General features: G+C 41.1%; 2 protein-coding genes across 5 annotated transcripts in view; both read left to right on the top strand.

Moving 5' to 3' along the window:
* The first annotated feature begins 296 nt into the window (after window positions 1-296).
* Window positions 297-73,727, top strand: Elovl7 (ELOVL fatty acid elongase 7). Of its 2 annotated transcripts, XM_027401503.2 has the most exons (8): window positions 297-443; window positions 46,686-46,818; window positions 54,807-54,997; window positions 58,565-58,645; window positions 59,847-59,903; window positions 62,644-62,749; window positions 67,968-68,104; window positions 71,102-73,727. In XM_027401503.2, exons 2-8 carry the CDS (start codon window positions 46,755-46,757, stop codon window positions 71,309-71,311), a joined length of 846 nt encoding a protein of 281 aa, XP_027257304.1. In that variant the 5' UTR covers window positions 297-443; window positions 46,686-46,754; the 3' UTR covers window positions 71,312-73,727. The 2 variants fall into 2 exon arrangements, with proteins under 2 accessions (XP_027257304.1, XP_027257305.1); XM_027401504.2 differs by lacking the exons at window positions 297-443; window positions 46,686-46,818 and having other exon boundaries at window positions 54,815-54,951.
* A 22,375-nt stretch (window positions 73,728-96,102) lies between these two features.
* Window positions 96,103-144,179, top strand: part of Depdc1b (DEP domain containing 1B) — a 57,444-nt gene continuing 9,367 nt past the window's right edge. Inside the window, exons 1-7 of one of the 3 annotated variants that reach the window (XM_027401501.2) lie at window positions 96,103-96,255; window positions 102,888-103,153; window positions 123,213-123,348; window positions 127,900-128,027; window positions 129,251-129,381; window positions 131,629-131,676; window positions 136,061-136,201. In XM_027401501.2, the coding sequence (XP_027257302.1) occupies window positions 96,208-96,255; window positions 102,888-103,153; window positions 123,213-123,348; window positions 127,900-128,027; window positions 129,251-129,381; window positions 131,629-131,676; window positions 136,061-136,201 (898 nt within the window). In that variant the 5' untranslated portion in view covers window positions 96,103-96,207. Of the gene's footprint in view, window positions 96,256-96,283; window positions 96,424-97,228; window positions 97,371-102,887; window positions 103,154-123,212; window positions 123,349-127,899; window positions 128,028-129,250; window positions 129,382-131,628; window positions 131,677-136,060; window positions 136,202-144,179 lie in introns of those variants that run through there. The other 2 variants (XM_035440561.1, XM_035440562.1) reach the window with 2 other exon arrangements.

Genomic DNA, 144,179 nt, shown 5'->3' on the forward strand with positions numbered 1-144,179 from the left:
TTGCAGATTGTCCTGGAATTCATCAGACTCACTCGTGGTGACAATATCCATAGTATTTTGGTTTAGCGTGGGGATGATCCCCAGCTGATGACATTCATTCTCAGAAAGAAAGGGCGCCAGTACAGTGACGGGAACTGACACCCCATAGCGACCAGGGTTGGCCGGGACCAGGCTCTGCCCGCGGCGAGGGCGGCAGCGGGAGCAGCTAGCAGGGCACTCGCTCCCCTCGGTGGCACCTGGCGGCGGCGGGCAGGCGGGCCGGGGGCGGTCCCGGGTGACGCGCGGGGCTGGGAGAGCCGGCAGGTGCCACCCCGTGGCCTCCGCCCCTCTCAGCTTGGTCTGCAGCCGGGGCATCAGGGGCCGCTGTGTGAGCCGCGCTCGCACCGCTCGCCGCCGCTGCCGCCGCCCTCCCTCCCGCGCGCGTTGCTCTCCCTTTGGGCGCGGTGAGTGAGGGGCTGCGGGGATCCGGGCCCCTGGAGCTGGGTCGAAGCTTTCGGGGGTGTCGCGGAAGGAGGCTGGAGAAGGGCGCGTGAGCCAAGGGGCCGGACCCGGGGGCCGTGCAGGAGGGGAGCGGCGGAGAGCCGGGGGCTGTGTGGGGCCGGGAAGGGCCTCCCTCCCGCCGAGACTGCTCGCCACTCTTGCGCGCCGAGCTCACCTGCGCCGCCCGGAGCCTAACCACCCCGCACCCTCAGGGAAGGTCCTGGTCCCAGGAGCCCGGGGGCGCCGAGGTGCTTTGGGTGGGACTCAGGGAGGGAAGGTCCTGCTCGACCTTGGATCGGGGAGGTCACTTTCCGGGCTCCTGGACCTCGCCTTCCTGCCGCCTCTTCCCAAACCAGCGATCCCGTCTTCCTGCTTCTGTGTGCGTCCCTCCCGCCCGCCCGCTCGTGGGAGCTCCGGGCGCTGTCTCTTTGGCTCCAGGAGCAGCATCCTGTCCCGGCAGCTGCTGTGGGCCAGTGAGGCAAGATGAGTCCACAGCTGTGGAACAGGTCGTTCCGGAGACGGAGTGCCAAAGCCTGTCACTTATCGCCTGGGATCGTGCGGTGTGAAGTGGGCCTTTGCTTCTTCTTCTTATCCCTCGCTGATTCCAACTTACCCAATGTGGAGGATTGCCTTTTGGGACAACCTGGGGAACTCGGGGAGCAGTAGGGTTCTCTGGGCACGCAGCTCTGGATGCAGTAGGGCTAAGGAGCCCCACTTCCACCAGGGAATGCTTTCAGCCACTGGCGATTGTCTACTGAGCCCCCTCTTGTCCCTAAAACAGCCCCCTTCGAAAGCGTTTTCATTCAACCCTGAGCTCCCAGATCATCCCGTGTTTCACATCTCTCCTGTTCTGCGTTTCTTGCATGAAAGTCATCCTCTGTAGTGAGTGCCGCCACTTTCGTACCCCATACTTGCTTGTTCTCCAAATTCGTAGTTTACTTTCAGGCAGAAATTGTTCTCCCCAAGGTCATCAAGGGCTAGGTTAAAAAAAAATCCCCGCCCCCTCCCTACCCCGTAGCAGATGCTTGCCCAGTGCTCGTGTACCCGGTGCTAAGTACTTAACGCTGTCAGTCTTCCACAAACCTGTTAAGTAGATACCATTTCCAGTTTAGGGTTTGGCCTCCAGCCAGCCAGGAGCTGTTGGCGGCTAGTCTGATGAGCCCAGAGTTCTCTTCTTTCTTATTTTCACGAAGCGCTGTTCAGCATCAGGGTCCAGATCCTCGATCTTTGGTATCTTTTTCCTTGTTTGTCTTACTGTGATAGCTAAGGCTGGTGTCACAGTCTCTTGATTCCTCTTCTTGCCTCCCTGCTACTGGGTGTGAACCGCAGTGAGCCTTGCACATGTTTAAGTTTGTACTCTAGGCTGAGCCACTTGCTCAGCCCTCTCTTTTTAAAAAAAAACAAAAAAACAAAAAACCAAAAACATTTTTAAATTTTTTTTTGATTTTTTTATTTGAATTAGAAACAGGATTGTTTTACATGACAATCCCAGTTCCCTTCTCCCTCCTGTCCTCCCTACCACCCCCCCCCCCAACTAAAACCCTACCTATCACATATCCTTTCTGCTCCCTTTGGATAATGAGGCCTTCCATAAGGTGTCTTCAGAGTCTATAGTATCCTTTGGGATAGGGTCTCGGCCCGCCCCTGTGTGTCTTGGCTCAGGAAGTATTCCTCTATGTGGAATGTCAGCCCTCTCTTTAAAAGATGATAGATAAATAGATTGAGTGACAGACTGGTTTCATGCAAATTCATTTTTCAAGTCTAGCTAACTTTGAAATTTGTGGCCTCGTGTCTTCATTTTAGTCTAATATCTCTCAGAACACATTATAACACTCTGTTTAGGTGCTCTGCGTCTTCCCAAGACTCCTGTAAAGAGATTTCTGTCACAGTTAACCTAGTCACCAGGTGAAAAGCTCAGCCATCCTGTCTCCTGTTACTACCCCAATCCCAAGCATAAAATCTTTTATCCAGTTTTCCTGTGATCTCATCTTGCCTTCATCATTCTCAGCCTGCCCCGCACCCCACCATCTTTGCCAGGCCTCCTCTTTCCCACTCTGAACACACATTTATCGAGTATCATAGACACATATCTTTTCTCTTACTTGTTTTGAAATAAGGTCTCATGTTTCCCAGGCTGGCCTCAAAATCACCATGTAGCAGAGGATGGCCTTGAACTTCCACTCCTCCTGCCTGTACCTCTGGATTGCTGTGGTTATAGGAATGAGTCACCACTTCCAGTATTATTTGGTGCTGGAGAGGGGACCTTGGGCTTTATGCAAGCTAGATATGCATTCTACCTATTGGGCCACTATCCCAATCTCAACTATTGCTTATCTTTTATAAGTGTGTTTGCTATCTGTGAAGAGATCACATCAACTTAAGACATTCCGTTGTTAGACCTTATGTCTGGTAGTTGCTTAGTATATATTTGTAGAATATAATGCAACATGAACTAAGGTAGCCTGGGTTCAGTAGCCTTGATGATAGCAGGAATAAAGCCAGTCTAACAGGATACTCATAAGTTTGCATTGGCAGGTGTGTATTGTCACTCTGAGTTAGCCAGTCATCCTGATTAATCATGATGTCTCCTGCTATGATGTAGGAGCTGTTCATATGGGAACTGTGACTCTCAAAACTAGATAGGAAACAACAATGAGTTTTCTTAAAATATCTTTTTTTAAAAAATTGGAAATCTAACACATACGTAAAAGTACACAAAACATCAGTGAACAGATGAAGCAGTGGCTATATTTAGTAGTAGAATGTCTTATTCTGTCAGAACGTATGATATTGGAAGAGACTGCTGTTGGGGCAAACAGGAATCTTTTTGCAAAACATGGGGGTCTGAACTAAGCTGGAGAGGCCAGGCCAACAAAGAATTGGCTGTGTGTGGTGAGGTTTGAGATGAGGAGAAAAGACTGATATGTACCCCCAAATCCTGGCACCATAAAGTCTGAAAGGTAGCCCCAAAGCTGTGGCACCATGAGGTCACCACGGTGACACTGGGAGACAAGGGGAGAGTTCTAGAAGTAGGATTTTTCCTCATTTAGTTGTTGATTTTCTATGATGCACCTCTTGTGCCAACATCCATTTTAAGATAGAGAAGGATGCTATTTAGAGCCACTGTAAATATGGTAGCATATCAAATTGAGAAACAATCTGGATTTAATGATTCATATCGTATGTTATGGAATGTACCATAAGCAGATCTTCAGAGGGGAGTATTTCTTACATGGGTTTATGTGAGTCACTCAGTTTTGAATACTTAGAACTTACTGAAAAGTTGAAAACCTCTACAAATTTGGCAGATAAAAGATCTCCTAAAGATAGTTATGGTGACACATACCTGTATGCCCAACTTTTGGGAGGCAGGAGGCAGGTGGATCAGAAGTTCAAGACCATCTTTAGCTACATAGTGAGTTTGAGTTCAGTCTGGGCTAGATGGGACCCTGTTCAAGAAAATATTTTTTTTTGTTTTTTGCTCTTCTAGAGAAGTGAAATTACCATCTATTCTTCATATCTGATATAGATGGATTAAAACCACACTGGACTAAGGGAAGCAGCCTTTTTAAAAATAAGTGATAGAAGTAGGCATACCACGACACACAGTTCTTGGGTGTTATTTGAATGAAATGTTTCTGCAAAGAACAACAAATGCCTATGAGGATTTAGGAAAGGGGAACCTGTGTACACTGGTTGAAGGAATATAAAAACTGGTATACCTATGGAAGTCAGTGCAGGGGCAGGGCTTAAAAATCTAAAAAGAAAAACAAAAGAAACTACCATATGACCCAGCTATACTGTTCCTGAGGCACGTAACTGAAGGATTCCAAAGTACTCATCCATGATACTTCCAAATGTACATGTTTATTGTCATCAAAATAGACCGTGAGCAGGGGAGGGGAAGGGCTTGAGGGGGTGATGGAATACATGTGACATGAAAAGCAGAAGGGGAGAGGTTGGGCAGGGGAGAAGAAGCAAGAGTGAAGAAGGGTGCACAGGGCTTTTACATGGGTTCTGGGGATTCAAACTCAGGTCCTCACACCTGCACAACAGGTGTGTTTTCATTACCCACTAAGCATCTCCCTAGTACTTGCTTGTTAACTTAAAATACTAGGAAAAAAGAAGCAGATTTCCATGTCGCTCACAAGTTTCCCAGGTTAACAGCAAACCCGCCTGGGGAAGCAATAAATGACACAGTCATAAATAACACAACACAGACTGGTTCCTTTTCATGCTGCATAGCAACTCTACTGGGTTGATGTCGGAAGTGGTGTGAGAGGATGATACTATCCTGTTGTGAAGGACAATCCTAAAAATAAATCCTGTGTAGACTTTAGGGTCCATGGCAGGAATGTACTATCTAGCAACAGTAGCTCAGAGCATTGTTCAGTCCCCCCTTCCTATCTTAAATGCCATTGTAATTTGCTTTGTGTTTTTAGATTAAATGACATGACAAGCACAGATCAGAAATAAAGAGTTCTTTTTACTTCAGGGTAACTTTCCTTAGGCCTGTCCCAGGGGCTTTTGCCCCTCCTCTTACCTTGTTCCTTTTTAGGTAGACAATGGAGGACAGGATCCTGTGGTCCAAAAAGATTTATGTCTGAAATGTACCAACTACCACCAGTGTCCACTATGTATTCAAATCCTGTTACTTATCATCCAGCTAGCACACCGGATGACATCACCCTTCCTCCCCTTACCTGCAACTCTAGCAGGTGTGACTCTAATATGAGGAAAGACAGTCGGAATGATTCAGGAGCTCCAGGTGGGTTCCTGCATATGTATAGAGTGTTTTAAAGAAAGATGCAAGAGCCAGTGTTTATTTTCAAAGGAAGAAAAAATATGAGTGATGGGTAACCCATTGAATATTAAATATAGTCAGTGTGGGTTTTTCTTTTTTTCAGTGTTAGGTTTCTCATGTACATTGCCATTCCTATAGGTTAATAAAACAAACAAAAAAAAAAAACAAAAAAAAACCAAAGGTTGGATGTTGGCAATTTACATGTGATCTCCCCCTCCCTCCAAAAAAACATAATGTAGGTCTGTTGAGACTTTAACATGTTAACCTGATGGACTATAGGCCTCTTTTGTTATAAACAGACTGGGCAATGCCCAAGGATAAAGAACACTTCTAGTAATATGTTCCTGTCCAAGCTGCTAGACTGTTTTGCTCAACAGGTGTATATATTTATTGTAAACCCTTTGATTCCAGTTATACTTGTGGTTGTAATAGATAATATAAGTAAGTGTGTGAACTGATAAAGCTTCAGTTCAGCAGGAAAGAGTTCATTGCTTCTGTGAAAGACAAATTGAATTCCCTGGAAAATTCCCACAAAAGTGAGCCACTAAAAAGTGGTCAGGAAAATTATAAAAGAGCAGAAAATTGTAAAACAAACAACAAACAAAAAAGCTTGAATGTGCTTGCCTTACGTGCATTGCTTTGGTTTTAGTGTTTTCAATCCACTTAGAACATGAGAACTGGAAATTGGAGAAAGTAAGTTCTGAGTATGATTTATACCAGAAAAATGTTATTGAGCAGCTCATCCTCAAGGAATTCCTTGGAGTTGCTTTGAAAAACTAAGGAAATGGTACATATTTATGTAGTTTATGGTAAAGAAAATATTTAAAATATATAAAATTTTAAAGTAGTCCCCTGACAACTAAAATAATAATAGTAGTAATAGTTGTTATTATTATTATTAATAATAATCAATCAGAAACAGTTGATTGCTGCTTTCTGTAGTTACTTATGCCACACTGTAGGAAGTGGTGAGAACTGTTGACTCTGGAGCTGATCCATCTATTTGCCTGCAGCAGTAAAGACAAGGGAGCCTTTGCCATTGGAATCCACCATTGCATGGGCAGAGCTTCCTTTTCATTGCATGGCATTCCATCCTGATGGTACATGATCAACTTGTACTTCTTATTCTTTATTGGACTTTTGGCCTCCATATGGCATTTAAATACACTTTTAATAATGTGAGCCAATATGTAGAACTTGGAGTTGGTTTCTACCGCCATAAGTAGCCAACGTGAATGTGGAAAGCAAAAACACACTCTAGCCAGATCTGATAAAGTATATCACAGTTGTGTGTCACCTGACAATTCCTTAGTGCTATTATTCTGATAAGCTGAATGAGTAAGATATCACTTATTCTAGTCCCAGATATCATGGTAGTATAGCCATTCTTTCTAAGGCATTAGCAGGTTAATGAACAAAAACTAAGTTATAAAATAAGAAGAAAAAAGTACATATTATAATAACACATACTGAGCACTGGCTATCTGTCAGGCCTATGCTGTATTCTGTATGTGCTTTCTCTCATTTAATTGTCACAAAGGGGCTAGGGAGATGGCTTAGTGGTTAAGAACATTTGCTCTTCTTGCAGAGAACAAGAGTTCAGTTCCTAGCAACCATGTTGGGCAGCTCACAGCTACCTGGCTCCCAAGACCACAGATTTAGTTGGCATGTTGGAAGAAGAGTCACTTTCTTAACAGTGGAGCTCAGGTGCTTTTCCAACTCATGATCAGTTTTTTCTTTCTTATGCCAACTCTGAGTTTGCATTTATATTGAGGGTTTTTCCCCCTCTTAAATTTCCCAACTCCACTCTGGTCTACAGGTAACATTTAGTACTCCTACAAACTATTCTGTGGAATGTGGATGGGGCGAGCTATGCTTCCGTCAGTTCACTAGCAGGCAAACTGCAGCTAAGGCGGTGTGGTGATGTGCTGAGTCTGGGGCTCCCACAGATCACAGCTGAACATGTTAAAGGAAAATGAGAGTTTAGCACAGAAGAGCAAACATGTCTAGTTCAAGCCAGGGCCTTCTCACTTTGCCATGACCAGTTCTCCCTTTCCATGACCTCTGACCTTAGTACTTGAGGCTGTCCCTTTGAATGACTGTCTTGGTGTCTTCTTGGAGGTTCCATTTGTGAGGTTGGTAGGGGTGAGACTTAGTAGTGTTAGCTACTGTGTGTTCCCTAAAATACCTGTTTAACTTCAACATTGGTTTCCCCCCATTTTATCAGAAGACATGGAGAATAAGAGTGAATTGTCAATTCATTCATAACAGGCAAATGTATGTTGTCTGTTCATTTCTTGCTTTTATTTTTTTGTTATTGTTTTGTTTTGAGATAGGGTTGAATGTCACCTCGGCTATCCTCAAAAATCTCTTTGTAGCCAAGGATGACTTGCAACTTCGTTCCACCGCAACCAGTTCATTCAGGGCTGAAATCTGACCAGGGCTTTATGCATGCTGAGTTAGCACTCTACCTGCTGAGCTACACTTCCAGTCCTAGTATGTGCCCTTAATCATGGAAACCAAGAGTCTATGGCTCCAAGAAATTTAAATGATTTTCCCAAGATCTCCTGAGTGATGGGTGGCCGAGCTTAGTATAGAATACAAACACTCTGAAAAAATATATATTCTAGCCTGTACTCCTAGAGCCACCTTGTCAAGAATAAAAAGATTACAGATGTAGTGCAAGCATCTTTGGTGGCTTCAATTCTCATATTGTAATATGAGTAATGTAATATGAGTAATATATTATTACTACATAGATCTGAGAGTCTGAGAGTCTACTTTCTGATATCTAGAAAAGAAGTATTGGGGGATATATTTCATAATTTATGGAATAGTAAGATTATAGTTTGCATATATCACTTCATAATTTACATTCTCCTTTTTTTCAAAAAAGAAATGGCTATAATTACATGATGACCCCAGCATAGAAGGAAGATCAAATTTGGCCATGTGCTTGTGATAAGTGGAGCAGCAAATGGGAGCTCATGTTGAGAAAATAACCACAACTTGAATGGTTTGAGTTTTGGTTGTTTTAAAGCAGAAATTGTAAGGTAATATTTCCCACCCCCATCCCCCCTGAAAACAGAAACTATCAAATAGGTCCTATAAAGAGAATCTTGAATGCTTTTAGATGACAATTCCATCAGTTTTGCCGAAGAAACAAAGACATTTTTCCAATTAATAGTGATTCTAGGTAATTAATGTATGGGCATTGATGGAGTCATAATTCTCTTATGGATGTCAACAAAGATAAACTCTTTGAAAGAATTTCTCCAAGTACCACAAGACTGGGTTAATTAGGTCTAAAACTCTAGCAGTAAATAGTATAGAGTATCTCAAATTTGATGTTGGTCAGTGGATGATTTCAGAAGGCCTGGAAACCTTAGAAAACACAGGACTCGTGTATAATCTAATCTCCGTGACAGTGATCTGTAACACCACAGGCTATTGATTTAAGAGAGTCAGGAAATAATCTGTGTAGAATGCTAAGTAAAACTTAGGTGACTGTGAAAGGCTTAGCTTAAATGTTAATGTTGCAATTAGGTGGCATTCATTCTTAAGCCACCTATATCCATATTCTATATCCATGCCAATCTTACATCGTGTGTGTGTGTGTGTGTGTGTGTAAGACAGAGAGTTCTTATTTACTCATTCATTGCAGAGGGGGTATTAATTTTAAAATGTTGCTTGCTGATTAGCAAATGTCCTCATGATATTTTCATACATACCTTGTTTTGGTGATGTCTGCACCTCTTCCCCAACTGCGTCTCACTGTTCCCGTCTCCACCCAGACCCTTCCACTCTTGGTATTATTTGAAGGTGGCTTTTTCCCTCGTTTTCTTAACACACTAAGAAAAAAATTTCTGTTTAAAAAAGTGTGAATTTTTTTCTTTTGAGGAGGGGATTGGATCTTGTATACAGCCTTGGTTGACATCAAACCCTAGGTCCTCCAGTTTCTGCTTCCCAAATTATAGGCCTGAGTCACAAATCTGACTAATGATTCTACTCTTTAAACATTAAGTTCATTTTGACTTGTTATATGCAAGTTGCTGGGCACATGGAAACCTAGAGAGGCAACCACCAGTTCTCATTATCTTGTATCCACACTCAAATTAGCAGCATTCATCTTAGCTCTGTCCACAAATTATATGCTGGATACACTCATTGCAGTCTGTTACTAATCCTACTGCCTCCCTACAAGCCATCTCTGCCAAGAAACAAAATTAAGTTTTAAAAGCCTAAGTGAGATCACGCGACTGCTGTGCTTAAAAGCTTATGGCAAGAATTTTGGTTTCACAAGACTGAGTTCTGGAGATGGATGGCAGTGATGGTGGCAACCACTGAGAAAGCATTTGATACCAGTGACTTGTGCATTTAAGAACAGTGAAGATATGGGGCTGGAGAGATGGCTCAGCAGTTAAGAGTACTGACTGTTCTTCCAGAGGACCCAGGTTCAATTCCCAGCACCCATATGGCAGCTTACAACTGTAACTCTAGTTCTAGGGCATCTGATACCTTCACCCCAATGCACATAAAATAAAGGTTAAATAAATTATTTAAAAAAGAACAGTAAAGATGGTGAGTTTGAGTTATATGTCTGTATTTAAAGAAGTGGAAAATGCATACATTATATTAATAGCCTCTGATGCTTTCCTCTCACACATAGACTGAAACCCAAGCTTCTTGTCACTACCAGAAGAAACCCCCACCCCCATCTCTGTGGCATCAGGCATCATTCTTCCTGTATTCTCTCTGTGTTCTGCCTCTACTCTCCTGAGGGTTCATTCCTGCCTTAGGGCTTTTGTCTTTGTCCTTGTCTTCCTCCAGACCTCTCAGTCCACACATCCTCTCCAGTTCCCTCTGTCTTTCTGACTGCCCTTAGCTGTTGTGGGCCTCTGCCATCCTTACCCTGTCACATTACAGACATGATTCATGTTCTTTTAATGTATTTATTATGTGTACAGTGTAGCCCTGCATGCCAGAAGAGGGAATCAGATCTCATTACAGATGGTTGTGAGCCATCATGTGTTTACTGGGAATTGAACCCTAGACCTCTGGAAGACCCGGCAGCACTCTTAACCCCTGATCCATCTCTCCAATCCTTGATTCATTTTCTTCCTAACTTTTGCCTCTTTTGCTCCGACTTATGTGTGCATTTATCTTTGCTTATGTGTGTGTCTTCCCACAAGAACATAAGTTCCTTGAAAATGGGAAATTAATATAATTCCCATGTCCAGAAGGCTGCTTGGCACGTAACAGTTATCAAGTTTGTTAAATTGAAGAGTAGAGAGAAGTCCCTTCCTCCATGAACCTAACAGTTTTTGGAGAGTCTTAACAGCCTTGAGTTGGGCTTATTGGCAAGGACTTTAAGGCCCTCACAGAGAATGGCAATGAACTCTGCTCAAAGTAAAATGATATATGAAGGTGGAAAGAGGTTAGGACAAAGAGTCAGTCAGCCTAGTCAAATCAGTGTCCTGTAGGCTCAGTGAAAGACTGTCAAAAAATAGAGTGATCAAGGATGATAGCTGATGTTGATCTCTACACACACACAGTTGTGTGTATATACATGTACAAGAGCCCACATATAAGTATACATGCACCCATACAAACATGAGTACATATCCCACAAATGCACTAAAAAGAACAGCCACCTGCACACTACCTGTTTTCTCTGACTCAAAGATGATAGAGGGAAACTCCCTCTGCCCCATGTCTCTTCTAATCCAAAATAAACACGGGAGAGAATAAAAATATAGCCATATATTAGTAGTCAAGCATGAGACTGTCAAGGGCAAGCTTCAAATAAACCTACTGTTAGATATCGTGTAACGCATTCCCAGAAACACCTGGCTCTTCTGCACCATCTGCTCCCAGAGTGCCCATTATAAGCACTCAGTTGTGTGCATCAATAAGATGGCCTAGCCAGCCCGAGCCTATAGTCTTAGCAGCCTTCCCATAAGCCCAGGTCCATCCTTTCCAGCACAGCTGGTTGTCTTAAGGTCTCTATTGCTTCAACAAAACACACCATGACCAAAAAGCAAGTTGGGGAGGACAGGGTTTATTTGTTTGACACTTTCATATTGCTGTTCATCATTAAAGAAGTCAGGTCAGGAACTCAAAGAAGGCAGGATCTTGGAGGCAGGAGCTGATGGAGAGGCCATGGATTGGTGATGCTTACTGGCTTGCTCCTCATAGCTTGCTCAGCCTGCTTTTTTTTTCTTTTACTTGTTATTTATTTTTATTAGTTCAAATTAGGAACAAGCTTGCTTCACATGTCAATCCCTCTTCTTTTCCCTCTCCTCCCCCCCAATCCCCAACCAGCGCCCCACTCCCTCCCCCCTCCGCTCCCCATGGAGGGTAGGGCCCTACCCTCCATGGGGGCTCCCCAAAATCCACAACATCCTGGGCCAGGCCTAGGCCCTCCCCCATGTGTCCAGGCCAAGAGAGCATCTCTTCACGTGGGATGGGCTCTCAAAGTCCCTTCTTACACCAGGGAAAAAATACTGATCCACTATCAGGGGCCCCATGGAGTGCCAAGGCCTCCTCATTGACATCCATGTTAGGGGTCTGTATCAGTCCCATGCTGGCCTCCCAGACAGCAGTCTGGGGTCCATGTGCTCCCCCTTGTTCATCAGCCTGCTCTCTTATAGATCCCAGGATCACCAGCTTTGGGATGGCACCACCCACAATGGTCTGGGACCTCCCCCATCATTCACTAATTAAAAAAAATGCCTTATAGCTATTTCTTATGCAGGCATTTTTCTCCATTGAGGTTCCTTCCTTTTAGATGACTCTAGTTTGTGTGTCAAGTTGACATAAGAACAGCCAGCACACTGGTGATGTGTATGACTCTGCTTCTCACAGATAATTTTGTAAACATCTGGGCTCATGTTTTCAGTGATCTACTCATAGTCAGTACAGAAAAAGCTAGATTTATGATACAGGTTTTTCTGTAATTCTCATGACAAAAAATTCCATACTTCCATGTAACCAGTAAAATCAGATTATTTTCTGTTTATAACAAGTTGATCTTAGAAATATAGAGAACATCTCACAAAAAATAAATGAATAAACCATAAAAATTGTAATTTGAAAAAAATGAGACATGCCACCCATAATCCTTCTAACTAGAATTCCAATGTTTCTCCCAGCCTTATATAGCCATTTTTGAAAGTTGTCTTTTTTATTTCAGACAGGATCTCACTATTAGTTCAGGCTGGGCCAGAAGTGGCTATGCATCCCAACCTGGCCTCAAATACATAGATCCACCAGCCTCAACATCAACAGTGTGCCACCAATATGCCTGACAAAGTTTTTCTTCACAAAAGAATAATTTAGATGAATATCAAGAACCATGCTTTAAAAAGCTAAAGCAAACGCATTTCAACATGGAAGTTTTATTTTTTCCTCAAAAAGTCATATTATGGAAGTCTCCCAATGTGATTAAATAGAGTGATAAAATGGACTAGACTCATCACCAAGACTCAAGGCTAATCTTGTTTTACCTGTTTCAGTTTATGTCTGAAATCTATGGACTTAAAAAAAAAATACAACAGGGAGATCACACCCAAGAAGTTTAAAATATTTACTAAATGTCACAAAACATGTAAGCAACATGAAACATTTGCAAATAAAACCCATAAGTCAAGAACTAAGACTGCTATGCAGTCTGCTTCACAAACCACACAAAGAGCTACAAGACTGGCTTTATCTCCAAAGTATCAGGGCATTCTTAGGCAATCTGAATGAGTGGGGTGGGAGAAAGGCGAAGGAGAAAAGGGGGGAGGGCTTGGATGAGGGAAGCTGGGTTGCACCTGTTCCATAAGCATAGACCAACAGAAAGGTTAAGCCTGTTGTGGCATTTAGAACCAGAGCTGGTTACAGGAAAACTTGGCCAAAGGAGTCTCTAGCTGAGACTTGAGACAACCCGGTTCTCTTCTACTGCCAAATACCCAGGCAGGCAACAGACTCACTTCTAGAATTTAGGCTTTTAACTAAGGAGGCTCCTTCTGAGCATTGTTTTCATGATGGCCTTTTCAAGGGTATAGTAATTATTGAAATAGTTCAAACATCCTAAAACCATACTAGGAAGGATGCCTGCCTTGCTCTTTACTAACCAGAAGAAACATGTGGTATTTTAGTATCATTTATAAATTGTCAAAGAAGAAAATTTTCCATTTCCCCTAATGACATTTTTTAGATTTGCCATAATCACTTTTATAGGGCGGGCCTTGTTTTGATCTTATTTAAGTTTTGGAGGGACCTATAACCAAGGCATATGAAACACCACTTTCTGTATCTTCCGGAGTGGAGGGAAATGTGACACATTTCTCTGTTTCTGCAAAGTGGCTGCATTCAGTAACACACTTCAATGACTGAATTGTCTGTTGGCTGACATATTTGATGTTTGGGTGGAAGAAGTGGAAACTAGTCTCACTTCAAAGGGGTCACAAGATCTGGGGACTGGGCTGACTTCCCTCATCTGCTGGGTTACACATTTGCAAAGAACTTCCTTCCATGGAAAACTGAACCAAAGGCGTCCACTTTGGACATCTCTCTCATGATTAATTCCTGCTCCCTCTCTCTTTTTCTCCTTTCTATTATTCTCTGCTTCATTCCCTCACATGTGGAGGCCAGCTATCTAGCCCCACACCTGCTGCTGCTCTGGAGACCCCAGAATCCCCTCCGGTGCTCTGGTGTGGGCAATCTAGGCTTTCCTTGTCCCGCTTGACTGACAACCTCAGCCATTGTCACCACCCACTTTCACAGCCTAGCTTTGCACTTAGCTGGAAGCATGCCAGGATCATGTAATTAGATCTCATGCCCCATCTGCAAGCCACAACCTCTGGCTTTTCAGCTCTTAAATCTCTTCCTCTCCTCCCTCTAACGGGACCTTTGTTTTCTATTGGTCTCTTCATCTTTGCCTCATTTCCATATAGATTCCACAAAGTGGCTCTAACTTACTACTACAATTGTCCCTGGATGTAATGTAAGTATCTCAAAGATTGCCTTTGAAAACTGGGTGAAAAAGAATTGGTCAGGTCACGAATTTCAACCTTCCCTACACACTGACCAAGATTACTTAATCCTTTCACTCAGCTACTCTTTACCTTGTCTCCATAATAGAATCATCTGTGAACTTAAACAAACAAACAAAAAACAAACAAACAAAAAAGCATTGCCCAAGCTATGCATCCTGGCACATACCTGTAGCCTCAGTCTCTTGGGAGGAAGAATCAGGAGAATGGGGAGAGTGATGTCAGCCTGCGAGGTCTCCAAATAACACACACCATTCAACTAGACAAAAATGTCCACTGCCAGCACTAACTAAATCTGAAAATTTGGAGTATGCCCCAAGTATCAGCATTACTTCATGTTCTCCAGACGATCTGTGTGCAGCCAGGAAGGATGCTTACTTCCCATTGTCCCTGACAAAGATCCTGTTCTTTCACTAATTCTAAAATCCTCCCATGGAAGTGAAAGATAACTACTACATATTTCCTCTCATACGTGGAATCTAGATTTAAATATGCACTCACATACATACACATAAATAAATGTATATAGCAAAAAAAAAAAAAGCCCCCTGCCAGCTAAGCATGGTAGTGTAAGGTTTGTAATCTCTGCACTAAGAGGAGGCTGAGGCAGGAGGATCTTGAATTCAAATTCACCCTGAGCTAAATAGTGAGATCCTTTATCAAAGAGGGGCAGGGGAAGGCCCCTTCCTCTACCTAATTACATTTTATATTATTGCTTACGTTGAAAGAAAAAACAAAACTGAAGGTTCTGTTAGTGAATTCCCTGTAATGATTTTTGTTTGCGTTTCTCTGAGGCATGGATCGTGCCAGGGGTTGGGCATAGAGTGAACAGGAGAACAAATCCATGCCTCCTCCTTGTGTTGGCAGTCTACGGCTGCATATATACAGGCCAATTAGGCAACCCCAGCATGTGGTCAGTGCCATGCATGCTTGGCAAAGGGCACCTAGCTCACACTTGGGCTCCAGGAAGCCTTCCTGGTCCCTGCTAACTCATTTATATCACACCCTTCTTTCCATTACCTCTTATCAGAGAAAGAACTCTCGGACTGGTGGAGAAAGTCTACCAGGAAGGCTAAGGCAAGATGTTTACTGAAAGTTCGGAGTTGGCCTCAGCCAATAACTGGCTTGGCAGCCAACCTGAGATACATGAAAAAATCCATTGTAAAAATCCAAAACACTAAAACCAAAGGGATGATCCAAGCTTGGTTTTGCCTATTTTCCCTCTTCTCCAGCTTTCACAACTATGGAGTGTTGAACTAGACAGACAGTGTTGTCTGCCATTCATCTATCCTGTCTTTACATTTGGCTTCTTTGGGAGTCAGCCTTCCTTCCCTACCCTAAGCCATAGGGGTCTCAGTGGGAGCCATTTTACGATATCACAATGACCTATCTGACATGCTGATGGTCTTTATTGCCTTCTTCAGGAGTTTTCTCACTTGTGTTTTTGAGTGTTTTTGTGTCTTTTTCACATTTCCCTTTCCATTTCTGGGATTCTTCCTCCTGGCACACTCCTTAAATAATGATATTCTCCACAGGTCTATCCTTAGGCCACTACGGTTCTCATTCATCTGTTACTGCAGTTTTAATCCCCAAGGAGGTATGGAAGTTTCCAAAATCCAAAGACCCTTTATCCTGAATCTTCCTCTGAAGTACCTGCTGAGCATCTCCACCTAAATGATACACAAGGTTGCCACACCATGGTTTCCCAATGCCCTGCTCTTTAAACTTGTTTCTCTGTCGGTGTTGCTTATCTTATCTGGTAGCCCCAACCTCAGAAGCCTTAGTCATTCTCTCCTGTGACTGAGTCATCAAGCCCATCTGTCTTGCTTCATAGATAGTTCTTGACAGTGCCCACCACTGTGACATATACATCACCAAATTGTGCCCTTGTCCAAACCTTGTTCTGATTTCCCAGAGGTGACTGCTGTTAAATCACAGTCATGTTCTCTGTCATCAGGGCCATTTCTTCTAGTCATCTCTCTTGTAGCTGATTTGCCTCCAGCCAAGTCCTCTGGAATCTGTGTAAGCAAGGGTTGTCAGTGTGGTAGCAGCTGGAGAACTGTGTGGTTGAGCTTTTCCACATACTGAGCTTCTATGTAGGGTTTCATGTCTAGGAAGTTCACATTGCTACCACGGCACCATTTCACACTGTTCATTTGCTTTATCTCCTTGGGAGGCTTATTTGTTCTACTACTCGAAAGCATCCGATTCCTACCATTCCTTAAGAAATAGTTCAGATCTCATATCTGCCCGAAACGCTTTCTTTAAGAAATTCATATCTTTTATTAGTTTATTCACTGATACTTTTTGGATGCTGCGCTGTCCTACATAGGAAAGTGTTTATGAGAGAGGTAAGATGCTCATTTCCTGGAGGGCATTAAATGAGTGATTTTTCAAACTACTAGAACTGTTCGAACTGTGGTGGTGGACCATTTGGAATTTTTATCTGTTTGTGTTTGTTCTACCCTGGATCAATAAATTATTACACATAATGACTAAGCAAGTTGCATCACAAGTGACTCACCTCACAAATTCAGCAATAACTCAGCTAGTCTGTACCTAGTTCAACAAGTGTTTCATTCTTTACTGTCATGGGGATGCCAGATTTCTGAGAGCATCTCTAAAGGGTTACCTTTGATTTCTGGACCTGGCTTATGCCACAGTAGTAGTAGTAAACTGTTTGTACATCCTCATCACCTTTGCTGTATGCCATGATAAGAGTTTGTCTGCATCTGGCACCCCAAGCAGTTCACTGGAATAGTTTAGCCAAAGGGAAAACCCAAAGCCTGCTAGGAACTTGATCAGCCATGTAGATAAAGATTTCCAGTTATTAGGGGGAAATTGAAGCATATCTTTACAGTGAGTTCTTTGGGGCCTCCCGGCAAGGACAGCAGAAGCATGGTGGAGTATGCTAGAAGGCAAGAGACAAGGCTAGATAGAGAGTAGAGAGCCAGGTGAGGTAGAGTTCATTTGTTCAGCAAACACCTTGCCAGTCTCCTGTCTTGCCCATTCTTTCTTGGCATTGAGATTTGAAGCAAGCACAGTTTTTGTTAGGCTTTTTTTTTCTTCCTATAGGCAGTCTTTAATGTGACACAGGGCACAGAATAAGTTCACTTCATCCTTATTAGAAGACTCTGGCAACATTGAGGAAAATGGAAAGCTACCAAGTCGGGAAGTCTGGTTAATAAGTTATAGCAGCAATCCAAGTGAGAGATTGATAAGGTCAGGGACTGTGAGTAGAAGGAGAAAGGGGCTTTCAGGAGAAAACCACTGAGGTGGAATGAGCTAGAGTCTTTGGGGGCCCATAAAGTTTAGAAACGGCTTGCAATTTCTGTGATGGGTTATTGATCCAGGTCATTGGGAAAGTGCATCATAGAAGAGGAAATGACTGGAGACAGTCAAGAGTCTGAGGATGGCATCTCAGTCAGGCTTCTCCTCTCTGTCCTGCTGTAAGCTTTGTGCTGATCTCAGACATAGGTTTCATTGGGTTTGTGTGCTTGTGAGTTTCATGAGAATATCTACCATGGTTTCCATCCCAAACAGTTGTCATAGGCCTTCCTCATGGAACAGACTCAACAAATGGTTGCTAGGTTAAACAGGTAGTATATTAGTTTTTTATTGCATCACAAAGTCAATGAATTTAAACAACACACATTTATTAATGGGACAGAAGTTCTGCTTGGCATGGCTAATATTGCTGCTATGTTTCACAAGGCCCCAATCAAAGATTTGGTTGATTGGGCCCATTTTATTTTATTAATATTTTGCATTTATTTATGTGTATGTACACTCATATATGTTGTAATATATGTATTGCATCAATACATCTATATACACACTACATCAATATACATGTGTGTAGGTCAGAGGACAGCTTATAGTTAATTCTGTGCTTCCTCCATGTGACTTTCTGGGATTTGCCACAGATCTGGTAGCAAGCGCCTCTACCCTCTGATCTATGTCCATGAGCCCTGATTCCACTCTTACCAGGAGGTTCTGGGAAAGTACTTCAGGGGTAAGTCACATTGCAGGCAATTTGATATAGACCATCTGTGTGGTTGCAAGACTAAGGTTCTCATTCCTTGAGCAATTGGAAGAGGGCTTCTTTCCAGCCCTTGACTGGGGGGCCTGAAGTCTTGAGGACAGCAATGATTTACTCCTTTGCCTCCAAGCCAGGCACAACACATTGTTTTTAAGGGCTCATGTAATTACATAGAGCCTACCATGAAAACCCAGGCTAATCTCTATTTTAAGGCCTATCACCTTAAATTATATTGGTAGACTCTGTTTTGTCCTATAACATTGTCCAGGTTAGGCCATGGATGCCTACTATAAGGGGGGGCATTACTTTGCCCACCACAGTTGTAATTGTCTATATAATCATGGAAGGGTTATGAACATGGTTCTTAAACATGTATATTTTGGCTTCTCTCATTTGTTCATGAGGTATGAGGATACCAGATTTTATCAGTACCCAAAAAATGAGAGCAAGTAACAGTGAAACTGTTCAGCTTCCACTCTTTCAAACCATTAGCCCATTTATCCATTCTGTGTGTCTGTCTGCCTCATCTGTTCAATTATTCATTCACTAATCCATCCATTCATTCATTCACATACATTTTAGTACTGGCTTTAAGAGTCTAGACTGCAGGTTGAGGAGGAGGTGTAGCTCCATTGGTGGAGTGCTTATCTAGCATGCACAAGGCTCTGGGCATAGTGGTGCATGCCTATAATCTCAGCACTTGGGAGATAGAAGCAGACGGCTACATCCTTGGCTATGTAGCAAATTCAAGACATGCTTTTTTTTTTGAAAAAAAAAAAAAAGAGCATCCAGGCTGGGTTGTGGCTTTGTATAATGTTTATGCACAAGGTTAAATAACACCAGACTTCTCTCAGATCATGTTTAGTATATTGAGGTCTATATCACATTGCCTTTCCTTTTTGCTTAGTTTTGTGTTTTGAGGTAGAGTTTCATATAGCTTTGGCTGGCCTTACACTTACAGTATAGCCAAAGATGATTTTGGATCCCCAATCCTCCTGTCTCCACCTCTGCAGTTTTAGAGTTACAGGCTGGGAAATAGCTCCAAGATATACCCAAATTTCTTAAAGCCATGCTGTCTGCTTGTGAGTTTGCCCTGTGCTGATGAAGTAGTGCTTTGCTGGTTTGTAGTTTGCTGTGACTTCAAGCCCTTACCATGTGCTCAGTAAATATGTAATTGAGGTAATCACTGCTTAATTTGTACCCTTCTGTGTATGGCCATGCAATTTAGACACCATTAATAAACATGTATTATAATTTTAACTTTTACTTTGTTTAAATAGGTAACAGATATATACAAGGAAGTAGTTATCCTGTACCCTGCCTTATTATATCATATTTTATGATAACTTCATAGCAACATAGATAAAACTACTTCATTCCATACTTTTTATAACTCTGTTCCTTTTTATGACATGCTATTTCATGTTTATTAATATATTATACCCATTTATTAATGTCTCCTATTGGTGGCTACTCAGATTGTTTCCATTTCTTTTCTGCTAAAGATTATAATAGCAAACAAGCGTCATCTCTGTACCCTTCACACTAATTTAAGTATACACAGAGACCATTTGTGTTATGCTAGGTTTTTCCAGTTCATCCCAAAAAGGTTAGAACAATGTATAGTAGTTCCTCCCACCCAGATCAGCCTGTGTTCTCAGACTTTATGGATTCAGCCAGCCCCATGTGTGGAAATGATATTTGAAGTAATGCCTGGGCCTGTCACATGGGTTAATAGCATTGGGGAATTTTTGTGTCTACAGTATGCTGGAACCATTTGTATCTCCTTATTTTTCCCATTTGTATCCTTTGTCCATGTCTCTTATTGAGTAGATGCTTTTATTTTTAATTCATTTGTCAATAATCTTTTATTGTAGAGAAAGTAGCCTTTATGGATATTAAGTATATGTAGTTTCCCTTCAGTTTGATTTAATATTTGTCTTTTTTTCTTCTTAGCTCTAGATATACACAAATCCTTAACTTAATTTTAGTTGATCTTGTTTAGTTAATTTTTAAATCTGTGACTTCTATGCTTTTACCCATGGTTAGAAAGTCCTTCCTTGTTCCAGTAGTATGAAATAATCATTTGAGTTTTACAAAGTATTTTTTAGTTCTTTATTTTTAAATATTTATAGATTATTGGAAATTACAATGTCAGCAGAGAAATAGCCTAGAACCCACATTTGGCTCTCCCGGGGCACTAGGTATTATATGAATGTAATATTATATTATATTTTATGTTTTTACACTTAGATTTTTGACCTACCTGAAATTTATTTTGGTAAGAAACGGAGCTGAGCATGCAGTACATGTCTGTGATCTCAGCACTTGGGATGTGGTAGAAGGAGAATTAGTAACTCAATGTCATCTTCAACTACCTAGGGACTTCAAGGCTATCCCCTTTCCCCTCCTTACATGAGACCCTGTCTCAAAACAAAGAAACAAAAACCAACCAAACCAAACAGATACTGATTTCAACTTACTTTTTTCGAATTGGCTACCTGTTGGTCCTAACATCTTACAATTATTTAGTCCATATTTTCCAGTAATTTTAATCACATAAATATGAACCAATTGCCAAATTCCTGTTTGCAATGGTTACTCGCATAAGCATTTAAGTTCCACAACTGAAATAGAACATCACATGCCATGTTAGCCTGTTTTTTTTTCCCAAGAAATGCCTGTTCAGACTGCCCATCCTTGTTTCAAAATACCATTATGGTGTAAGTTGGCCTATTTTTCTTGTATTGGCTTTGGATGGTGTGGGTTGTGCTGGGATAGAGGTGAATAAACATTTATGTCCTGCCCTGAAGGTGTTCTTCTATTAAGATAAAGCATTTAGACTTTGGAGGGCTCCAGCTGTGAAGTTAATCCTGCAGAACCCTGGACAGCTTCAAGCTGCTCAGATCTTGGATTGTCAGGCAACATAATGGAACTGGGACTTGGGTTCTGTGGTGGTGACACTTTTGACTTACTGCTCTGTGTCATGCCTCTTGTCTGCCCAAGGTGTCATTTAGTCCCGTAGACATAAGATAACACTTACCACAACTTGTGGGCTGCAAGGTCACTCTACTGTTCTCTCTGTGCTTTAGTAAACCCAACACTTCAACTTACTTTAAAATACTTTCTTGTGTATAGTTCATACTTATAACCATTCTAAAATTCTTACATTTCAAAGAATTGACTAATTAAGGACCTCTGAGGGTTTTCTGATTTTACTAAAGGAGAAATAGGATGTTCATCTGCTTATTTAATTATCTGTATTTAGGTGTAGATTTGTACGATCCTAAACTTTCGCAGCTATATAGTCCTAATAGGTATTTCAAAAACAAATCTTTCTAGTTTTCCTCCATGGTTTTATGTTTGTAGGAGGGAGGCAATAGACACATTCAAAGAATTCAGAGTATTTTCATATGGGTTATCGAGAGAGAAATCATACTAGAAACTTACGAATCCACTTAAAAATCACATTTGTTGTGTATATATAGCAGTAGCCTTGACTTCAGTTTGCCTATAGCTTACTGGTGTGTATTTAAAGGCCACCCCTTAAAACTCCACATGAGGTTTGGATTTAAAGCTATTGATTTAGTGCTATGTGGGTCCCATTTTTTGGCTGCAGTGTGATCCATGTGAAGTTTTACATAGTGCAGAGGTTTTAGGAGACGTATGCCGTTGAGAAACAAGGGGAGTCTCCAACCCTGCATTGCCCTCCTCTTGCTGTTCAGAATTATTATGTAGCAAGGCAAGATCTTCCAGGTGATTTTGCTCATTTACTGGGAGTTTGTATCTCTGGGTTTTCTGTGGCCAACCCCTGGAGGACTTTCTTATGCATATAAATCACTTGGCATGTTTGTGATGGAAGGTTATTCTCTGACAGTCTGCTGAGTTAACACAAGGCCAGTCATGCCCAAGAAATTTGTTTGTAAAGTTGAATTCCAAGGCCTCAGTTTAAAACTGGTCACATAAACAAAGCCACGGTTGAGTAGATGTGTAAGTGACTGATTCTTCTCAGGGGGTCCAGGTCTAGATAAGAATGTGGTTTAGTGAAATTAAAGCTAAAAGAAATAATTCTATCTGCCTCATTACTCTGCATATATATATATATATATACACACACACACACACATATATGTGTGTGTGTGTGTTTCTTTGTATACATTATATAATATATATTACACATGTTATATATAAAATACAAAGTATGGTATATAAAAAGCATTATATATATATATATATATATATATATATATATATATATATATATAATGGGTGAGTGGGTGGTAGGGGTTCCTCATGTACCATAGAACATGTTATGGAGGTCGGACAAAGGCACGAAACTCTCGAGAGTCCATGAATCCGCTCTTCCTCCACTTGTATCCCAGGGATTGAACTCAGGTTATCAGAACTTCACAGCAGGCTTAGACCTATCAAGCCATCCCACCAGCCTGCAATTCTGCTTTTGAAAACTGTCATAATGGGACTGGAAATATGGCTTGGCAGTTAAGAGCACTTGCTGCTCTTCCAGTGGACCTTGGTTAGGTTCCTAGCCCTTCTAGGTAGCTCTGACAATTACGGTGAGCACCTCACCAGCTATGTTTATCAGACAGGAGACTGCGTTTCAGTTTTATTTCACTCTAAATTTGACCAACAAAATCACCAGAGCCTGCTAATGCTTGCATGCCTCAGAAATTTGATTTATTTGTTGTTTATTTAAGGGTGGCACCTCATCCTTCCTGGCAGGCTGGTTTTCTCTTAGTGCCAATGAATAGGGTGAGTGGGCCCCTTTCTCCAGTAGCCTTAAACTCTAGAGTAACCTCAGTCTGTGATAATTTGACTTTGTAAATAATTTAACTTGCGGATTTTATCTTTGAATTGAGAGAGTCTTCCCACTTAGGGACCTGCTCTGCTTGTTGGGGTTTTCATTTATTCTTCTCTGAGACTTTTCTATATGGCCAACTAGGGATATTAGCAATATTGTGAATGACAGCAATCTCGGGTTTACAGGTCAGTCTGATTATTGGTAAGCAATCAGAAGTTGTTGGACTAGATTGAATTCGTATCCCATTAGATATTCCCAAGGTGCATTTGCTGTGTCAGGATAATGCCTTTTTAGACAGCATATCCCCTACTTACCTGTGATTGGTCTGCTTAGCTCTGACCATTTCCAAGAAGCCTGACTTCTCCCCATCTGCACTGTTTATAAAACACCCTGGGTTTATAGCTGTTGCCTTAGTATAGAAACTGTCTATTAAAACTGTTGTTGGACACTGAACTCCAAGAAGATAATCACGCAGTCTTACCCACTTTTTTCTTTCTAGTAGAACCCATGGCCTCACAAATGCTAGGTAAGCACTCTACCACTAAGCTATACACCTTTCTTCCTTCCTTTCTTCCTTCCTTTCTTCCTTCCTTCCTCCCTCCCTCCTTCCCTCCCTCCCTCCCTTCCTTCCTTCTTTTCTCTCTCTCCATATATATATATATGTATATATATAAACAATATTCCTTATATTATTTAAAATATATATATATATATATATATAATATATATATGAATATATATACATATATATATTATATATATATATGTTAAGTTACCCAGGCAAAATCTTCCTGCCAACCTCCCAGGTATGGGATATCAGTCCTGGGCCACCAGGACTGGCTTATTCACTTTTCATAAACGGCATTAACTGGACCTAGAGAGATGGCCAATGGTTAAGAGTATTTACTGCTCTTCCCAAGGACCCAGGCCCACTGCTCTAACTCCAGTGCTAGGGGATCTAATGATCTTTTCTGCCTTCTATGTCTGCAGTGCTCATTTGTGCAAACTCACACAGATGCACACATATACACATAACTAAAGATAAAAATCAAATGCTTCTTAAAATAGCATTAATTGGTACATAGTTCATATCCCATAGAGTCAGAAGATTTAAAGTGTGCCTGCCTCTGTGAGTTTTACTGTATCCAATTTCATAATCATCACTACAACTCACCTTATAATATTTTCTTTAAAAAATACTTGCATGTATGTATGTATTTATTTAGTATGCAGGTAGGTGTGTGTGGGGGGAAGGGATGCTTGTGTGTAGGAGAGTGTGTTCACCACCATGGCACACAAGGTTAAAACAAGTTGCACCACATGAGTAATAGGACTCAAACTCAGGTCATCAGCCTTGTGACAAGTACTTTTACCTACTGAGCCATTTCACCTGCCCAGAATTTTCACCTGTCCCATCAACAGTCATCAACAGTCATCTCCCACTCTACTCCCATCCCCACTGGCCCAGGCCTAGGCAACAACCAGTCTTCTTGGCTGTTCTGGACATTTGTGTGAATAAAAGCATATATGATCTTTTGTGACTCACTGTTTTTGTTACCAACACCAATGTAGGATGTGTTAAAGCTTATACAACTGGAGTCAGTTCACTCTTAGTCTTTTAAGTAGGATCCATTGGGGGGACAAGTGCTGCCAGGAGCCACCCCTGCTCCAGCTGTGAGAACATCTGTTAATGCTGCTGTAGTTACAAGTCTCCTAGTTGGATCTTGGCCATGGGCCAGTTCCCCACTGCAAGGCCAGGCCAGTCACTGCCATCCTCGACCTTTGTCTAGGCTGACTCTTTGATGCTTAGCTGAGTATTTCATGGGGCCCTCAAACATTTACTTAAAAAAAAACTTAGACCACTCAAAGCAAGCCAGAATTTTCTGGATAATGTATCAGAGAATCATGGACTAGGACCATGGTTCTGTCTCAGGTTTCTGGAACTGAGGCCATGAGTAAGAGGGAGGTCAAGGGCCACTAGAGTGAAGTTCTTAGATAAGCACAAGATGGACCAGGGTCAGAGTGAAAGCTTTCAGTAATCAAGAATGAAAGTTGGGGTTTTGAAGGCAATCATATATGATCATTGTTCTGGCCATAAACCTGTGACTCATTTAAAATCCACTCATGTTATTTCAGGAATTAGTACTCCATTCATTTTCATTGCTGAGTGTTATTTTACTGTACGGGTATACCACAATTTTGGCTCATTAGTTGACATCTTTTCATCTTCTCACAGTAATGCTGCTGTGAATATTCACATGCAGGTGTGTGTGTGTGTGTGTGTGTGTGTGTGTGTGTGTGTGTGTGTGTATGTGTAGAATCCCGGGTCTATGGTAATTCTATGTTTAATTTTCTGAGGATTGCAAGTTGTTTTCTATGGTGGCTACATCATTTTACATCATCAACATTATAGATGTTCCGCTTTCTTCATGTCCTTACCAACTCTTATTATTGTCAATGTTTGTTTTCTTGTTTTTATTTATTTAACTAGCCATACCGGTGGGTATGGGTTGTCCAGCTTGCTTCTGAATCTCCATCATGAGGTCTACCTTGGTGTTAGTAAATGTTGACCTATTGACGAAGTCTGTCTTGCCATGTTGTTTCCCTTATGACCTCTGGCAGGTAACATACCCTGGAAGGAAGAATGACTATACATGAGCATAGACTGTGAGACCTGAACATTTGCTGTGTGGTTTAGTTGCCGTGCGATCTGGAGAAAGTGTCTTAACTGCTCTGAGCTTCAATCTCTTTATACCTAAAGACAGGATACCTCTTTTACATGGGTGGTTTGAAGGATTGGATGAACTAAGATGCAAAAACATGTAACTGGGAGCCTGAGCCAAGCCTTCATTAAATGGGTGCTGTTGTCCTCACAGGTGTGTGAGTAGGTGGCAGCTTCCTCTGTGTTCTTACTTCAGGATCAGCCAGTAGCTGATTTCAGGAGATGGGTCTTGTTTCTCTGCCTGTCATTTGCTATATCAGCACCCATCTTCAAGAGAACACTCTCAGCCTCAGATCTCATCACAGGTTATGAACTGTTCTCCCATTCTGAGACTCCTGGTTGAGTTCTGTGATCAGGTGAATGCCCATTGTCATCAGTGGCTCTGCTGCCCACCTATGACTTTTCCTCAAGCCTTAAAGGACCCATTTCATGGGTCCATCTGCTTCCTGCAATGTGTACTTAAAAGGATATTCTTTGCAGAACCAACCATTTCTTTCTAAAACTCTTGTCAGTGCAGCTCTTTAGGTGTAAAAGTACTAAGACTGGATACGGTTTGTTTGCGGTGGTGGAAAGGCGGTTTTGACTGTGTGAGGGCCTCACTTGGCTGGGCTGGATTTTTGCCTCCTTACCTTTGAACCTCTTAGATCATTTATGAAAGCAGAGGAATGGCTTTCATCTGGGGCCATAGTGGCAGCCTTCCTACTGCAGGAAGCACTTGCTTGTTTTACGGATCCCACACAGTGGCTGCAGGGAGGCCTCAGGATTTCATTTGACTTGTTGGTACATCTCCACAATTTCATGATGACTTCAATGTTGTTACCTGAGAGCTCAGGGTCTGGGAGGAGAGACTCTGAACTTCCTGTGGAGACCTTCATTTCCCAAGCCCCATCTGTCTGTCTAGTTCTAGTGGCTACTCCCCCTCTTTATAAATCCTAATGTGGTCTTTAAACAAGTACCCCATTCTCCAAAGTTCCATTCTGTCAACATGAAACAATATAACAGACATAAAAACAGTTTGATACTGTCCTCAACCATAGGAATAAATGAATGAATGAATGAATGAATGAATGAATGAATGAACAGAGGCCTTTTGTTTTGTTTTTAGAACTCAGGAGAAGTCATTGGGCATAGGAAGAGATCAGTCTCTATAGACTTAGCATACAGCTGCGGGGAGGGAAAATGGCTTTAATTGGCAAGATTGGTTATCTGGGAACAGATAAGATAGCTTTAATCAGAATCATAAAAACAGACAGTTGAGGATTGTTAGGAGTGGGAAGGAGGAGGGGCCTGATGTGAAATAGGGGCTGATGTGAAATAGCTTACTGAAGGGGGAAATATTTTTAACATGGGAGAGTAGTGCATGATGGGAAATTTGAATGGACAAAATGGAGTCAGACAATGGAGCTGAGAAACTGAGCTTGATGTGATGTAGTCCAGAAAGGGGCACACAGGATGGTGACTGGTATTTGGAACTTTTTTCTATCTATAAGATTAACCCACAGCTTGGATTTAAGAGCTGTGACAATAGAGGTGGGCATTTCCCAGGCTGAGTGGTAGGTGCCAGTGTGAGGTGAGGCTCTGCTTTGTTGGCATTGAGGACTGAGGCGAGAGCTGTACTCCAGTTGCAGAGAGCAACAAGAAGATGTATCAAAGAGAACTAAAGGGAGGAAAATCTGTGACAATGGTGGAAAAAGGCCAACCAGGTAAAGATACAGCAGACAAGAAGGGTTCTTGTCGAGATTGCTGGGTTTCTGGGGGCAGGAAATGCCTGTGTTGTGATGTTGGTTAGCAGATAGACACAGAGACCCCTGGCATGAGTAAAAGGTTGGGGTTTATAGTGTCGATTTAGGAGTTATTACCATTATATTAGAAATGAGTGTGATAAGCTAGGTATGGTGGCTCATACCTGCAGACTTAGTGCTGGGGAAGCTGTTAGGATAAGAATAACAAATTCTAGGCCAGCCTGTGTTACACAATGAGACTCTGTCTCAAAAGACCAAAATAAATGAAATAAATAAATAATCGAATAAATCAAGAAAAAAACCAAGTATCAACAATTGAAGTGGTCTAGTCAGTTATCCAGTGTAGGAATATGACAGAAATATTCAGAAACCCCTGAAGAGCCAAGAAAGGGCAAAAGGATAGAAAGGCATGGGGACAGTCAGAAAATGTCATGTTCTGAAAGCTGTGGTCAGGGATAGAGGAAAGAGGAGAGGTTGGAGAGTGGAAATCAGGACAGATAAGAATTCCTGAGCGCTCAGTGGACCAACACATTTTCACCATGCATAAATTCAACTTCTAGCATGGAACTAGTTAAATTAGTAAATAAACACATTTAAGAACAAAACTCAGGAGAAATTTTTGCATGCAGGAAAAGCAGATGTTTATCTTCAGGACGGACAAGTGCTCCTCTCCTTAGACATCCTGTGACTGGATTTGAGATTCTGGAAGTGTTTGTCACCCTAATGCTACAGCTCAAGTGTCTAAAATCCCTTGGGTTGATGTTGAGATGAGATAACAAGATGTCTAAGCACGCCCTACATAAGCTTGTAGGATTACATTCCTACATTTAATGTGGGGGAATCATAAATTCTGTACTTCAATTACAGAAACTGAAAGAAAATAAACATTGCCCCTGTTAGGAAAATGTGAAAGAGAAAGGCTAAGTTCACTGATAGGACTGTATTTTTATATAATTGATGATATGAGACAATAAACTACTAGAAGGAGGCTCCAGACTGCAGTAGATTAGACTTTCTATCCTCTATCTTCATTAGCATGGCAGCAGATGTTTGGGAATTTGCTAGGTGATAAATACCTCCACAGTTAGCTACTCTGTAAAGATGCTATTAGGGCCTCACCTACACTGGAGACTTTGTGATTGATCAATGTCGATCTTTTCATAGCATGTAGTTCAAGTAAAATGTTTACACTTGACCTGGATCTGTGTGTATCCAAGTTAGTGATGAGCAGTACAAAGAGTGAGAGAACATTTTGGGTGCATTTTCAGTGACTGAATTCAGCAGACTTGGCAAGGTTGTCTCTTTCTGTTTACTGTCCAGAAAGAAAATCACATGAAATGTTCAGGGTGCTGACACTAGCAGGGGCGAGAGCATGCTGCTGCTTATCCATCTGCAAAAGTGTGAGCTCTCAGGATCTTTCCCTGCTTTTAGGAAGTACTTCTCCAAGTTGGAACTAGACTGGAAAATGTTACCCAAAGATGCCACAATGTGTTGGTCTTCGTGTATGTTATTTAGGTTCTAGATTCACATTCTGATATTTGTCCTTGGTACACACATGCACGTCTACATGCTGAACTGTGTCTTTCTGCCAGCTATGAGGATTTTGTTAAGTAATGACTCTAAAGAATAAAATACAACTAATCTTATGCCCAATGTTTTAAGAAAGAAAGAAAGAAAAAAAAGGACGACTAACATTAATGAAAACACATTCCTCACATTTTTTGAGAATCAAATCTCATTAAGGAAAATCTCCTGAGAAGATCAAGAGCAGCTTAGTAAAGGGCAAGGCTACAAATAGATGTGATTAATCAACAGAATGTTGAAAAGTTGACCTTGCTCTGTGTGTCATTTAGAAGCAGACATGCCTTGTTTCAACGTTAGAGTTAAATTTGAAGTGGAGAAAATCAGGCCTTCATGCTAGCAAAAGCAGCAGATTGGTGATCAGCTGTGATCTTTTGACTTATTGGTTGATGAAGAGTGTGGATTCTTATTACTTGGCCCTCCTTCCTCATTAACACTGTACAGTGCACACATTTGGATAAGATTTCTTCTCCACCTTTCCTGTAAAGCATACAGACTTTTAGAAGAGGCAATATGCTATGTCCACAAGTAAAGTGACCTTTAATGGTATGAAATAAGAGGTTTATGCATGTATGAAACAAAATGTTCTGTGTGTATATGTGTGTGCACATGTATGTACATGTGTTGGCCAGAGGTTGATGCTAGATGTGTTTTGATACAGAGTCTCTCACTGCACCTGGAGCTTACCAGTTCGAGGCTGACTGTCCAGGGAGCTCCATAGGGCCTCCTGTCTCTGTCTCCCCAGTAAAGGGAATATAGGTATGTGCTGCCATTACCAGTATGAGGATCCAAACACAGGTATTCATGCTTATAGAGTAAATATGATCAACTGAGCCTTCCCTCCTGTCTTGAAATCAAAATGCTTAGCAATTAGTATGGCATGAACACCTATTTGGTCATATCAAGTGCCAGTGCAGAAAAACTGTCCCCACTACTCTAGTGCACAAGAATGGCATGCCAACACTGGCTATATATAATGAGCTGCAGGATTACATATTTGTGTAATTGCCTATTTGATTCATCTGAGTACTTGTATCTATGTAATGGGTTAACTTATCATTTCCTTTGGACAGAAAAAATTTTCTAATATCCTAAGTTCCCCCACAGATGCCCTCTAAGAATACATATAGATAAGCAATAGACAGATGCTAAGCAGTGAGCTTTAAGAAATCTGTATGAAAAGCCTTTAATAAATGGATGAACTCACCATTACTATACTGAGGGAACCCCATTCAGCATGAGCATTCACTGGCAGGGTCTTTAACTACCAGGAAAACAAAGGTATGTGGTATGGGAAAGAAACCAAGTGTCATTACTCTAGGCTAGACCAACCTACTCCAGTAGGTCCTCCCATATTGACCTTTATAAGAAATACTTTATTTCATTTTCTTAAATACTCCAAACATTCACTTAAACATCCATTTGTGTTTCATGTCATCTTAAAAAACAAAATAAAACAAAACAAAAAAACAGTAACAATACTCACCCCAAACAACTCCAAACTGAAATCATGTTGCAGCATTTCCCCAAATGTGGACAAATGAAGCCTTGCAAATATGCCTTTTATCAAGGATCTCAGGAAAGAATCATGAATATTAGATAAACCATAATCTTTGGGGTATAAGATAGCTCTAAGAAGACGATCTGGAGGCTCTAAGAAAGGTAGTATCTCTTTCATTCTTTCTTTATTTTTATTATTTTATTTCATTGCATAACTATTCTGTCTACATGTATGTGCACCATGTGCATGCCTGGTGCTCAAGGAAATCCAAAGAGAGCTCTGGAATTCCTGGAAATGGATTCATATGTGGTTGTAAACCTCAATGTGGTTGCTTGGAATTGAACTCAGGTCCTCTGGAAGAGCAACCAGTGCTCTTAACCATTGAGCCATCTCTCCAGCCCTCTTCTGTTTTGCTGAAGGTCTGTTTCCATAAACCAGAACCTCTAGCTAAATGCACTTGCATGTGTTAAGGGCTAAATAAATCAATGTTTGTAGCTTGTCTAGAAAATGAAATGCCCATCATACTTTGAATTTCTAAACAACTGAAGCATGAATTCATTTCAGAATTCCAGACGATGATAGGTTGAGCAATGGGACTGAAATTAGACTTTGTCATGGTTCATAATGAGCATTTCTGGCCAGCGGAGCTCAGTTGAGAGTCCACCATCTCTGTTTTCCTAGTTTGCTTTTACCTCCCATGAAAGCAGAGCATTCATCATAAGCATACACACATACCTGTGCAATTCAATTGCTCCTAGTCTGGCCAGGGTGTTCAGGGTGCTTGGAATAAGTCTTTTACTTTATCACCTTCCTCCTCCTCCTCCTCCTCCTCCTCCTACAAATGTCTTGAGAAACACAATATAAAAGGGGCAGACCCCTGAGGTCAATTGAGCTAAGCTTTGGGTACAAATCCTTCAGAATTTTGCTGATTTCAGCTGACAGACTCTAAGGGGCGCCGGCAGCCCAAACATTCTTTCAGGGTAACAGTTATCTTCCAGTATCTATACTTCCCGGACTCTCCTGCTTCCCCCACAGATGCCAACATTTTCTTTTCATTGTTGAGCAGTATTCCCTTGATTGGATCTGCTATGGCTGGTTTGTCTGTCTATACATTGAGGAACATTTGGGTGGTCCCTAGTGTGGGGTGTGTCTGAGTTAGGGTTCTTATTGCTGTAAAGAGACACCACAACCATGGCAACTCTTATAAAGGAAACATTTAACTAGGGTGGCTCGCTTACAGCTTCAGAGGTTCAGTCTTCATGACAGGGAACATTACAGTGTGTAGATAATTGTGCTACTGGAGCTGACAGTCCTTACATCTTGGCTCAGAGTCAACAGGAAATCGATTGACAGTCACACTGAATGAAGCTTGAGGAAAGAGACCTCAAAGTCCGCCCCCACTGCGACACACTTTCTCCAACAAGGCCACACCTCATAATAGTGCCACTCCCGTTGGGGACCATTTTCTTTCAAACCACCACAGGGTGATTATGAATAAAGTCACTCTAAGAAATTATATTCAGGTTTTTATGTGTGATTATAAGTATTCGTTTTTCTTCAGTTAATCCCTAGGAGTAAGATCATGCTCAGTGTATGGGATTTTGATTGTGATTGTTCTAATCAATGTGAGGAGAATTGATACATATCTTTTGCTTTTATGAGAAAGGATATCCATTCTTCTGTCTCAAGTTCCTGAATTCTGCACCACCTCACCTGGCTTGATAATTGATATCCTAATAACATTGGTTTTCCCAACCCATGGCATAAGTTTCTACTTATTGAAATCTTTGATTTTTTTAAAAATGCACACATTTTTCTTTACTCATTAGTTTATCAATCACGGATTATCTTCTAATTGTTATATATCACTTGCTTTCTCAGTGTATAAAGTAAATTTTCATTATGTACTTGAGCATAGCCTCTTTTCCTTTTGTTAAATTTGGCAATTTGGAAAGACCAATCTCTTTGTATTTGATGTTCTTGTCCTCTTTGGAGCCTTTTGCGGTTGTTTTAAAGTTTGCCAGTTTCATTTGGCTACTTCACTGCCTTCTACACCAGGGAAAGACTCTTTAGCCCTGGACACTCTGTTTCTTATTTCTTTTTAAATACAATAGCAATGCTTTTTTCCTTAAAGTGTTGTATTAGTTCTGTATTCACCATTCCATACATGTTTTTAACTCCAAGTACTTAGAGAATTTAATTGTTTTATTTATATTGCATATTTCACCTTAGGCTGGTAATTGTGTGTGTGTGTGTGTGTGTGTGTGTGTGTGTGTGTGTGTGTGTGTGTCTGCACACGCTCATGCGTGCACGTGTATGCACACATCAGAGAGAGAACATGTGTGTATGCATGTATTTTATGTAGAGTATCAGGCAGGGCCACTTAGCTGCCATTTAGCTTTACCATGTAGCCCAGACTGGATCTGCACTAAAGATCCTTCTGCCTCAGATTCCCAAGTGCAGGGGTTACAGCTGCATGCCATCTTCTCTGGTTCTTTGTCTCTTTAATGTCCTTGCTTTACCCACTAACCCTGAGTCTATTTGTGAAATTTTCCATTTTTTTAATCTTGTGAGTCCTTGAATAGTTCTAGTTACACCATCTATCTCCTTGCTGTACAGGTGCTTTGTCGTTCAGTTTGAAACCAGTTTTCCCCTCACTTAGCTGTAGTTTGAGGGCTGAGAATCTGAGTTTATACTTTTTTTTTTATACAGGGTCTCACCATATAGTCCTGGCTGTCTTGGAACTCATTCTGTAGACCAGACTGGCCTCGAACTCACAGAGATCCACCTGCCTCTGTATCCCAAGTGCTGGGGTTAAAGGCATGTGTCACCACTGCCTGGCTGACTTAAATTTTTTCTATCTCAGGAAAGCCTAATGCATTTTAAGTTTCAAAGTTGTCTCTAACTCAAATTAATGATTAAATGATTTTCTTTTTAGTATCTAGTCAACCTAAACTGTAGTAATTGGGTTCTTTACTTATTTGGGTGACAGAGTCAGGTATGTGTAACCCTTTTGATGAAGTGAAGGCCTTAGTGAAGAGTTGTGTTGGTGGATTTAGTGAAGAAAGAGATCACTGGGTGGGAAAATAGGCCTAAAGAAGTTTGTATGGTGACCTTACTAAAGGTGCTCTGGGTGATGAAGAGATGCAGCCAAGACAGACTGTATCTGAATAGAACTTTTCTCTCCTCTTCCTGCCTCATCCCTGAAGAACTTGCACTTTCTAGGTGAGTGTTGAGCTATACCCCCTAAATGTTTAAAAACAATCTCTTTTATTTTTAAGAGGCATGGTCTCACTATGCTGTTGCTCCGGGGGCCTTGAGCGCCTGAAGTCTATCGGTTCTCCTGTCTCACTGTGACTACGGATATGCATGACTGCACTTGGCAGTAATCATTTTTAAAGTAACATTAAGTATTAATATGAGACTTCTCACTCCTCAGAGAGTAGCTGTAAGGCAGCTGTCCCTGTTTGACAGGTAAATGTGGAGCTCCTATTGGCAGAAGTGGATTCCTTTCTCCCCTTCAGCATCCAGCCTCTTTAGAGACGGGCCTGGAATCTTCTGCTTCACCAGCAAATGGAGAGGATGCATCAGGTTGAGACCCTTGCTTGTTGGAGACAGCAGTCAGACCCAGAACCATTCTTTGGCAATGGATTTCATAGGATTTAAAATGTTTATTTGTAGATTTTTCTTGTTTGGTTATTTCTGTGAAATTCTGTGGTGTTTTTTTTTCTTTTAAATCATTGATTTTTCTTTCATCCTTCAGTGTTTTGAGCCACTCTTAGATGTCATCCTACAGCTTTCCACAGTTGCTTCCTTGTATTTGTTCCTGGCTTCCCTTCCTGTTTCTTAAACATGGGTGTTCCCTGGAGTGCCATCCTTTGCCAGGTCCCCTCCTATGGTATTTCTCAAGAGATCTGCACTGCTCCCATGTTAATTATTACCTCTTGCTATGATGAACATATCGACTTGGTGCATTCATTTGGTAGGGCTGCTATATCAAAGTTCCACCTGTTGAGTGGTTTAAACAACAAAAATGTATTAGATCATAGTTCTGAAGATTAGAATTCAGAGACCAAGAGGGTACAGGATGTGTTCCCCGTGAAGGCTGTGAATGGGGGATCTAGTTCAGCTCTTTGCATTGGCTTAGAGATGGCCATTTCTGTGTTCATATTTAATTTACCCTGTATGTTTATCCATGCCTGGATTTCCCCCTTCTATAAAGATAGCAGTCATATTAGATTAGGACTTTATCATTTATGAACTTATTGGGGTAGTGTGTGTGTGTGTGTGTGTGTGTGTGTGTGTGTGTGTGTGTGTGTGTGTGTGTGTGTGTACCACAGCACCGAGGACAACTTGCAGGAATTGCTTTTCTTCTTCCATCACGTGGGCTTGAACTCAGATCGCTAGGCTGGACAACAACTGTCTTTACTTGCTGCACCATCTCACAGACCTGTGACTTCATATTTAATTTGATTGTGTCTATAAAGGACCCTGTTCCAACGAGGTCATATTCTTTAGGATGGTGGACTAGGATCTAAACTATTAATTTTAAGGGATCGTAATTTAATATATATCACTTTTTTGTTCACCCATGCCACCGATATTTTCTGCTGCATTCTAGGTATCAGTCTAGACACTGGGCATAAAAAGATCCCAAGGTGCAGGCTCTTCCCTCTGATGAATGGAGCAGATAAGGATTCATAAACAAGAACTGGCAGTACTGTGCAGTATGGGCTGTCTTAGGAGAGAATTGCTAATACAAGGACACTATCCCTGACTGACTAGCCCAGGGATGCATTGCAGAGGGAGGACCTCTACACTGTATCTTTCCCAATAGGATGCCACCCTCCAGAATTGTTTTGTCCCACTTCTAAACCACACCCTCAGTTTCCCAGCCCTGGATCCTACCACCCAGTTAATCTCTCCAAATCTCCCACTGATGGACAGTTTCCCAACTTGAAAAACCTGTAATGACTCCTCATTGTCAACAGAACTAAAAGTAATAAACTTCCTCAGCCCGGCTGTCTTTGATTCCTCCACAGTCAAGTACCACTTGAGTGTACCTTTCCTGTCTTTCTCTCTCTATGTCTCCACTCCTTACCCTTGTGCATTACCAGGGCACTAACAGCTAGTCTGCAAACATGCTTAGGCTTTTCTATAATATTATGTGGTCGGGATTTAGGTTAGTTTTCTACTGTATCATTAGCATTATAATAGTGTTTGGCATATAACAGATATGTAAAAATATTGGTTGAGTAAGTGGTTTCCCCACCCCTGGGAGGTCGTCTGCTTGCAGAGCCTTCCTATCCCCCCTGCAGGTGTGAACATTTTTCGCCTATTGAATTCTTACTCTTACAGCTCAAGTCATCTATCCTTTCCTCTAACACACCTTCCTTCTGGGTCAGGTGTGTCAGGTGTGACACACCCACAAGGCTTTTCACAATCTATGTGAAGTCTTTGCATGACGATTCTTTGCATCATAGAAACTAAGTAGATGTCTTTCCCTGGCAAATTAAAGGTTGCTTAAGTTTTGGAATTGTATTTTAAAAGGAAGATTGTGTTTGGCACAGCACTCTTTTTTTTTTTTTAACATGGAAATGGGTGTTCAGAGATTACTCTGTTTGAAGGGAAAATGAATGGAAGAAAAGTTTTACATTCATCTGAAAACAACTGGCATGGGAATTTCTTTCTACCTTGCCTTATGTTTCCTGAGGCTACAGGATTTAAAAGTCCACTTAGTAGTCATTTACTGAGCACCTGGTTAATTCAAGATGCCAAACTAGCGTTAGATGATGAATAAGATTTAAATTGCCTTTGCAGTAATTAGTAATTATCATGTCTTCTGATAAACCAGTCTGGTTGGTCCCAAGGGGCACAGGTTTTACAATACTTTAAAATTTTCAAACTTCACTCATCCCCTTGCTAGAAAATCTTTGCATGTTGATGCTACTTGTAGAAAAGGGACTCTGTCGTCACGCATTTTGTCATACATCTTGTCACTCTGCAGTGCTCAGTGCTGAGCTTGCGCCTGCTGGTGGTTTGAGCAGGTCCCAGTTTGCCTCATTTCTCCCCAGTTATAGAAAACTGAGTTGAGGCTGGAGATGAAGTCTTCTATTTCTCTGCTTATCTGGGAGGGCCTTCTGTTATCATGAGTGCCCAGAAACAGTGAACAGCACATTATTTAGTGCTGTGCTAAAGTGTTCACAGAAATTCCACTTCTGAGTGGAGTCTTTTGTGAATGTCCTGACGTCTAGGCCTCCATCGTCATTAACAACTAGTCACATTAGCACACTAAGGTTAAGTGAACATTGAAGCCAAAGTGTCTGCCTCATTTCTCAGACTCAAGTCATGATTGGGCCATAGATCTTGAGCCAAATAGAAACGTGATCTGAATTAGTCTGGTGGTTCATGTATATATGTTATTTCTCTTAGAGATCAAATTTTCAGTAAATTCTTCAAATAAGGAAGAAGGGGGCGTTGGAACTGGGGTGAAAGAATAGAACAAGGGATGGAAAACATACCTGTTTTGAACCTGATGGGCATGCAAACTCCAACCTTTCCTTTTGAAAGGCAGGCCCGAACTGTTTATACTACATTAATAGGTATTCTGTGTCATTGATGTTGGGGCTGGGAAACACCCATCCTATTCATGTAGGCTAGATTCCAACCTCAGCTCATGGTACTTGTACAATGACAATTACAAGTGTTATACTACCCTGTATTTATAGATTTATAGTGTGGCATCTGTTCCAAAGAGACTGACCATGGCACAGATAATTATAAACAGAAGATACATAAAACTCACTGAAAAGTCTTATATGGTGCTACTACACAGTTTGTTTAACTTATTTGCATGTTTTACTTACTAACTTATTTATCATGCTTTGTTTAAACCAAAATCAAAATCCTTTTGTCAGGAACATACCCCAGACAAGAAGGGTAGTAAACACTTGGGTGGGCTCTGGCTTTGGCACCTTGGTTCACATCTGAATGTGCCCTGCCAGGGCAATCCTCCAAGCTACAGTTAACGTTCTACATTGTTTCTCTTAAGCTAGCCTCTTCTCTATCCCAGCAGGCTGACCATTCTTCCCTTTCAGGACCTTAGGTCTTCTCTGAGTCTCTCTTTCTCTCTCTCTCTCTCTCTCTCTCTCTCTCTCTCTCTCTCTCTCTCTCTGTGTGTGTGTGTGTGTGTGTGTGCATGTGTGTTGAGATAGAGTCTCCCTTATCAGCACAGACTAGCCTAGAACTTGTATCATTGTGTATCAGCCTCCAAAGTGCTAGGATTCCATGCATGCATCGCTCACTACACCTGGTCCGGTCCTGGGCTAACCCTGTGAGACTTTTATGAAAAGGGTCATTTGAGAGTCTTCCTGGAGAACATGCAGAAGGGTCCCCACTTACAATCCCAGCAGTAGGGAGCTTGAGTGAGGCAGGAGTAGCAGGGACTGAGAGTCAGCCACATAGGGAGACCTTGTTTGAAAAAAGGGAGGGGATGGAGGGAGAGAGAGCCCATCTTACTCTTCTCAAGGAAAGTGTGTGGGAATGGCTACCACTGTCTTTTAAAGGCACAAATCAGGTCTTTTCTCGATCACAAGAACTGCCCTGTGTTTGCATGTCTTATTCTGTGAGAGATCATGTTTCCTCAGGGGTTAAGTTATTTACAGTTGTTTGTTCTGTCACTTGTAGCAAATAATCTTCCATGACTCAATGGCATTTTCATTTGAAAAAACAGAAAGTTTGGTGTTTAATTTCTTCTTTGGTTTTCTACTCTATATTGTGTCTTTCTTTGTTTGCCTGAATGACAACACTTAGGACCTAGTTTTCTGGAATGCACTGAGAACTGAGGTGTAGTCTTGATTTTTCTCTCACAAATGCTTGATGCCCTCACATTTTACCCCTGTAGATGTGGGTGCTGACTCAGGTGATGCCCGCAGACCTCATTTCTCACGCACAATTCCTTTGACTCATCAGATTAATCTTGCTCAGAATCAGGGACGCCTCCTATTGCACCAGTTCCGATTGCCTTCCTTGTCCTAGTGACTTTTATTACCAGAATCCTGTCATGTATTTGTATGCCTGTTTCAGATGTTGTGGGTGGTGTCCTGTCTGAGAATGAAGTATATAGTGTTAAGAAGAGGTTTCACTAGAATTTCCCCAAACACTAACTGTATCCAAATCTCTGTCTTAAGGATTCTGAATTTCATTCATGTCCAGGAACCGCTGATATAAAAAATGTAGAACACACAGAAGTTTCTCTGACCTACCCCTTTATGTTTTCTTGGGATCTGTTGTAATGCCTACTTCCCAATCTGATTTCATTAATTTCTCTGGCTAAAGATTTTTTTTGTAATTTTTTTATAAAACTTGTTTTTCTACTTCTCATTGCATTTTGTTGTTCAAGTATAGACATTCCATTTTGGACTTTGTTTCTCTTTTTTTCTTTTTTTTTTTTTTGAGGGGGGGGCGGTTTCGAGACAGGGTTTCTCTGTGGCTTTGGAGGCTGTCCTGGAACTAGCTCTTGTAGACCAGGCTGGTCTCAAACTCACAGAGATCCACCTGCCTCTGCCTCCTGAGTGCTGGGACTAAAGGCTTGCACCACCAGACTTTGTTTCTTATTAGATCCTTGATGTAGAACATTAGGGTTTTTAAACTTAATTTTTGTTGATAACTTCATATATGAGGACTGTACTTATATCATTTGTACTGCTTCCTCTTTCTCCTCAGTTCTTTCCATGTCTTTCTCCATTCCCTCAGACTCATGATCTCTTTTTCTTTAATTATTATTGTTACATTTTATTGGAAGTCATTCTTCATTTCAAATGCAGACATCTGTTACTACAAGTGGTGCTTTTCTCATGACTGTGACCAAATACCTGGCAACACAATTTAAGGGGGTGGTTTGTTTTGGCTCACGATGGCATATAGTCCATTGTGGGTTGGTGGTAGGTGATTTCACAGTAGCAGGATCATGGGTCCCCTGATTAGCTATTATGTGGGCTGTCACGAAGCAAAGAGAGTATCTCCCAGTGATTCATTCCTGCCAACTAGACTCCACTCCACAAATATTCCACAGCCTCTAAAACAGCATAACTGTTAGGGACCAACTGATTAAACTCATGAGCCTGTTGGGGGCATTTCACATTTAGGGCATAACAACTTTCCTCTGAGAATAGCTTTATCCCCAGTTATCCTTTGGTTTACATCTAATATCCACTTATGAGTGAGTACATACTGTGTCTTTCTGGGTCTGAATTACCTCACTTAGGAAGTTTTTTCCTAGTTCCATCCATTTGCCTGAAGATTTCATGCGATCATTATTATTATTTTATAATAATATTAGTAGTAGTAATCTCCATTGTATAAATGCACCATGTTTCCTTTATCCATTCTTTGGTTGATGGGCATCTAGGTTGTTCCCAGGTTCTGGCTATTACAAATAATGCTTCTGTAAACATAGTTGAGCAAGTGTCCTTGTGGTATGAGTGTGTATCCTTTGGGTATATGTCCAACAGTGGTATTGGTGAGTCTTGAGGGAGATTGATTCCAAATTTTCTGACAAACCACCATTCTGATTTCTAAAATGTCTGTATAAGTTTGTACTTCCACTCGCAATGGAGTCTACATCCTCTCCATCATAGGTTGTCATCAGTGTTTTTGATCTTAGCCATTCTGACAGGAGTATGATGGTATCTCAGAGTCATTTCTTTTTTCTTTTTTGTATTTAAATTAGAAACAAGCTTCTTTTATATGTCAATCTCAGTTCCCTCTTCCTCCCCTCCTCCCTTGCCTCCCACCGAACCCCTATCCCATCCCCTTTCTGCTCCCCAGGGAGGGTGAGGCCTTACATGGGGATCTTCAAAGTCTGTCATATCATTTGGAGCAGGGCCTCCCCCCGTATGTCTAGGCTGAGAGAGTATCCCTCTATGTGGAATGAGCTCCAAAAGTCCATTCGTGTACTAGGGATAAATACTGATCCACTACTAGAGGTCCCATAGATTAACCAGACCTCTAAACTGACATCCATGTTCATGGGGTCTGGGACAGTCCTATGCTGGTTTCGCAGCTGGGGGTCCATGAGCTCCCCCTTATTCAGGTCAGCTGTTTCTGAGGTTTTCTCCAGTCTGGTCTTGACCCCTTTGCTCATCACTCCTCCCTCTTTGCACTGGATCCCAGAGTTCAGTTAGGTGTTTAGCTGTGGGTGTCTCAGAGTCATTTTGACTTGCATTTCCATGATGGCTAAGGATGTTGAGAAATTCCTTAAATGTCTTTTGGCCATTTGAGTTTCTTCTGTTGAGAGTTCTGTTTAGATCTGTACCCCATTTTTAATTGGGTTATTTGTTACTTTGGTGTCTAGTTTCTTGAGTTCTTTATATATTTTGGAGATCAGCCCTCTGTCAGATGTGGGGTTGGTGAAGATTTCCCATTTTGTAGGCTGCCATTTTGTCTTATTGACCATATTCTTTGACTTACAGAAGCTTTTTAGTTTCAGGAGTCCCATTTATTGATTGTTGATCTCCGAGTCTGTGCTACTGGTGTTATATTTAGGAAGTGGACTTCTGTGCCCTTGTGTTCAAGGCTGCTTCCCACTTTCTCTTCAGTCAGGTTCAGTGTAACTGGATTTATGTTGAGGTCTTTGATTCACTTGGACTTGAGTTTTGTGCATGGGGATGGATCTATTTGCATTCTACATGTTGACATCCATTAATGCGAGCACCATTTGTTAAAGATGCTTTCTTTTTTCCATTGTACAATTTTGGCTTCATTGTCAAAAATCAGTTGAAGAGAGGGAGGAAGGTCATATGAACAAGGGAGGTCAAGAGCATGATGGGAAAAACCACAGAGACAGCTGACCGGAGCTCACGAACTATGGACTGACAACTGGGGAATCTGCATGGGACCAGACTAGACCCTCTGAATGGGTGTGACAGTTATGTGGCATGACCTGTTGGGGGCGGTTCTGGCAGTGGGACCAGGACCTATCCCAGGTGCATGAATTGGCTTTTTGAAGTCCATTCTCTATGTTGGGATACCTTGCTCAGCCTTGATACAGGGGGAAGGGGCTTGGTCCTGCCTCATCTTGGTATGCCAGACTTTGTTGACTCCCTAAGGAAGGCCTTACATCCTCTGTGGAACAGATGGGGAGGTGAGAAACGGGGGAGGTGGGACAAGACAAGAGGAGGGAGGGGGAACTGGGGTTGGTATGTAAAATGAAAAATGATTTTTTTAAAGGAAAAAAAAAAGGAATTGCTATGTCCTACTGTTTTGTTGTGTTTCTGTCTTGGTTTGTCTCAAGGTACTTTTCAATTCCATTTTGATTCTCTTTGGACCTATTCATTGTTCAGGAGTAGGCTGTTTTCTTTCTACATATTTGTGAATCTTCTGGTTTTCGTTCTGTTGTTGGTTTCTAGGTTCATAACATTGTGGTTGTACAAAGAGACTTGATATGGTTTCATTCTTCTTAAATTTCTTACACTTGTTCTGTGACTCATCATACGAGCTATCCTGGAGGGTATTGTTTGCCTGAGAACAATGTGCATTGTGCTGTTGGTTGTAAGTCCTTTGTTTCTTCTTTAATTTTCTGTCTGGATGATTGATGTGTTATTGAAAATCGTTGACTGGAATTCTCTGCTATTTTCATATTGAAGTCTATCTCTCCCTTTAAATGTTTTGATATTTGATTTGTATATTTAGATGTTGGGATGTTATTTGCATGTATATTTATTCTCTCTCCCTCACTCTCTCTCATGTGTGGTACTGAACATGGAACCCAGGACCTCATATGTGCTAAATAAGGATTATGCTTCACTCAACCCTTCTTATATCTTTTTGATGAACTTGACCCCTTTATCTTTTTGACCCCTTTACAATGACTGTGCCTCATGACAAGTTTTACTTAAAGTCAATTTTGTCTGATATAAGAGCATAATGTTATTTTTCTACATTTTAATTTGTATTTGTTGAGGGCTGTAGAAATTTATCACACTGAGCATCTTTCCTGTGATGTTACAAGTTACAAACAGTTACAAGAAGCATATGAAGGACCAAGGTAATGGGGGCGGGGACAGCCTATTATTAGCAACATGCAGGACTGAATTGCTCAGTTATTAAGAGTGCTGGCTGCTCTTACAGAGGACCCAGGTTCAATTCCCAGGACCCACATGGTAGCTTACAACGATGTGTAACTTCAGTTCCAGGGGATGAAACACCATTGTCTGGCCTTCATGAACACCAGACACATACTCTGGTGCATAGATACATGCAGGCAAAGTACCCACACATATAAAATAAAATAATAAAATAACTGTAAACACAATTTATTAACAACATACTGTGACCCACTTAGCTAGATGGCCACTCCCGTTAGTGAGAAGCTTTTTAGTTTTCCAGGTTTTCTGTCTATATAACTGTCCCTTAAGCATCCAGGGCCCATCAAGTAGTTGGCCAATTATCCTTGCAGGTTCAGGAAGTGTTATACATTATTACTATATGTATGACTTCTTCATTGTCTGCAGCTCTTCTGCAATACTCTTACACCTATTGAAGGTACTCAGAGGGCTTTCTATTGCTCCAACACCACACTAGAACAAAAGGAACTCTATGAAAACCCTTTGCCCCTAACAACTTGCCCCAACTCTATCTGGACAATAGTGTCTGACCCCCATTCTCTGAGTTCCAGTTCATTTTACTGGTGCCTCTTTGGGATCTTCACCAATTGTTTCTCTCTCTTCTCACTCCTATCCTGAAACATACCTGTCTGCTTTAAGAGACACAATAGCCTCTTGTTTATGCCTTTGGTTGTTTTGTTTGACTAAGCACATACAATTTTATACCCCAAAAGGTAGGATAAAGCTATTTTCCTTAGCTTTCTGCTCCTCTGTTTTATTTCCAAGGCAATGTGCACAATCTACTGAATAGATGACAGAAACAGAAGGGAAAGTGATAAGAATAATACTGAGGAGAAATAGTAATACTGTAAGCAAACTTGGCAAGTTAGGTATAATGGGCACAGATTTTTGCTAGTGTATGTATAGGCTACATGTACAAAAGTGCATACATACCACAGCACATGTGCGTTCCTGCTAATTAATCAATTTGAACATTTGGCATAATTTCTCGCAGAGTCTAGTCCATTCTTTCTGGATTAATTTGCTTTTAGCTGAAATTTATAATGGATTGTAAAGACAAAATGATTTAAACATCTGGTGAAATATATTACCTCAAAGGTAGCATCTAGGTGATAGGCATTCTAATAAATATTGGCATAGCCTTAAAGACTAGAGGGCTAGTTCTTTAGGATTGTTCTCAACTTATAAATCAAAGGTGAAATGTCTCAGTGCTAAGATCATCCATCACCAAGTTCAGTCCCGCTCTCCCCACCTTCACCCCACTGAGAGAAGTATGAGCCAGCTTGGTCCATTAATTTAAAAAATTATTAATTAAGTATGGATTTGAATTTGGAAGTAGACAAAAATTTCTTCCCATGAAGCCATTTAATTAAATTTCTGAAAAAAATTGAAGCTAATCTGTACAGGAAAACTCATTTATTATTTTGAGCAACTATCCACCAATAAGTGTGTGTCTGCCAAGTTCGTAGTCTGAGGCAAGCTGCTGCGGTTTGGTGATGGCATGCTGGATGGTGATCTGGATAATTACTTTAACCCTTGGATATTTTTGCCCACCAGGAGACATTTGATAATTGCTATCCATGTGTTTGTGTTTGGTTGTCTCGACCATAAAGCAGGGGTGCCTGGTGTCTCGTAGATAGTCAAGCCAGGTTGTCTCATATAGCTCAAAAAGCTCAGGGTAGGTCTCTATGACTAAGAAGTGTTTGACCTAAATGTCAGTACTGTCAAGTTGGAGAAATCCTGCTTTAAATGTGTCAGGGCCTGTTATAGGGACGACACACACTCTAAGTTTTGGATCTTCCCAAATCTTGGGGAAGGAACATGCTGAAGCCCCCAGCTATTTTCTATATAGGATTCTTCAGAGTTTTGTTTCTGCTGAAGCAGAGAGGGAAGCTTGTTCTAGCCAACTGTGAACACACATAACACACAGATTAACATCTGGGTGGAAAATTCCCTCAAAGTCATCCATAGGCTCTCCCTTGCCAAGATAGCAGGGGCAGAGAGTCCATCTGGATCCAGACTGGGACTGTTGCAATGCCCTCACCTGGAAGTGGGAAGGCTTTTCTCACCCATTGCCCCATTCTGACTGCTGCTGCCTCCTAATCCTTTCTCAACAGTCAGGCCTGGTTACTACTGCTTCCGTATTTTCCACACCCCTCCAGCCCTCTGTGCTGGCAGCACTGTTTTCATTTCCTCATTTGTGACAGCTGACTTGTTAGTCTCTCTTGGCTTCTGAAAGTTTAAGTCTTAGGAGGAGGGCCTTTCCTGTGGCAAAGTTATGCAGTTTCAGGGTTGTCATGTAGAGTTTTCAACCATTTGGAGTTAGAGCTTGACTGATAATGTTGGGTCCAGGGAGCTTTTTGTTGCAGTTGTTATGTTTCCTGATGCCTATCTAACTGAGTCACGCCATTTGTTGAGTGACTATTAGTAATTTAATGCCCACTGATTTGAGATGTCACCTATATCAGCATGCTACATGCCTTATTTTATTTCTGTAGTCATACAAAAAAAGCTTTGTTTTACAATGCCAGGAGAAAGTAAAGTTTCCCTCAGTAAACTTAGAGAGTTTCTTTTGTTAGAATAAGAACAAAACATACATCATGCAGAATTTACCTTTTCAACCAACTTCAGTAGGATTGAGCACATTTATATTGTTGTATGACCCACCTCTAGAACAACTCCAATCTTTTTGCCATATGGTTTTGATTCACTCCTCCATTAATTTATGACACACCTGCCACTAGTAAGTTGCATCTTAATTTCAGAGATTTTAAAGTTGTGGGGGAGCATACCTCTCAGGATTACTGACATACACTTTTAAATTCTTAAATGTATTGGACATATTGCTGGGTGTTCCATTAATTTGTCTCTGTGTCAATGCCTTACTGCTTGAGTGACTGGGGATGGACTGTGTCTTGTAACACATAGCAGGGCTGGTTCTCTTCCTCAGAAGAATTCTCATTTCTATAATGCTTGCCTACCTGTTTGAAATAACAGAGAGATTTCTGTGGTTCTTCTTGGTCTTCCTCCCCTCTTTCTTCCTCGTTCTGCTATTTTAAAATTAGTAGGTGGCATTTTAATGATTAGTAAAATAGTGTAGGAATACTGGGAGCTCCTGTATTTTAAAAACTTAAGGGGCTGGAGAGCTGGATGAGTGGTTGAGAGTATACTGTTTTTGTAGAAGCCTGAGTTCAGTTCCCATCACCCATGTCAGGTGGCACACAACTGCCTGTAACTCCAGCTGCAAGGGATTCAACACTTCTGTGTCCACTGAGACTCATACATAGATGGCACATGCACACACAGACACACACACACACACACAGACACACAGACACACACACACACACACACATGCATATACACACATGTACGTATAATTAAAAATAATAAAAGAAAATGTTTTCATAAATTCACACAAAGAAGACTTTATTGGGCCTGACGGTGGCTCCAAGGCCTGAGCCAGCATATATCTCTGAAAGTCTGGGTCTCTTCTTCCCCTTCTGGAATTCTCTGCAGCCTTGCCATGGTGATACTGTCTACCCTTGGCCTGCATTTTCTTTATCAAGGGGAGATGTTCTTATAGAGTTCCTAGATCACATCTTCCTTTCATATCATATCCATGGAAATTTAGCCTTCTTCAGCGAGGCCGCCAGTCACTCAAGAAGAATGGAAAAATCTCAAGTGTTTGTGACTACATCAGCATTTTCTCTGGTTCACTAATGCATCTTCCCTGCAGTCAAAGTTTGTTGCCCTGCCAGTTCCTATTAAAGTTTCAGCATTTTAAATATTGTATTACTAAAAGCTTATTTTTATTTGCATTTATAGATCCTAAGCTCATTTCTGCCTTGTTTCACTGAAGAATCCACTAAAAGGGCTAGCTAACCCTTGTAGAAAATGGAGTTCAGCGATCTTACATCGAGAACTGTGCGTTTTTACGATAATTGGATCAAAGATGCTGGTGAGTTATGAGATTTCCTAATTGAAGTTCATCTCTCCTTTTTATGTCAGATCCCCACATTAAAAAGATTTATTTGGAATAAAATAAGAGACTTGACAACTTCATACCCACTTATTACTAGTTAACCAAGAAGTGATGTCCAGGGTTTCATCACAGCCAAGGCTACATACCTGTTCATGATGACGGTCGTAATATTGAAAACACCCAGAATATCTGCAGAAGAGATCTGGGTGATATACGATGGCACATCTTAACCCTGTAGCCCTTAGAAACAGTTTTGGAGGGTCAGTACTCCAATGTTCTAGAGGGGAATCAGACACTGCCAACAGAAGTTCAGTCCATGTTTGTTTTCTAGTGAAAGAACTGCCCTTGCCAGAGAGGTGGTGCAGAAAGAGCAGGGAGTAATAAAAATAAAAAAGGCCTTTGGAACATTCATTGTCACTGGAGTATAAAATATGCAAACAGAAGCCATGCATGAAGCATCCAGTGTGTTTCTTTTGTGGAAAGTTGGGCCTCTCATCGGTGGTGAATGGTGGTTTGGATGGTAGTGGATCTGCTGTTGGGTATTAGACTGAGGTCAGGGTCATGTGTTTGTACCTGCTGAGTGTGTGCTCTACAACTTAGCTACACCCAGTCTCATGAGGAACTGTTCTTTATTCATCTGTCAGCAGGTTTTCAAACCCCAGCCAATGTAGTATTGTTATTAAAGTCCTAAAAATAAAACAAAGGCACAAAAGTTTCTAAGATAAAAGGAATCAGGATGCCTTAGAACTGAGATAGACCTGAGATACCATCCAAACTAATGTCTCATTTTAGAGCTGAAGAAATTCAAACCCAGAGATGTAACCTTCTCAAAGTCACTGAGTTGATACAGAAAGAGAAAAAAAATAACCCTAGAACTGGTATTTTCTAATTATGATTAGTGTTCTGGCATTTCATTGTTTTATAGTTATTAAGTTATACATAATCACTGCTAAAATCACTTTGGAGTGACTCACTCATTGACTATAAACTACAAGTTCATCATATACTTACCACAGGTGAAACTGCATCCTAGTTTACAGTGATTTCAGCAATGACACTGTTTCATGGGCAGCATCATTCTCCCCAAGCTGCTAAAGGGCAATGTTACTTCTCTAAAGTTTTCTAATAATGTTGTCCCTTAAGAATTCCAAGGACAAATAAGCTCTACTCTGTTAGGGCTAATAGAATAGCTATTTCTCTATTTTCTTATCTTTTTCCTGAAATTTCAACTAACTTGGTTCAGAAAATGTACCAGTTTCTTTAGAGATAACCTTTCTCTGATGACTTACAGTGATTGCTACAAATCCAATATTTAATGTAAATATTAATTTTCCATTTGTGTTTCAAAGGAGATATGTACATTTATTGCTTACTCGAGTCTCACTATTTGAACTTGGAACTCAAGTAGACCTAGGTATAATTTAAAAAGTTATTGCATGTATGTATGTGTCACAGTGTACTTGTGGAAGTCAAAGGACAACTTTGTGAAGTTGGTTCTCTTCATACACTTTTATGTGGCTTCTAGGGATGTAACTTGGGTCATTAGACTTGCACAGCCAGCACCTCACCTACTGAGCAATCTCTCCAGCTCTGGGGACAGTTTTCTAGAATAGAGTTATTTGCAAGAACAGATCCTATGCAATCCAAATCTGATTCTTCACTATCCTCAATGCAAGGACCTAAGAAATTCAGCTAATCCTTTTCTTAACTCAAGAGGCAAGTGGACTCAGATGGTGGAGACTAATCATGTGTCCCTAGAAGTACAAAGTGTTTTACTATAAACTATGTCAGAATGTTGCTTCCACATCTATCTGTGGACCAACTCTTCACTTCATGTTAGAAGTACTTCCATCAAAAAAGGAAGTACTACTGGGTCAGAAAAAGGATCATAGGTGGTTAAAAATAAGGACTGGGAAGAATCCATGCAAATGGAGCAGGCAAGACGAGAGATTTGCACGGAGAAGGCAAATCTCACACTTCAGACTCTAATACTCAATTTGAAGTCTTAGGAGAGGAAAGGCCATAGATAGGGAGAGTTAAGAGCTGGGACTCAGGTCCCCTGTGTCCTAGACTAACTGGGTGACCTTGAACAAACTCTGTTATTTTCTTTTTGTGTGTAAAACAAGTGAGAGAATAGCACCTAAAGTGCTGTTACTGGGCAAGTGTCCTGACACAAATAGACTGAGATGTTACAAATTATGTTAGATACTTTTAAGGTAACAAATCACTTGAGATTTTTTTTCTTGTCAAGGTCTAGCAGAGTTAAAAGGATTTGTATTAAGATTTACAACTTTATAAAAAGGCTGTCCAGTACAGGAGGAGCGTTCTTCTTGTATTTAGTGTGGTATTGATCTGGAGTGGCATTAGTTTTGCTTTTCGTACCCTGGGAAGGGCTGAATACACAATCAAGAGCCAAGAATTTCAAGTGTAGTCTTGGCTTTGGCCCTAATCCTGTGTAGCCTTGGGAAAACTTACTGTTACTAGTTTTCTGCTTGCTGGAGAAGTAGTGGTCATGCATAGTTATTTCATGTGGAAAATTCCACAACCACAAAATTTTTAGGTAGTTTACTATGTGAGGTAGAAGAGAGTTTATTACAATTCCTTGATATGGAATGTTAGATTTTAAAATCATGCTGTAGCAGCATGTTGTTCTCAGGAGAAATGAAAAAGCAGCCCTCTGTATGTTTGGATGGTCCCACTCGCTTTCAGATAGTGAGAGCTTGCTTTGCAAGAAGTTGGAGGATGAATAGATCTGCGGCCTCTCTAAACTCTTGGTATATCAGAAAGTACCTGAGAACAAGTCTCCCTTCCCTTCCAGTTTCTTTATTCTGCTGGTACTTAGAATTTTAAAATGTGTGCTCTTTGATGTAGTACGAGATGCTAAAGAACATTGTCTTATAAATAGTAGATGGAAAGACTCCTTAACATTCTGTGTATCCACCATTGTACTTTACCTGTACCCCCTTTCTCTCTGGGGAACTGTTAGGAAAGAATTACGAAGCTCATGTCAATTCAGCATTGTGGTGGGCTCTGGAGTATTGCCAACCACACAGCCTGCTTTTCCAGACTTTGCTTTCATCTTGGCTCTTCTCCGGACACTTACATCAGCTCTGATGCCAAGTACAGGATACACAGGACTGTTGCTCCCTGCTTAGCCTCTGTCCCTGAGGAAAACCGGGAAGACTCACCCCTGACTGAATCCTTATACTGAGTCAGAATTAACCTTAAATGTCATTGTGCTGTCTATCCAGTCTCTGTGTCAAGTTGTCATCCCCAACGCACCCACAGGCACATCAAAGGAAAAGCCTGCTCTTCCCATGAAATGGCCTGAGAAGTGGAAGGTAGACTACAGCTCAGAGAGGCAGGGGACAAGGGCAATAGCCAGAGCCCTAAACATCATGCTAAGGCTGTGAGTTTTGTATGATCCGTGGGGGAGAGCTCATTGAAGTAAGAGAATGATCTAAGCAGAACTCTACTTTCAGAAAGTGAATTTGGCAACTGTATGGAAGACAAACATCAGTTTGGATTGAGAGGCAAGAAGGATTGCCTACTGAGGGACCTTGCAGCCTTACATATGGCTCAAGGAAACTTGATCATGCACCAGAATCCCTATTTCTCAATTTGGATAGTTCATTATTGTCATCTCAATAGCTTTGGAAAAGATTGCCTGTTTACTAATTATAGTTGTATCTGCTTATGTGGTACAAAGTGATATTGTAACAGATGTATACATTGCGGAATTATTAAATGAGCTAGTTAACATACCCATCTGATGAGAACATTGGAGACATCCTGTGTTAGGAATCTCAACTGCATAGTGTACTACTATTAGTATATAATGCATTTTATATATTATTATTACATTATTATACATAGTAATATAATATAATACTTAGTATTGTAATATCTTAATATATTATATTACAACATAATATTATATGATATAATATGCTATATATAATATTATAGTACTATGTGCCCCTATAATAGATCTCAAAAAAGTTATTCCGCTGGCAGAATTCAGGCAGAACTCACAGAATCTCTGTGAGTTCAAAGCCAGCCTGGTCTACAAAGCAAGTTCCAGAACAGGCTCCAAAGCTACACAGAGAAACACTGTCTCAAAAACCAAAAATAAATAAGTAAGTAAGTAAGTAAATAAATAAATAAATGTTATTCTGCCTAAGTTAAATTTTGTACCCATTGCCCAACATATCTCTCTCTGTGTCTCTCTGTGTCTCTCTGTGTCTCTGTGTCTCTGTCTCTCTCTCTCTCTCTCTCTCTCTCTCTCTCTCTCTGTTGTTTACCCAAACTCTTAATTCTCTTTATTTCATGTATGAGGCTGTTTATTGCTTTCTGAATGTGGCTTATTCCAATTAGCATAATAACATGTCGTTCTGCTTATCAAAAGGTAGCAGAGAACATGGTTTCCTTCTTCTGAGAGACCAAATGGTATCCTACTTACACTGCTCTTTTTATTCCTCTGATGAGGAACCACTGGGTTAGATGCACACCTGAGCTACTGTGAATAACACTACAGTGGGTCTGACGGCTGTATCATCAATAAACAGTTTCCAAAAATGAGATTGCTGGACTTACACTGATTCTACTTCTAGGTTTTAATGGGATGGGTCTCCACGTGGTTTTCCTAGTGGCTGTACTCATTTATAGTCTCATCATGAGTGCACAGGGTTCCTCTTCCTCCATGTTTTCAGCTGCACTCATTATCTTTTGTTTGTTTGATGATGCAGCCCTACAAGTGATAGGTGATGTCATATTCTGGTATTGATTTGTATTTTCCTGATCACTAGTGATATTGCACATTTATTCTTCTCTTTGTTGACCACAGTGTCTTTTCTTTTGAGAAATTAAGTCCTTTGTCAATTTTTTTATGGCTGAATTTTAAAAGCTTACATGCTTGGTACCTAACCCTTAGGATTCTGATTCAGTTGGATTAAGGTGTGTTTTTTGTTTGTTTGGTTTTTGTTTTCAGTTATTGAACTTCTGAATGCTGCAGAGGTGATTCAGCTATGGTTACCGGTTTGAGATCTACTGCATTGACAATAGCAAGCTTATTGAGTACTTAAGTCTTGCAAACTCCTCACCCAGTCATCTGTGAAATACTTGTTTTATGCCCAACTCCCAGATGAGAAAACCACACACAGTGAGGTTAAATCAATTACCTAAGGCTGCATAAAGGGCCAGAGGAAAGGATATGGTTATAAGACTGACTGTCTGTCTGCCTCTAGAATTTAGCCCTAATACAATTTTTAAAGCCTAGTATAAAAAGGGTGAATAAGGAGATAACTCAGTGAGTTAATTGTGTGTCATGGGACCATAAAGACCTAAATTCAATCCTGATGCCCAAGTAAAAAGCTTGGAATGGTGTCCCATGCTTAGAATCCCAGCTCTGGGAAACAGGGACAAGGGATCCCTGGTACTTACTGGCCAGCCAGCATAGCCAAATCACAGAAAAAAACCAAGTAGCTCATTTCTCATGAATGACCCCAAGGGTGACCTCTGGACTCCTCACACAAACACATGTTCCTTTGAACAAACATACATTAAAACATTTTTTGTTTGTTATTTTATTATCTTTTTTGAAAATAACATAGAATGAAATAAACAAGCTTTTCCCACAATAACTTTTTATTTGTAGAACTGAAAAGTCTACAGGATTTCAAGAAAAGGTGTGTGCTGAAAAAGTTAAATTGCAGGAAGAAAGGATTTATTTGGAAAGGATTTTCTTGGTCTTCCCTAGCTGGCTTGGCATGCTTTTCTTGGCTTATTTTCTTTCTGTTGCTAACAGAGGGACAGGAGGATGATGTCATTTGATTTTTCTTCCCCTGCCAAGTCAGTGAAAGAAGAAAACAAAAGATACATCTGATCAAGAAGTGCCTTTACTGACATTTAAAACATTTTTTTTTTGTTTTGTTTTGTTTTAAAATCGTATTTGGAGGTGACTAACAACAGAAACATTTTTAGTTGCCTTTGATGAAGACCAGAAGTAGCCAAGCTGTTAGAGGTGACTGAAGCCCTCAAGGGTGCTTCCTTTAGTGCTGATTTCATTAGTCTTTATTTTATTATGAATAAAAGCTAGACATATTAATAAAAGAATAAAAGCTAGACATTGACTCTATGACATTCATATATTAAGGTTTACCTTGACCAGCCAGGAAAGGAATTCATTTAAAGCTGATTATTTCTAATTCTGTTCCTGGATTCCCAGTTCTATAAACAAACTTTATTTACTGAAATTCCCCTTTGTGGTGTTCAGGTCCACACTGTGATTGCCAGTAATGACCAGAAATTCTGCCATTCTTACAAGGCTGGAGAAGAACTTACTGGAGTTGTTGATGGTTATGAGTTGCTTTTTGGGTGCTGGGAATTGAACCTGGGTCCTCTGAAAACACAACCAGATAAGAAGATGGTCAAATTCTAAACATCTGGCATTGGTTTTGAGTTGATGGTCAGTTTGCTTTGCTTATCTGAGACATTGTCATCTGCTGGCATTTTTGAGGGAGGCCCACTTGAAGATAGGACAAGTCATCTTCACTAGTGACAGCCCTGGACAATCAGCTGTTGCATGCAACATCTCCAGCATTAAAAGTGGATGAGTGGACAGTTATGGAGTTCTAGTGAAGAAGTTTGGGATGAGAAGTCAGGTCTATGGGGATGCTAAGGTTTGCTGGTAACTGGCTTTCTTGTTAGTGGTTTAGATGAACAGGAATCTGTGCTCCAGGTCCTCTTTCACAGTGATGAAGGAGATGCTCAATCTGAGCTGAGTCAGATGCTCCTGGAAGCTGCCCATAGTTATTTTCCTCCATACCACACTGGCTTCATGAGGTCACTTGGTCAAATTACACCCCAAGTGCTTGAAATTATAGAATGAATCACAGTTTGCTTTTAATTGCAATTTTTAAATGCCACAATCCTGATTGCCTGAAGCCAGCAATAGACCATTACCTATTTTATTTTAAAATATCAGACTTACTGGCTCACACGTTGGACACCTAGGGCATATACTCTAGACAGGTATTGCTTGTGGTTCTATGATATACTATATGAGGAAGTATGTCAGTTTTCTTAGGACACTAAGAGAATGTACAAGCAGCAAATACAAACAGGTTTGTAAATGTAAAAGACTACCTGAATGGAAAAACATTTTGAAATGGTGTCTCATTTATTCCAGGCTGGCCTTGAACTCCCAATCTCTTGCCTCCACCTCCCAAGGGCTATCATTACAGGAGTGCACCACCATGCCCATGTAGGATGGAAATTCTCTGAATATTATAGTAGTCATTGAAGGTGGGACAGCTGCTCCAGATCTGCCTCCACCCACTGCTTAGATCTTGGAGAAATTATGGATCTGAGACTAGGGTGTCAGTACTTTGGGGCTCTGCTGAGAGCTCTCCTAGGTAGTTGTCTTGCTTTGTGTCATTATGTGGCAGAAAGACAGCAGAAGAGCTTCCTAGGGTCCCTTTTATGACACTAACTCTACTGGTAAAAAGCTTTTGCTTCCAAACATTAGGGGCTAAGATTTCGACACATGGATTTTATTTATTTTCTTATTTTTTGAGATTGCCCTCAAACTTGATGTGTAGCTGTGGATGACTTTGAACTTCTGATTCTCCTGCCTCCATTTCCCAAGTGCTGGGATTATATGTGTGCACTACTGCCCCAGGCCTAACACATGAATCTGCAGAGGATGCAATGTTCAATCCACTGCACAGTTCCTCCAGAGGGGCTTTCCAGAGACACCCCTTCAGGCTCTGGTGACAAATACCTCTTGCCTTTTGAGATTTAAAGGTGATGACAGTCTCACTGTTCCTAGGGATTCCTCCTGTCACTCTTCCTAAGGATGCTTGTGATTGTTTAGTGGTGTGTGGTTGGCGCTGGATACGGGTTGCTGCCTGTTATCCGTGGGTTAAGTGACTGTGCACTCACAGATGTTATCTTTCTCTTAGATCCAAGAGTGGAAGACTGGCTCCTCATGTCCTCGCCTCTGCCACAAACCATTATCCTGGGTCTCTATGTCTATTTTGTCACATCTCTGGGACCAAAGCTCATGGAGAATCGGAAGCCCTTTGAACTCAGGAAAGCGATGATAACGTACAATTTTTTCATAGTACTGTTTTCTGTGTATATGTGTTATGAGGCAAGTGTCTTCAGTATTCCTAATGGGAAAAGTTTGCCTGAGTCTTTTGTGTATATGTCAGTATGTTTTTGTTATGACTATGGGGCACTCTCCCCCCCCTTTTTTATAATTGATGAATTTAGAAACTAAGCAGGTGTTTACAGCATCAGAAACACCAAAATTGCCATGTCTATATAAAACAATAAATCCAAGGATCTCAGGACAGTTTCCATCATGGACAGTGAGAAAAAAAAAAAAAAACATTTAGCTCAGAGATTTGCACATGATAAATGTTAGTTTTGAGGAAACTCATACTCAGAGAAAATAATTAATGAACTCAGAGTGATAGCTGGCAAGAACAGGGCTAGTCCTGGAATACAGGTCCTGCTGACTCCAGAACTGGTCTTGTCTTTGTAACAATCTGTCCCATTACGGTGGGAACTTGTGGTTACTCTGTGCTGTGGTAAGCTATACAGTGGCCGGCTGTTTAGGATTTAGAGGCTTTAAGGCAAAAGAGAACATGGACTCACATGGAGTCATAGGTCATAAATCCCTATCCCTTGTTGTAAGAGAAATAGCAATCTTCCAGAACTCAGGACAGGTTGTGGATTTACTCCCTGCCCCTCTGCTATTCACATGTCTCAGCTGCCCTCACATACTGCTTCCCTGGGGCTCTTTGGGGGTATTTACAGGCCTCTCTATCTCTCTACTTGTTTATTTTCTTTCTAGCATACCTTGTGCTTGTTCATACTTGGGGGTTTATGAGGAGCTTTGCTGACCTTGCTGGCCTCCATAACACCAACCTCATTGCTGCTACAAATGAGCCAATCCGATCACCTAAGTCTCTGCTCACCTTTTCTCCACAGGCCATTCTCAAGTCTAGCTTCATTCTGTTGCTTGTCACTTCTCTGTTTCTACCTCTTACCCACAGGTCACTACTCCTCTCCTGTCCTTTCTAGACTACGAACAGGCTGCTCACATGTTCTCAGAGAGAGAATGTACATTTAAGAGAAGTTAAGAACATGCTGGGAAGCTAGGAGCCCAGGCTGCCTCATTTTCACTGTGTTGCTTTTTCTCTAGGCCTCAGGTCTCTTACATTGTGATGACAGGATTGAACTAGTTTTTCTCTTGGGTCCCAGAATGTTCTAGTATTCTCAGGTTGTGTTTGACAGTGCCACTGTTTGTGATGACCCCCGCATTATATTTCTCAGGCTTGAAAAGAATCCAGTAGTAACCAGTCACTTTTGGTTCCTGCTTTGTCAATTACAACATGGAAGAAGGTTTAAAAATATCAGAATTAGAGAGTTTTTATCTTCACTAATACTTGAGTTATAGTTTCAGGACTTACTGCCTGCTGAACATAAACCATTAACTTTTTCTTTACCAGCCTAGAATAGAGGTGTAACTGTCAAAACTGTCACAGGCTATTGGTATGTCCTTAAACTCAGTATCAGGAAAATGTTGCATCCACTCTGTTTAGACACAGACTTTTAACTTTAACTAGGGTGTGTGCTCTCTGTTGACCATAGCATAACACAGGCCCAAGGTATGATGTGGAGCAAGATTTTGTCAGGGTTTGAGAGTAAATGCCTCTGTCAGGCATGTTTAGCCAAAAATGATCAAGGAGAAAGAGAACCATGCCATACTGAAGAAATTTGGCTGTCTTCTTGTCATTCAGCATGCTAGATACCTGGGGCGAGTAAGACACTAGTGAGGAAGGGAGCAGGTGGGAGCCACAGAGGGCCAATACACACAGCCTCTCCCTTGTAGGATACAAGGGAGAGCTAGTCATTTAGTTTAAGTAAATAGGTTCTGGGATGAGAACAGTGGTTCTCAACCTTCCTAATGCTGCAACCTTTAATATGGTTCACCATGTTGAGGTGACTCCAACCATAAAATTATTTCCTTGCTACTTCATAACTATAATTTTGTTACTGTTATAAGTCATATGTACATAGCTGGTATGAAACTCCTATGAAAAGGTCATTTGGCCCCCTAAAAGGGTCAGGACCCACAGGTTGAGAACCAGTGGGATAGAGTATGACATTTCAGTTTAAATGAGTCTAAGCATGGCAAAAATAGCATCGTTCACTGACTTGAGGGTTTTGAGAAACAGAATTCACTGTTTCTGCCACATCCTTCTGTTAATTTGAAAAGATCTGTTGACTTGATTTTTAAGGCATTTTTAAGACCATGAATTGCATATCCTATGCTTTTCTGAGTCTAAATGTTCAAGATCTCATTTTCAGAGCTTATATTATCTTATATTGCAGGGTAGGTACGAGTACAGAGAAAGGGGTGGATTTGCTGAATTTGCTCTTTCCACTTTCCCATTCTTTTTGCATATTAAAATGTCATCTTGGCTGATTTCTGATGGTGGATACCTGTTATCATAGCCCTTAGGAGGCTGAGTCAAGAGTCTGAGTTGTAAGTTTGAAGCCAGCCTGGGCTACATAGCAAAATCCAGTCTTAAAAACTAAACATACCCAGGCTTTGGGAAAGCCTTTAAGTGTGTGTTTTTATATTGAGAACTTATCATTTTAGCTAAAATAGTGATAAGACTATAAACATAAAATATGTTTCAGAAGCCAAAAGTGTCATCAACCTTATAGTGAGAGAGAAGTTGTACCATGCCAGATGCTGCCAGTTACAGAGTAAAAACAACAAAAAACCAACCAACCAACCAACCAACAAACAAAAACACTTGGAAAAAAAAGAAAAATTTTTTTGCTCTAACCCAGGTCAACCCAACAATTATATGTATGCATTAATTAAAATCAAGTACGTGGCTTTCATTTGTAGCTACTGTTTTAAAAACTCTTCCTACCAACAAACTAAAAGAATGTCAATATGATCTTTGAATTACAATTCAGACTTATCAACAATAGCCTTTTATTTTTAACACCAGTAGAAGGTCATTTTGTGGGTGTGTTGGAATGACCATCTGCCAGATTATACTCCGGTTAGTAACAAGCACATTGTCTCCCCTTATTTGTCTTGTGAATTCAAAGTGCAACTGGTATCAAACCTGTGTACAGTCAATTTTTATGAGAAAGAGGAGGGAGTACCAGAGCTAGGCACTGCCACTTTGTAGTGTGCTTGCTAGCCATGGGTAGGAAAAGCACAGTGGCCATGGTTACCCTTTTGGCACATGGCCAGGTTTCTGTTTGTTTAATACTTACTGATTAATTGGGAAGATTTGAAACGTCCAGAAAAAACAGACTCAGAGCTAGGCACTCCCCCTTTAAAAGTACAAAAGCACATACATGTAGTGGACATAGAAATATTTGCTAATTAAGCAAAATACTCCCTGGGTTTTGTCCTTCACTGTTCTAAAGGAATCCTCCCGAGAAATGGACAAATTAGTCAGATTACAGTTCACATAATCAGTCTGTGCATTTGTGACTTTGAGAGTGCCTGATGCCAAGCTTCTCCCTGAAGGGTGTTTAGTTTGTCCTGGTTCTTGCCGCCTCTTCCCCTTCACTGCCTGCTTACTCAGCTGGTCATGCAACAAGGTGTAGTCAAAACCGCCTTTGTGGTGGCTGTTAGCAAGTTTCTTCCTCTTTAATATGCATGTTTCTCTTCCAGTTTGTGATGTCTGGCTGGGGTACAGGTTATTCGTTTCGATGTGACATTGTTGACTATTCTCAGTCACCAAGAGCGATGAGGGTAAGTTCTTCTTTGGAAAAAAATCTCTAGTTCAAAATCATTGTGAAAATCTCTTGGACACTGCAATATTGGTTATAAATTCAGAAGGACTGAATGAGTCTATTATCAGATTATATAAACTGGGAAAAAGCTAAAATTATAGGAAAGAATTAAAGGAAGTGTGGTGTATAAATTCTACAAAATGACAATGCTGTCTAAATTTCTTGGTTTTCAAAACTTACCTGATTTCTGAATGTTGAGAAATAGAATTTTCATAAGATCTAGTAATTCCACTTCTGGCAATATTCCTAAAGTGGTTGAAGTCGGGGACTCAAATAGATATCTGTATACACATGATCACACCACCATTATTCACAATGGCCAAAATAGAGCAACAATCTAAGTGCCCATGAATGGTTAATAGTTAAACAAAATGTCTCACACACACATAAACACACACACACACACACACACACACACACACACACACACACACACGCAGACACACACACACAAAGATACACAAGACACACAGACACATATACACACACAGACACACATACAAACATCACACATACACACAGAGAGTCACACATAGATACACACAGACACACATACAGACATACATATAGACACAACACATACACACACACACACACACAGAGATGTAACATATACACAGACACACACATACACAGGCACATAGACACACACATAGTTACACACAGACACACATGTAGACTAACACACACATACACAGATATACACAAACACACAGAGACACACATTCACACACACAGGAAGAGAATAGAATATTACTCAGCCTGTAAAAGCTACAACTTATACGAATCTTGAGGACATTATATTAATATATTCCAGTCATAAAAGGAAAAATATCTATGACCCATCTTGTATGAGGGACCTGAAATAGTCAAATGCACAGGACAGAGGGTAGAGTGATGGCTGGGCTGGAAAGAAGAGGGAAATGGGAAAATATTTTTGAATGAGTATGGTTTTGCCTTTTCAACATTAAGGAGTTCTCTGGATGGACATGTAATAGCTGTGGAAGGATAGGAATGAAGTCAAAGTCACCAGACTATACCTTAAAAATCACCTAGGATGGTAAATTTTGTTAAGTGCTTCTAAAGCTATTTTTTAAAGTAAATGTTTCTTCCATATAAAATACTGAATAAATAAATCTTATCTGTGTATATTCCCACAGATGGTGCACACCTGCTGGCTTTATTACTTCTCCAAATTTATTGAGCTGTTAGACACTGTGAGTATGTGGCCCACACATTTAGCAACTGTTTGATGTCTCGCCGAAGCAATAAACTGTTGGCATAGCTGTCACATACATACCTTTGCTTATTGCCCCTCCCTTGCTTTGCCTATTGTTATCCCTTTTCCTTTAATTATCTGTGTTTAGAAAGCGTGCTTTCCAGCATTTCACAACCTCTAGCTGCATTTTTTTAAACATGTGTCAGTTTTTACCTGGCAATATTATCATATATACACAAATGCACAGACTGATTATGTGAACTGTAATCTGACTAATTTGTCCATTTCTCGGGACAAATATATACATATATATATATATATATATATAATGTAATTGCCTGATTATGATAAACAGGTTAACTGCCACTTACTCTATAGGACTGTGCACCTTGGTGTAGGTGATGACAGTTCTTTATGAAGCACTTCACAAAGCAAAGAGCAGAGACCACGTTACCTTATACCAAGACACAGTGTCAGCCATACTCCGTAAGACAAGCAAGCATCACAATTCATAAATGTGATATTATCCATGGGGTGCCAATAATTTGAGGACCACAAACACTATCTCCAGTTGCTGTTCTGAAACCTGAGCTTACTGGGCCTGAGTTCTGCCTGCTTTGGGTCCTAGTGAGGGTCAACTCTGGACCTTGAGTGACTGGGCCCAGGGGTTAGCATGCTCTAAAAGTGGAAAGTAAGAAATATTATTTCCTGCTAGCATAGGAAAGCTGTGCTGGTTTTACTGACAAGTGTGTCTGGGACACACACCACCACACTGTCTGAAGTGTTAACACTTGTCACTCTTGGCTGACTAATCATAAAACGTTAGGCTGAGAAGGGACTTTTGAGGATTTAAAATCTAGGGTTTCTCAAGTTTTAGCAGGCATTAAAGTCACCTACAGGAATCCCAGTGCTCAGGAGGCTGAGGCGGGACCACAAGTTTGAGCCCAGCCTGGGCTACATAGCAACAAGCTGTCTTTAAAAAGAAAAGGAGCTGGGCAATGGTGGTGCAGATCTGTAATCCCAGCACTTGAGAGGCAGAGGCAGGCAGGTCTCTGTGAGTTCAATGCCAGCCTGGTCTACAGAGTGAGTTCCAGGACAGAACAAAGCTACACAGAGAAACTCTGTCTCAAAAAACCAAAACCAAACCAAACCAAAACAACCCCCCCAAAACAACCCCCCCAAAACAAAGTAAAAAGAAAAGGAAAGAGAAAAAACAAAAAACATGAAGGATTTGTTAAAGCACAAATGATGCTTAAACTCCCTATTGCCTCTGATTTAGTGGGTCCTGGGTGGAGCTTGGGATTTCGCTTTTCTGAGTTTCTCAGCTGTTCTTTGAGAAGCAGCTTGCTTTAGAGATATGGCACTCAGCATCCAGGTGCTTTACAATGACATGCATTAGGAACAAATAGCACACACAGGCCCCACCTCTTGAGATCTGATACCTGATGGTCTGGAGTAGAGAATACACATAAGTATTTTAAAACTGTTTTTTCATATTGTGACTTGCAGCCAGGTTTGGGAACTATTGGTCTAGTTCAGAACCCTCATTCGGGGATCGGGATGGGTGCAGTGGAAGCAAGAAGTTGAGTGGCTTACCCAGAAACATGCAGCTGTGAGAGTAGGACCCCTGTTGGAAGTTTATGACCCATATGTTGCACCAGGCTGTGTTCTTCCATGTGCATAAGCAAATGCGCTTGGCTTTATTGACTCTACTTTGCATATCCTCACTAGCAACTTCCATTAAGAATTTGTTTCCTCCTTGAGTCCTCCCCAGTTTTCCTGACAGTAATGCTTTGTGTTTTTCCCTGAATGTGAATGTCTAACTTTCCTCTGGTGCTGTGAACTTTTCTGTTAGTGCATTCTTTGATCCCCCCACCCCAACTCGTCCTTCCTTCCTTCCTTCCTTCCTTCCTTCCTTCCTTCCTTCCTTCCTTCCTTCCTTCCCTTCTTTCTTTTGTTTTTTCGAGACAGGGTTTCTCTGTATGGTTTTGGAGCCTGTCCTGGAACTCGCTCTGTAGACCAGGCTGGCCTCGAACTCACAGAGATCCACCTGCCTCTGCCTCCCAAGTGCAGGGATTAAAGCCTTGCTCCACAAAGGCCTGGCCAACTCTGCTCTTTCTTGTAGCAGCAAGCCACCACTGGGCACGCGCAATTGCAATGGTACCTTTGTTGCCGTTCTCATTTTTCTTATGCAGCTTTGCTTTCTTGTCCACAATATTTTTCAGATTAACTCTTCAGGATTCTCACCGTTTGTTTTTCTTTGGTAATACATTTTTTTTTTTTAAGTCCGCTTTCAATTTGCCTAACCCCTATCCAAACTGGTAGGATGTGTTAAAGAGTAAGTAATGTAGAGTAAAATAATTTCAGTCCTAGGAATTATGGCTGAACTTCTTTCTGACTGCCAGATAGTTCGAAACTTAAATGAGATTTTTTAAAGTTTAGTATTTTATCAATAGCATTTCTTTTAATAAATTCTGATGAGAGTTTTCACGGTGTATTTGGTTTTCAAATCTGCATAAAACTTCTTCTCACCTTATTGGTTCTCTCATGATTACCTATGGTCCCGAGTTCGTGCATGCTGGGTAGTCTTTGAACTGCGCCCTTGAGAACCAGCTGCCGCTGTCAGCACACCATAGGAAGCCAATTGTGAAACTGTTTGCTCTTTACCAATACTTTTGTGACACTCAATAAATTATTGCGTGGTTTTTGTGAACTTGATTTTCTTTAAATTATTTCAGATCTTTTTTGTTCTGCGTAAGAAAAATAACCAAGTGACTTTTCTTCATGTCTTCCATCATACAATCATGCCATGGACCTGGTGGTTTGGAGTCAAATTTGCTGCAGGTAGAAAAGGGAGAACTGGGGTCATGTGATATATAAGTGGTGACATTTCCGTGTGCTACAAACACAAATTTTGCCCTTCAATGTAATTTATAGGAATTTCTTTTAAAAATCAAAGAGCCATTTTGGTTAAACTTCTGACTTTGAAATTATCACCAAAGGCATAGGACTCTAAATTAGATTGCCCACTCCAAGTCTTCAGACATGAAGACTTTTGCGCAAGACCTTCTATGCATATTCTTCAGTTTTGTTTAGGTTCTATCGTTTCCTTTTAGAGTTCTATTACATGTTTTCAATTAAATAGGTAATAAACAAATAGATTAAAATATCAAAGCCTTGGATCCATCAATCTCTACTTAAATGATATTCCTAATTCGTCCACAGAAAGCCAGAGTGTTCCAGTTCTATGTTTCGTTTTCCTTCAAATTCCTCACAGTGACATACCCCGTCTTAGTCTGTTATGTGTTGCTGCACAGATCACTAGAGGCTGGCTGGTTTGTGAAGAAAAGAGGTCTGGTTAGCTTGTAGTTTTGGATGCCTAAATTCCAAGATTGGGCAGTATTATCTGTTTGGCCTCTGGGCAGATCTAGCATCTAATGTGGCATTTGGCATCATAGCAGAACCGGCACAGGAAGTTGGAGAGAAGGGGGGAGGAGGGACGAAAGAATAGAGAATGAGAACAGGGAGGCATAGCAAGAGACAAAACAGGAGACATGGGAAGTCCTGACCTATGATCTGAAGTAGTTGACCTAACCCCCTCACTAGGCTCCATCCCTTAAGGGGCCCACTACCTATCAGTCCTGTTTGTCTCCAGTCCTGGAGACAAAGCTTTTAGCACATGAACATTTGTGAATAAACCACATCCAAGATGTGGCAGACAATACAGAAACAACTTTAAAGATGAACCAGAGCATAACTGCTCAGTTTCCCAAAGCAGTCTACCACAGGACACAACATTTTGTTTTTTTATTTGTTTTTTTTTTTTTCAGGTCAGAGATATTTTAAACCAAAAGCTTGAGCCTAAGTGTCAGTTTCAGTTTGCTTTCCTTTTCTGAACACCTAGAATTGGAAAAAGCAGGCAGTAATTTTATTCTTTCATAAAGTTTGAAATAAGCAAAGTCTTCACGTATTTCTAGGTTAGCAAGCTTTGCTACAAGAATTATTTATTCTATTTTTTAACATTGAGAAGTCCCAGATACCTACAGTTTTAAATCTTTATTATTTAATTCATCTGAAGATTTCTTATTTTTGTTTTCTCTAAAATGCATATCAGGCCCCTCAGGTCTCCTATCTGCACTAATGTCTTACTTATATTAATGAAAAACTGGGGACCCTAGGGTGCAGCTATGATTTCAATACCCACTCCTAGGGTATTGATTTCTTGTGTGCTTAAAGGCATGAAAAAAAAATGACACACAGAAGCACCCTTGCAATCTTCCCTGTTAACCATGTGACTGCCAATGATCAAACAAAGATGACTATTTTACTTTTTAAGATGCTAATAGAGGTATTCTCTCACTCTTTAGCTTATTTCTGTCTCTTCTTTAATGCCAGAATATAGTTCAGCTTCCATATCTGTGGGCTCTGTGCCCATGGATTCAACCAACCATAGGTCAAAACCAAGGATGAAAAACATGTATTGATATTTTCCTTGTCATTATTCTCTAGGCAATATAATACAGAGCTGCTTGTATTACATGCACATGGTTTCATATTATAAAGCCTGTGGGAGCGCTGCACAGGTTACATGCATACAATCACCATTTTATGTAAGACAAAAGCTTTGAAAATCCACAGACATGGCTATCACCAGGGAGTTTGAAACCTTCTTCCCGTGGGTCTCAAGGAATGACTGTGCTATATCACAACTCTGAAAAAGAAATGGGGGAAAAAATTGGAAGGCAGTGCTCCCAAATACACACAGGTGATTTGAAGATACCAAAACCAACATGTCCCCCTCGGTTTCTCTATTCTTCTCTGTGGTCTCCCATCTTTCCATTTTGAATATCTGCTAATTCCACTATGGGAAACATACATTTTATTTAAAGAATGGAATCGAATGTTTTTCTCACCTTTGTGTGAATCTGTTGATGGTTGAGCTTCCATTTCAAAACAATACTTTCAAGAAGTACAGATTCAAACAAAGATGACCTCAGGTTTGAAATGTCCCGAGTCTATGGATGTCATGCATTTGATCATAGTGTCTTTACTGGTACCTTAATTTACATTCCTTCAAGGTTAAAAGAGAATGTTTTGTGACTCTGGTGTGGTCTGTGAGCCAGCAGTCCTGTTTAGTCTGAGGTGTGGGTTTCTAGTCAATTTGTCTACATCTCTTGCACAGCATTTGCAGTGGCAGGCCCGGCATAGGATTTGTTTCCGGAAGTGTGATTTGGCCAGGGCTGTGTTCCTAGAACAAGCCTGTCTGTTTGAGCTAATCTTTGCAAATAGTGGAGCACAGATGATCTCTGTCTAGCATCTGAATTCTTGTTGCCTTCTGTATTCTCTTCTGGGATAATAGCAACCCAAATTTCCCTTAGAATAAGAGGAAAATATTTTCATGGCAGGCTTTTCTATTAATTATGTAAATATCCCCTTTGGGAAATGTAGACAAATACTATAATTACCCAGGTGATTCTTTTATTTTCTCTAAATCAAAAGATGTAATTTGTGAGGGAACTAATTGTAACTTATTCTGAGATCCTTGCTTTTTGGGCCTATTCTTGTAAAGAAAGCAATGCTTCACTTGAAAAGCCTTCCAAAGAGAAAAGTAAAAAGCATTCCTAATGAAAATGTGGTGGTTTTATGAAGAAACTTGCTACAGTAAGCAACAAAAAAGCAATCATTAGGGGAAATAAGCAAGTTGAATTTCATTTGGCAGATTGCTTTGCTCAGCATCCTTTCTTTGACTTAACTCTCTTAGTTCATCACTAATTCCTGCTAACTCTATACAAGATCCTCCTCGGGTTAGCCCATTTAACTCAATGGTGCTCAACCCTCCTAATACTGCAACCCTTTAGTGAGGTTCCTCATGTTGTGGTGTAATTATTTTCATAAGTAATCCATAAAATTATTTCTGTTGCCACCTCATAACTAATTTTGCTACCATTATGAATTGCAATGTAAATATATGATATGCAGGGTGGTCTTGGGTGACCTCTGTGAAAGGTCTGTTAGATGCTCAGGAGTCAAGACCCACAGGTTGAGAACCACTGATTTAACTGAGGGTAACATGGAGAAAGTGTGTCTTAGTGAGGAAGGCTCTGATATAGGCCCTTCTGAAAGCTGAGCTGTACTTCCTGTGCATGTTCTTTCTGGACACAAATGAACATGACTCCTGAGCTACTATAGGAATAGGCAGCTACTCTATTTGTTAGTTAACCTAGAAAGGGTGTGTCCCTCCCCCCTTATAATTTGTTCAGGTTTCTTTTGGGGTAGAAAAATTAATCTGGTTGTAAATAATAAAATCTGAGAGGATAGTAACATGCTTCATTAATGGTGTTGATACTGAAATTTGTGATAAGTAAGGAATTAATTGCAATTGAATGAGAGTCTGTGAAGTACAGGGAAGCATGAGGCTTTGGACGAATATGACCTACTTATTTAAAGTGTGTTCTCTGGCGGGAACACTTTAGCAATAATAGTATCTAGAAACATTCAGAATTACTGTAATTATGAATAATTATTTTAAAATAATGGCTCAGTTGGCAAAATCACTTGCCTCCAAGGCCAAGCCTGATGACCTAAGTTTGATTCTCAGAATCCACATGGTGGAAGGAGAGAACCAACTGCCAAGAATTATTTCTGACCTCCACATGTGTGCTGGTGCATGTATGCACATACATAGACACCCCCCACCACACACACAAATGAATTTTCACAAAGTAATTCAATCTACTTTGCACCTGTTTTATGATGCTTTTTCCACAGACAGTTCAAAGTGACTATTGATTAGCAATTCTACAATAATTAGTTTCAAGTTTTAAGTTACTTCTGGAATTAAATTATTTTTTATAGAAAAACTTAAATTCCAGGTCAACTTTACCATGCACAATGCAGATTTCTCTGAGTTGAACATCTTAGGAAAGAAACCCTAGAGAGGAGTTTGGGGGTTTTTCTTTCTTCACCATCAGCTAAGCACCCTACTGTCCCTTCCACCAAGGACTGTTACAACTGAAGGCAACTGAAATGCTCTTTTCTTACATTCTTGTGTCCTCTGCTTCTCTTCCTAATTAAAGATTGTGAAATTAAAAGAGGAAAGCATAACTAAATGGAGCAGACTGGCTAAAAGGATGGCTTAATTGTCAATAGCTATTTATTTTGAAATCACAATCATTGATAATAGCAGATTTAGTGTAGCTTACTAATGACTTCCAGTGGTTTTTTGACAGAATGTTTGTGGTACTAAAAATACCAAATGCACAGTATTTCAAGTGTGGAAGAGAAATTTGATTCCACACAGTGATTATGTCTGTAGCGTTGCTCATGAAAGCCCAAATTAGAAGCAACCCAAATGTCCTCCCATAGGAGAGTGGATGAATATCAATGCATTTATATGGCATAATGCTAAAGAATAGGAAAAAGACAAATTATTGGTGTATACACCAATATGCAAGAAGCTCAAAACCATTGTGTTTCGTGAAAGGTGGCAGGAATGAGAGTCCACGCTGTGTGGTTCTATCTATGTGAAATGTATTAACAGGCAAAATTAATAATTGATGATAGAAATTGGCTAAAGGTCACCTTACAGGGATGTATTCATGGAGCAGCACAAAGAGACCTCAGTGATGTTGAGTATTCTTGCGTCTTGATCTTGGTGGTAGTTATGGGAAGAAGTAGGCTATATGTGAAACATCTTAATTTGTACATTTAAGATTAAGATACTTTGCTCACCTTATAAATGTTAACCTTCACTAAAAATACATTTGGATTCTTATTAAGCAGTGTAGCATTTTAAAGTAAACTCAAATCGCAGGAGCATTTTAAGGTTAAAGCATAACAAAAAGTGACATGCTAATTTAGTTTGTAAGATTTCTGGCTTGCATTTTACTAAATATTTTATTGAACTTCTAGTTTTGATGGCTGGCTTTACAGGGTTGATATTTGTTATGTATTTTTCTTCTTCCTACTAAAATTAGAGAAATGGTGATACTGAAATCTTAGGATAAATATGTCTGATTTTAAGGAACAAGGGGTTGTTTTACAATAACCTTTTATTTCTCAGGTGGTTTGGGAACATTCCATGCCTTTTTAAATACAGCTGTGCATGTGGTCATGTATTCCTACTATGGACTGTGTGCTATGGGACCGGCCTACCAGAAGTATTTATGGTGGAAAAAGCATTTGACATCTTTACAGCTTGTGAGTAACTTGTTTTCTCTAAATGTGAAACAAACCTGAAGTCACATGTTTTCTCTCTCAGTTAGGAGTCTAGATGAAACCAGAACAGTCTGCGAAGAAATAGGGGACTTGTCATCTGTGGGGTATGCTTCACTGTTTGGACTTGGTCAGAAGCTCTGTCAGCTAAAAGTAAAGCAGATTTGGTACCTCAGAGTCTCAAATGATTAAGCCAGCATTTTCATCCTTATAATGATCTGATATATATATCTACAAAAATATGTATATAATCAAACTAATGTCAAAGTTATATGACTGTGAATAAGAACAATACTATAGTGTAAGTTAGAATTCCATATTCTGAGTCAACATTGAAGGACTGTAATGTGGAAGGAAGGGTGGACATTTCTGTGTGCTTACCTATCTAGTCCTAACTGGTCAGTTTGTCTTTCTTCTCATAAGTAAAGAGTTCTGTGAGAATTGCAATTACTGTGAAGTAATGTAAGACATGTGAGTTATATAGACTTGATAGTGACCAAAAGTCAGCAGTGCTTGAAAGAATAAGGCATTGAATTTAGACCAAATAATTCCTCATAAGAATTCATTCTAAAAATATATGGTACACAATTTTATTAATAACTGAGTGAAAATGACCTGTTTTATTGCCCTCTATTAAAAGAATTGTTCCAGCTTCATATTTCCCTGAGTTGAAGTATATTGTAAATCGGTTACCATGTTTTGCCAGTGACACCAAACAGGAAGTAGAATCGAGGCATGGCTAGCTTGCTGGGGACTTTCTATTAAGATCCTACAACTTGCTAAGTGAAATTGGATATAGCCCTCTCAGGGGTTCTCAGGTGAGAGACCAGTGCTTCAGCCTCTGAGGACCCTCAAATGAAGACCAGAGGAGCTCTTTCCAGTTAGCTGTTATATCTGAAATCAGCAACAAGTTCAATGGCCAGCCAAGAGGTGGCAGCAAAATGAATACTTTAACTCATACTTTTGTTTTACTCTTACTTTGGAATACTGTGAAACCCTGACAATTATTCTCTGTGGCTTCTTCCCTTTGAAGCATTTTTCCCATTGTGCAGTTATATGTGTGCATATTGTCTGCACAGAGACATGGGAGAAAAGAAGAGGGAGAAAAATGAACTGGGCTGGGATGTAGCTTAGTGGAGGAGAGTTTGCTTAGCTCCTACAAGCTGCTTAGCTACAAACAATATAAATGAAAAATAAATTAATAAGGACAATTTCGTCTCCCCCAGGTAACAGTTATTTTTTTTATTTTCATTCAACGTTCCCCCTTATGAATATGTATGTATTTATATCTTTTACAGATTTCATATTTACTACATGCATGTTCTTATACTAGTTTTTTTTTTTTGTTAATCTAACAAATGTGACACATTTTAAATAAAGTGAGCCAGGTATGTTTGTGCTTGCCTGCAGTCTCAGCCCTTGGGAGGTAGAGGAAGGAGGATCAGAAGTTCAAGGTCATGCTCGGGTACATAACAAGACTGAAGCCAGCCTATGCAACATAAGACTTGGTTTCAGAGAACATAAACATTTCAATAAAGTAGAAAGATTTGTACATAAAAAATGAAGGCTTCCCCTTTCCAAGGTTTCATTATTCTTTTTTTTTTTTTTTTTTTTTTTTTTTTTTTTTTCCCGAGACAGGGTTTCCCTGTGTAGCTTTGGAGCCTATCCTGGCACTCGCTCTGGAGACCAGGCTGGCCTTGAACTCACAGAGATCCACCTGCCTCTGCCTCCCGAGTACTGGGATTAAAGGTGTGTGCCACCAACGCCCGGCTTCATTATTCTTTTGACAAAAGAAGGGAGTCAAGCGCAGCTGCTGGACAGGGAAGCCGTGGAAGTTTGTGAGGATGCTTCACTGAAGGCTGATAACAATAAAGTTATTACAAGAAATAATATAAGAAATCTAATCATGGTTACTTAGCTCATCGGTGCTATTTTATAGAGATTTATTTTTCTAAAACTTCCCCAGAACATGACTGACCTTTACTCAAGTGCGAGAAGGCAGCAGGATGGCTCAGTGGGCAAGGGTATTTTCCACCAATCCTGGTGACCTGAGTTTGATCCCAGAGGCCCACACAATGGAAGGAGAGAACTAACCTCTGGCCTGTAAAGGCATGCCATGGCTCATGTATGTTCCCTCTCTACACAAACATCAAAGACACCCAAGCACATCTGGACATTTGCATAGAAAGTCTCCTTACTATAAATATGCAGATGCCTTCAGCCCACAGAACCTCTGAGCATCCCTGAGGCTTGCCAGGGTCCAAGCTCTCCTCCCTCCCTCCTGGCAGCTGGGACCTTCTTCCTTTCCTTGGAGGTGAAGTCTCACTGTGTTGCCCAGCTGATCTCAAATTCATGAGCTTAAGTGAGTCTGCCACCTCAGCCTTCCAGGTAGCTGAGATAACAAGTGTGTCCCACCATGCCTGATTCCTTCCTAGGATTGTTTGGATTTGTGGAGAGGAAGGACACATGACAGCTATAAGGGCTTTGGCTCCATTAAAACTAGAAAGTCTCCAACTTGGATGTTAGTATCTTCTAAAACTTGAAACACTTAGTCTCTGAGAAGACAGAACATTGAAAATCAAAATTGCTCTGAAAAAGTAGGCCACAGTGTAATGGTCCCAGCACACTTCATCAGAACCAAGGACTAGAGTTCTTGAGACTTCCCCCAAGCAAACAAATAACTGCCTTGTTTGATGTCTAAAATGGATGCATGCTGCCACACAGCACATTCCATTTAAGTAGGATCTGCTGGAGTTGTGCAGTGTCAACACTGAATATTGGTTCTGAGCTCCCATCTAGATTTTGGCCCTATACCTAATCTAGTCTCACTCCTAGAGAGGCCATATCTAAAGACATACTGCCCTGCCCAGTAGCACCTAGGAATGGCTAAAGGACTCATAAACCTAAGTGGTTTTTTTGTTTGTTTGTTTTTTGTTTTGTTTTGTTTTGTCTCTAATTTTTTTCCATTCTCCCGTCTCCCAGGTCCAGTTTGTCCTTGTCACCATCCACATAGGCCAGATCTTCTTCATGGAGGACTGCAATTATCAGTACCCAGTTTTCCTGTACATCATTATGAGTTATGGATGCATCTTCCTGCTACTGTTTCTCCATTTTTGGTACCGTGCTTATACCAAGGGTCAGAGGTTGCCCAAAACTATACAAAATGGAAATTGTAAAACAAAGCCTCACTAAAAGACAAAGTGCAGCCTATATTTACAATTGAGACTGATATCTTGCCTTCCTCGACAATCAAGACATACTTACCTATGCAGTGCATTTTGTATATTTTTCAAAACCAAGAGCTTGTATTTTTTATGATAAGTTATTTGGGTTTCTGATCTTTGAGAGTCCAAAGCTCCCAGTAAGTCTTCTCAGTGGAAGAGACTGGAGCAGCCAGGAGGTTTCCCATTGCCTTTCTTACTAATTGAAAGGTCATAATACATTTTGCTACAATGAGAGGAGGATATGAAGTAAGATTGTACTCTTCTAGGAACTCCGGGATAGATGAAAAATACTAGTGATTTTGATCATGGACGGAGATCCACTGAGTATGATAGATTCCTCCTGCCTGATCTGGAGACCTCTGATTGGCTTCTGGCTCTGTCATTCATTCCTTATTCAGAAGACATATTCACTCTAGGGCTCAGTTCCCAATCTAAAGTGCTAACACAGGTGAAGCCTACATGACTTTTGATAAGTTATCATTCTAAATTGTTAATGGTAAGTTTGGATGGGTCATTTGAGTGATTGCCACCAGTCCTCCTGGTAAGACTCCCTAACAACACATGTATAAGCTGTTGGGGCAGTGGTGCTACGGTTTCTGCACTGAGGCCTTTGACACTAAGGTGAAGGTAATGTCACGTTGCAAACAAGATGATTTGTTTCAACGGGTTAATGACCACTTTGCTAAAGATGATTTTACCATTAACTTTGTGTATCTCTGAAAAGAGAGCCGTGTCAATGAAAAAGATGCTGTGGAATTTATTGGGGAATGTTATAATCTATTGTCGTATAATGCCACTCTCTGATATGTCATGCTAAAAAAACATTGTCCTGCCTAACTATGTACTAGTTAGACATTTAAATGTTCATGTGATTAGCTTACCTCAGATGTCTTTGAATCCCAAATTAATTTTCAAATATCTGCTATGCAAAGTGGCTTATGAAGCAACTGGAGGTAGGTGGTAGAGTATCTGATGTCAGATTTGGTTACATTAACAAGGGCTGTTAGATTTTGGGAGACAAAAATTACATTATGGTTATGTATTATGTGTATTTAGTGTTGTGGATACACCATGTGAAGAAATATTTTCCAGAATCATGACTTAGGCAGGATTTCCTTTTCTCCAGATCTGTAAGCCATATTGTGAAGGGCTGAAATTCATGTGACAAATGTTTCCAGCCCCCCCTTTAAAATGGCTGCTTTCTAGAATTTTCTTGTTCTTGTTGGAGAACCAGAACCACCCAGCAATACTTGGACATTTGTGATGCTGTAGCTATTATTTCCTTTTCCTCTTTGAAGGACTATTTATGTGTGAACAGCTTTAAAATCAGTACTGATGGCCTTGGTTATGTTTGCCACACAGTGTTGCTCCAATTTGCACCAAAGCCTGAGTAAACTCTGAAGTTTTGCCTGCTCTCTCCTGATCCATTACTCTGCACCATGCCTTTGTCTCCACATTTACTTAATTTATAGTTATTTGCCATTAAGTGGCCTTTAGTGATTCCACTTGCTTGAGATGAGAAGCAGAGAATAATAGGAATATTTTCAAACTTAAAAACAAACAAACAAACAAACAAACAAAAACAAGTAGCAGACAAGCCGAGCTGACAGGAGCAGCCACACTAGTCTGTCACTGTGAAGGTCTCAGGGATCTGTGTTTTCCTATTTTGACTCTGTGTGTCCATGGGACAGTATGGTAGATGTAATTACCTACACAAGCAATTCCCAAAGACTCAAGTAGGGCAAAGACCCAAAGGAACCAAAAATAGAAAATAAAACAGGAGACTTTGATTGATTTCCTCTCTAACACTACCCACCCTCTCCTCCCGCTCCTCCAAGTATTCACAATGTCTCACAAGCAGGTAGACTAAGAGCAACATTGTGACACACCACATTCTCAACTATACAAATGAAAGCAGGGAGGTGGGGTGTTATATGGAAATAGATCTCTTGACAGGAAGACAGATGTAAACATCAGTAGATCAAAACTGCTTGTAGAAATTGTGTGGGCAGTGTTTGATCAAACAGAGCTTCTAATGGGATTTCACCTACTTTTCAGGACTTTGTTGCCTTTCAACTTGCTTGCTTAATAAGCAAAAAGCCCAGCTATTAAGTATAGTTTATTATAAAAGTTCTATGAGTCCTTGAGGACCAACATATATGCTATAAATATAAATTTTTAAATATCTATGGGGTGTTACGATTTTTCTGTCTTCATACTTAAGGAGAACCCTAAATTGAGTATACTACATTGTTTAATAGTTTGGGAAATTATGAGATTATTTCTCTTGGTTACCTCTTATTTCTGTTAACTTCTTAATGACTGTGGAAGTGAGAATTTGAGTTTGTTCTCTGTGCTATAATAAATTTGTGGCATCACATGTATGTGTGTGTGTTTATTTCATTTTGGAATATAGCTGCTTTTATTTGCATGTGTAGGAGAGTCTAAATCTTAGTAGTCACCGATTCAAAGCACTTGGCACATTGATTATATGCTTGCTATATTCAGAATACTGTGCTTGATATGAGTGTTCAAATTTTTCTTTGGGACCACCTGTATCTCCCTTGCAGATGAATGTTCAGAGAGATGCACAAGACAGGTGCTACAGGAGGAAAGGCCTGCCAATCACAATTACAAAAATTATTGTGAAGGCATTTTAAGGCAAGTTTGTATAATATAAAATGTATACAATTCAAAATGGATAGTAGGTTACTAGACCAGATGTCTGCAAATAACAAGGGGCTGGAGAGAATGCTCAGTGGTTAAGAGCACTTACTGTTTTTGCTGATGACCTGGGTTTGGCTCACACATGGCAGCTTGCAATTGTCTATAACTCTACTTCCAAAGGATCCAATATTCTCTTCTGGCCTCCACAGACACCAGACAAGCCCATTATACTCATGCACACATGCAAACAAACACTTATACACATAAGAATAAATAAAATGAGAAACTTAAAAAGAATTGTGTCATGCCTAACTGAAATAACAGCTTCTATGTAATGTTCATCTGCATCCATTGAAACAACTGATGGGAGGCTGATGTGGAAACTGGGAATGGTGACTGAGGCCGGGGCAGTCTGAACCCACACTTAATCTCAATGCCAATAAAAGTGAAATGCTGAAGTATTAATGTGTCTTTTAGCATGCTATTGTACTATAAAATCTTCCTGCCCCAGTTTGTGTTTTGTATTTGAACCTAAATGTCTGTTTCTAAATCAGCTATAATAATAATAATTCCTACGGATAGAGAAAGATGTTAAAAGGTACTAGACTGATTCAGTCAAAGAAAGTTAAGACAAAAAAAAAGAGGGACTAGGGATGGCAGTGGCAGAGGACCTGCATAGCCTGCCCTGGCCTCTATCCCCAGTACTACCATAAAGAAACTAAAATAAATACATGGGAGTTCTAGTTAATTAAGAAAGACCTAAATTTTAACAATCCAATATTTGATATAGATCCGAACAAACCCATTATAAAGTGATCTTTAAATAGTTGTTTAATTAAACAAGGTATAGATATTAGATTATATAAGAAATTAATACTGGGTATAATCGCTGTTCTGCAGTCAGACTTTGGAAAAGTTCTTATTGTGAAAATACATGTATACACTGATGCATGCATGTGTTGTGCATAGTTGACAGTTGTCTGATTTTACTTTAAAATATTCTTAGAATAAGAAACTCAATTGTTAGCTATTTCTCTAGGTCTGTGGCTTTCAACCTTTCCAATGCTGTGACCCATTAATACAGTTCCTCACGTTGTGATGATCCCCAACCATAAAATTAGTTTCCTTGCTATTTCATAACTGTAATTTTGATACTGCTATGAATCACAATGTAAATATCTGATATTTGAAAGGGGTTGTGACCCACAGGTTGAGAACCACTAATCTAGGTGGACATTTGTTAAACAGGAAAAGAGCCAAGTGTAATGAATGGAGGCCTTAAAGTCAATAGATTTACATGTGTCTGTGTGTTGCTAATCACAAAAATCTTGGACTGACAAGAAGGCTCAGTAGGTAAAAGTGCTTGGTGTCAAGCCTGATGACCTAAGCCCCAGGGCCCCACATGATGGAAGGAGAGACCTGACTCCTGAAAGTCATCCTCTGACCTCCACACACACTCTATAGTACATGTGCGCAACCCTCTCAAATAAGTGTACTTTTTAAAGTTTTAAGATCCTCTGTCACTATTTCCTATTACATTTAAAACACATTATTCAAAATGTAAAAACAGAAGTGATAAATATTAAATCTGGGTAATGATTTTATTAGTGCACTTCTCTCTGCTGTTGTACATACTTGAAAGCTTCCAAATTTAAAAGCATGTATATATTTTATTATTGCAATTTTGATTCCAGGTAGACACCAAAGTGACAGAATTGATGTGATTATTCACCATTGACCAGCCAGTGACAGTACCTAAGAATATATGTATGACACAGAGTTTCACATAGCCCAGGTTTGCATTGAAATCAGTATGTAACAAGGATCTTAACACATCTAATCCTCCTGCCTCCGTCTCTCAAGCACTGGGATTAAAAGCGTGTAGCACCACACTATTTTATGTGTGCATGTTAAGGAAAAAAATTTTATCAACTGAGGCACATCTGGAGTCTCTAATAAACTTTCAACCATTCTTATGTGGATCCTGATCTTAACTGGTTTAGTGCACAGCAAAATATGCCTACATAGAAATTAAATGAAAACCAAGGCTGGCTACATGTTGCCGAGTAAAAATTTTGTTGCAAATATATGAGTCCTTTTCCTAAGGGGACAGTTTTGATACAACAATAACTGCCAGCATTTGGGAGACAATGGAGAAGGATCATTAGTTCCAGGAGTACTTGGCAACACTGTATCCAAAGAGAGGACAGGAGAGGGGGGAGAAGAAAAGGGAAGAGAGAAGGAGGGTTTCTTGAGAACCCCTGAAGGTTCTGACCAGAGAAATGACATGATCAGTGTGGTTATGAGAGGCCCTGGATAAAACCCTTCACAGGAAGTCTCAGGCTTCCTGCTACCATTTAACTACTTCCTTCTCTCAGGAAACAGTTGGGAGTAGCAGGAAGTGGTTATCACGTGCTGTTCTGCAGCATGGTGCCATACAGCTAAGTGCTCTGAAGAGGACGGGCACAGAGAAAGAATGCCCTCATCCATATCAGCGCTGGAGTCCAGACTAAACATACTGTGAGTCTATTCTCCACCAACAGAATTTTCCAGGAGTCCTGTATAGCAGCTTCCACTACCTCTCCATGGTCAAGAGTACCCCGTGACTGTCCTTGGTTACCAGGGAAACTGGGGAATGTGATTTCTAGGTGGGTATGACATCATTGCTAACAAGATTAGATTCTGTTAGTAAGAGGTAAGGAATAAGGTTTGTACAGGCAGATGATGTAACCTTGCACACAGAAACCATGGAGTTACATAACTGAACAAATTAACTTGTTGGCCAAACCTGATTTGGATACCCAAAGGCTAATTTCTCTTTGCTCATCCATGTTGGGTGGATATACACGTATTTCAAGGCAGAAATCTGAATGTCTTTCATTACTCTCTGTACCTAAACAAGCCTCTACTGTGATTTTATTTTTTTACATCGAACTCAGATTTATAAGCAAGGAGAGAAATTAAGGGGTTTTCAGTTGTTGTGGCATTGTGACGTGCACACAGCTCTCTGAAGCAACACCTAGGAAATCTTGTTTTTTTTTTTTTTCTCCAAATATTAAAAAAGAAGTTGGGAAGCTTTTGAATGAAAATATAGACATTTTAATAAGTAGAAAGTGACTAATGGTGGCTGATTTTACTTTCATTGTGTTGCTGGAAATAACACAACTTGCAATATTGAACGCAAAATAGTATATTTGCCCACAGTGTTGAGGGAGGTTCACAACCAGACTGACCACCACCATCTACTGTGATGTTACCAACATTAACTAGATGATATATTTACAGCATATTCCCATCAGAAACAACCTGCATCTTTTTTTTATGAAGAAACACTTATTTTATATGTTGTCAGAAAACATCATTTCAAAATAAAAAAGGAAATACAATCTCATTTTTATAGTTAAAATATTTTCTGAATTTATGTCTAAGCATTTTGCTTCTTCAACTATACATTTCTTTTTAATTTTTTTATTATTTAAAAGAATTTTTGCTACAGAGTGAGTTCCAGGTCAGTCAGAGCAATTTAAATATATTTTGATCATATTCTTGCCCTCACCCAAGTTCATCCAGATCCTTCCTTCCTTCATAGCCACCCAACTTTAATTTGTTTCTAAAAAAACAAACAAACAAACCAATAGAACAACATGCCCAAAACCTAGAAAATAAAATACCTCCCCCAAATTCCAACAAACTGTAACTAAATAAAAGTGTGCACTTGTGCACACACACACACACACACACACACACACACACACACACACACACACAGAGAGAGAGCAACTGTGGAGTCCATTATTTGTTGGTTAATTACTTCTGAACATGAGATCTTCCCTAAAGTGGTTGATATAGCCAGTGTCATTCCATTTGGGGAAAAATGGTTTTCCCTCACTAAGTAGGTATAGATGACAATTCCATTGTTAACCTTTACCCTAGTCCCTAGGTTTATATTCATTCAGTCATTCATTTTTTAATATAACAATAAAAATATAATTATATAAAACAAAAAACTATTTCAACAAAGTTTGATAAGACAACCAACAGAAGGAAAAGAGCCCAAGATGAAGCACAAGAATCAGAGACCTACTCACACACTCAGGAATCATATAAAATCACTGGAGGTAACAATATACATGCAGAGAACCTAGTGTAGACCTGTGTGGGCCCTGTGCATGTAGCTTCAGCCTCTGTGAGTTCATGTGAGTTTTGCTCATGTTGATTTAGAAGGTCTTATTTTCTTGGTGTTCTCCATTCCCTCCATCTCTTTTCATTATTTTTGCCTCCTCTTCTGTTTGGTTCCCCAAGCTCCGAAAGGAGGGATTTGATGGAGACATCCCATTTAAGGACTGGGTGTTCCAAGGTCTCTCACTCCTATGCATGTTTGAAGAAACAGCCTACATCCTTTTTACTCTTCCCCTGGGCATCTCATCTCTGTTTGGGCAGATGAAGAGTAGCATCTGAAGATGCCAAGAGATAGCTGAGGTTTTAGGATAGAGTAGATCTTTGTCTGCTCTCCAGTAGTGTCTTTGGAAAGGTAGCATTACCCTAAGTATGGGGCATTTAGCCAGGCAGAGATAAAAGAGCCTGGTAGATTAGCCAGCTAGTAAATTCATGACAGAATCTCTGAGGCAATTAACTTGCAAAGAAGAAAAGTTTATTTTGGCTCATGGCTGTCGATGTTCCTGTCCAAGATAAGGTGTTCTCTGTTTTGGCACTCTGGCAAGAATGGCATGTTATGGCAGGAGTGCATGGCAGAGCATTGGTTCAAGCCAGGAATCTGAATGAGACTGGGCTCCGTGATCCTGTCAAAGGCATGCCCCCAATGACCTAAGGACTTAGAAAAGTTCACTGTACCTCCTAGTACTACTCCCAGAGGACCAGATCTTCAACATATGGATCTTTGGGGAACACAGGCCCAAATCGTAGCCTGGTAAGGATTTCTGGGCTTAGCTGGGTACCAATGTAGAAAGGAGCTATTGAGTCCACCCAGACTCTAAATCCACAGGACAAACAAATAAAAGAAGTCCTCAAGGTCAGAAATTAGACTGTAGGAATAGAGAAAAGTCCATTCCATTAAGTTTATGAATAAGAAATTCTAAAATAAATATTATGGGAGGGCTGTAGAGATGGCTCAGTGGTTAGGAGTGCTTGCTGCTCTTTCAGAGGACCCGGGTTCAGTTCGAAGCAACATAACCATGGTGGATGACCCATAACCTCCTACAACTCCATCTCTAGGGGATCCGATGCCTTCTGCCCTCTGTGGGCACCTGCATATGCGTTGTTGTTGTGTGTGTGTGTGTGTGCACACACACGCACACATACACACATGGACACACACAAAAATAAGTAAATAAATGAAAGTATAGGAGGCCATTATTTGGACTTAGACTCACCAGGAGGTGGGCATTATTCTCTCAGAGTCCCACATCTCTGAGGTCTTTGAGTAAGACACAAGTCGAGGACAAATGATCCAGAGCTCAATGTAGGTTCTCCTGGTTGCTGTTGATTGTCAGCCCCCTGTGTCATTTGGCCTAGTTTCCTACAATGTACCCATCTACCTTTCCCTCATGAGCCCGTATCACTTCCCCCTTTCTTCCTGGCACCATGTGAACAGTGAGTCAACGTAAATACTTCCCATAATTCCCCTACCAACTATAGGAGCAATCACCAGTGCTGCCAAGAGAGAGCTTCATGGGTGTGTTTTGTGGATCAGAGTGCACTGACTCCTGCAGGCACAGGAGTGAGACTCGTGTGGCACAGAATGGACACTCATATGGCAGTTCCTCATTCCAAGCATATTCCGTTGTCATCATTTACTTCCTCCACTGGAGAACATTTTGGATAATGTTCTGACTGCATCTGTTTTGTTCATACAAGGATCAACACCTTATTTCTTGGCCTCGGCCAGAAGCAAGAGGGCCTGTAGGGCAGCACTTAGCAGCTGTGCTGGTGTGTGGGTGTCTTTCTCCTCTAGTGGACCTCTTCCCCTCTCATTCCTTTCTCTGGGTTACTAAAGATTACCATGGTTTGTCTACGCAGACTCTAGACCTCTCTATAGAACAACACACAAATCAATAGAAACAAATCCAATTACTGCCTTTGGCTTTAATTATCATCTGTTATTCACATGAACATATTGACATGTTGGATAGAAGCCTTTGTTCTCACTTTCCCTTCCCCGCCCCTCACATCTAGCCCACGATGGCCTTGAGTCTATCATACAGCTGAAGGTGACCTTGAACTTATGATTCTCTTGTCTCTGGCTCCCAAGAGCTTGGTCTACAGAAATGTGCCTCCATGCTGGCGTTTATGCACTGCTGGGAGCTAACTCGGGGACTTTGTGCATGTCAGGCAAGTACTCTGCCAATTGAGATTTATCTCCAGCCCTGTTGTTACTTTTTGCTCTTCTTTTCTTTTCCTGTTTTTCTTTTCATGAGCTTCCTTTAATCTGGGGGGGGCATTTAAGACCTTTAAAGGGTGTGTGAGGCCCCAGGTTCACATCCTGGTACCGAAAGCAAACTAATAAAACTTGTAAAGTATGTTGTAATTGTGTCTTTTAACAATGCATAATAAGATACTGCGGGCTGAGATGAAAGAAATGAAGCGTTCTAGAGAACTCGGGAAGTTCTGGAGCAGTGCACAGCAGTACAAATGCATTCAGTGCCACTAAACTGTTCACTTAATGTTAGGATTGCTTTGCAGAAAAAGTAAGAAATGTTTTAAGTTTTAAAATATTTTAGGACATTTTCACATAGCTTAGGAGTTGTATGTTTCTACTGGTATTATGCATGCATACATTTGTCAGAGGGGCATGCTTTCCTGTTCATGTGTGTTGGAGGCCAGAGAGATGACTTTGGATTACTGCTCTCCACCCTATTTTTTTTTTTTTTAAATCTGAGCCTCACCATTTTGTCTAGACTGGCCAATGAACTCCTGGGGTCCACTTGTCTCTGGCACTCTAGCCTTGGGAATACAGGTTGGTGTTGCCATGCCCTAATTTATAAGTGGGTGTAGAGGATTTGAACTCACGTCCTCATGCTTGCACGGCAAGCACTTTACCCTTCGAGCCAGCTCTCCAGCCCAATAATTGGGCTTTTATTTATATCATTTGCTTGTTTTTTACTTATGTATCTCTGAGATACATCCTTGCTATGTTGCCCAGGCTGGTCTGGAATTCTTGGGCTCAAGTCATTCTCCTGTCTCAACTGCTAGAGTGAGTGTGTGCAGCACACTCAGCTTTGTATGTACCATTGTTGTTTCTGAGATGGTGTTTCATGTAACCAACACTGGCCCCAAACTCACTACATACAGGAGTTGATGACCTTGAGGGATTGTGGGGGTATACATAACCATACAGATCTTCACTATGTTGCCCAGGCTAGGTCCTAATTGGAGATCTTCCTGTCTCAGCCTTCCAAGTGCTGGGACTGCAGGTATGGGCCTGGCTAAGTGTATGCTTTTAAAGAAACAGCATATTTTCTTGACTATCTTTCAGCTAGCTATCACTGCTAAAATTCTCTATGTCTTCCCTGCAGTCCTCAGGTGTGCCTGTTGCTGTCCACTTCCCATTACAGCCACTCCTTATCAGACTATTTCTAGGGCCATATCCTACAGCAGCAAAGGGGCAGACTCTTTGGGGTGAGGGGAGAGTGATGCCAAGACCATGTGGAGACACCTCCCTCTTCTCCCGCATCACTCCTCCCCTCCAAAGAGTCAAATTAATTCCAAGCCTCCACACTCTCTTTCCCTCCCCTCATACATCTCTACTCCACTTGTGAAGGCTTTTGACGTCAGTGTTCCTACTCAAGTTACTTTATGTTTCCCAAACTCTTGGGTCAAATTCAAATCCATCACTGCATATTCCAAGCAGACCTAAGAGAAGGGAATAGGATGGTGGAGGTGGGGAGCTGAGAAAGAGCGCTTAGGAAAGAGTTCACTTACATTCCTTGTTGTTTGTAGAAATCTTTAGGAAGCCACAGAATGGGTGTGTGCTTGTTCAGTGACAGGAAGTGACAGTGATGTTTCACAGGCACCGCCCTAGGGTGTGCTGAGTGCCAGCCAGCTCCTTGCATTGCTGCAGTCTCCCAGCTGGAAGGATAGCATGTCCCCTTGCTCCAGCCAGCCTTCTCCATTAGTCAATCTGCATTCTAAAATACAGACCTAATTATGCCTCTCTGGGTAAGCCCTTTAATGGCTTTCTATTATACTGGGTGGGGGTAGAGGTGGGTAAAGGGCTGCCCTCCAGTTCCACAGAGGCAGCATCTGCCCAGCCCTGCAGACACAGTTATGGTTCATTTGGATATTTGGTTTCTCAGCTGTTGTAAGTTTCTCTCTGTGCTTGTGTACGGCCCTGACCACTAGGCAACCTCCCCCACACCACCTTCTCAGGCTGTCCCCTGCCTCACCCAGTGACACAGAAACCTATTCCTTGGCCTGAGAAGTTCCACCCAATTTTTCAGATATTATATATCAGCTCCTAGTTTTAAGAATGCCATTTCCCAGCTACCCAGAAACATTCCCTGATAGGTTCCCAGAAGCCAATGTGCCTACTTTTAGAGCATCTGCACTATATTGATTAAATTAAATCATTAAATATGTAATCACCTGGCTCACATTTATCTTCCCCATTAAGACTATAAGCATGCTAAACATCGGGGACTGTGTGTCCTGCTTAAAATCCTGCCCCCTGAGAGGAAGGATTGTAGGAGCCAGAGGGGTCAAGGACACCACAAGAAAACCACAGACTCAACTAACCTGGGCTCACAGAGCCTGAACTGACACCAGGGAGCATGCATGAAGACTGACCTAGGCCCTCTGTATATATGTGACAGGAGTGTAGCTTGGTCTTCTTGTTGGTTTCGTAACAGTGGGAGTAGGGGCTGTCCCTAACGCTTTGGCTGACTTTTGGAACTATTCCTCATACTGGGTTGCCTTGTCCAGTCGTAACACAAGAGGAGGTGCCTAGTCTAATTGCAACTTGATATGCCATGTTTTGTAGATAACCATGGGAGACCTGCTCTTTTTTTGAATAGAAATGGAGGAGGAGTGGATTGGGAGAGGGCAGAGGAGAATTGGGGGAAGGGACTGAGAAGAGAGGAGGGAGGGAAACTGCAGTTGTGATGTAAAATAACATAAAATAAAATACGAGTTAGAGACAAGTAGCATGCATTTATTCTCAACATCTGGTAGAGAAGAAAAGAAGCCAGTGCCCCATAGTTCAGAAGAAAATGTCCTGTAGAACTCATACAGTAGAGAGCCCTTGCTCTGTAGGAGTCACTCCTTGGTCACAAGGTAGTTTGTAGCTGGGAGAATTCTGCTTACATCCTTGCAGATGGGCTATTGAAGGAAGAGACAGGGCTGTGTGGCTAGCTTCAGGCACATTTGAGTGTGGTGGTGACATTCAATCGCAAGGCTACAGAACAAGTTTGAGGTATGTTAAACTCAGTAAGTTCCCCTCCCACCCCAACATGCCCCTTTTCTTTTCTTTTCTTTTCTTTTCTTTTCTTTTCTTTTCTTTTCTTTGTTTTTTTTTTTGGGGGGGGAGTTCTTGCCTACTCTCTAGTTTGTTGAGATGTTTTATCTTTAATTCAAGAAGAGATCTTGTTGGGTTTGGTGGTCTAGGCCTGTAATTCCATCACCGAAAGTTTAAGGACAGCTTCAGGTAACCCTATACTAAAAAAGAACCTTGAAGCTGGGCCTGGTAGGACAGACCCATGTGTATAATTCATAGCATTATACAGGAGGCTAATACAGGGGGCTGTAAACTTAGAGCAGCCTGAACTACGGATGAAGACATTGCTTAACAAAATAACAAAACAAGTCCATGGATCTTGAATGCATGGTATACAAGTACTCTACTACTGAGCTACATTACCAGAGCCATCTATTATTTGTGTGTGTGTGTGTGTGTGTGTGTGTGTGTGTTGTGTGTGTGTGTGTGTGTGTGTGTGTGTGTGTGTGTGTGTGGTAGCATGCCTGTGCCATAGTGCACTGAACCATCTCCCTAGCCGATTCTTACTTTTTAGGGTCTCCATAAGATTCCCAGGTCGGCCTTGAATTCAAGACGTTCATGCTTTAGCTGGGGTTACAGATTTATGTCAATCTTAAACAGTAAATTAAAATGTAAAAGACAGAAGAACAGTAGTGACCCCTTGTGTCCCTGTTATCTAGCTCCAACAGTAATTATCAACACTGTTGATAATCTAGCCCTACCCGTGTCCCTTCCTCTACATTGCTTGTAAGTGGGCCTTGGACATTGTATCATTTTGTCAGACATATTCTCAAAATACATTTTTAAAGCAATCCTTCTTACCATGTGGCCCTCAGACTTTCATCACCACAATCACCTGAAAACTTGTTGGAAACAGTCTCAGGCCCCAAGGAAGTTGTTCTGAATCAGAGACTCTGGGAGCAGAGCCCAGTAACCTGTCCTAACAAAGTCCTCTAGGGCTTCTGATGTAATTCAAAGACACAGAACAACTGTGCCAAAAGATAACTGCAATGCAGTTTACCCACAGGAAGTCAAAACTTGCTGGGCTCAGGAACTTCCTGCTTCAGCCTCCCAAGTGCTAGGATTGCAGGTGGATACCCCCATTCCTGACTGTGAGCTGCCTCCCACTGCTTTTAAAGAGTCCTCCAACCCCTCTCCCCCCACCCCCACCCCCACATCTTTCTTCCTTGTAAGTGTATTTCCACATTCCAAGCTCTTTTGGGTACAACATTTCACAGCTCATAGCAAGCAACACAGCCAGTTTGAGGTTCAGATATACATTTTTTTTTTCAGGCAAAATTAGTAGATGCAACCATGGTTTCTGAATCTTTAAAAGCCCCTCATGAAACTTGGTTCTGGTGTGTGCATTGCAGCTGTACAGTTACGCCAGGCTCCGCCTGGAAACTTCCTCTTAAAACTTGACTGATTCTGTCTCCTTTGGACTGTTCCAGGGCCAATCTGAAGACCTCACTCAACACTCGTTATGTCCTTCATCTAACATTCTTTCAGCATGTACTTTTGGTAAGGTTAATTTGGAGCAGAGAACAGGCAGGAGCTATTGTCTCCCAACATCCTGCTCTAGCTCTCCTGATGTTGATTGATAGGTCCTTCAGAGCCCACCTCCAGTCCTCAGCCTGTGGGAAGAAGCCAGGTAATTAAGTCACTCCTGTGGTCTCCCAGAGGGGCTGGTCCCAGGACAGGAAGTGAGGATTTTATATATAGACAGGTTAGAGGAGAACTTTGAGATCTCCAGAGCCTGGTCTCTACCAATCGCTTACTGGAACAGCAGTCAAACCAAAGCCTGCCAATCAATTCCAGGATTCAGCCAATTAGCGCTTTTCAGAGAAAGCTACACAAAGACAATGCAGTCAAACAGGTTTCAGTGTCTGGAAAGTCTCTTTCGTTTTAAATAAAAGTAAGAAACCCACAAATGATATATCAAGTCAATGCTGAAACCCAATGCTGTGTTTTATCCATTCAATGAAATCCTTTTATTCTCTCTCCCTCCAGTTACACACATATATTTTCAAACAAACAATCTAAAGTCAGTGAGATGGCACAGTGGGTAAAGGTATTAACTGACAAGTCTGGTGAACTCAACTGTGTTTGATCCCTGGGACATGATGAGGGAGAGAACTGACTTCTGAAAGTTGCCCTCTGAACTCTGTGGCATTTGCATCCATCTAACAAATAAATAAATAAATAAATAAATAAACAAACAAATAAGTAACCTGTATATTATTTTATATATACAGAAGACTTATAAGCTTCAAAGTATTTTATATAAGCAATATGAATTATCATTAGAACCTTTGGAAAGTAACAAAAACACATGAGCCATGAAGAGAGGAAAGAAGAAAGGGAGGGAGGGAGGATGGAAGAAAGCGGGGAAGGGAGAGAGAAGGGGAACAAGTAAAAGAAAAATACTCCATAGAGTAATCGTTCTCACTCAGGACAAAAGTGTAAGATGTTTTTGTTTTCATGCCCAAGCGAGTGTCAGCGACATGGCTCTGAAAGGACATAAGGGCCACAGTGTTGGGAGGGAACACAAAGGTGCTTGTTGCCTTTGTGAGCCTGACACACCCCCCTCCTCCCCCAGCCCCAGCTTGCTCACAGGCCTTCCTTGTTCCCAAGTGCCCTGGCCTCCCCATCTCAGTTTCACCCAGTTTCTAGATTGGTGCTGCTGAACACCAAAGCCCTTCAGATTCCAGTGTGGGTGTCTCCACCCTATCCCCACCAGCCCTGGGCTCCCAGGGTCCTCTGCTGTTGTTGCCAGGAGTAGGAAATTTGCTGTTAAATATCTTGCCTGGCAGGAAGTCCCATACTACTTTCAAGTTGGCTGTGAAGCCAGAGGCCCTTCCAGCATTCTGTATCGTCCCCTCTATCCTCCTCTGACCTTCTTTTGTGAAATGATTTTTTCCCCCCAGCCCTTTGAATATATTTACTGTTGAGGGACCATTTGTGATGAAGCTTTTAAAAATCTAGATGATTTTAACTAGCTTGGCCGGTGTCTTTCAGAACTGAGCTCAGAGGCTGTGGGTCAAACACATGATCTACTGATTCCCCGCTTTATCCTTTCACTGTTTGTCAATTACCAGAAAGTTCTAGAATATATCATGTGCTGTAATTTGAAGAAACAAAACTTTGATCTTGTGTCTTTAAGAGCAAGGAGGCCTTCTATAGCTGTGCAGAGCTTGGGCCTCCAGGGGCGCTTAAAAGGGGACAATCCCTTATTAGAATTGTCATGAACCCAGGGCAAGCAGCGGTGGACAGACAAGCCTAGATACACAGTGAAGCAGTAGCAGTTAGGGCCAGACAACCGAGCCAAAGCAGCAGATACCAGGGTCTGAAGTAGATCCCTGGCTGAGTCTCTGTTCTCTCTCTGTTCTTCTTCTCTCAATGTCTTAATTCATCTCTTTGGCTTTATTTCCCCAGCTGCTTACCTCACCACTTAGGTGAATACACACAACTATGTTTTATCTTTTTTTGTTGTTGTTGTTGTTGTTTGTTTTTCGAGACAGGGTTTCTCTGTGGCTTTGGAGGCTGTCCTGGAACTAGCTCTTGTAGACCAGGCTGGTCTTGAACTCACAGAGATCCTCCTGCCTCTGCCTCCCTTAAAGGCGTGTGCCACCACCGCCTGGCAGTTTTATCTTTATTTTGATGTTTCGTTGGCTTTTTTTTTAATTTTTAAAGCTTTGTTTTGTGTCTATACAGTGTATGTGTATGACATATATGTACATGCTCATGTGCATACTTGTGGAGGCCAGAGAAAGTCAAATGCCCTCCTTTACTTATCACACTTTACTGTATTTCTTTGAGATGGAGTATCTCATTGAACCTGGAGCTAGGCTTGTAGCTCACAAGCCACAAAGATCCTCCTAGACAGTGCTGGGTTTGTGGACACCACTGCAGTGCTCAGCTTTCCTATGAATACTGGGGATTTGAACTAAGTGTGCCTACCAATGAATCAATCTTACTAGCTCTAAATTCCAACTTCTTTTGGCCTCTGTTATGATGGTCAGAGTCAATGACTGTTGGGAATTTTCAAATACCAGCATGGCATATATGTTGCTTATAGCACACATAAGCACGCAAAGCAGGGAATACTGAGGTCATTATGCACTAGCAATCATAGATGTTTGCTTTCAATCACTTACAAACTGGAAAATAGCTTCTACTTGGCTTCCATGGTGAGTTTCATTGAGATTAGAAATCCATGACTGTCATCGATATCTTAAACTGTTGTCAATAGTCAAAATCATAAATTATCTAGGTACCTCTATGAATGGAATCCATAAAGTTGAACCATAAACTACCTTGGTGATTTGGGGCATAGTAAAATCTGTAGCCCTTCATATTCTTTCTCATTTACATAGGCATCTCCTGTTTCCTTGCGGCTTGTAGTTCAATTTTTCTGCTGGCCTTGCAGTGGCTTTGAAGTCATCTTTGATGCCCCGCTCCCCATCCCTTATTAAATATTGACATTCCTTTTATTCCTACTGTCGTGTTGTGGCTATCCCAAACAAATACTTGAGAATTTTTCCTATAAAATGTGTATCAGTTTTCTATTATTACACAAAAAGTGACATAAGCTAGTACATAATCTTAGACAACAACCTCAATGGATTTTATACCACAAATATTTAATGGCTCACTCTGCTTACTTGGTCAGTGTTCTGATCTGATCTGGTGTGGCTGCCTCTGCTGAGAGTATCAGGTATCAAGAACTGAAGTCAAGGTATTATCCAAGCAGAGATTGGTGGAGGCAATAGTCAAAACCATAAACTGCCTATAGAATTCATAAAATTGAATCATAACCTGCCTTGGTGATTTGGAGCACTGTAACCCTTCATATTCCTTCTTATTCATACAGACATCTTCCGTTTCCTTGTGGCTCGTAGCTCAAACTTTCTGCTCGTAACTCATTTAGGTTTGTGGCACTCAGTTCTTCTATAAATCTCTGACTTCAGCTCCAAGACCAGCCGGAAAGCATTGCTTCCTCTCACGGGGTTCATGCGATGAAGCCGGCCTCATTTGCCTTCTTGTTGTAGTTGTAGTATGATAAATAGACAATGGATTTGGAACCTTAATTACATGTGCAAAGTGCCTCATCACAATACCTAGCATGGAATCACTGAAGGTCTATGTACTTCAGGATGAGAACTATGTGCCTTACACGTTAATTTTATTTGAGTGGGTTTTTCAAATGTGTGTGTATGAGTGGCACATGTGTGTGTGTATGTAAGTGTGGATGTGTTTGCATGTGTGTGGGCACTTGTGTGCATGCAGGTGCCTGTGTGCTTGTGGAGGACCTAGGTTTGTAACAGAAATTTTCTTGGATTGCTGTTCCACCTCATTCTTTTTATGCAGGTTGCTGTGACCTGTGTAGCTTAGGGCCTGGACCTAACTGGGGACACGGGGAATGAAGAAACAGCAGATAAACATACAGAAAAGTCTCGATCAGGTGGCCTCGTGCTCTGATGGAGATGCGCCTGCAATAGCCCAGAACCTCAGCATGTTTACTCCATAGGAGGCAAGTTTATTGTAGATAGCTGAATGAGGAGACAGGGAAAGCAGGCTCAGTCTGTAAACATCTGGTTGGCATTTCCTGCACACACTGCCAACATCTGTATCCAGACCCTGGTAAGACTTTGCCGGTTTGGGGACCTTGGCAGATTGCCTTTATCAGATTGACCTTGTGGACACGTCTGTGGGGTATTTTCTTGATGAATAATTGATGTGGAAGAACACAGCCCACTGTGCTACTCCTGGGGAGGTGGCTGTGAGTAGTAGAAGAAAGCAGGTTGAGCACAAGCCAGAGAGAGAGAGAGAGAGAGAGAGAGAGAGAGAGAGAGAGAGAGAGAGAGAGAGAGAGAGAGAGAAACAAGTCAGAAATCAGCTTTCCTCCATGATCCGTGCCTCTGCTCTTGCTAGCGTTCCTGCCCTGCATGCCCTCAGACTGTTACCTGGATGTGTAAGATGAAACAAACCCTGTTCTCTCTAAGCTGCTTTTGGTCATGGTGTTTATCTCAGAAACAGAAGCTAACTAGAACACCAACTGAGCTATCTTTCCAGCCCCTGACCTCTTACTTTTAATTTGATTTACAATCTTTGTAATTATGGACTTAACTATTATAATTTACACACACACACACACACACACACACACACACACACACACACACACACACACACTATAGGATGATCAAGTCAGGGAAATTGTCATTCCCATCTTCTCAAATATTAAAATGTCTGTAAGCCTTCAAACCCTTTTCTTCTGGGTCTTTATAAACACACAATAACTAATTATTGTGTAGCTTACCCTACTGTCTATGAACGTTGGAAATCATTCCCTTATACTTCTACAGTTTTGGTACCCATTGTCTGTCTCCATCTTTCCTCCCACCTAACCATTGTTGCCTCTTGATTTTTATTCTATTCTCTACTGCAATGTAATTAAATTTTTAGCTTTCTCAAATGAGTGAGAAAATACAGTGTTTGTCTTTAGTGCCTGGCTTACTTCTCAATATAATATGCTTTTCTTCCGATTTCATCATTTTTTAATAGTAGAAAAATATTCCACTGTAATGTTAGATGCTTTATTTCACTCCCTGTTTCTCTTCTTCCTTCTCTACTTTTTTAAAGAAAAATTCTCTTCTCTTTGGCAGTTGGAAATTGAACCCAAGGCCTCATGATTACTATGCCACATTTTCATTTTTTTATCCATCCATCCATCCATCCATCCATCCATCCATCCATCCATCCATCTATCCACTGATGGACACTTAGGTTGATTCCACATTTTGCTATTGTGAATGGTGTTGTAAGAAACTTGGGAGGCATGGGAGTACAGCCACCTCTCCAATACATTGATTTCAGTTCCTTTGACTGAACCCAGTAGTGGGACTCTGCCACACAAATGGAGCCACTGGCACAGGAGCAGAGGCACTCTCCAGTGTCAGGTCACCTGTGGGTAGAGATTTCAGATATTAGTGAGTTGAGAGATATGATAAAAACTTCATGTTACAGAGAATGCAGGAGACACCAAAGGTCACACTACTCGACACACTTGCCCTGATATTAGATGTATTGAAGATCTTTCAGCTACTAAACTATGTTTTCTCTGCAGCCTGCTTCTCCATCAGAAGGGTTCCTTTCTTAGATTCTCTTGCTACTGTCCATGTATCTCTGTCAAACTCGTTCCGGGAATATAAGAACCCGGCATCCCTTTAGAGGTGTTCACTGAACTCTGCTATCCCCCAGTATCAAGAATACATATTCTTTCCACATGCTCCTCTGTCGTTGTTGCAATTTCATATCTACAGTCCTCCAATGATTTTCTAAATGGATTGCCTGCCTCTAGGATCTTCCACTAATCCATCCAATATTCCTCAGACAAATGTTGGCTACAAATTGCTTTTCCATCAAATTACTTTTCCAGCTATTGAGAAACACACTTCATTGTAAATGCCATTTGTCATGGCAAACATATGCCAGAAATTGAGCTTGTGCCCAAATATATAAACCCATTTAGCAATGTTCTTCGGCAAATGTCTAATTAGGACAACTTTTGAACTGCAGTTCAAGAAGTGTGTGGAGGCAGCAGAAGGGGCAATTATAAACTAAGGTACCAGATATGTGTGGATCACTTTCCAAACTCAAAAGTAAAAGCAAATGCACACAACTTTAATGATTAAAAGGTAGCAGAGGAGCAGACTCAAAAACAAATATGATAGATTATATGAAAATATAAAAGGTAGTTATTTTGTAGAGTAAGTTTACATAGGAAATGGCAACTATAGAGTCAGTCAAAATTTTCTTTAAGAAATTAATCATTTTAAAGTATTTTTGGTTTTAATTGTATGTGTTAGTGTATTGTGTACATTTATGTAAGTGCACTGTGTGCATGCTTTGTACCTGAGGCCAAAAGAAGGTGCTGGATCACCTGGGACAGGACTTACTGATGGTGGTTAAGTCTTTGTGTGTGTACTAGCCACTGAACCTAGGTCCTCTGCAAGAGCAGCAAGTGCTTTTAGCTGTTGAGCCATCTCTCCAGCCCCAAGAAATGAATAAAAAAAATGAGACAGTATCATTGTGCATTCCAAGCTGTCTTTGAATTCTTCATCCTCCTCGATCTACCTTCTCAGTGTTGAGATCACAGGCATGAACCCCCACACAGAGAACAGAACTGAATAATTCAACAATTTAAAATTATGTTGGTCAATTGATTGATTGATTGTGTGTGTGTGTGTGTGTGTGTGTGTGTGTGTGTGTGTGTGTGTTGTTGTTGTTGTTGTTGACAGAGGACAACTTTTAGGAGTCTGCTCTCTTCTTCCACCATGTAGGTTTAGGTCACTGGGGATCAAACTCAGGTCTTTAGACTTAGCACAAACACTTATATTTACTGAGTCATTTTGGTAATCCGAAAAATTAAAACTAGCTTGAAGTTTAGTTTCATTTGCTTATTTGCTTATTCCTTCAACAACTACTTGTTGGATGCCACTATGTGCCAATACCAGACCTATTATTTGTTTTCTCTGTTGGGCTGTTGCAACAACTTCCTAACTGGTTTACCTATTTCCACCCTTGTGCTCCATGCCTCCCCTAGCCGATCATTGTTGGCACAGTAGCCAGAATGACACTTAAAAACATTCCAGATCTTGACCTTTGTCTGATCAATTAATTTTAACACAATATTTTAATCCCAGGGGCTATAATTGACCTCAGAGCCTTTCTACCCCCTGTATCTGATTTCTACCCCCTTTTCCCCACCTCCAGTGTCAGGCTCCGTGTGCACCCTGGACAGAGTAGGCTTTCCTGGAGTCTTCTCATTTCAGGCTTTGAAGTTTGCTCTCCATCTCCCTTCGGTTACTTTGACTACTCACATGCCCCCTGGTCAGTTATGTCTTCTCTGATCACTGGATTAAAAAGAGCATCTCTCTGCACCATCCTCTCCCTCACTCTTCTGCTTTTCTTGCCCGAAACTCAATCACCACAAGATAACCTCTTTCTCTATGTATTCATATTATGTTTAGTCCCTCATCCCTCCTTACTTAGGATGCCTACTGTAGGAAGAGGGGCTTTGTATGATCTACTGCTATATTCTAGTACCTGGAGCAGTACTTTGTACACAGTGGGTAAACCTGCATACTTGCTGAATCACTGAGTGACCAAATATAGATCCTTTATTTTTTTGTGACCATTCATTGTTTAAATGCTGAGATAATTCTACTTAATAGTTAAAATAATTTTAATGAAATTATATAGTTTAAAAATATTATTCATACATCTTTACCCTTTCTTCTTTACACAAAACTCCAATTCATGAGTAACGTTAATGGAAGCTCTGGAGAAACATTTTCCAATGGGGTAGTGGTGGTACAGACTAAAAGCATTGCAAAGCAAGCCAGGCTTTTAACTCTTAAGAACCTCAGCAAATGGACAATTTTTAAAGAGTTACTTTATTTTCAAGTGAAGTGTGTGTGTGTGTGTGTATGTGTGTGTGTGTGTGTGTGTGTATATCAAAGTGCATGTGCCTTCAGTGCATGTGCCAAAAGGGGAGTCACATTCCTTGGAGCTGGAACTACAGGCAGTTGTAATGTAATATGCGTCTTGGGAGTTGAACTCTGGTCTGATGGGTAATGTTCTTCTGTATATATGTTTGTCTTATTGGTTGATGAATAAAACACTAATTGGCCAGGCAGGATGATGGTAGGACTAGGAGACAAGGAGGATTCTCTTGGAAGTATAGGCAGAGAGGAGTCATCATGTGATCCTAGGAAGTGACAAAGCTGGGCAGAAACTGCCATTAGCTAACTATAGAGGTCTGGAGGTCTATACAAACAGGCAGGAAGTGACATAGCTGGGCAGAGTCAGAATATAAGCAGGGACAAACAGGAAATCACTCTCTTCGATTTTCTGTGGAGACACTGAGCAGTCACGATGTATCAGGCAAAGGAATTGTAGGTTTGGCTTTCCCTGGTAAGACCACGTGGAAATACTTAGATTTATAGAAATGGCTTAATAATTAAGTCAGAGCTAGCCAATAAGAAACCCTAGTCACGGGCCAACAGTTTCATAATTAATATAGCATCTGTGTTCTTCTTTGGGTCAGAGAAGGGTGGCAGGACCTGCCTGGCCAGAAAACTCAAGTTACACTGGTCCTCTGGAAGAACAGGAAACACTCTTAACCACTAAGCCATCTTTCCAGCCCATGAAAGTGGACATTTTGATGGCTGAAATGCTAATAAAAGCCATGGAACAGACACCAAGGGGCATCCTGAAGAATGAAAGTCTCATGTAAGCAGTGAGTGACTTGTGCAGGAGCTGTACTGAATGTGATATCCTGGAACCCTCTGGGTGCCAAGGGAGAGCTGAACCATTTCCTGGTCAGAGTGATTGAGAAACACACTGTCAACACAGAGTATACTGGAGGCAAATGTCTTTCTGCTGCCTGGCTTGCAACTTCCTAATGCCAATGGCAAGTCAGTGAAACTGCAGGTTCTCCATGGAATGACACTCATTCCATGAAGATGTTTGCACACTGAGTCAGTTTCTATAGCATCTCAACGGCTTCACACTTGAGTGTGCCACAGAAGAGAATGCACAGCAAATTATTAAAATTGTTATATTCAGGATGTAGGAATGGATGCAATGATCTAATCTAGACATAATTGGGAGTTACACTTATAGAGGTGATAATGTGATTAAATATATATAATATATTCAGTAACCCCTGTTCAACCCAAATTATAATGGGGGGAGCTGAAAGTCAATTAAAGACATTGATTTGATTATTTTTAGTTATTCAACTGCATGATTTTCTTTTTAAAAAATTCAAGCCTGGTAAAGATTACTTGGGTTTATTAATGACAGGTTCCTGAAATGTCTTTGTATAAATATACATTAGATTTTTGACTGTTCAATTCAATTTTGAAGGTATTAGTAAAACCATCCAAACCAAGTTAGCAAATGAAATCAAACTCTACACAGGCTTTGGTAATAGAAAGCACAAATGGAGGTCTACCTTCTATTAATTATTAGACATGGGATTCAAAGCAAGCTTTCTGGCTTCTCTGAAGCTTAGCTTCCTTAACAATGAAATAGAGTTTCTCCTATTTACATATCTAGTCAAATGTGGACAGCAGTAATTTGAAAAAGCTCTGGAATGTCTCACATATATAAGGATTATGAGTCAAACATTGGCACAAGTGCTTATTCTCAGCTCTTGGGAGGAGGTCATCAAAGCCTGTCTGGAGGTCAGAGCATAGCCTGTGGGTGTCAGTCCCTTGCTTCCACCGTGTAGGCTCTCAGGGCCAAACTCAGGTCATTGGTCTTAATGCCAAGTGCCTAAACTAGCTGAGCCATCTCATCTCAGGCCGGCAAATAAATTCCTAACTGAGCATGTCCAGGCTGTACTTTGAAATCCTGCTTTTTTTTTTTTTTTTCAATGACTCACTGAGTTAATTAGGGTTGCTTACATGAGCATGGTTGTGGGTTATTTACTATAAGAAAATAGATGATATCTTTCAGCACCCATTAACTTCCAATAACCTCCTCACTAGTGGCCCTCCCTGGCCTGCTGGAATGTTGACAGGTTCCATCGTGTGCAGGTTTTGTACAGGTAATAAAACTTGCTGTGAGTTCCTGAGTGCAACATCCATATCATGTCCAGAAGACAGCATTTCACAGAACTCCTCCCAATCCCTCAGCTCCTACATTCTTTTTGCACCCTCTTCTATCATGTTCCCTGAAAGGGGTGTTCATATAAATATCCCATGCTCAGTGCTTCTTAATCTCAGCACTTTTCACCAGTTTCGAGCGTCTGAATTAACAACTGTGGATTGCAAAAAACAGTTTCCACGACCAAGGTGGTTGCTCAGCAGTCTCTAGTCCTGGTCTTCACTGAGGTGTCCAGACACAGATTCTGACCTGGAATCACTGAGTTAAAGGGATATCGTATACAGACTGGTGAAGTCATTTGTCTCTTTGAACAGCTGCAAGTCGGACCAACAATTCCTAAGGGCTGGAGGTGGGAAGGTGATCCAGTGCACACAAAACAGACTCATCAGCTCCATAAACAAAGGAATAAAAACAATTTCAGTCAGTTGCAAAATAGGAAAAAGTTCAAGGAGGGAAAAGATTATTGTACTTTATCAAAAGAACAGAACAAAAGACGACGAGGGCTATCGCTCTGATAGTCTCTACGACACCTCATGGCGGACTGCTTTTATCTGGCTTTTAAAAGTTCCTCCACTTGGACAGCTGTCAACTTGCTTCCTTTCACCACCCACGTCCTTCCTCTCTTAGCTAACCTCCAGATTCTCTGCCCTGGGTGCTGACAATGATTATCTACCAGGTTCCAGGTTGACTTGATTCACTAGGCTCTGCTGCTGAGCTGCTGTGCCGAGTGGGCACGCGTCGGGGAAAGTCGGGGTAGCCGGCGACACCCTGAGCGATCAGTCATGTCCGCGAGTGTCCGAGCGCCCGCTGGCGAGGAAGAAGCATCTTTTCCGCCCAGCTCCGGGAAGGCGAAACCCGGAGCAGATAAATTCAGGACGCGCACGGCCCCGCCCACTCAGGCAGTTCCTGTCACGTGCCCTCGCACTTTCCAATCAGCGTCCGGAACATCCAGGCTTGTGATTCAAACTGCGGCGCGGCGAGCTCCGAGTCGGCGCCGGCGTTGCCGGGCGACTGCTGTGGGTTTGGGAATGGAGCACCGTATCGTGGGTCCCGGGCCGTACCGGGCCACCAAGTTGGTGAGTGAGAGTGCGGGCCGGGCGGACCCCTTGCCGCCAGCACCGCCGTGACACGGACGGTGCGCATCCGCTGGGGTCTGCCGGTGCCGGTGGGCGAGCGTCTGCTGGGGTCGCGGCTCCTCACCCTGCTCCGCAGCCGGCAGAGGAGGCCTGGACCAGCCCCACCAGGTGGGATGAACTTCATCTGTGGGCGGTGACTATGTTATGGGCTTTCGGCCTTAACGGGAAGCGAACACCAGGCGATCGGGTTCCCCTTTGTCTTTCTAGAGTCTGGGATAAGATTGACCTTAGGTGGAGCCCTAGGACCACCCTACCCGTGTAGCACTTGGGGGTTGCGGTGATCCACACAAGGGCGTGTCTCCTTCCTGAGTGACACTGTTGACACTTGACGAGTGTTCTTTGTAACGGTGCACAGTACTCCGGTGGATTGCTCCTCTAAAGGTTCCTGCCCCCTGCGTTTCAGTTTTTGTCAGCACCCACCTTAGCTCTCTGATAGTTGGTCTCCAAGCCCTGCAGATACGCCAGGGTGAGGCCTTTTCTCATGGAAACACATTTTGATATTCAGAGACTTAGCTGATCTGGAGGAAGCTGATCTTGGAGGAAGTAATTTTACTGACCTCTGCCTCCAAGGATTTGCACAACGGAATAGACACAGGTGAGGCCTTTGAGTTTAGTCTGCGTGCCACTCTCAGGTGCATGTACCTTGCAATCAAATCTCAATGCTCTCTTTAAGAAATATTCTGGGAAAGGTGGGAACGAGGATCCAAACTCTCTTGTATTAGACTCATATTCTAGAGATGTAGTTTCCTTTATTTCTAGTGTTTTGTGGAGTCAAAACACCTTCTGGATGAGAAGTCTGATTTCGGTCTTCTTGTTCTTTAGGGTTTTTTTTTTTTTGTAGACTTATGGATCACTTGGAGAATAATAATAATAGATTGTGAATCTTCTTCACAGAAAAGATCACTTGTCACCTGTGAAGTTTCTCCTAAGACTTTAGGGAGTGCAGTATTGTTTCATTTGGCTGAAAAACATCACATTACTAAGATGCCTGTGAAGAGGATTGGAAGGAATCACTGTACAATCTACTGGACACCCAGAGTGATCCATTTATTTTAGTAAGCCTAAAATAATACATTTAGGTTTTCTTTAGAGCTAGTTCCTAAGAGGTATGAACAGTAATAACGGGGGAGGGGGGAAGATAGTCTTAGAAATGGTGTTTCCATAACTGATTCTACAGAAGTGGTTCCAGCATTTAAACTGCCTGAGGTCAGGAAGATAGAAGTTGTTCCTTTCAGTGACTTTCACAAACTCTTAGAGCAGCCCTGTCTTATCAGTGAGGGTGTTTCAAGAACCCCACAGCAGTGGTTTGAATAAGAATGGCCCTCATAGGCTCGTATATTTGGATACTTATTCACCAGGAATGGAACTGTTCAAAAAGATTGCAAGGACTTGGAAGTGTGGCCTTGTTGGAGGAAGTGGGCCACTGGGATTGGGCTTTGAGGTTTGAAAAGCCCATGCTAAGCCCAGAGTCTGTCTTTCAGTCTGTGGATCAGGATGTTACTCTTGGCTATTTCGCCAGCACCTGCCTGCCTGCTGCCATGCTCCCCCTCATAATGATGATGGACTAAACTCCTGAAATGATAAACAAGCCCCCATTTAAATGCTTTTTACATGAGTCGTCATTGTCATGGTCATGGTGTCTCTTCATAGCAACACCTAAAACTATGATAGTGATAGACCCTATATATAGTAAACATAATATGTGTTTTTCCTTCTATGTCTATGATAGTTTATAAATTAATACAATGAGGAATTAACAGCAATAACTTCAAAACGGAGCAGCTAAATACTCTAATAAAGTTCACTATAATACTTGGGAGCTATTGGTCATAAAATAGAGATTACTTGAACACATGCACTGTGATACCTCATCAGTTGGCCTGATAACCTAACCATGACTAAGTGGCCAGTGTGTGAGTGGCATATGCAGTGTGGATACACTGGACACTGAGATCATTCACCTCTTTGGTGTGATGAAGCAATTTCAATCTGCCACTCAGAGCTGCATGCAATTGAAAACAGGCACAGTGAAGTTTCGGAATTTTCTGTTGTTCAGATTACTGGTTACTGTGGGTAACTAAAACTTTGGATAATGGTTGACTGTTATATCTTCCTCTAGGGTAGTAAAAAAGAACATGTTTCATCCTCTACACAATTTATTCACAATACTTGTAAACAAATTGGACCTTGGTATGATAAGTCCTTATCCTGCCATATGATAAAAAATAAATATAATAATTGGACCTGCTTTAAATGTTGATGGGGTGGCTTGTAAAAGAATGGCCCCAATAGGCTGGGGAAAAAAGAAAGAAAAGAAAAGAAAAGAAAGAGAAAGAAAGAAAGAAAGAAAGAAAAAGAAAAAGAAAAGAAAACATTAAATTTGGGTTTCCTTACCTGGCTGGTCTCAAACCCACAGAGATCCACCTGCGTCTGCCTCCTGAATGCTGGGATTTAAGGAGTGCACCACCACCGCCCAGCTAATGCTTTCTTTTGTGAGAATTGCCATGATCTTGGTATCTCTTCACAGCAGTGGGATACTATCTAAGATAGTTGTGTGTATGGGACGCATCTCTTAATGGGTGTAGAGGTTTACTATATAGATAATGCTGGATTCTCTGTGGCATTATTGTGTTACCAAAGGAATCTGTAAAGAAAAATACTGTCTTTGGATGCTTTTGATCCCTACCTCCCATGACATTCAAGCCCATTTTAGGTTTATCAGTTAATTAAAAAGAAAAGTATATGGATAATTAATAAAGACCCTTCAGTTTTACCGATAATCAATTCAGCTTCCAATTTTATTATTTATTTGAGAAACTTAATGTTAAATACTTTTTTTTCTACCTAAATGTGGGGGTTGCTGTTACAAGAAATTACAGTGGTTATTAAAAGTAAAACCTGTAGATATTTTCCAAATATAAACCAGCCACGATTTGAAGCTTTTATTGCATAAATAAATGTTTTGTAACTCATTCTCTCTTGTCCTTTGAGGCTGGCATTTCCTTCCCTTATCCTTGACCCAGCTCTCTTTTTCTTAACTTCACTCTCAACTTCAGGAAGTGCCCAGAGAGTTGTTTAGCACCTAAACAAGAAAGGGTGAATATCCTTTTTCCTGGTTGGCTGTACTTTCTAATAACATGTAACAGCTTCATTTTCTAAGGCACTGATTAGCTAAAATTTTATGGTTAAAAATGAAATGACAGGACCAGTTCATGACAGTACTGGAGCTAGTCAGCTACTTATTCATCCTCACTGAAACAGCTGCTTTTTTTTTTTTTTTTTTTTAAAAAACACATGTAAAAATGGCTCACAGAAGACTTCCACTGTGTAGTTTGGAACACATTGCTAACCTTTTGGAAGGTAGCTACTGTGGGAACACGGTCCATGAATGAAGCTGTGTGAGGAGAATTTTTGTGAGATAACTCCAAGGACACAAGGCAAATGTCTTGTAATCTTTGTTTTTCCATAACATGGGTTTTTCTTGGAGCGTGCTTTCATGCCCCTCCCAGGTGTGATAGGAGTAGGTTTACTTTAGATTACCCATCATCTTCCCCATGATTATCTAGAATGATGTTTCCAAGCTTGAGTTGTCCTCAGTAACTATATACAGCCTGAACTCATGTGACCTTGCCCTTGTGACTGTATACAGCTTGAACTCAAGTCAACTTTTCCTAACCCTTAGAATACCCTCAGAATATAAATTGTCTGATGCACTAAATAAAGATGGCTATTGCGTGAGACTTTAGTCCACTTCATTTTTAGGCTCCACTCTATCCCAGGATCATGTCACTAATAGAGCAGTGACAGTTATTATGAAGTTTACACTATACAAAGGCACAGTGGGGAGAAAGGTTGACATATTCCTGCTGTGTGAGGAGCAAAAACAGTAGCCATTTATTCACGAATTCACATTCTAGAAGCAAAGAGTAGGCAAGAGCCTCATGAGGGGTGGGATTAATTCTGAGGCATGCCAGGAGGATTGCTGTGGTGTTCTTGATGTCTCTGGCATAGGCTGTGGAAAGCTGTGACTGTTTTTATGTAGTGACCACTCTGATGTTTGCAGTATCCATGCAGGGTTGCTTCTGTCAGCTGATGGCTGGGATGTTAACTAGGTCGTTGCCATGTTCATAAAGCTCCCAGCAGGAGCTGGATAAATGGCTTCCTTATTCTAGACCTATTCACTTCCTGATTTCCTGTCACTGATGCAATTTCACTCATAAACAAGGAGAAAAAGGCTCAGTCGTCTTGAAGTTATTTTAAAAAAATGACATCTAGAGAGATCTGTTTTTTTTTTTTTCTTTTTCTTTTTTTTTTTTTTTTGTCTTAAAGGGACATAGTGGCTCATATGATTCTATCAGTGGCATTTGGGAGCAGAAGAAACTGAATTTTTTTTTTTTTTTTTTTTTTTTTTTTTTTCTGAACACATGCCAAACCTTATGCAAACTGAATGAAAGATCTGGGATTAGAACCCTGCTCTCACCCAGTACATGTTTTTCCCCCTTAGTCAGAGACTGATTCTGTTCTATTGAAGCAGCCCAACATCTCCTAGTCAAGGCCAGAATCACTGTGCCATGAGCACCACCAGCAGTGAATTAGAGTGAGTCAATATGCACTTATCTGACACAGGCTTGGTTTTTTTTTTTTTTTTTTTTTTAAGGCTCATAAACCAAGTGTAAGCAAGAAGCCATGTGTTTCTTTGATTTGACTGGAGTGCACTGAACCTGTGCATGCTACCTGTTTCTTAGCAGGCTGATTGTGGGCAATACCTACCTCCATGGCCTTTTTTTGATTTTTTTTTTTTTCTTTTTATGGGGATGGGTAGGAGGGGAGTCTTGTTTTGTAGCTCAGGCTGGCCTTGAACTCACCACATTCATCTTGCCTTAAGGCAAATTAGGAGACTATGGGTATGTGCAAGCGCTGTAGCTAGTTTCTATGATTTTGTATATCAGAATCTCAACTTTTTTGAGTTTTAGTTTGTTATAATTTAGTTTTCTAGAATTGCTATATCATACAGAAATGTGTTAACTGTGCCCCAGTACATTCTGCTTATTGGCAGAGACTGGACTGAATCCTGGAGACTCAATGCAGGAATGCAGGGGACTGTTGTATATACTTGCTCAGTTTTAATGGCTACACCCACTCTGATAGTAAAGGTAATGGCAATATATGGGGGAGATTTATTAAGTGCCTACCTGCTTCAGAGCTGGCACTTCGATAGGCTTTTTATTTTTCTTTTGTATGTCTCTGGTCTTTGTTGCTCTGTAGCAGGGAGATACACAGGGTTGGCTAGCAGCGAGTGTGTGGCTGGCCTGCTGGCCATTGGCAGAGCAGGCTGTGAAGTTAGACAGGGCTTCAGAGCCTGAACTCTCTCTATTCAGGCTTCTGTGTCCCTGTGACATTTGAAGATGCCATGCCTAACTAAACTGTGTTCTTCCAGAAGAGCCTCAAAACCAACACCCTCTCAGGCAAGCAAAGGCATGAGAAAAGTTGACTGTAGTAAAAGAATAGATGTGTGATTTGAAATATGACTAGTGATGTTTTCAAATGACTTTCTTTGGCAAATAAGCAAAAGCCTGATACTGCTTTGTAAAGTTTTTTCTCTCCTGTCCTAGGTCTTTAACATTAGGCAGGTATCATTGTTACCATCCATGTCTTTATTCTTTCCCCATGCAATTCCGCTCACACTATGAACAGTCTAGAAGCGTTTGCTGAATGAAGTCATATTAAACACGGGATGTCTAGGAATGGATTATATATAATGGGCTAGATTTTGGGGGATCAGGTTTGGCATTGTTTCACTATATAGTCTGAGCTGGTTCTGGGACTTTGCATTAATTCCAGGGTGGCTTTGAACTCAAAGTCCTCCTGCCTCAGCCTCCTCAGTGCGGGGGGGTGGGGGGTTGGGGGGTACGAGGTGTTGGGGGGTGGTGGTGTTATATAGAAGTGTGCAGTACCAAGCCCAGCTATGAGCTTAGTTTTAACCAGTACTACTACCAGGGTTTTCATTCACAGAAATTCAGGTTTTCACTACTAGCCCGACTTGTTAGCAGTGTCTTTAATAACTATTCCTTGAATGAATAAAGGATGAACTACCCTTTAGGAACTGCGTTTTGCTTTGTTTCTCTTCTGTAAATAAGTTCTATTTTTGCTTCAAGTGTAACAAAGTGACCATAACTTAGACTATTTTAACTGTTCCTAAGTGTATACTTCTATGGTATTAATTACATATACACCGTTTTGTAATCATTACCTCTCATCATTCATTCTCTAGGTCTTTTAGAGTTTGAAGGCTGCAAATAAAGTACTAAATCTCCATCTGTTATTCCAGTGCTTTTTAATTTTAAAATTTGATTTTGTCTGCCTAGTTACCCGCTTGCCTACCTACCAACCTACCAATTTGTGGATCAATCTGTTTATCATTTAACTTAGGGTCTTGTGTATGCTAAGCAGGCTCTAGTCCTGAAGCAGTTTATTAAATGGAAAACTGGTATTCCTTGATTTAAATATTTGGGATGTAGTCACCTCTAAAAAACACTAGTCGATAACTAAATACTTTTGTGTCCTTTGCCTAGTGGAACGAAACAGTGGAGCTCTTTCGTACCAGGATGCCTTTACGGAAACATCGCTGTCGTTTCAAAACTTATGAGCACTGCTTCACAGCAGCTGAGGCTGTGGACTGGCTACATGAGCTTCTGAGGAACAGTCAAAACTTTGGGCCCGAGGTAACTCGCAAGCAAACAGTCCAGCTGCTAAAAAAATTCCTGAAGAATCACGTGATTGAAGACATCAAAGGAAAATGGGGTCAGGAGGATTTTGAAGACAACCGGCACCTCTACAGGTAATGGCAGTGTGTAAATACTGCAGGAGGGCTTTAGGGAGCCTGAATACATCTGCTCAGCATCTGGGAACTTCCTGAAGTGAGAGAATTTACTGTGGCCACTGAGGCGATGACTCTGTCTGTAATGTGCTAAGTGCCCAACTGAATGAGCTGTTAAAATAAAACCAATTGCAATTTGTCAGGCTCCATCAGAGCACCACAGAACAGGCTTTTGTTGTGGTAATTTTCCAGTAAGGAAAAGTTTCCATGTCTTCTGCTTGCCTGGGAGGATGGGTGTAGTAACTTAGTACTTCTAGAGTACCTGAAGGGGAAACAGTACCTCCAGGCTTAGCTTTGCTGAGCAGCACTAAGGTTGGAATTATCAGGGGCAGAAGTCTGGTCTTGAAACAGCTCAGAGTACATGTGTGGGATTGTGTTAGAATTCCTTAACATCTCTGGCTGAGCCTGGAGCTGCAAGGCTGCCTTTCGCCATTTGATTTGCTGACAACATTTTATGATGTGGACATTTACCACAAGGTACCCTTGATTAGGGGTGAGAACCAATGTCCACTTCCTTTCTCCGAGTTGGGACCCTAAGGCTAGGACCTGCTCAGACCCTGCGCATGGTGCCACAGTATCTGTGAGTTCATATGTGCATCTGCAGCATATCAGGACCCAGGCTCAAGTTGGAAATGAGTTATATATCAAAATTTTTTTTTTGTTTACATTCGGGATGTTTTACCAATGAAAGTCTATGTAAATATTCTGTGATTTAGAAAACTCTGAATTCTAAAACGCTTCTGGTCTGCAGCATTTTGTATGAGGGTGATGTTAAATTGGAAGAGGCACAGACACATAAAACAGTGGGGCACAATAGAAGTTGAGAGGCAGATGTATACAAATACAGTCGGTTGATAGGAAATGATTTTGGCAGTGCTAGATGTTGACCCAGAGCTTTGTACGTGTTAGGCAGGTACTCTATAGCTGAGCCACATTTCCATCCATAGCAAAGGATTTCCCAACCTTTGGATATCCAGCTATATATAAGCAGAAAATAATTCCCAATGAATTTCAACCTAAACCTTAGAAACTGTACAAAAATTAATTCAAAGTAGATCATAGATTTAAATGTGAGATCATAGACAAAAGTCCAGGAGAAAATCTTTATATCTTGAAGTTAGGTAAAGAGATGTTAAGATGGGATACCAAAGGCACCAGCCACAAAAAAAAAAAAAAAAAGAAAAAGAAAAAAGACTCGACAGATTGGACTATCAAAATGAAAAACAGATTGCAGCGAGATGGTGTTTAGAGCATGGAAAGGGCTGCCGAGTAGGCTCAGCAGTTAAGAGCTCTTGTTCCTCTTGCAGAGGACTCAGGTAACATCCCTAGTATGTACAAAGTAGCTTATAACTGTAACTCTAGTTCCAGGGATCTAAAGCCCTCTTCTGATCTCCAGGTACAGACATGGTACATATACATGCCTGCCGGCAAAACACTTAATACATTAAAAACAAAACAAAACAAAACTAACAATAAAAGAGGACAAGAAGACAAATAACAGGCAGAAATATCTTCGAGTCATATTTGTGACAGTGGACTGGTACCAAGAACACATGAGCTCAGCAGCAATAGAGCAACAACAAGAATGGAGATGCAAAGTAAAGCAACAACAGGATGCTACTAAGTGTTACAATGGCTACAATAGAAATACCAACACTGCCAAGTACTACTGAACTGAGATGCAGAGGAACCCTAGGCTGGCAGTCACTTTGACAGTTTCAGATAGAGTTAATAAATATAGATGATCTCACTGAGCATTTTTATTGGATATTTCCCTATAGCAATGAAAATTTAGTGTATGAATGGAAAATATGTGAGTGTTTATAGAGGCGCTATTAATAATTGCCAGTAACTGGCTAGAAACACCCTAAATGTCCCATGGTTGGATGAGCAACTACAGATCATCTATAAAATGGAATGCTGTCAGGTTGGGGAAGGAAAGATAGAGTATTTTGAGAAGTAATGAAACTGTGACCTTGTAAAACATTCTTGTACCAATACCTTGTAAATCTTTTGAAGGGACCCGTTTTAGTTACTACCCCTTCAAATGGATGAACTATTTACTCCCTCTAGTGGACATTTTTTAAAATAGGAAAACACAAAATGTATATATGTGATTTTATTTTTCTTTCACTACTCATTTCATCAAGTCCATAAGGATCAATTTTCAGGCACTAGGTTTAAGTGCCAAGGTACTAAGACCATGAAAGTATGGGAACCTGGAGGCTCACGGACTTATTTCATTTCTTAAGCATGTAATATCCAATATCTAGTTGGTCAGTTGAATTTGGGGGCATAAAGAGAGTATAAAGAAGGCTTTTCTCTGTTTTTCTTTTTCTCTTTTTTTAAAGAAACCAGTACAAACTCACAACTGATAGTCTTTGTTAAAGGTGTCTTTATTGCTACATATGGCCTGCTTTCAGTTTCGGCAACACTAATTTTAAAAAGAGAATGAGTATAATCAGAGAATATTTGATTCTGTTGATACAATATATATATGTATCATGTCTTAAAACATGATACTAAGGCCAGCCAGGCGTGGTGGTGTGCTTATAGTTCCAGCTACTTGAAGGGCAGGAGGACCACTTGGATCCTGGTGCTCAAGACCAGCTTGGGCAGCATAGTGTGAGACTTATATTAAGACTGGACAATTAGGAATTTAAAATGCTCTTGAAGGCACACACTCCAATGGTCACACACTACCATTTTCTTATAATATATCAGCCCACTTATGATAATGTTATCTACTTAGCTTAGGTTGGAACTGTGTCTGTGACTTTGTTAGTATAGAGTGAGTGCTTGGGGACCTCATTGGTAGAGAGAGGAGATGGAGGGACCCTATGGATGGAGTAGGATCTGGATAATAAGGGATGGAGGGTAGAGGGTATCTCTGGTAACTATGAGGTAAGAGCAAAGCAGCCACTCAGAAACACACTCGTCTGTAAGCTTTAATCTGACAACTGGGAGTTGACAAACATGGCTAGTCTTAGGAAGTCAAAGGGGTGAGTTTGGTGGAATTTATTAAAATTATAGCTATGGAATAGGCCTGTTTTTTAGAGTCATTTATTTTGTATGTATGAGTGTTTTGCCTACATTTATGTATGTGCACTGGGATGTCAGATCCCCTGGAACTGGAGTTATAGATGGTTATGAGCCAACATGTATGTGCTGAGACTGGAACCTGAGTCCTCCGCAGGAGCAACAAGTGCTCTAAACCACTGAGCCTTCTCTCCAGCCCCTAGAGTAGACTTTTACTTCATAAGAAAGCAGCCAAGGCAAGGACATTGAGCAGGGATGGAGCCTGTGGTCCAAAACCGTTAGTTATGACAGTGATGGAATAGACTGCAAAGCAGAAGAACTGCGGTCTGGCAGAGAATGCTAGTGCGATGGAAGTGCTTCTTGTTCTCGCTCCCTCACAAGCTAGGCTAAACTTTGTCTGAGATAGGACATTCTGTCTTTTTTATTGTGGAGGAAATTTCCATTTTCATATAGAATCTTTAAAAGAGATGTGTGTGTGTGTGTGTGTGTGTGTGTGTGTGTGTGTGTGTGTGTGTGTGTATACAAGTCACTGTGTATATGTAGGTCAGAGAACAACTTGCAGGAGTTCTCTCCTTCTACCATGTGGGTGCCTGATATTGAATTCAGGTAGTCAGGCTTGGAGGCCTTTACATGATTAGCCATCTTACTTAGAATTTTTATTAGTGTTTAACATTTTCTTCTTGAGGCTAGTTCTACAACCTTAGTCTTTTTAAAACCAGTTAACTCTCCATAATAGCTCTCAGTTCTTCATAAACATCTTCAGTATTTACTGGGTATCTGTGATACCTTTGTTCCTGATTAGTGTCTCAAGGAGTCTGGAGCCTTGAGAAGCGGGTGAACATCCAAGGTCTCTCTACCTTCCCAGTTACATACTTCACAAAGGTCAGTAATGGTGAAAAATGTAAACAGACATATGCTTACATTTATATGGAAGTTTAAGCATTTTTTGTTGTGAGTCATTATAAACTTTTCTGTTCGTGGGAGCTCCTGTTTGTGCAGGTCTTGTTGGGAAGGAGTGCCATCCAGAGTGAAAACCCACCCTCTTCCTCGTAGTAAGGAGAGTGCAGGCACATGGCCTGTTTCTGGCTCCTTAGGTATCCCCACCCAGGGCTAAATCTTCATGCAAATCCCGGGAAGGACAGCTTGGATCTTCTTGTGAAAGAAGTGATAGTCTATAGATAGGCACATTGATGGACGCATACAGAGACATCGTGCCAGTGCTGGCTTTGGAATGAGCCTATTCCTAGGGCCCAGTCTCATATGTAGTTCTGGCTGTGTGTACCATCTGGCCTTCCACTTTTCTCTTGGACTCATCCCCTTTCCTACTGTTCTCTAGCTCTCTTCTGGTTTGTGACGTGTTTGATATTTTCAGATTCCCTTTTAGTTAACTTTGCCAGGATTGGTTCTGGTGTTTATAATTGCAAGAGCATACATTGATGGAACAAGCAATGGCTGCAGAGAATGTAAAATTGGGGCAGCTTTCTAGACGAGGAAATTGTGTGTAGACTGCCTAAAAGCAAAGCAATGACTCAGACTGTTGTGCAATGTTCAGAGTCAGGAGGGGTCCTTGGAGTTTCCTTTAAGCCTCGAGGCACAGCCAAATGAACGCTGGATTGATTGTTATACATGGAACAGTTAAATTAGCCGGATTCTGAGATTATAGCTCATCACTACCATCTTCCAATGTGGAAGCTGCCCAGATGTTGGTGGGCATGTCAATGGGATGTTGAAATATGCTGTTCTGAGTCAAACCTGTTGAATGCTGTCTGTCGACACAGTTCTGTAATGTCTTGTCTAGGGTGTGTTGGTGATTAATTCTTGCTAATTTCAAACCTATGAGTTGTTTCTCTGTCCTGACTCGGTTCCATGCTCTGTCAGGTTTCTTTATCTATTCCCTCTGTATTTGTTTATCCATTTGACTGCCACCTGTTTGTCCTTGAAATTGCTATTTTCTTTGACCCTTTGCTATGTTTCTCCATGAATTCTTACTGCTTGTTTTTTCCATCAGCTTTAGTAGAGAATGGAGCTGGAATTCAGAAGTCTCCTGGGAGCAGTGTGATTCACAGGTACTCGCCCCTTTTAGATAGCAGAGAGCTCTCTTGATCTGGAGGAAGAGCACATAGAAGTACACCTCAGATGTAATTGACACGGAGACAAAGGGGTAAAGACATGTGGGTTAGTTAGCCTTTCTCAGGAAGCTGTAGTTTAGAATTAACAGAGAACAGTGGGAATTTGCTCTGAGATACAGGTTGTACAATGAGGTTTACTGAAGTTGTTGAAAGTGGAACAGACACACCATGTGGAGTTGGCAAGCTTGTGAACTGGGAATGGGGGATGCCAGGCAGATGTGTAATGTGAGCCTCAGGAAACAGTTGACATAAGCATATTTATGCCACTCACGCCAGCCTTTTATCATCTGCTTGATATGCTTATGCATATGTTCTGATATGAGAGACAGTTTTGTGTGTGTGTGTGTGTGTGTGTGTGTGTGTGTGTGTGCACATAAAACTTGGAAACATTTTAAAGTTAGGTTCTGAGCTATTTTTTAAGTTTTAGTTTTATTTGTTCATGCAGTGGCAGGGGTATATCACAGTGTGTGTGAGGAGGTCCCAGGACAACTTACTAGAGTTGGTTCTGTCCTTCCACCGTGTGGGGCCTTGGGATCAACCTCAGGTCATCTGTCTTGGTGGCAAGTGCTTTTACTTGCTGAGCTATCTTGCTGGCAGTTCTGTAGTATTTTGTTAGAATTTTGTATGGGGGGTGGGTTTCTCTTTGTTAATTACACCCCTACATATATGCTTTACCCTCTCCGTTTCTTCTTATCCTTTCGAAAGCATTTGCCACGCCCACTGTATCCATGGTGATGCTGAGCTCAGAAAGTGGGTATCTCTTTCAGGAAATAAAGAAGTGGATGAACCCCGGATCTCTTTTGAAGCCTCCAGTAGGACATGGCTTCAGGGCTGCGGAAAGGTCATCCCTGCAGAGTGCCTCAGAGAAGTCTGTTTTCACAGCGACACTCAGCCGAATCTTTTCCAGCAGCAGGTGGCTGCCCATTGAGGAAGCCAGGAAAGACATTGGGTGCCATTACACAGGGAGTGGTGGGAAATGAGGATGCAGGAGAACCTGCTTTTTATCTGGGTGTCCTGCCATCCAACAGAATGCCTAGTGTCCATTGAGAAAAAAGTCTGAAGGTTAGTCAATGAGGAGTGAGTTCCTGTCCTTATTGTAAGCAAGCACTTCTCACCCCACCTCCTTTCCTAGTAATGGTGGCTGTAGCCTTCCCACATCATGTGAGTCCTAGTGGAGTATTAATGTGAAGTCAGTGACAGGAAGATTGTAACAGAGGGTTTGGAGTACGGCAGGACTGGCTCCAATCCCAGCTATTTAGGTTTCCACCCATGCAGTTGTAAGCAAATTGCTGTACTCTGTGACCCTCTGTGGCCTCATCTACAAACTAGGAATGCTGGCATTTCATCTTGGCCCACACTTAGCAGTGGTATTTAATGGTTCTCCTGCAACTTATTCAAACTGAATGTGTTTCTTTTTAGCAGTGCAGTGGGAACAAGGTAGGTCTGTCTGTTCCTTGTCCTCATACTGTTTGTGTGACTTCTGAGTAAACACTGTTACATCTGTCTTTCCACTAGACCAGGGGTCAGCAGCCTTGTTTAATGCATGGCTGGAAGTAGATAGTGGGTCATGCAGCTTCTGGCACAGCCTGACTCTCCTGCTTCCTGTCAAAAGCAGCTATAAGCAGTATATAAAGAGTGTGCCAGTAAGACTTCATTTACAAAGCAAATGATGGAATTTGATCCACAGGCCATAGTTGCTAGACTCTAAGGTTTATCCACTTGTGTCTCATATGTAGCATGTACTTCTATTTCTTGCATTCACATGAAGACATTATGTCTGAATGAGTGCAAATACAGGATTCTTTGGGACTTTGGAGTAGAGAAGGAGGTGGTAATTGTGGTAATTTGAATGTAATAGGTCTCCATAATCTCATAGGGAATGGCACTTTAGGAGGCATGGCTTTGTTAGAATGGATATGGTCTTGTTGGAGGAACTGTGTCACTGTGGGGGCAGGTTTGAGGTTTTCTATGCTCAGGATACCACCCAGTGTCTCAGCTGTAAGATGTAGGACTCTCAGCTACTCCACCAGCACCACATCTGCCTGCCTGCTATGACCCCATCATGATGATAATGGACTGATCTGAAACTGTAAGTGAGCCACCCTAATTAAATGTTTTCCTTTAGGAGTTGCCATCATCGTGTTTCTTCACAGCAATATAAACCCTAAGACAGCTGTCTTTAGTGCTATAGATAGGGAGCACCCAGAAGGATCCATGGAAAGGGAGCAGGAGTTAATAAACTAAGCCTGCACTTTAGATTGCAAGTCTCATCTGAGAAGGAAAGCTGCAGAAACCCAGGACCCCTTGCCTAGGCTCATGGAGAGTTCCCGAGCAAAGACTGCTGCTGAAGCCCTGTGTCTTCGGAAGGAAGGTTCTGTTATCCCATGTGCTCCATGATGGGCTAGAAGCACCTGGGGAAAGCGGGGATGATACAGCAGCTGGGGGCTGTTGTCTTGAAGAGAGAGATGATCTGATACCTCTGTGGTCAGCACAGACTGTTTTTGTGTACTGCATAGAACCACTTCTCCATATATGTTTGTGGGACATCTTCCCTAAGGAGGCCAACAAGATGGAAATTACTAGGAAGACAGCTCCTATCCCCACAGTTGGTCAGCTGCTGCTTATCTCCATCCTTTGTTTCCACTGTGAATTCTCTCATCCTCTGTCATAACCTTGCAAGGTTCTCTGTCCTCTGTCATCACTTTGCAGGGCTCTCTTCTCTGTCATCACGTTGTAGGGATCTTTCATCCCCTGTCATCACCTTGTAGGGTTCTCTGGTCCTCTGCCATCATCTTACAAACTTAGAGTGTTGTACCTGGCAGTGACCCAGAATGTCATTCCTGAGGGTCTGGACCCACAGTCATCTTGTACTTCTCAGACTAGTCTTCCATACTGGCCCATTCACAGTTGCGTAGGACAAGGAGGTACCAAGGGGTGCAATGCAGACATCGGGGGTGCTATAGATATTCCTTCTGCCTTCACTGTGCAAGTACAATCATCCATCCTCCCAATCAGAATCACTATTCTTCTTGACCTCTGCTCCGTGTCCACAAGAACAATCCAGAGCTCCTTCACTAGATGCCCTACCAAGAGTTTATCTCTTTGGGGACAGGAACACTGATGAATCCCGAGTGGTGGTGACAGGAAGCTCTCCCATACTAATGGCAGTTACTAAGAGGGATGGTGAGCAGGGTTACTTTTGTTCCCATCCTTTGACTTTTGGTACATTTGTATTCTTCTTGGGGGAAGCCAGTCTCATGGTGACCCCTTAATTGTCAGATGGTTTCATTGCTGTAGGCCCTGCCTGTGTGTCTCCTGTGCAGCACTGGCCTGACCACTGTGTCCTTGTGACAGTTCTGGAGATGAGCTTGCCAGTTCTCCATCTTTGTTCTTTTCCAAATTGTTATTCTAGGTCCTTTGTCTTTCCTCATTTGTTCTAGAATCAGTGTGTTTATTCCTAAAACGGTTCCTCCTGGGGTTTTTGAATGGAATTTCTGATGGAATTCAGTATATCAGACTGGGATTTAACTTCTCAACAAAATTGAATATTCCAAGTCATAAACAGAGTACAGATCTTTCTGTTTGATGTCTCTATTGTTCTGCAGTTTTAAGTTATTTCAATCTTGAACATGTTTCATTTGATTTGAAATTCATGTTTTTTGGTGCTACTGTACATGGCTCTATGTTCCTGACACCTTCTGTTTCGTGAAATATAATTATTAACAATATTTTAGTATTTAGGCGGTATGATACTATCTATATACCATATGCTAGACACACACACACACACACACACACACACACACACACACACACACACACACACACACCCATACTACTACATATGTGGAGGGACTTTATAGAGCACAGTTAAACCCTTAGAATTGTTAAAGATTTGTCTAACTCATGGAATTCTGGGAAACATAGCTTTGGAGAAACCAGAGCTCATGATAATTAATATCTAGCAGGGTTTTGTTGATGTTGACTTTTGTTAGTATAAAAGCTTTAGTTAAGTTCCTGAGGCTGAAGCTGTTAATGCTGGAAATTTCTGTTGATAACAAAGAAAGAATTTTAGTATATTCTGTGGAAGAGATTTTAAGATATTGTGAGAAATCTGTTACTTTACCAGTCAACTTTACAAAAGTTTATTAAAAGGTTTTATTTTTATTTGTGGTGTGTGTGTGTGTGTGTGTGTGTGTGTGTGTGTGTGTGTGTGTGGTTGCAGAGACCAGAAGAGGGGGTTGAATTCCTTGAAATTGGTGGTTGTAAGTTGCTTAATGTAGCTGCTGGGAGCTGACCTCTGGTATTGTTGAAGAGCAGCAACTGCCCTTGTCCACTGAACCATCTTGCTAGCCCTCAAAGATTTAGAAAGTGTGTTTTCCTTGTGACTTAGATGTCCTATAGTGCTTTTGACTAAATACTAAATTTAATTTTTTTCAGATAAGTCTTCTGAGGATAGTAGTTGTTTACATTGTGTTAAAGGACATTTTCAGCCATTATTTGGTGACATAGGGGTAACAAAGAGACCAGGGTTGCTTTGTGGGCTAGTCAGCCAGGCTGATCTCTTTCCTGCTCTCTCTCTCTCTCTCTCTCTCTCTCTCTCTCTCTCTCTCTCTCTCTCTTTCTCTCTCTCTCTCTCTCTTTTTGCAGTTTTTTTATTTGAATTAGAAACAAGATTGTTTTACATGACAATCCCAGTTTCCTCTCCCTCACCTCCTCCCCTACCACCCACCCCCCACCCCACAACTAAAACCCTATCTATCACATATCCTTTCTGCTCCCCCTCACTGGTGAGGCCTTCCATAGGGTGTCATCAGAATCTATCATATCCTTTGGGATAGGGCCTAGGCCCATGCCCATGTGTCTTGGCTCGGGGAGTATTCCTCTATGTGGAATGGGCTCCCAAAGTCCACACCTATGCTAGGGATAAATATTGAACTACTACAGGAGGTCCCATAGATTTCTGAGGTTTCCTCACTGAAATCCATGTTCCTGGGGTCTGGATCAGTCCCATGCTGGCTTCCCAGCTATCAGTCTGGGAACCAAGAGCTCCCCGATGTTCAGGTCAGCTGTTTCTGTGATTTTCACCAGCCTGGTCTGGACCCCTTTGCTCATCACTCATCCTTCTCTGCAACTGGATTCCAGTTCACTTCAGTGATTAGTTGTGGGTGTCTACTTCTACTTCCATCAGTTGCTTAATGAGGGCTCTCCGGTAGCATATAAGTTAGTCATCAATCTCATTATCAGGGGAGGGCATTTAAGGTAGCCTCTCCTCTGTTGGTTAGATTATTGGTGGTGTCATCTTTGTAGAACTCCAGACATTTCCCTAGTGCCTGATTTCTCTGTAAACCTAACATGTCTCCCTCTATCATAGTATTTCCATTCTTGTTATCTTCTATTCTTCCCCTGACTCAACCTCTCTGCTCTCTCATGTCCTCTGCACCCCTCCACTTCTCCCCTTCTCATTCTTGTAGCTCCCTCCCCCTTTTCCCCTGCTCCCATTTTGCTCAGGAGATCTTGACCCTTTCCCCTTCTCCATGGGGCCATATATGTTTCTCTTAGGGTCCTCCTTGTTTACTAGCTTCTCTGACAGTGTGGATCGTAGGCTGGTAATCCTTTACTCTATGTCTAAAATCCACATATGAGTGAGTACATAACATGTTTGTCTTTTTGTGATTGGGTTACCTCGCTCAGAATGGTTTCTTCTAGTTCCGTCCATTTTCCTGCAAATTTCAAGATTCCATTGTTTTTTCTGCTGAGTAGTACTCCATAGTGTAAGTGCACCACATTTTCTCTATCCATTCTTCAGTTGAGGGGCATCTAGGCTGCTTCCAGTTTCTGGCTATTACAAATAGTGCTGCTATGAACATCGTTGAACAGATGTCCTTGTATGAATGTGCTTCTTTTGGGTGTATGCCTAAGAGTGGAATTGCTGGATCTTGTGGTAGACTGATTCCCATTTTCTTGAGGAGTTGCCATATTGATTTCCAAAGTGGCTGTACAAGTTGGCACTCCCACCAGCAGTGGAGAAGTATTCCCCTTTCTCCACATCCTCTCCAACATAAACTGTCATTGGTGTTTTTGATTTTAGCCATTCTAACAGGAGTAAGATAGTATCTCAGAGTTGTTTTGATTTGCATTTCTCTGATGGCTAAGGATGTTGAACACTTTCTTATGTGTCTTTCAGCCATTTTAAATTCCTCTATTGAGAATTGTCTATTTAGTTCTGTACCCCACTTTTTAATTGGATTGTTTGGTGTTTTGGAGACTAGCTTCTTGAGTTCTTTGTATAATTTGGTGATCAGCCCACTGTCAGATGTGGCATTGGTGACTATCTTTTCCCATTCTGTGGGCTTCTGTCATTTTGTCTTGCTGTGTCCTTTGCCTTACAGAAGCTTCTCAGTTTCAGGAGGTCCCATTTATCAATTGTTGATCTCAGTGTCTGTGCTACTGGTGTAATGTTTAGGAAGTGGTGGTCTGTACCAATTCTTTCAAGGGTATTTCCCACTTTGTCTTCTAATAGGTTCAGTGTGGCTCTCTATTTATGTTGAAGTTTTTGATCCCTTTGGACTTAAGTTTTGTGCATGGCAATAGACTTTCTTTCCTGCTCTTAATGCTTTTAATATACACATGTGGAATTCCATATGACTTTACAATTCTGAACTATATGATTTGCAGTTTTAAAATGAACACTCGTAAAAGTTACACAGCAGAGGGAGCTATGCTCTTTTGAATGTTCTTAGTGTGAGGGATATCTCATGCAGGAGGGGACTGACTGTATCTGAACAATGTGTGTATTGACAGTAGAGGGGAGCCCTTTGCCCAGTGTTCATCACCTCCTGAGAGCTCACCAGGGTTTGGGTGTAGGTACTGATTATGCCACTGCTTCTGGTTTATTATTTTTTCTTGAATTACTTACCCTTATTATCTTTAAACAATTCATTACCATTTGTTAAGCACTTATTTTATGTGTAGGGGAGTTTTGCCTTTGTATCACATGCGTGTCTGGTGCCCACATAGGCCAGAAGAAAGCGTTAGATCCCCAGGACTGGAGTTACAGATGGTTATGAGCTATCATGCGAATGCTGGGAATTGAACCTGGTCCTCTGCAAGAGCAACCAGTGCCCTTAAACTCTGAGCCTTCTCCCCAGTCCCTAAACAACCGATTGTCTTTGTTTCTGAAGTATTTCTCTGCCCTTGACTTTTATATAAAATTTCTTACCAGAGTTTGCGTTCTCTTACACAGTCTGTTTCTTGTAGTTTTTTTTAAAGCTTTATTTATATTGATATGAATCTGTAATGAATAAAATTACAGTTTGTTGAATTCTCATGACTGTTTGTACTTTGTCATCAACATTCCTCAATCTGTTCCCCGTTAGTAGAGATTTGGTTGCTTCCACCATTGTGCCCTTATAACAGTGCTGTCTTGATCTGCCCTGGGCAGTTCTGCATAGCCAATGTCATTTCAGGGTCCCCAGCGTTATGTAGGAGTTCACTGCATTTAGAGGATTTGGACACATTTAACTTACTGGTAATGACAAATTCTTTTCCACTGTATATATGCTAATTTTCATTCCACTGTAGAAAATATCTAATAAGGATTGATTTACACATTTGCCCACCTGGTGTGCATGAAGAGCTCTCTCACTGTGATGTTATTTGGAATTAATGCTGGTGACTGAAGAGACCAAGTGTTGTTTTGTATGTGCTCATTATCCCCGATTCCACACCAGGAAGTGTTTGCTTCACATTTTTACCTTCTATAGAACTTTTCCTACTAGTAGATTCTCAGTGGTTAAAATAAGATACTTTGTAAATTAATCTTTTATCAGTTATATGAATTGTAGAGATCTCTCATTCTCCCTTTTTCAGTGCCTGCTGTCAAGCATGGCTACCTGAGTTCAGTCCCCAGATCCAGATGGTAGAAGGAAGGAATCCATGCCCATAGTTGTCCTCTGTCCTGTACATGCTGTGGCCTGTACCACATCCCCCAAAAGAAACATCTTCATCATCTGGAATCTGAGAGTTATTTTCTTATATTTTATCTTAAACTTCATATTTTTGCTGTGATATTTGCGTGTGTGTGTGTGTGTGTGTGTGTGTGTGTGTGTGTGTGTGTGTGTATGTCTGTATGTGTATGTATGTGTTATGTGTTATGTGTCAGGTGTCTTCCCATTGAACTGAATCATGGCTTTTGCTAGGCTGGCCAGTACGCTTTGGGGCGATGCCTTTCTCTGCCTTCCAATTCTAGGGTTACAGGCACTCAGAGTCATGCCTGACTTTAGCATAGGTCCTGGGGATTTGATATCAGGCCCTCATCCTTGCATTGCTATTAGTTTTGCCCAATGAGACATTTCTCTAGCCTCTATGATATTTTTTATTTTGAATAAATAATGAGTTTTGCTGTTGAAATAAGTGATCATAACAGAAGATATGAACAAACCATTATTGTAATTCATGGTGTGAATCAGGCAATCTTCTGATTTTCTATGGCTGAGAAACGGTGTCACTCAAACTTTACTGGTTTAAAGTAACCCTTTTTTTTTCTTTTATTTATTTAAGGTATGTTGTCCTGAAACATGATTTGTAGCCTTGAACTCACAGAGATCTGCCTGCCTCTGCTTCCTGAGTGCTGGGATTAAAAGTATGCACCACCATTGGCAGGCAAGCTATGCTATTTTTGAGAAAGACTTATAAGCCCAACGCATCCTAGAATTCATTATGGCAGCCTAAGCTGGCCTTGAACTCTCTGTTCTCCTGCTTTAACTCTTGAGGGCTGGGATTATAATGTACCACTCTGACCGGATTGCTCTCTCTCTCACTCTCTCTTCCTTTCTTTGGTTTTTGGTCAAGAACTTAGAAAGAAATCAACTAGCAGGTTGCTACCTGCCACCAATGACTCAGTAAGACGACTCCCTTGCCTTCTCACAACTATGGTGCCCTTGTTGCCTGTGGGCCAGTTCCGCTCTCTCTACATGTGGTCTCATTCTCTTGGGTGCTCCCTGTGGTATATGCCTTATGCAGTGTTGTGGGTTAGGGAAGTGTCCATACTCACATGGTAGGTGGCTTAGGACAGATTGTGTTCCATGCATGAGCCTCCCAAGTGCAAGTATTTCCAGGAGTCAAGAAGAGAAAGCTGACAGGCAGCCAAGGCTGTGCCTGGAACTGGCAGAGCTTCACTTCTGTCTTCTGCTTGTCAGAGCAATCACATAGGCCACTCACTGGGGTTGGGTAGAGAAATCTGTTGGGGGAACTCAGTCACATATTGGGTAGGAAGAGCAGATGGGATGGCATGGGAGGAGCATATGGGATAAAAAGAGCGTATGCAATGGGATGGGAAGAACATATGGGATGGGAAATGTGTTGTGGCCATCCTTGGAAAATATGTGTCATGGTTTGCCTCTGGCTACAACAGTTTCCTCATTTGCAGCTACACATGCCTTCTCCAATATGACAACTGAGTTTCATCCCATTATGTCATCACATCTACTGATGGCTGGCTGGTCCATAGTACTTTTGAAAAGCAGTCTGACATATGTCTGCCATTTCTTCTGCCCAGGGTTCTGTGTGGCTCATGGTTCTCATCTCTATTTTTTGCTTAGTTTTCTAAGTCATTCTTTTCATAAAAATAGCCCACGTCTTCAGTGTAATACCTTTCTTAGATACTTCCAGTGCCCCGAAAATTGAGAGTCTCCACAACTCATTTTACTTTGAAAAGTTGAAGCAGATTTGATTCTCAGTTCTCCTTTGAACTGTGCATACGGGTGGTAGCCCTGCTACTATTATTGTCTTACAAATCTTGAGCTTTCTTATGAATCCTATGGTGGCTTGCTCCATGAGGTAGAGTCACACTCTTACAGCTCTTTGAGTCGGCTTGTGCTCTGTCTTGTGCTTCTCAGAAGTCCTTAGTGGCATAGTCCCTTTGATTCTTGAAGCTTGTGATGGAGTATGACATACATCCTCAGTCCCTATCATAGAACTTCCCAAAGCCCTGAGGTTTCCTGAGCGACAGGAGTGTATTGTTACTTGTGACAATCTACTTTGGTAAATGCTGAGGTTTTATTACTTCTTATTACTTGAGCTCTGAGCAGCTTCAGGATGGACTCAGTCTTTGGAAAGACCAAGTCTTTCACCAAGACATTGATAAGTATCCCCTATGAAGGTCCCACGCTGGGAGGCACAGGGCTAACCAAAGTGAATCCAAACCACACCCTCAAGTTTGAAAGCCTGGGTAATGACAAGAGTAGATAGTACACACAGCAGGATATCATGATCTGTTCAGTAAACAAGACAAGGCCACTGTGGTCCATTTAGGAAAAGTGACACTGCATCTCTACAGCAGACTGCCAACTCCAAAGACATTGTCAGTCCAAAAATGTTCACTTGCTAAACTCTTCTGCAGTGTGATCCTGCCATCATATTTTATTGTATTGAATCATATTCACTGAGGTGTTCCTCAGGTTACTTTTGAAAAATGTCTTTTAATAACATTTTACAAAGGACCTGCCATTTTTTCTTTTCAAAAATTGCTTTTATTTACTTATTTTTATTTTTAAGTTGAATTTTATTTATCTAGTGTTTAAGAATTTCATAAGCGCATACAAAGTTTTTAAATCATATCCACTTCCCACTCAACCCTCCATCTTCTCTCAGGAAACCACTTCACCTGTCCCCTCCAAACTTAATATTCTCTCTGTTAAAAGCAAAACAAAACAAAACAAAACAACAACTCACTGAGTCTAGTTGGTGCTCCAGATATGCACAGGGTTACAGGACCAGCCTCTAGAGCTTGGACAGCCTATGAGAGGAGAGGCTTAACACCCCTGAAGGAAGGAAATAGACTCTTTTTTTTTTTTTTGCCAGCCGCCCTCAGCCCCTCCTCCGTTCATGCTGGCTTGATCTTGCACAGGCTGCATACAGGCAGCCACAACTGCCGTGAACTCATGAGTGTAATGTTCCTGTCATGTCGGGAAGACACTGTCATAACAGTCATCCTGACTTATGGCTCTTAGAATCTTTGTTCCCTTCATTTGCCATACACCTTGAACCTAGAGGTGGGAAGGTGACAAACACTACAGAGTCATTTATTCTGTCTACAAGTTGTATGTCTCTGTGTGAGCTACTGTCCACTTCCAGTTTTTGTTTTTGAGACTGGCTTTGTGCTATGCTGCCCAGGCTGGCCTCAGACTCCTGTGCTGTTCCACACATGCACCAACACACCTACTGAAGCGCCTATAGATCTTAAAGATGTTTTATGCTTTGAGCCAGTTAGTTTCGGAGCTTTTACAAAAGTTTCTTTCATGTTTGGGAAATATTTCTATTTCATCCAAGTGAAATTTGAAGCAGATCAGCTAGCAGGGTGTCTAGCTCCAGATGACAGGAATTAAATGCTGCCATTAAACTTGTAACTTCTTGTCTCCAGCAGTCACTTCCAGCAGTCACCACCAGAGAGAGCCCTTGTACTTTTTTTTTTTTTCTCCCCTCAGACAAGGCTGCCAGACTGTTGAAGAAATAGGATGCCTAGCTGCATGTAGCAAAGATCTCTTTGGCAGGTAGGGTGGTAAGGAAAGGTTACTTGGCAGATCCTCAATCACTAGTCTGCACATAAGTTATCCTGCTTTGCCCTTTGGAAGATATTTCTTTCTGAGTGGAGGGAGATACAAGGACATAGTTTCCAAAGCAGAGGGGAGTGTATAGATCACCTGACAGTTACTATTTATAGAGAGACTCTCTTTTCCAAAGGATGGGCAGGCAGTGCATGAGACATGTCTGAACTCCAGTCCCCAAATTTCACAGCATATTTGAGAGTGAAATTGGGTTGAGTACTGGTTGGCGTTTATTTAATTTTTAATGAGCTGTGAGGTGGGTGGTCTGTGAACTGCGATTATATGCACAGGCAAGTCTGTGGGAGTGCGAATGCCCAAATTCTAACCTTGGGTTGGAAAGAAGTTTTGTTGTGACTGTTGGTTTTAAGGAATCAGAGTGCCTAGGTGCGGTGGGTCTGTCATGTCTGTCATTTCGGCACACGGCGGAAGGTTGAAGCAGGGAGGGTCTGGAGTTCAAGGCCAGCCTGGGCCGTAGCAAGGACCTGCCAGGAAAAAAGAGAGGGGGAAAGGAGAAAAAGAAAGGAAGAAAGGAGAGAGGAGGTGAGAAGAGAAGATAGTTAGACCGACTACTATGAAACAACCTTTTCTTTTTTGGGGGGGGGGGTTGTTTCGAGACAGGGCTTCTCTGAGTAGCCCTGTCTGGCTGTTGTGGAACTCTCTTTATACAGCAGGCTGGACTCCAACTCACAAAGATCCACCTGCCTTTGCCCCCTGAGTGCTGGGATTAAAGGTATGCACTATCACCGCCCAGCTGAAACAGCTTTAACGTTCAGACTCAAGTATCTTTGACTGGCTTAATGTTTTCATTTATTTTATATTTGGGATTCTGTCACCTACTTTAATAATCTGATTGCCACATAAATAAACTGGTGGTTTCAGTTAATTTAATTTTATTTAATGATTTCCAGACCTCATGGTTTTTCTTCTGATTCAGACTGACTTTTAAACTGCAGTGCAGTTATTGGATGTTCTTTTCAGAGAATGCGTAGTTGAGCTTTTTCTCTCCTACTCGGCTCTTTTCAAGTCTCTTGTGACTGTTGTGAAGTGGTTTCTGTAGTGCTCTTGTTATTGCTGTGTCTCCTGAGTCACCGTGATAGAAACTTTCTTTGAAGACTACCGGCACTATTAAAAACTCTTTGGTTCTGTATGTGCCTTAGAGTGAGCCCCTCACTCACAGCTGGTCCAGGCACGAGAATAAGTGTGCATGGAAGGTTTGGTCACAAATGGGACATCTGTGTCACACCCTTTGTCCCTAAGGCTCCCCTCAGTACTGGGACAGATAGATAGATGGTAAGAGCCAAAGGCTGAGGAGGGTCAGGGCCTAACAGTGTCTTCTGGATGTGACTGGACTCTTATACTTAGGAGCTCACAGCAGGGATGCAGAAGATCAAGTCAGTCACATTCCTCTCTTTCTCTCTCTCTCTGTGTGTGTGTGTGTGTGTGTGTGTGTGTGTGTGTGTGTGTGTGTGTGTGTGTGTGTGTGTTGAGAGGGGGCTTGTGAGCTCTTATTCCTAGCTGTGGAGCTATTGACAGGAAGAATTAAAAGAAATTATGTGTGTATATATTTGTCCATGTGTGATTAGGTGCATGTGAGTGCAGTACTCATGGCGGCCAGAAGAGGGCATCAGATACCCTGGAACTGGGTATCATGTCAGGCTGTTGTGAGCTGCCTGACATGGATGCAGGGAACTGAACCTGGGTCTTCTAAAAGAGACATGCTCTTAACCACTGTGCCATCTCTCTGATCCCTGTGGGGAAGATTTTAAGCCTTTATTAGGGCCTCAACTTTGAGACAAAAGTCAACAACTTCCTGATTTCTTGCAGTCCACTCCCTACACCCTTTATTGTAGTGCTGGGATTGAATTCCCCAGATGCCAAAGCTGGGCAAGTGCTCTACCCCTGAGCCACACAACCATCCTGTTGATATATTTCACCATATCCTGCTCTAAAAATTTATAGAGAGACATCTTACGGGAAAAAGACACATATTTACCCTTAGTTCTTTATTGGTATGGTCCAATCCATTTTCAGGAGAGTTTTTATGTTCAAGGTGGAATGACTCTGATAAGCAGGGGACTCAGGAAGAGGGGCAGCGTGGAGAGAGCAGAAAAAGAATCCAGAGCATTTTCTAGCTCCCTGAAGATGAATTTCTTGGTATTTCAATCTCTGGGTGACATGTTGGATATTGGAGGGAAGGAGAATTAGTCTTTCTGAGAAGTATTTTTAAAAGTGCACACTGCGGCTGTGAGCTGGGGCCTAGCCAGGAGGTGGAGTGCCTGCCTGTGTGAGGCCCAGCACTGCCAAAAAAAAAGAAGTAAATGCATGTCGGGTCAGTGTACTGCTCTTCAGCCATCGCCAATGAGGATTTCTTTGTCAGTGAATTTTGTTTGCAGTACTCCATCTGTAAAATTTAGCAACAGAGCCACAAGGCAGTGAAGATTTCAAACTGGGCGAAGACAAAGGGCCTCCTGTTCCATTCAGAACACCTTTAGAATTAGGCAAGTGACACACACTTGTTATTGCAGTTCTGGAAGCATAAGCAGAAGGGTTGTTTGGACCAGGAGTTCAAGCCTGGGTACCAGAGTGAGACTTCATCTTAAAGACAAAGGAAAGGAAAAAGAATCAAATAAGAAGCCAGCCATAGTTGCAAACAGTGTAATCCCTGTGTTAGAGAGGTGGTGGCCAGAGGATTGTAAATGCAGGGTCTGTCTGGACCATGTAGCAAGTCCAGTCCAGCCCAGGAAACTTCCTGAGCCCCTATCTCAATGAGATTTAAGGAGAGCTAAGGGTGTAGCTCAGTAGCAGAGGACCATGTACCATGCACAAAGCCCAAGGTTCAAACAAGGTTGATTATTAAAAATGTTTCATATATTTTATACCTTTTTCTTTACAGATACTATTTGCTGGGCATAATGAATAAATATCTTAAGTCATTATTGTTGCCGGGCGTTGGTGGCACACGCCTTTAATCCCAGCACTCGGGAGGCAGAGGCAGATCTCTGTGAGTTCGAGGCCAGCCTGGTCTCCAGAGCGAGTGCCAGGATAGGCTCCAAAGCTACATAGAGAAACCCTGTCTCGAAACAAAACAAAACAAAACAAACAAACAAACAAACAAAAGTCATTATTGTTGAATACTGCTATTTGTGTTCAATAGTTTAATGAAGAATGGGCTCACCACTTAACTGAGGGCTGAAATACCCTGTCTCCTACTGTCTGCAATAATAGAGCATTTCTTCTTGGATTTAGATTTCCTCCTTCCTCACCCCTGAAGCCATATCCAAAGAAGCCCCTGTATCAAAGAGATGTTATTAAATTTCCAGAGTGGAATGATCCCCCACCAGGCACTTCACAAGAGAATATTCCAGTGAGGCCAATTGTGATGGTAAGTACTGTGACTGAAAGACAGTGGGCCCAATATTGGCAGTCACTGGCTGCTTGGGAAGAGCACTGTGTCTGTGGTGTTGCCATTGGTGAGTTACTCATACGCTAGGGGATAGTTCCACACCCATGCCCACACAGTTGGCCCCAGTAAACCCAGTGAGTCACAGAGCAAAAACAATAACAACAACAACAAAATGAAAAGGGATGAAAGTGAGATGGGGACTTGGAGGGGGAAGGAAGGGGAGGAGTGAGGAGATGAGAGAGGGGGAATGAGTGTGACCACAATTCATTGCATAATGTATGAATTGTCAATGAATAAATTAATCAAAACAATAGTCATTTAAAAAAAAAAGATGCTGGGCTCAATCCAGGAGGGGTTATCTAGTGAGCTGCAGGCTTGGCTAGTGCTTTCTGATGTATCCTTTTTACAGGGTTTGGGAAGCAGTGTGAAGTGACTCCAATGCCTGTCGATGGTTGAGAGGCCAGTTAACTGGGGCTCTTACTTTGTTTTCACTCTTCCCCGCTGACATTTGATGGGACACGTGGTAGCTACTTTCATATGTTCAGTCAGCAGATTTCTGTTAAACCTCCCTTGTGATCCCCTTTCCTGTGCTAGAGCTGCCTTGTCTTCTCCTGAACTTTTTCTTAATTATTGTATCAGGTGAGAGTGAGCTAGCTGGAGTCTGTCCTGTGGAGTGACTCCCATACCCAACCCAGGGTATGAACAAACATGGCTTCTTCCAGTCTCTAAGAACAGCACATCGTGAAACACTTTTTTTTCCCTCCATACTTTTTTCTAGAAATATCCCTAGTACAAGTCTGCCAAGATTGAGATGATGCTAAAAAAATAAAAATAGAGAGAGAATCTTTGGTAAGGCAGTTTGGAAGTAATTTACTGACATTATTGACTTAGGTTAATCAGGTCTTATAAAACTAGACATCAAGACAGTTTTGTTTGCAAAGATTTGATGAAACCATTTTTCGCCAGTGCAATTAAAAGAAAAAACAGCTCCCTCTTCCCCAAAGAAATTATGTGATTTCTCAGCTTGGAGAGGATAATTAAGGAGCTTAGACTTTTCAAAGATGATCAAGGCAAAAGATCACACCAGTGACAGAAGTGGAGACTCCACGGGGGCTTGCAGATTTGTCAAGGATGGTGATGACTTTGGTGTGAATTTGACAATAATGGTTTATGTGAAGTAGGAATGCCTAGCAGGTGGATGGAGACAGTGACCCTGGAACTTAGAGCTGAGAGACTGTATTTAGAAGTCCCTCATTCACTTATTTAAAAAAATGTATTAAGAGAGTCCCTGTGTGACAACTGTGCTGGGCTTAGTAGAGTCTGTGATGTGTGACACCTTCTTCACTCTCACAGTCTAGTGAGAGAAAAATAGTAAAATAGAAAATGAAGTGTTAGAAAACACAATGGAAACTGCAGGGGTGCTAGCTACTGCCCAGAATTAAGGAATACTTAATAACTGTTAGTTCCTAGCTGAGAAAAAATTAGTGTGGAAATGCTAAGAAATTGGGTACCCTTTTCTTCAATATGTTTATTTAAACACCTAATAGAGTCCTCTAACTAGGGCTGTTGTTCAGATGACCATTTTTTTTAGTTAAACAAATGACACCATCTATATGACTTCCCTTTTCTCTTCTGTGCCCTGGGGGAAATCCAAATGTTTATTAGCACGTGTCCACGCCTGTTCAGAGTCTCACACCAGTGACAATACCTTCTATGCTCAGTTGAAATACTCCAGGAACTCTGAAGTGTGCCAGCTACCTAGAGCCATCCAGCCCTCTGAACGCTCAAGCCATTCCTTTCTTCTCCAGCTGTCTTCATGCAATACTTCTCTTTTGATACGTTCTGGTCTGTCTCTTCTGGTATTTCTCTCTGACATGATACTCAAGGCTATAGACTATTTGCTTGTTATGGAATCCACCACAGCTGGTGCCCTGCTTCCTGGGGACTACCCAAACCAAGAATGGTAAGATATTTTGTTGTTGTTGTTGTTGTTTTTCAGGGGACTATGACACAATTTTTAGAATGAGGTTATCAGTAAAAAATGACTCATCTTTCTTAAAGAGCTTGAGAGGCGGGTGTGGTAGTGCGTGCCTGGAAGCCTAGGCAAGGTCTTGAGCTAAAGCCAACCTAGGCTACCCAGTGAGTTCTGGTAAGCCAGGGCTTACAGAATGAAACTCAAAGGACAAAACAAACCAGAGAGCAAAAACCTTTTGTCATATCTTTTTTGGATGGTGGTGGTGGTGGTGGTGGTGGTGGTGGTGGTGGTTATTGCTATGGGAGGGGAGGCAACACTGAGAATTCAACCCAGGGGCTTGTTCATGCTAGGCAGGTGTTCTGTCACTGAACTATATCCTAGTCCCGCTTCGTCCTGTCCTGTCACTTGTCTAACCAATATGTGAAATAAAAGAGATGGCTCAGAGGTTAAGAGCACTGACTGCTCATCTAGAGGTCCTGAGTTCAATCCCCAGCAACCACATGGTGGCTCACAACCATTTGTAATGAGATCTGGTGCCCTCTTCTGGCTTGCAGGTATACATGCAGACAGAACACTGTATACCTAATAAATAAATAAATCTTAAAAAAAAATAACAAAACAGAGTAAACAATTTTTTGCTCATCTTTTTGAGGAGCAAAATTCTAAGAGTGGGTTCTAGAGTCAGACTGTGGCATTTGGGTCTCAGTTTTGTGATGAGGGTTTGAACTTGCTTTCCTCTGTTAGCTCTTGTGCTTTTGTGGAAGAGTTCTGACCAGTAAACTAGGATGCTGGTCCCCTGTGAGTTGGGGTACTGTGAGAGTCATCTGGTCCCCTGTGAGGTAGATACTGCGAGAATCAGCTGGAATTTACACCTGTAAAATGTTAAGAGCAGGGTTCTGCATGTAGATTCTCAGTAGTGGTCAAGTATAGCTTCTATGACTCATTTATTTCAGAGAAAGAAATTATCTGTGGCATCTCCGGAGAATTACTCCTGCAAACATTTTTACCCTGGACCCATTTGTTGCATGTGTGTTTTAACACAGTAAGGTCACACTGGGCCGCTTGTACCTCAGGTTCTTCATTTGGAGTAGTATGTTATGCCCATTTTTCACATCATTTTTGTACCTGCATCATGCCTAATATAAAGTGATACATTTTATTTGTTCAGACCTTTATTGCTAGGTATGTTTTTCCAGCTTTTCAACATATTATGTTCTAAACAGTACCTTTACAGATATTATACAGATAAATATAAATGTATTGAGGAGTACTTTTTTAGGATACCTTTGGTTTGCAGGGCAAAGGTAATAGTCCATCTACCTTCAAGCCCAAACACATCTTTTGTATATTTAAAATGTACGCATAACATCTGGCCTTTGAATTTCATTTCTAATTTGGTAATTCTTTCAAAGCAAAAGGCAGGGGCTCGAGAGATGGCTCAGCCACTCACGTAAGAGCACTTCCTGCTCTTGCAGAGGAGCCAAGTTTGGTTCCTAGTACCCTTGTTTACTGACTAGCAACCATTGTAAGTCCAGTGCTGCTGGCTGCTGTGGGTACCTGACCTCCCTGCCATTAAAATGCAAAAACAAAAATCAAACAAAAAATTCTACTTTCCTGCTTTTTTCTTCAAATAATAAGATTTTCTGTAACAATGTATTTGCAAAAATATGTCCTAGAAACACATAGTGAATGTTTTCTAACATTTTGCCTCTTACAGGCCAGAATTCTTCTCTGTGATGGAAAAAAAAAGTATGATTTGTGTCTAACAGCCTAACTGTGGGCCACAGACTACTAGGAACATGGGTGTAGAGAGCTGTGTGACTTGTGTCTAACAGCCTAACGGGGTCATGAGCCACTAGGAACATGGGTATAGAGAGCAGTGTGACTTTTGTCTATAGCCTAACTGTGGGACATGTACTACTAGGAACATGGGTGTAGAGAGCTGTGTGACTTGGGCAGCCTGAACTTTCTGAGATGTAGCCTGTCTCCAGAAGGGCTTCTTCACTCCTCATGTCTTAGCTGTCCTGAGCTATCCTCACAGAGTGCTTGCTTTTCTGCACTTAACAGTTTGACTAGGATTGGGTTGCTTTCCAATATTATACATATTTGATATTTGCTTATAAAAGAGAGCTCTAGAAGGTATATACTCTTATTTTAAATGATTAATCAGTTACAACAATGTGAATCAAGACAAGCCTTTCTGTATTTAATTTTGAATTTATAAAAATTTATTTTATCAGTTAGTTGGAACTCCCACAGGAAATAGTAGTGGTTTAGAGTTGTACTTACTGCCTTAGTTCTTTTGCCATTCATTGTAATATGACCTAATCTTGATCTTGAGTCATTCATCACTTCTCTGAGGTCCATACAAAGAAAGTTAGTTTATAATTCTAACCATTATTTTCAGTCAAATTACAAATAAACTATAGCATTTTGTACTGAAAATGTATTCTCTCTCTCTCTCTCTCTCTCTCTCTCTCTCTCTCTCTCTCTCTCTCTCTCTCTCCTACCCCCTTCCATCCCTTCTTTCTCCCCACCACCTCCTGTCAAATTAGAATTCTGAGATGTGGTTCAAGCGCCATAGCATTGCAATTGGAGAGGTGCCCGCTTGCCGTCTCGTCTACCGAAGACAGCTGACCGAGGCCAATGTGGAAGAGATCTGGAAATCTACAACATTATCACAGTATGCACATTTGAGAAATTCTGGGGAGCTTCTTTCTGTTTTATCTCTTCCCTACGCCCTGCATATTTAGTTTTCTGAAATTATGTCTAAAAAAAATCTCAACTTTGCATAATCTGTACTTATCCTGTCTCACATATATAATTTGACTAACAATAGAACATCTTGAGAATTTTGTATTGTTAGACATGTAATAGATAAAATAGCAGTTTAAATTATTTTTTAATTGGTTTTTTTTTTTAACCCCTTGATACATGCTTTTGCTTTGTAACCCGTTGGCCTTAATTCTCTATCATCCTTTTCAACCCTTGGAGTGCTGGGATTGTATATATGCACTACCATTCCCAATGTAAAGTTTTTAACTTTTAGTATCACTGACATCTTTAGTTTTTTAGTTTTTTGAGACAGGGTTTCTCCGTATTGCTTTGGAGCCTGTCTGTAGACCAGATTGGCCTTAAACTCACAGAGATCTGCCTGCCTCTGCCTCCCGAGTGCTAGGATTAAAGGTGAGCACCACCAACGCCTGGTCGTATCACTGACATCTTAAGTTTAGTAAACAAGCAATAGAAAATTCGGCCTTAAGTAATTTTAGTTAAAAAAAAAATAGTTTCTTGGAATTCAGGTTGTTGTGTGATTAAGTAATTAAAGGAGTATGCTATTGGAAAAAGATATTCTAGGTTATTTTACACATATTCTATTTCTAACCCATTGTCTAGGAAGTTTGGGTGCAATACATGAAGACAGTACACCTTCAAGATTGGTCTTTTGAGGTGCTGAGGGGATGCTTAGTGGATAAGACCAATTGCTGTGAAAGCAAAGAGGACCTCATTTCACATTTCCAGTGCCCATGTAAAGACTGACACTCCTGCCCATGCCTGTAACTGTGCCATTGTGAGGTAGAGACAGGTAGATTCTGGGAGCTTGCTGACCAGCTACTCAAACAGTGATTTTTCAATTCAGTGAGACTATTCATAAAACAGGGTGGAGGGCTATAGAGAATTCAGTGTGACATCCTTCTGTGACCTGGACAAGAGCATTCATGGGTGTATGTGCTGGCTCACATGGATACACACACACACACACACACACACACACACACACACACACACACACACACTACACAGAGTATCTTTTGTACTGCTTAGTGTTTAGCATTACTGAAATAGTGATTACAATATTTTGAAACTTTTAAAATTATTTTAAGAATAAATTATTTATCATTTTAGTTTACAGAAAATCCTTGGCCTGGATTCCTTAGAAGAAGTTTTAAACGTCAAACTTGTCAACTCCAAGTTCATCATCCATAATGTGTATAGTGTCAGCAAGCAGGGAGTCGTCATCTTGGACGACAAGTCAAGTAAGTGCGCGCCAGCCATTTACTCTGGTCAGACCACACATTGGCTGCACAGATCCCTTAGTTCCCATTTGATCCTTTCCTTACCCCAGCTAAGTTTATGACCTTACTACCTCTATCCTATTTTCTGTAGGCAACTTTTATCCAGTCTTTGGTTCATTAAGGTGTCACAGAAAGATGAATGTCCAGGGATGGAGACTTAGCACAGTGCACTCAGAGTCTATCTCATTGTTAGCTGCCTTGGGTGGGAATGCTTCCATATTGTCCTTAGGAAGACTCCAGACACATGAGAATATTTAAGTCCTACTACCTGAGTTAGTTTTAGGTCTGATTGCGTTTAGGTTTCTTCTTTTTTGTTTTGGAGTTAGAGTGTTCTGCAGCCCAAGCTCGTCAGTGGAAGATCACCTCCTGCCTCCACCTCCTGAGTGCAGTGGTCATAGGCATGCATTCCATTTGGTAACGATTTATGTGGTGCTGGCCACTGAACTCAGGGCCTTGTGCATGCTAGGCAGGTACTCTACCAGCTGAGCTACGTTCTCAGCCACTCACATTAGGTTCCTGACTTACCTTACCTTTTCACGATGGTGTCAATGAGTAAGGTTGGCTGAGGTAGTCTTTATTATTATTATTTTTTAATGAACTAATTTTTAATGTTGAAAGTCTAAGCTGGCTTATAAATCAGGGCCCAAACCAACCAACCAAACACAACTCTTTTTTTTTTATTTTTCTTCTTCCTCTTTGGAACAAGACAATCATGTTATCTATAATGCCTGTAGTGGGCCACAATCATCAGACTACTTTATCTGTTTGTTTGTTTATGTGGCAAGGTTTTACTGTGTAGTTCAGGAACTTGGGATCCTCCTGCCTCAGCTGACAGGTATGTGTCGTAATACTTGACCCAAGACCTTTTTACAAAACTCTTTCTTACAGATAAGGTCCGACTGGAATTCGATGGGCTCTTTGAGTTGATCTTTTAATTTAAATTCTTGATGCCGAGAATTGGCGGGGGCTGAGTGACCTTTGCATGTGAGAAAATGGTGCAGGACTTGGGGACACAGTAAACTATTACTAAATTGAGGCTGAAGCTCCTAGCCAGTGGTGTATTCAAGAAGGCATCACAGTATGTGACGAGGTTTATGTAAGCCCCATCTCTAGGCAGGAGTAGGGCTTGCCTTGGAAAACAGGGTGCTTCCGTTGTCATAGTTCCTCCATCAGGAATGGGGGACAATGGCAGACAGAGATCCGTGTGTGGAAACTTGGGTTAATATCCAGCTATAACAGCAGGTTCCCGTGCATGGAGGAGTGGAAGTCTTTGAAATACTGCTAGACCTGTTCAAATTCTCTAGTGTAGCAGGCTCAGAGTCATACCTTGAGTTGGCACTTAGACAATAAGTCAATTTTTGTTTTGCTAAGTTTTTCTGGAAAAAGGAAAGGTTTTACAGTTCTCAGATTCGTTAGGTGAAACAGCACACAGGCTGCTTCCCAAGATATAGAATCAAACACAAGGCCCTCTCCACTGCAAGGCCAGAGGGAAGAGGCTGTATCAAGTGATTCAGCTGAGATTTTTTTTTTTAAAGGTTTCATTTTTACTTGTATATATGTGCATGTTTCTGTGTAGGTGTGTACTTATAGGTGCAATACTCACAGCGACCAGAAGAGGGAGTCATTCTCTGGAGCGGCAGTTGCATGTGATTGTGAGCCAACTGCTGTGGGTGCTGGGAACTGAAATCTGGCTCTATGAAGAGCATCATGTGCTCTAACCACTGGGCAGTCTCTCCAGCCTCTGGGCTGGGCTTATCTTAGCAGTGTTACTATTATTGTAAGGCTGACCTACTACTAGCAGCCTGTGATTAATATGTCAGTGGCATTTTCTTGACCTGAAATGTTTTTCAAAACAGGTAAAATGACCTACAGAATATACTTTTTTCCCCCAGTTTGGTGCTGAGGATTGAACCCAGGGCCTTGTGCATACCATGTGTTTCTCTGGACAAACCATCCAGTTCTTCCTTTTTACTACAGTTTTTTAAAAGTGTATCCTATCCTTAGAAAAAAAAGAAAGATTTCTATCTTTTAAAGCTCTAATACACAAATTGGTGAAATGTCTCATAGTGCCTGGGCAAATGATGCACTCTTATAATACCGTGTGTGTGTGTGTGTGTGTGTGTGTGTGTGTGTGTGTGTGTGTGTGTGTGTGTGAGACTGAATTATAAAGAGATGAATAAAATATCTTTTGTATTTTCCTTTCTACAGAAGAACTTCCTCATTGGGTCCTGTCAGCTATGAAGTGTTTGGCAAATTGTAAGTACTAAATGTCTGCCAGTTTTATAAAATTAGCAGAAATTAGTGCCTTGAATTAGAAAACAATTCCTGCTCAATGGGCTGGGCATGGATTTGACACCTGCAGCTGGCAGGGAATTGTTTGGCGACCACTGTGCTTTCTTGGTGGAGTCATGCCTTAGTGAAAGTGTTGATATAGTACAGTTCTAAAGGCATTGAGTTCTTCCTATGTCTCATGGATGTAGTCATACATCAAGTTCATGCCATTCCCAGGAGCGTCTCATAGGGGTAAAAGAAATGAATGACCGTGTATATAATATAGTAGCAGCCACCTGTTTATGGTCCATAGGTTTTTATTCCTAAAAGGTGGTTGTTAGTGCCTACATGTTCCATCTTGTTTGCTGGGCAGCTGCTGTCCTCTATGAGGCGTCAGAGGGCAGTGTTTAAAAGGGACAGGTGTGTTTTAGAGGACTAACTTGACTGATCTGCAGGATGGCGTAGAAGCAGAGGAGCCTGCATACAGAGAAACAAGAAAGAGTGTCTCAGAGCCTGCATGTAAGATCTGGAGGCCTGGACCACGGGTGCGCCCAAGGGAATATTCATAGGCATATAAAATCTCTTTAGCAGACACATGGCATGCATTTCATTGTCTATCATCAGCACTGTGAAGGAACAGTATAATAATAGCTCATGAACCCTGCTGTTTTCTTGGAATTTTTAGGAAGCTTAACCCAAAGAATGGATTCTAATATTTAAGGGAAAAAGTACTTATCATAATTATTATTGTGTGTGTAATATATACGTGTGCATGCAGATGTTGTGAGCATGCTGTGGTGCATGTGGGGAGGTCAGAAGATATTTGTGTGTTTGTATGTGTGCATATGGATGTTGTGTGCATGCTGTACAGGTGTGGAGGTCAGCTGATGATTGTATGATATGTCTGTGTGCATACAGATGTTGTGTGCACACTGTGGAGGTCAGAAGATGGTAGTGTAATTGATTTGTGTACATATGTCGTGTGCATGTGTGGAAGTCAGAAGGTGATTATGTGATTTGTGTGCATACAGATGTTGTGTGCATGTGTGGAGCTCAGAAGATTGTGTGATTTGTGTGTGCATATGGATGTTGTGTGCATGTATGGAGCTCAGAAGATGATCTGGGGACTCACTTCTTTTTACTGTGGACTCTGGGGATCTTCACTCAGACCATCAGGCTCAGATGGCCACCGTGCTACCTGAGGAACCATCTAATCTGCCTCAAATGTGATTTTAATGAGAATCTTTGTCATTTTAGCTGATTAGTAATGGTAATATTTGGTCTTAGAGAAGCTCTTGAGTCTCACAGCTATTTCAGGAAAAGGCTACTTTCATATTTTTGTGTAGGATCAGCATATATGCAGAGACAGGTGTGTAAACTATTGAATTAGTAAACTGAATTATTGATTAAACTGAATCATTTTGAGCCTCATATGCTTGTCTTACTGGCCCTGTGTGGGGATGGTTGTTCCCTCTCATTCTGAACATACATAACAATATCGGTTTGCAAATATCTCAGAGTTTTCCAGGTTTAACTCTTAAAAATTTTCATTGATTTTTTATTGATATTTTAGACACACTGAGATGTAGAGTGGCTTCAAATTGGGGAAGTGCTTTACTTAAAATTGTGTGTGTGTATGTGTGATTTGTGTGATTGCCATGCCATAACAAATGTGCGGAGGCCAGAGTTAGTCTCTTCTTCTAGTTCTGGGGACTGAGCGTAGGTTGTCAGACATGGCCATGAGTGCCTTTATCCACTGTGCCATCTCCCTGACCCTGAAGTGCTTTTTATTCTTTCCACTCAACTACTCGAAGTAAATTAAATATGTTACGTCTTTGGTCAGAGTTGACAGTGAGGAGATAAATGTACAAGTATGAAGCTCCAACAGTCATTCTGAGCTGCTGGAGAACCAAAGATTTAGAAGTTACCAGTTAGGAATGAAGCTATAATGTGTGCTAAAATGCTATAAGATGTGTTTATTGTGTTTGACTTTCCATGAAGACTGCAATGCAAGACGTCTGAAGCAAGGTTGGCATGACTGAACATTGAATAGAGGAAAGATGTCATGTGACTTCATTATCACCATGGATATGAGACGCAGAGTGTCAGAGGAGGAGTATGCTCACATGTGTTGAGAGCAACCTTTATAAATGGTTAGCGTATCACAGACATTTGCTTATGTATCAAATATGAAAGGTGGCCAAAGGACAAGGTTAGCCTGTTGGATAGGATAGTTTTATAAAATTTATAAGGCTTCCCAAATTCTTCTGTCCATGAAAATTTACATTGTGTCTGTCAAAGTTAAGTCCTGCTGTTTGTCCTTATCTTTAATAGATGCCAATTACTACTGAGTCCTCTAAAGGGGGGATAGGCCGACTATCTGACATACTAAGGGCTACTTGCCTTCTTATCTACAAGTGAATGAGTCTTCCTTCTCTTTTGAGCACTTCTTCAGTTACTGTAGACCGTGCACACACAGGCCTGAATGTTAACTTGTAGGCCAGACCCTTTCATGGATGCTCACAGAAGGGAGACTGATGCTAAGTCATGCAAAACTGGACTGATTTCTTTTGCTTCTTTGTGTGTATTCATCAGAAGAGCCAATCAAAAATGGAAATAAAGGTCCCAAAGCATTTTATTCCAGAATCTGCCAGGAATAACATTTATAAACAGCTAGACTAAGAAAAATAATGTCCTTAAAACTCAAAGGTGAAGCCAGGCTGGGGTGCCTCACGCCTTTAATCCCAGCACTCAGGAGGCAAGAGGCAGGTGGATCTGTGTGAGTTCAAGGCCAGCCTGGTCTACAAAGCTACACAGAGAAACCCTGTCTCGAAAAACCAAACCAAACCAAAATAAACAGCTCCCCCACAACCAACAAAAGAAAAAAAACCCCACAAACCTCAAAGTTGATTAAGAAAGAAAAGATCTGTGTGGTTTTTTTTTTTTTTAAGGGATTCCCCCATATTTTTAATAACGATAATGACATATTCTTAAGGTATATAATTGTTTAGAATGAATCACTCACTTCCCCTGCTGAGCACTAATTCTGGCAATGAGTCTTGCTTGTTGAGATACATCAGACCATCATTTGTTTAAGCTTGCTATGTGAGGAGGAAGTAAACAAACATGGGTTATGCAGGTTTATGTACTACAACGTTATTTTAGCCAATAAAATTAACTTTTAAAGAAGAGAACAGACGGTGCCGGGTAAAAGAAGTTTTGTTTTTATCTAAAGATTTCATTTTAAGCTATGTGTATGTGCATGTGTCTGTGTGTGGGTGTGTGTATGTGAGTGGAGGTACCCTAGAGGTCAGAAGAGGGCATTGGATCCAATGCTTCAGTTATAAATGGTAGTGAGCCATAGGGCGTGGGTGCTGGGAACCCATCTCTTAACCTCTGAGCCAGCTTTCCAGCTCCCAGAAAAGGAGTTTTTAGGGACACCATAAAGAGCCATTTCATGATGTCCCAGGGGATTGAATGTCATGTCCAGAATGGTTTCCTGTGTTATAGCTAGGAGCTCTTAACTGCTGCAATTCTGTGGGAAGAATTTCCTTGAATTCATTTTTGTTGCTTTGTTCATTCTCCTGGGCATGCCAGTCTCTGCTGGCCTGGAGCTGGTCACCATATTTGCACTCGTTTTCTTCTATGGTCCTTCTGGGACAAGCTGTTTTCCTCAATGCTCTGGGACCTCCAGTTTGCCTGACAACATGGTAGTGTAAATCCGTGATGAGGGCACTTGCTGCCAAGTTGTGCAGATCATCTTTTACATCTCATGGGACCCGGATTCTGTTGGGGCTTTCCTCTGCCCTCTGTTGACATAGGACATAGCCAGGCCCAGGCTGGTTCAGTGTCCAGGGTTCTCCAGCTATGCAGTGTGATCAGTTTTCCTTTAATAGGTGGGCAGTGATTGTCAGAGTTGAGAATGAATTGACAAGGTAGAATGTAAAGTTTCTTGTTATCTTTTTAAAAAGCATTTAATATTTCGTTTGTCTGAAATAGTTTGTTAGGAGAAACTGATTATTTCACTCAACTATATGACTGTAGGATAACATAATATAGCTAATAAGATATCATAGTAACTCTTCTATTACATGTTAACCAATTGTTACTTTTTTAACTTTATTAAGACTAGGAGATATTGACTATTTCAATGGAAATTACATACATGAAGTTTGCCTTGAGATACATTAGTGTTCTTTGTTTTTATAATATATTCAACCAATCATATTTGAGTATAAAGTATATGTCATTTCCACATGAAGACCTGTCAGTGTATCTTGAATATCTGTGCACACCACACATATGGTCAGACGATGGTACTTAGAAGTAGCTGCTTCATTAATCATTCTCTCTCTCTTTTTTTTTAAAGGGCCCAACTGTTCAGACTGGAAGCAGCCAATGTACTTGGGATTTGAGAAAGATGTCTTTAAAACTATAGCGGATTACTATGGTCACCTGAAGGAGCCACTGCTGACATTTCACCTATTCGATGCTTTCGTCAGTGTCCTAGGTGAATATATAACCAATACTTTGGCATATGGATATTGAATCTTTTCTCCTGTCACTGTCTTGAGAGTTCCATTAGCAAAAGCTCAGAACATTTCCTTTTCCTCTAAAAAAAAAAAAAAAATCACATTTTAAATTTAGTTTTGATCTTATTCTCTTTTTATTTTTGTTTTATTTTAATATTTATATGAATTATTTATTTGTAACTTTTTGTTATCATATATTAATTATATATAATAATGGGTTTCATGAAGATATTTTCATGCACTTATATAATGCATTATCCTTCCTTACGTCTGCCCATTCCTACTGATTCCTTTTCTCTTCATGAATAGCACCCTTCTGCTTTCATGTCTCTCTCTTTGTGTGTGTGTGTGTGTGTGTGTGTGTGTGTGTGTGTGTGTGTGTGTGTGTGTGTAAGACCCAAAGAGTTTCATTGCGTTTACTTATTGAAGCATAGGTAAGAGCTATTTATAGGATCACTCCACCTATCAGTGGTTACACTGCTGAAGAAACTGTTTCCCTCTCCCCCAGCCACCATTAACTGCCAATAGTTCTCAGGGTGGAGTGGGGCTCCTGACCTCCCCACAGCGATCTGCCTATATAAATCATATTCCATGGTGCAGTGTCGTGGTGCCCAATCTTATGCAGGTAATCATAGCTTCTGTGAGCTCACAAGTACGACAGCTGTGTCATACCTGGAAGACAGCACCACCCATTCCTACAGCTCATACTCTTTCTTTGTCTTTTCTGTGACGCTTCCTGAGCCTTGGAATGGTTGGTAGGATGACCCACTTGTGGCAGGACATTGAGTACCCACTTATTCTCAGCACTTTGAACAGTCGGAAGTCTATGGCACCCATCATCCACTGAAAGAGACCTTCTCAGACCTAAGCAGATAGATAGCAGCACTGCCCTCCGGCTGTAAGCATGAATATTCAGAAGGGAGATGATGGGTCCAACATTTACCAAAACAACAGAGGTAGCTTCTCCACTAGTGTCATGGCTTTTTTTTTTTTTTCTTTTTTCTTTTCCTTTTAAAACCAGGTTTTACAGTTCCTTCCCACAGAGCAGGGCTTTAAATCCAATCAGCAAGTGGTTGGTTACCTCCACAGCAATCGTGCCACTGTTGTTTCAGTGCAGAGTCCACAGCTGGGTAAAACAAACTGTGCATGACTCTGCCCCCAGGACCTGAATAGTGCCTTCCTGCACAGTGAAAGCTAGCCATATAGGCATTTTCAAAGTAAAAAGTGATATATTTCTTAATAGTTAACCTGATTGTAAAACCAAAGCAAAGACCAGCAGGTTTTATTTCTAAAGGAAGACTAGGATGTTGTACAAGAGTATAACATTGTTGGTAGAGAAGAATGTAAATTTGACATTTACTCTTCATGACTAGATCAAATACTCTAGTTATGACTTCATGAGCAGTCGCTGTAGGAGGTATATTGTCATTTAGAAGGTAATTTATTTCTATTAGAAGAAACAAATTTTATAGAACTATTTGATACTTGAAATATGCAGAATAAATAAGGTAACATCATTTATGTAAAACTTGTTTTATTTTTCATTTAGATTTATACCTTAAAATTTATACCGTAAAGGAAACACGGTAGAAAGGGGAAAGCCCATTATTGCTATGATTCCTTTCTCTTTGGAAATCAGATTTCCCTGTGGGATGTAAGGATTTTTTTTCTCATCATATCGTCAGTTATGTAGAAGTGAGAGGAATTAGCATTCTCTTGTTCCTCAGCAACCTGGGGGTTAGCAGTCTTCCCCCTTCCATTTTTACTCCTTTTATTTTTCTTTGCATCCCTTCCATAACATCTGAACGAAATGTCAGCCCTATGTGAATGAGTTCCCTGAACTCAGTGGTGTACTCTAGATTCATGCCTTTATAGGTTCTCTGATAGTAACAAATACAGTCACTATAAATTGTGTGTGTATGTGTATGTATGTGATGTGTGTATGCATTCGTGTGATGTATGTGCGTGCATATGCCATGATACCTTTGTTGAGATCAGAGGACAACTTTGTGCAGTTGGTTTTCTCTTTACAGATTTACATAGGTTCCACAGCAAGTGCTTTACTCACTGAGCCACCTTGTCTTAGGAGTGATTATTTTTATAAATGTCACTACTGGGCATAATTGGAAGACCTATTTATTTATTATGGTATTTTAAAACCAGTAAGTCTTTGGCTTTCTCTTTAAGCCCAGTTGATCTTTTGTGGATGTTTTGGTTTTGATGTGATTTTTAGGAGTCTTATGCAGACCTTGCTGGCCTCAAACTCACTATGTAGCTGAGGCTGGCCTTGAACTCCTAACCCCCCTCTTCCCCTATATGAGTACTGGATTACAGGTATATGCCACCTACTCAGCTCTGTTATGGAGTCTTGAGACTGTTCAGTCCTCTTGGTATTTTGTTTTCAGCTGAGTTTAATTGGGAGCTTATGAACATATGCATCTCATGGCTAATGGTGGACACTTGCTGCTATTTCAGATGCTTGTATACTAAAAGAGTAGATTCTCATTATCCTTACTGCCATTAGCATTGGTTAGACTAGAGTTCTAAAGACTGGGTTGAAAAATGAGTTCTTACAGTTTCTTCTCATTTTCCATTTTTATAATATTATGTAGTAAAATTGTTTGATTTGGAAGCAGAATGACTTGGAGCATTTTTTAAAAACACAATTTCCAATTTGAATCTGTTTTTTTTTTTTTAATATCATTTGCCCTTCACAATTATTCATTTTGAGCTGAGCTAGGAGTTAAAGCTGGCTCCATTCCTAATTGATATCAGAATTGTTACCCCATAAAATGTAAAGGATTTGAGGTAGAGAATGATGGGCATTACGAATTGATGGCCTTTAGCTATAAGACCCTTTAGCTATAAGAAACCCTTAGTTAGGGTTTCTATTGCTGTGAAGAGACACCATGACCATGGCGACTCTTATAAAGGTAAACATTTAATTGAGATGACAGCTGACAGTTTTGGAGGTTTAGTTCATTATCATCATGGCAGAGACCATGGTGGCTGAGAGTAAGGTGGTGTGCAAACAGACCTGTGCTGGAGAATTCTACGTCTTTGATTCACAGATGACAGGAAGTGAGCTGAGACACTGGGCAATTATCTTGACCATATATGTGACCTCAAAGCCCACTTCCACAGTGACATACTTCCTCCAACAAGACCACACCTACTCCAACAAGACCATACCTCCTAATAGTGCCATTCCCTTTGGGGGGCCTTTTCTTTCAAACCATCTCAATTATTGAATGTGTCCAAAGTGAGCATGCATGAGACACCAGCATTGGAAATCACTTTTTAAAAAAGTATCTTCATGTAGTGAAAAAGAAAACCTAGACTATGGAAGATTATAATTTGTTTACATGATTTCAAAGAGTATCTAATACAGTCTGTGAACAAAAGAAATTATCTAGAAATGTAGGTTGAATTTCGTAGAGTTGATTCATCTCTTAAACTTCTTGACTTTGATTGAAATAGGATGTTGCCTTGATTGAAATCACATGTTGCCTAGATTGAAGCAGGATGTTGTCTTTTAAAGTAAGTAATCAGTCTACTTTGTGTAGAAGCTGAAATTGTGCCGAATTTTTCAATGGATGTGATTGTCACTTTAACGTATATTCTTCTTTTGAGGTTCAGGCCTTTGCTTGATTGAATGTGGTAGACCTTGTGACCAGAGCTGACCCCGAGAGCTGTTAGTCATTGCTCAGTATGAAATTGGGAATCTTAAGTCCATTTTAATAGTTTTCAAAGAAAGGACAAAGGTGTGGTGGCCCATGCCTAGAATCCCCACACTTAGGAGGTTGAGACAGTGAGAGCACACATTTGAGGTCAGTCAGAGCTACATAGCAAGATTCTGTCTCAGGAATCAGACAACATTTAGTTAAGTGTGGGGAAGAGGATCAGGAAGGAAAAAAAAAAACTTACTTGACATGTTTGGAGATGTGAGACTTATTCTTTACTAATAATTACAAAATATTTGATTTGGTTCAGCAGTCTAACCAAGCCTACTGTCCACAGTTGTTCTTTATTTTCCAAGATGTGTGTCAGCATTCCACCACAGAGTCCATTGACTCTGTACTATCTGTTAATTTACATATTGAGGGTGAATGAAGGTGAATAAGCAAATGAAATGGGAGTTGGGTAGGTGTTTAGAAATGGAGTGATCCTAGCGTTGATTTGTGCTAACCTTGCTACTGTAAATATCCTATAAGTACCTCTAGTTTGAACTGTGTGTGAGTGATTTTTAAAAAGAAACTTGATTAATTTACATATTTTAAGAAACAGAAGATTCATATACAAATTTATATTTATGGCTTTTTAAAAAAATTAGAAGGATCTGGTAGTCAGGGGCTTGGGTTTTGGGTGGTACTTGTTGATGCTGTGTGGATGCTTCCAGTAGAAGGAGCAAGGGTTTGGGAACATGGACTCCAGCTTGATGCTACATTGCTTCTCAAGCTTTGACCATATCCATTCAATTCCCGTTTCTTGTTTATTCCGTTTCAGCTATGGTGCCTGGTTTCCTTCCTAGTGAACTGGAAGGCTGAGGTGATAGCTCTTTGTTATTTATCCTTTCTTCCTGACTTGAATCTTGAAAATGCTAGTCATTCATTAGTGTCATTATGCATTGGATCATCTGACTCAGTAGTCTAAGATCTGTATGTGTGTGGCACAAACATGCCAGAGAATTGTGTAGGCTTATAGTGTAGAATATCCAAATGTTTGGCTGTTGTTCACTGTTTGTTTTTTGTCAGGTGGCTTGTAGAACAATATGCCGTCTTTACCTGCCCTTATGATCTCTAGGCTACCTCAGGGTCCCAGAGTCCTATTATCTCTTTTCTTAGAGAGTTACTAGTTAGTGTGCTTGCCCAGAAAGAGGGCTCTTGTTTCTGTGTACTTCATGTTCTTGGTGGTGATGTCACCTGCTTTCTGGGCTCAAGTCTTGTGACTGGAGCTTTTAAAGATGCAGATGGGCCAAGATAAAGATGTCTATTCACCCTCAAATGTCGCCAATGATTGTTGAAATGAAGTGGACTTATGTTTTCCCTAAAGGTAGTAATTTAGGGACGTGTCTAGATTTTCCTTGGATGTAACCAAATGTATAAGTTACTTGTAGCAGTGATCACTTAAGAAGGTTGACAAAATTTTTGGGAAGAAATTCCAAGATTCCTCCCATACCATTTCAGCAAGATAAAGATATTTTTAAATGCAATATGAAATATGGTTCATTTTTATCCAGTATTTGGATGAGTAAAGAACTTTCTGAGCCGAAAAGCCAAAGGAATTATTAAGTGCTATATTCAAGGTTCATGCAAGAAAGGACATTGTCTTAAGAATGGGAGAGCCTATATCTGCTTTTGAATAATTCCCTGTGGTAACCTGCTTGCCTTTTCTTAAAAATCTCCAAAGAATTAGGTTCTCTTGCTGTGTCTTTCTTTCAGCAAAAAATTTTTGCCAATTGGTGTATATTTTAAATCCTTTTGGTTCAGTGTAATCTTTTTTCTTCTTTTTATGTCTGTTTTCAATAAAAATGAAACTTTGACACCCCCCCTCCTTTCAACAGACATGACTCTGTTGGCCTTTCTGGGACTTCTAGGACCTCCTAAGAGTTTTCATATTTCATTTCATAGTTTCATATACCAATAGCCAAGAGGTTTTTCAAGAGAAACTAAGCGAAAAGATAATGTTTTCAGTAAATGATGTTAGCACAACTGGAAAAGGTAAGCCTCTATATTTTTTCATACCTGTTCAAATTTTATGTTAGAGTGGATCATAGAATCAAAAATAACAAATCAAACTAAAATTCATCAGAAGAAAATGAAGGAGAGGATTCTTGCAATCTTGGGTAGGCAAAGATTGTGTGTGTGTGTGTGTGTGTGTGTGTGTGTGTGTGTGTGTATGTGTGTGTGTATGTGTGTATAATGAAAATTCAGTAAAATTGACTTCATTTAAATTAGAAGTGTCTTGTGTTTGGAATACTGCATCAGCAAATGTAGAAATGGGGTCAGGGAGACTAGACTTGTAGGTTTTTGGCTGAGATTGATAGATCATCTTGCTGTGGCCCCAAATAAATGTTCACCCACCAGCAGTGTTGTGTAATTTTGTGGAGCCTCTGATGCCCCTGCATCAGAACAGCAACCAGCTTGAGGAAAAGTATGGCCTGTGGCCCCTGCTGGCTGGCATGACCAGTTCCTGGGTACACTGCCCATCAATAGCAACAGCAGCAACAATGGCAAGAGGAAGATGTGGGCTGACACGAGAACCCTCCTTATCCAGTATCCAGAATGGAGACATGTCCAGCGTGAGCCAGGACAGGCAAGCTCAAGGGCTGTTCTCAGCATAACAGCTCTTCTCCACAGGAGGGTGGACAGATCATGTATGATGTTGAGAGCAGGGCCCTTGGCTCTCAGTCAGAACTTAAAAGAGAGAAAGAAGTTGAGGTGTAGTGAAGTGCAGACTGGGCCATCCAGTGGTCCTATCAGGCCTGAAAATGTTCAGCTCAAAAAGCTCATTTGTGGTTTAGATTTGCTCTGTCTCTAAGCATGAAGAAAATGGGGTCAGGGTGAGGGCCATCCTGTCTGCAGGGCTATCTGCAGGGTTTCTTTCTGAAAGTGCTTTCCACCTCTTCCTTTTGCACATCTGGCTTTGACCCTGGCTTCCGTGTTAGAAAAGGACTGAGTGAACCTTCTGCCAATGCATTCCAATGGAAGGAAAAGTTCTTAGCAGTGTGTGTGGCCTGTGGGTGGTGTTACAGTTGTGTGCTTGGGCACTGAGGTGCTCCAGCCTTATCTTTATCTGTTTCCAGCAACTTCCAAAGTCTATGTTTTTTTGTCAAGCACTATTGAGGCGTTTAACTAACCCTATTCCCTTTCTGGCCCATGAGTCACTTTAGAATAATCTAACAGCATTTTCTCTTTCACCAGTGGTTATCATTTGTCAACATTTCTGCTAAGAACCACCAGAATTATACCCATGCCATTTAGACTCTGGCAGTTTAACTGCCATATTGCTCTAAAACGTTAGACTAGCAAATGGCATCGTGAAAGCTTTGTTCTTTAGTTTATGTTTTCTAAGACAAAGACATTTCTTTAGTTTGAATTAATAGTTATTGAAAGGTAAACAAAAAGTAAAAATATAAAACACAAGAAAAATATTCTGGGCAATAAAAACACATTAAAAAGGAATACACCATTAAAATGCAAAGAGACTGGAATAACATATGCTTATTATATATCTTAGAAAATTAACTTGTTGGAGCCCATTCCCTATGAGGGGATGCCATGCTCAGCCTTAATGTAGGGGAAGGGGCTTGGTCCTGCCCCAACTTAATGTGTCAGACTTTGTAGACTCCCCATGGGAGCCCTTACCTGTTAGGAGGAGTGGGTAGGAGGTGAGCTGGATTGGAGGCAGGGGGTTGGGAGGGAGAACATTGGTTGGAATGTAAAATGAAAAAAAAAACCCAACAATAAAAAAGAAAATACTTGAAGCCAGATGTTATGGTTAATTTTGAACACGAAATTGGTGGGATTTAGAATCTCAGTTGGAGGGGCCGGGAGATGGCTCAGCCACTAAGAGCACTGCCTGGTCTTCCAGAGGACCCCAGTTTGATTTCAGGTACCCACAAATGGCTGATCTGATGTCCTCTTCTGACCTCCGTTGGTACCAGGCACACATGTGGTGTACAGACATATATGTAGGCAAAGCACCAGTACACATGAAATAGAATAGAGAGGAGTTACCATGAAAACAACTCCCTGTCTCTGAGCAAGTATTTGGTTTAGGCTAACTGAGCTGGGAAGACCCCTTTTAACCACGAGCAGTGTCTTTCTAGCCCCAGACTGAACATGAAGGGAGAAAGAGGAGTGAACATAGGTGTTCATCGCTCTCTGCTTCCCTACTGGACACACAGCATGACCAGCTGTCCAAGCTCCTGCTGCTTTGACCCCTCCCCTCAGG

Source organism: Cricetulus griseus, chromosome 2, assembly GCF_003668045.3.
Source record: "Cricetulus griseus strain 17A/GY chromosome 2, alternate assembly CriGri-PICRH-1.0, whole genome shotgun sequence".
Classification (NCBI taxonomy): Eukaryota; Metazoa; Chordata; class Mammalia; order Rodentia; family Cricetidae; genus Cricetulus; species Cricetulus griseus.

Bases quoted from the DNA above. Each gene is read 5' to 3' on its own strand.
- Elovl7 (XM_027401503.2), top strand. From the start codon at position 46,755: ATGGAGTTCAGCGATCTTACATCGAGAACTGTGCGTTTTTACGATAAT. The intron at 46,819-54,806 runs GTGAGTTATGAG...TCTTTCTCTTAG, and splicing joins TAATTGGATCAAAGATGCTG to ATCCAAGAGTGGAAGACTGG. The intron at 62,750-67,967 runs GTAGAAAAGGGA...TTTATTTCTCAG, and splicing joins TGGAGTCAAATTTGCTGCAG to GTGGTTTGGGAACATTCCAT.